At 37.6% G+C, this 144179-nt stretch overlaps 3 protein-coding genes across 4 annotated transcripts in view; 1 reads left to right on the top strand and 2 right to left on the bottom strand.

Moving 5' to 3' along the window:
• Positions 1-976, top strand: part of cimip2b (ciliary microtubule inner protein 2B) — a 6710-nt gene extending 5734 nt beyond the window's left edge. The window contains exons 4-6 of one of the 2 annotated variants that reach the window (XM_081355293.1): positions 30-162; positions 242-454; positions 552-976. In XM_081355293.1, coding sequence (XP_081211419.1) covers positions 30-162; positions 242-454; positions 552-655 — 450 coding nt within the window. In that variant the 3' untranslated portion in view covers positions 656-976. The remainder of the gene's footprint in view (positions 1-29; positions 163-241; positions 455-551) is intronic. The other variant, XM_081355294.1, reaches the window with a different exon arrangement.
• A 9845-nt stretch (positions 977-10821) lies between these two features.
• atp8b5b (ATPase phospholipid transporting 8B5b) lies at positions 10822-44107 on the bottom strand. Its single transcript, XM_081353777.1, has 28 exons — positions 44038-44107; positions 41258-41335; positions 41093-41148; positions 39493-39606; positions 39254-39352; positions 39089-39150; positions 38919-38991; positions 34051-34121; positions 33871-33953; positions 28477-28635; positions 26951-27039; positions 26665-26858; positions 25854-26062; positions 25725-25768; positions 19165-19330; positions 17488-17676; positions 17290-17405; positions 17047-17211; positions 16792-16903; positions 16520-16625; positions 16104-16245; positions 15792-15975; positions 15337-15560; positions 14698-14781; positions 14358-14603; positions 13389-13527; positions 13174-13304; positions 10822-11690 (listed from the first exon to the last, which is right to left on the bottom strand). Exons 2-28 carry the CDS (start codon positions 41310-41312, stop codon positions 11433-11435), a joined length of 3570 nt encoding a protein of 1189 aa, XP_081209903.1. The 5' UTR covers positions 41313-41335; positions 44038-44107; the 3' UTR covers positions 10822-11432.
• A 5369-nt stretch (positions 44108-49476) lies between these two features.
• unc13bb (unc-13 homolog Bb (C. elegans)) lies at positions 49477-143384 on the bottom strand. The gene is made up of 39 exons (XM_081354875.1): positions 143124-143384; positions 132370-132399; positions 122943-123042; positions 114570-114687; positions 114275-114398; positions 110598-110671; positions 108839-108896; positions 107550-107763; positions 95093-95389; positions 94893-94983; positions 84555-84601; positions 84284-84362; positions 83057-83131; positions 82740-82959; positions 81869-82096; positions 81568-81709; positions 80388-80557; positions 76707-76822; positions 76414-76577; positions 74964-75114; positions 72576-72644; positions 72393-72482; positions 72139-72279; positions 71506-71636; positions 71333-71418; positions 71066-71192; positions 70445-70541; positions 69923-70066; positions 69337-69414; positions 68564-68641; positions 60878-60966; positions 58405-58551; positions 58199-58322; positions 57873-57923; positions 56401-56478; positions 56169-56316; positions 54309-54401; positions 54062-54221; positions 49477-52293 (listed from the first exon to the last, which is right to left on the bottom strand). Exons 1-39 carry the CDS (start codon positions 143143-143145, stop codon positions 52008-52010), a joined length of 4737 nt encoding a protein of 1578 aa, XP_081211001.1. The 5' UTR covers positions 143146-143384; the 3' UTR covers positions 49477-52007.
• Positions 143385-144179: the final 795 nt, after the last annotated feature.

The raw sequence follows: 144179 nt of genomic DNA, 5'->3' as shown, positions 1-144179 counted from the left end.
CTACATCTAATGGTTGTCCTTTGTTGTAGCCTGGAAGATCGAACAGCCCTCTGATTGCAATATCTAACGATCCTGCCCCCTACAAGGCCCCGGACCCCTGGATGCCACAAGGCTCCCCGTACTTCATGGAGGATAACAGCCCACATAAGTATTTCATCTCAGGTGAGCCAGAGATGGGCTTACCAAGATGAGGTATTTTAATGAATTTTGCACCAATGTTTAACAATTGTCATTTTGACAGGTTTTACTGGCTATGTCCCCAAAGCTCGGTTCCTCTTTGGTACTGGATATCCCATCATCACCAACAAGGCACTAATCCACTTTAGCAAGGAAATGAAGGCAGGTCAGACCTCCCTCAACCTGCAAGAGGAGTCGTCCATCAGCTTGCCTCAGATACCCACAATATACTCCTCCAAATCAGGTTTCCTACCCTCCTACACGGGCCACATACCAGGTAAGTGAAGATGGTAATTACTGTATGGTTCTTTCCAGAAGTGATGCTGACTTTTCCAGTAGAAGAGCAATGAAAAGTTGTTATTTTATATCAACAGGGTACAGATTTCAATATGGCCATACATTTGGGAAGCTCACCCATAATGCTTTGGGTCACACTGGTACACAGAGGAAGAACGCAGGGGAAAACAGTCTGAGCTGAAGACCCAACCTTGCAACTGAAATCAGTGATCACACATAACTCATCTAAGGACAATTAAAGTCACGTGGGTCATCTAACAATCAACATGTAGCTGTGGAGTTAATGTTGTCATATTTAACGAGATTCACTATAACTTTAAAAGTGGTGGAAGTGGTATGGTTTAGTATTATTTTACAAAATCATGTGTTCACTGAAAAGCTTTTCATTTAATCCAACAAAAAGAAATCTATTTTGACTAAATATATGCTTTTTACAAATACTTCCTAAATTCTTCTGGTACATGCATACAAAAAAGCACACAATACAAACATTAATGACTCAACAAATCTTTATTATCAGAAGGTTCCAATCAGGCACAACTTTAATATCAGGGAATAGAAAAAACACTGCTGTTAAAACTGACTTATAATCAAATCTTCCTCTTCAATGAGCTCTTGTTAATCTTTTCATCACTAACATCAGGGGTCACGCTTGGGCAAATGTAGTCCTCAACAAATATCACTACTTAACTAGTCCTGCTGTTAAGTGATAAGTAATATATAGCTACTCAGCATGCATATTTATCAAAGAAAATAGCTAGATTTCATCGTGCAAAAAAATGCAATAAACCAGCAGTTGTAATTCACTGAATACAAAAAAGGAAAACTACAGGATTAGTTTGTCATGTGTATACATTTATACTTTCATGCATGGAAATGGCTAAGTAATAGAAACTATTTTGAAATAGACCATAATGGAAATTTACTTTTTTAAAGCCACATAGTTCAATAACAGCAGAAATGATATGCCTAGAATGATATGACAGCTAATGACCTGAGACAGAGATAAAGTGCTGGGATTGGTTGAAAAAGACTTCTGGGGACCTCAGTTCCAGTTTTGTGCTTGATTGCTGATAGACAATATACGTCTCTGCACAATACTTTGATTGTGGTAGAAATTTAATCTAAAAACCTTCATAACATCATGGCTTAAAAGTAAGTGAATATTTTGATACCTTTTAAAGACCAAGCTATAATATAAATTCTCCTGATTGATAAATCACTATAGCAACATTCTGTCCAGGAACAGAGATGGTGCTCTTGCACTGGGTAAAATCTCATTCAGGTGATTTTTATTTTGGATTAATTGTGCTTCTTCTCTGTCTAGCTGAAATCAGACTCCTTGTGGGGTCTTAAGAGTTAATATTTCATCTTTATTTGCTGTGTCTCTGTCATGGTTACCACTTGAATGAGCATCTGGCCATTTCCCTGTCCACACTGACTGTGCTAGCAGATCCACTTTTGATGCTCCAAGCTTCAGCCATTCTGAGGGCCGCCTAGAAGAAGACAAATGTTCTGTCATAAAGACAACCGGAGTTAACAAAGTGAATTTATCAGAGGTTTTGAGGACTCACAGCTACTGACCTACTTCTCAGAGATCCACTAATTCTCTTTTGTGCCCTCTGTGGCCCAACTAGGGTTCCAACTCCAGAGCCAAAGAGTCTGGCCCAACGCAGCTCACTGAAGTGTTTGTCCTCCAGAGGACTTGTTGAAGATTGTGGCATCTCAATGTTTTCCATTCCGTTTGCTTCATCTTCTTTCTTCTTTGTTCCACACTCTGAGGTGGGTGTCTGATTTTGCCAAGATCCGTCAGTTTCCCTTTCACTAACATCACTGTGACCTGTTGAGCTTCTGCTGTTTGTCTGGATAGAGCTCATCTGAAGAAACTGAGCTGACTGGGAAAGAAGCCGATGAGGCAGAGGTACTCTGTGCTTTTGCTTTTCCATACTTTGAGGTTCGGCTGGCAGATGGAGATCAAAGGGCACTAGGGAGAGTGGCTGCAGCAAAAGAAGTAGCTCTTGAAACAGTTGTCCATAAATTGGCCCCTGGGCCAGAGCCAAGAAACCCCATTGGTGATAGTGTTCCGTCACAACATCTATGAATTGAGTATAAAATGAGCATTCATTTTAAAAGTATAAAATGTAGTAAGGAATTAAGTATTGTGACGACGGACAATACATTCCTTTATAGTTGTCGCTAAACATCATAATACTTACCTACGCAAGTGTATAAATGATGGATCCAGAATTCCAAAGCACGCAAGCTAAAGAGCAATATGTTCATTAGCTAACTGTACTGTAGCATAACTTTAACAGACGTATTCAGCATTTGACCTACTTTAGCAGATCTATGATGAAGACACTGAGCCGCATGCGACTTGATAACTGGGAACATTTTTTTACCGCAGATACCAAGCTGGCAGGCATTCGGGTAGATGAGCCTATGAAGACAGAAACATTGGCAATCTTAAGACAGTGTCCAATCAGCTTTTGAGAGCACTTCACTTGGGAATGAAGTTGTTTCATTTGATTATCATCTGACTGACTCCCACAGACCTGGCTGTGCCGTGGCCTCCACGATGTTCCATAGTTTGTTGCGTCGCTTTCCAATAATCAAGTCAAATTTATACGCTTTCAAACCATCTTGAAGGATGGTCTGGATTGCGGGGTAGAGCTGTTTAAGGACAAGGATGCTGATTGTGGTGCACAGTGAACTCTTTCCCAGTCTGATCTAAAAACAAAATGACAAAACAATTTAAGAGATCTGAATGAGACTTAATCTTCTAAAAGGACTCTATGTCTGTACATTAAACTATATACAAAATTTTGCCTGGCAGTCTAATTAGAAACCATGGGTAATATTTGACATTTCTGTTAAATTCAATGATACATCTATCCAATATATTTTGCCCCCCTTTCCATATTATTATTATTTATTTATTTTTTACTCCTGATAGTACCTTTTCCTCTGGGTCTTGTCTTGAGTTGAAATGAGCTATTATTAGATCCACTGCTAAACTCACAGCTTTCAACATACCTGCAGAAAAACAGAAAGAAATGAGAGGGATGGGAGTGAGTTAGAGATTCAAATTAATTATGTAAAAACACATTCTGCTGATAAACAGTGTTTTTGATCCCTCAAGATTCAGCCTGAAGCTTTGTAAAGGAATTTAAGACTCAATATATATTTACACAATGCAAATTTAAAATGCTGTATTTTTAGGTAATTTCTCTCAATCCCTCTAAAGGACACGAACAACTGTAAATGAAGATATGTGAACCATAATAAAAAAGCAACATATAGTACTACACATATTTCTGCTCACATAGAAACACACATACAAACATGTAGAGTGTGTTAGCCAATCCAAGGCAGCGAGAGTTAAAAGTAGGTCACATTTTCCCCTTCAGGGAAGCAGAGGCAATGCTGCAGTGATCCACTCTGAATCTTTCTGTAGCAGAAGGGATTTTTGCCTTCAATGGCAGTCAATTGTACTTCAGTGTTTTCTGCATTTGGAATTCCTATGCAGCACAAGCTATGGTAGAAATGTTCATGTTCACATAAGTCTCCATACATATCATGGGCACATTGCTATTCTGAATAACAAAAACAGAACATTATATATTGGCAATTGATAATAATAATCATGTAATAATGTAAGATGGGTGTTTAGTCATAAAAATATATGCATAATATTTATCATCTCACTTCTCTTGTGCAGAAGATCAATTGAAAGAATATCTGAAGGGGCTTCTGGGGAAAGGCAGAACTCATCAGGGGGTCTGTCAGTCATAGAGAATGAGTCACTGTGTTGACGCTCCCTCATAACACCTGCAGAGTTAAGGAAGCATGCATGAAATTTGACTTAAATGCATAACTTCTGCCAGATTGTTTAGTATAAATTTAGGTGCGAAGTTGCACAAAGGTTTTACGCACAAACATCCACATCAGTACAGTAAGTGGATGGAAACTAAAACATGATTTGAGATTCAATGACACTTACAAGGTGATCTCATTGGCCCAAAGATGTAGTGAGCACTGGTCTTGGGTTCTTCCTTGGTGCAAACCTGTGATGCAGCTTCAAGAGGCCAAAGGGATTTTTGTCCAGTGCCGGGTAGAGAGATGAGGGAGGAGATAGAGGTCAAGGAGGTGACTGATGTAATGGCAGGGGGGGAGCTTTGATGTAAAGGGTGGGATGCATCCAGAGGACCTGTAGTCTCCTCTATAATTACTGGTGGAGTCTGAGTCTGAACAAGGGGCACCTGCTCGAGAAGACAGTTGTGAGAAGCCTGTTTTCCAGACCAGGATTGTTTTTGACTTTGATTTGAGCAGGCCTTTGGACTCCCTTCTGTTTGCTCTGGGCTCTGAGGGTTTCTTGGTCTCATATTTGGACTCATATGTGGATTTCTGTACATCAAGTCCTGGTGAATAAGCTCTAACATTGTGCTGGGCTGGGTACAATGGGGGCGATTATGGGGCAAAATAGGACTTGATGTGCAGGTGGAACAGCTGTCTGAACTGGTCGCTGCCTCCAGGTGAATGTTAGATGAACTCCCGAGAGGTGAGGGTTGTACATGGTGCGGATGTACCTTGCTTTTGCAAGGAGCTTTGGATGGACCAGCCTTGGTGTACTTGTGGCTCATGTACTGATTGAGAAGAGAACCAAGAGTCTTGCTCTGTTGTTTTCCTGAGGGTGCCTGAAGCACAAAGGGCTGAATGGGGAGAAAGGTGGGCCTTTGTGCTTTTGTGTATCGCACAACTTCTGGGGATGAAGCACATGCACCTGTAGACACGAAAAAAATTGTGGAAAATCGTTGTGGTTTTTCTATAAAACAAAGAACTGAATAAACAAAATATTAGGGGCTTTCTAGTTTTTTTTTTACCTTCTGGATTGGACTGATTACTGCTGTCAGCACTCATGGACTCTGCTGCCATCTCTGAATCATCCTGTTTCTGAATGGAGGAGAGATTATGGATAAAGTGTGAGCCTGATGGATCCTCTATGCCCTTTTTCATAGATGATTCTCCATTTCCCTTCTTACATCGGACAATTTCTGCAAAAAAGGTGGCGTGTTTCCTAGATGGAGGTGAAGATACATTTGTGTCTAAATGGCAGGGACAGCTGCTTTGCAGGGCTCCCAGCTTTGATAAGGCAGAGCATTTCTGGCTGCCAGTCCAGCTCTGAGACTGAGGAGTCTTGATATAATTACAACTACCATGTTCTCTTGAAGCAGACTGACAAGGTTGTATGTGTGCCATCCTCTGTTTTGTTCCCTTAGATTGGTCCTTATTCTTCCCTTCATCACCCTGGAAAAGTTGGAAAATTTGTAGTTTCACTGTTGTGGATATCACTCGGTAGATGTAAATTATACATAAAGATCAAATAACTTGGCTATTCAAGGACAGTATATATGTTACAACACATTAATCCCTTAATAAAACCCTGAAACTAGAAATTTATCATAGGTATGGTACAATAATGGCTTAAATACCTGGTGTTCACTTTGGTCAACCTTTGGCTTCTCCTTTTCATCTCGCACTGAATGTCCAAAAAGGAAATATTCTGAAGGTGGAGAACAGCTTCCATGGCTTTGAGTCTCAGAGAAACTGGTCAAAGAGGACCAGGGTGGGCTGGGTGAAGACTGGGATGATAGGTCACATGTCACCAGTTTATAGTAATTCTGGGTGGAACCTGCTAACCGTGCCTGACTCTGCAGACACATAGTGAGGTCAGAAATTTCCATTGATGGGAAACCATCAGAGTTGGATGGATAGATGTTGCAGTTTGGATCACTGCTGTGAGATGACCAGCTGGGCAAAGGGTTTGACCTGTCTTGTAACATTGAACCTGATCCATGAACAGGACTATCTAGGCTAAGTGGAGTTGCAGGAACTGCATTGTTGGTTTTGTTGTATATGGCACTGAAGTTAACTAGTACTCCATCTGAGCTATTACATGAAGAGTCAGTGATATAGTCTGTTTGGTTTTGAGTAAAGGATTCAATAAGATTTTCAGCTGGAGCCCAGCTTCCAGCTTCCTCTAGAGTTTGCTCGCTAAAGTCTTCCACATCACCCCAGTCCTGTTCATCACATTCCATTAATACTGGGGTTCCTTTGCTTTCACCGCATGTATCAAGCTCCCTCCCTTGTTCTTTGTTTTCTTTGGCTTGGCTAAACGTATTCATATTACATTGAGTCACATTTCCTTGTAGTTGAAGGGATGACCCCTCATAGTACTTATGCAAGTTGTCTCCCTCCGAGTCCTCATCCTCTTCATCCTCATTCACTTCTGATTCAGGGATGAAGAGGTTTTGCAATCTGGGATTACCTCTGCGATGGGATGGCTCTTTATTTAGTTGGGGACTGGTTGATGGAGAGTTCTCTGACAAAACACAAAGCATTGGGAACGATTTATATCCTCTAGAATTTTGAGTTCCCTTCTTGTCTGCTGTTTCTGTTGAACTTGACTTGCTTGTGTGGCTTAGACTGCCATAGTCAAGTGCTTCCCTCGGCAGATCTCCTCTCTCGGGTAGGGATATACTGTGCGTCAAATTTAGAGAGCGTGGCTGCCTAGATGTCTGTACCGAGTTATGTAGGTGCCACCCAACAGACTGGCCATGGATGTGGTACACAATCAGAGTTTCTCCTGACTTTGGGGAGACGTCCATTTTCTAAGCACAGCACTTCAAAGCATCAGTCTTTGTATGGCAGGCTGGTTAAGTGACAAACACAGTGAATGCAAAGCTCAGTGTCTGCATTTTTATTGCTTTCAAGCAAGAATCTTAATGGAGAAAATAAGCATTCAGTGGATTAGCTATAGTAATGCTTTCATATAAATCATGACTCCATACTTTACCAAACTTAAAGGGTTAGTTCACCCAAAAATGAAAATTCTGTCATTAATTACTCACCCACATGTCGTTCCAAACCTGTAATACTTTCGTTCTTCTTCGGAGGTTAATCCACTGGAGTCACATGGATTACTTGAACGATGTCTTTACTACCTTTCTGGGTCTTAAAAGTGGTAGCTGCGTTGCTGTCAATGGAAGGACAAAAAGCACGCATTATTCATCAAAAAGATCTTTATCTGTGTTCCGAAGATGAACGAAACTCTTATAGGTTTGGAACAACATGAGAGTGAGTAATTAATGACAGAATTTTCATTTTTGGGTGAACTAACCCTTTAAAATCCAATTTTCCATATAAATCGATAAATCATAGAGATTTGCTTGGATCTTAATGGGTTTTTTTTTAATTTGTAATTACAATAGATTAACTCCACCCACTTCATTACCACTTCACTACTTCATTGCCTTATACTGTATATCCCAGATCGGTCATAAAAACAATGGCACAAAACAAACATTTTTTTTCTTTTTTCTTTCTCAATAGAGAACCATCTATTGAGTTCAGTTGTTTTCATACAAATTTTATTTTCCATCCCCTAACCCCAAAACATTATTTATTACGTTTATTAATCTGGATTCCTCACAGGAACCTTTGGCTAGACCCCGTATTAAACCTGAACACACACATACACACATTTACTTACACTATCTAAACGAAGACAGTATAGATTTCTCATGTTGCAATTATAAATCCTACAGACTAACCCTTAAAAAAACAATTGAGACTGTAAAACATCATTATGTAACTTTTGATATATAAATCATTTTTCCGAATAAACACTGTAATTTAAAAGATACTCAACAATATATTTGTCATTTTAGTATTTTAGTTAATAAATTATTTTCCTCTTTCTTCAAATTCCAGCCCTAGAATTCTGTTTAAGTAACAGTAAATTAGGACCCTGTGGTCAGACTGTTAGCATGGGGCAACTGCATCAACTCACCCAGCCGTAAAGATCCATCAGTCCGAGAGCCAGCACATAGTCACTCTCATTCTGTCTGCACAGAAACTAGAGCAAACACACTGCATGATCACAAGATAATGCTCTACATCCACTCAGCAGAGACTAAGCAAAGAAAAATAAAACATGAAAAGATAGGAAAAGGGCAACGTCCCTCTTGCAGTTCCTCTTTAGTCACACTTCTTTCTGCTCGCTCTGCACTCCTCACAGCTCATCTGTTCCTCATACCTCCCCTCCTCCCCCTGTACAGTGGTTCTGAGCCCCACAGTCCTATAGCAACAGCATCACAGACCCCACTGAGCATGCTCAGTGCTTTGTTGTTGAGGGATCATATTTGAGGGGATGGCAGATTTGCCTCTGCTCTCAGATTGAACACTGACTCATAGAAGACTTTTCTAAAATTGAGATCCTCAGTGAGAAACGAATGTTTTAAAATAAAGCAGATATCTCACATAGAAAATATTCGAGAGGCTTAAAGGAATAGGTCACCTAGAAAGGAAATTCTGTCATTATTTACTCACCTTCATTTAATTCCAAACCACTTTCTACCGTGGAACTGTTGTTTTGAAGACTGTGCTGGTTGCTCTTTTCCATGCAATTACAATGGTGACTAGAGCCTTAAAAAAAGACACAGAAGCATTGTAAAAGTGGTCCTTAAGACTCAGGCACTATCTTCCAAATTGAAGAGCAAGTCATTATTTATTTATAATCTTCCCATCCATTGAGCTGTTAACTGGTGTGACAGGAGTTATTTATGAATCTTCAAACATTCATTTTGTATATTGGGTGAACCAATCTTGTACTATTACATGAAGGAGCAGTTCAGTTTTATACAGTACTTATCTTTGAGGTAAGTTACAGAAAAAATTGGCTGCCACAATAATCATCTGCTTCTGGTTGTCCTCATCCACCCCACGCCACTAATGAGTTGAAAGACTTGCCTTTGATGACGCATGGATATGGATAATCTCACAAACATCTGGTGTAGGCACTGATGGAAAAGGTGGCTAAATCCCTTCGCCTGAATGCCCCTGTCTCTCAGTTCAACAACCCATTGGGGAAAAGCTCATATTTGTATCCACCATACACATTGTAAACAACAACAAGCTCATCAGAATTTATATCAAAAAGCTTACTGGCTTTTCTGTTAATCTACTGACCTAAATCAGTATAACTATAAGATGGCTCAAAAATATTTGTTATGCCACTGTTTCTAATCAGCATATACTAAATGATGCATCTACGCAAATGTATTGGTCACATGGTAGAAGCTAAAATATGCTAAAGGAATATCTAATAATATATAATAACTAACTGTACTGTAAAAATAATGATATGCACGTAATGCTTTGCATTGGTTGACGAGTACACATCATTCAGAGCTTCATTAGGACAAGTGGCCTGTCACTCAAACCTCCTGTTCATTTTCATCAAGCTCATCCGGTGCACTCAAGCAGAAAACAAAGACAAAAAGAGCCTTGTTTTTTCCAGGGGAAGTCTTGTAGTCATTTTGTGTAGATATGGACATGAACGCAACATGATGATAATCGGAGCACTGGGCTCAATCAAATCTCAATGTTTGTCTTTGAGCATACTTGGAAGAAAGCTCAAAACTATGTAACATATGTTAGTAAGGACAAGCCTTACGAAGTGTTCTTACAAATGCAGTTTCCAAAAGAGCCATTTTCTTTGTATAAGAAAATACAAAGAACAGCTATTTTATGTTTATTTATTTTGTTATTGGTTAATTATTAGGTGTCTTTAACTACCATGTACTATTGTAAAAAACATTTAACTACCATGTACTTTTGTAAAAAAAAAAAAAAGATTGGTACAATGTACTTATTTTGTTCATGTTGTATCCATTCATGTTCATCCTACAAAACATGTAGGATACTGGTATGGTTAGGATGGGTTTGGTGATACGAGTAGGCTTAAGGATGGGTTAAGGTGTAAGGGAAAGGTCAATAGTGTAATTATAGATGTCATTACAGACATTACAGCTGTATGCATTAAGTACAATGTAAAAACATGTGTGGACTCAATAAGTGCATTGTATCAGATGTTTAAATGTTATTATATAGTAGTTAAAGACTTAAAATTAAGTCAATATATTAACTCAATTAACTTGAGGTGCACAAGGCACCTAACCCCCAATCACTTCCTGGACGCCACAGTAAAAATGGCTGCCCGCTGTGCGGGGTTGTGTGTCCATGGTTTGCAGTGTGTGTGTGTGTGTGTTCCCTGCTCACTATTCCTAATGTGTGTGCACTAACTTGGATGGGTTAAATGCAGAGGACAAATTCCGAGTATTGGTACACTTTTACTTACACTTAAGTAGAATGATCAATGAATTTGAATTAATTGCTTAAAATGTTTTGTTCCATAAATGCATTGATCTCAGTACTGTGCATTTATTACTGCAATATACTTATAGATTTTATTTGATTCTTGGTAAATAAAACAATCAGACAAATACAATAAAAATACAAAAGTATTTTCTTGAAGTTTATTTTATATCACCAATCAAGGCACCTGTGCATCTTTGTATAAAACAGTAGAATGTCAAATCAATGCATTTTGGTGACCATTTCAAATATTAATATTAAAAAACAACAAAAAAGAAACATACAAAACATCTACAAAATTGTCATACACAATTATAGCACTTGAAATCTGCTTGTATGAAGCTCCTTTTGAATAATCTCTAGGCCTTTTTATGTGTGGACAGACTAACAGCAAGATAACAAGAACAGCAAAGTTCTAATGTCCTAAAAATGAACTAAAATATATATTTTCATGTCCTCTAGTCTTAATAGGAACCATACAGGTGATTTGAAGTGTTTCTGTGTGCGTAAGTGTTGTGGTAAGTGCAAGTTTTATGACATAATTTTCAGCAAATAATCACAGCTAAAAACAGCATCTTACTTATTCAAAGCTTCACAGCTTCACTTCATCTCACTTATTCCTATGTGAAATATTTTTAAGCCCTGCTAATACTTCTCCAAATACTCCTTTATTATGCAATCTTAAAACTTGCTGAAGCTTGACTGTAAGTCACAGTAAATATACAATAGAATAAGGGCCTTTAGGGGCTCTGAGTCTCCTCGAATATGGTTCGATACGTCTGGGGTTTGCTGTCAGCCACCGGTGTCTCACTGTGTGAGAAAAGAGCCGGTCTGGTCTTAACTGGGATACGCAGGAAGCGTCCAGAGGTGACAAGGTCTCCATAACCACGGGCATGAGAGAAAGCATAACCAGATCGCCGTGTGCTGATTCGTCTCCGGGGGAATTTGCGAGGCAGCGGCGCAGGGACAGCTTCGGCCTGTCTGACTTTATGTCGCACCTGTGGAGTGGAAGACAGATATGAGAAGAAAATATACAGAGAGTGGAAAGGAAAGAATATCATTAGTAATGACGAAGCAGGAAGAAGGAAAAAATGAATGACTCCTGCTCATGAGTTTATGACCCCACTGATTGTGGATTCCAGAAATAACCCTGACATTACGCCTCAGCATGAAGCCACTGCATCCCACAGCTCTGACTCACTCTACACATGCGTTTTACTCATAAAGGGAGGAAGATCTCACATTGTCATCCTGTACTGAGTACTGACGCATTACCTGAGAGAGTTTGAATGTGCTTTTAGAACAGAACTACTACATTAACTTTTTTGCTCACCAGCCACGGTAGGTACTAGCCACTCAACGTTTTCACTGGCCACAATTTTGACATCGATACCATAGGGGAAAAACTGCCATATAGATAATTTTTTTAATCATCTCATAATTTGGCATAATTAATTATTTTATTATAATTAGGCTGCTGTCACTTTAAGACCTGATGCATGGATCCATTATACGGTCACACGTGTGTTTTCTTTCTCAGCTGTTTACGTTCACTTAAAACATAACTGACTGTGTTTACGTGAGACGGGCATTTTGACATTATTTTGTGTGTATTTGTCTGTTTAAGTGCAAGAAGCAGCGAAAAAAACAACAACAAAATTTAGTACTTAGAGGCGGCTTTATGTGCATGCATTTTTGGTGAGAGCACAAAATCTACGGGAATTAGTCAAATAATGCGCGATCCACACCGAAATTCAAGCCATCACACAATACTCTTATGGAAAAACCAATTTAATTTCATGTCTCTTAGGTTCATATATTGCAATGTTGTAGTCAAGACTAAGACCAGATGAGGTCTTGAGTCCAATTCACCCTTCGCCGGGAGTTTGATTGACAGACGATCCAACCAATCGTAATCCGCTATCCGCCGAATCCGCCATTTTGTCCAGGCAGGAGAGCTAGTAGATTAATGTTGATTGACTTGAACTTGAAAAACGGTGTGTACTTATGTCTTTCCGTGGTTGAAACAACATTCCCTCCAAACAACATTTGATGCTATAAATTAACTAGAAGGAAGAGATGATCCGTTCATGAGCAGCTTTAACTGAGTTGCTACAGCGATCTGTCACTACACATTAAAGAGACACAAAACGGTATTTATTGATTCAATTTCTTTAAAAAAATTACAAAATTTGAGACTTTGTTTCATGTCAAAAGTAACCTGCTCTGTCCTGTCTGTCAGAGTGTTGTCAGTGTCCTCTCTGCTCCGCGATGATTTTTCATGGCGTGAGAACATGATGTGTGGCGTGAGAGAGCCATGGCTTGTTGGATGTAACAACAATAACTGAAGAGAGAGGGTCTTTGCGAACCGCCAATTGTTTCAGAGCCCATGAGCCCTCTCCCACTATGGTATCGAGTTCAACGATAAACTGTATTACTGAAGGAAATTGTATCACTGAAGGAACTGGTTGAATCACCCACCTTGTCATTGATGCTGGGCTTGAGTTGGATGAAGAGGAACCTTTTTGCCACCACAGGCAGAGAGCACAATATGGTGGTCAGAAAGATGGTCAGCCACACGTTCGGCTGGTTTAGGGAGTTTCTTGCAGTGCCTGAGAAAGATAGAGTCATTTGGAGCCGTTTAAAACGCAAACAAGCAGGATAAGCAGATGTGTTTAGGAGTGAGGGACACTCACCAATGAAAGGAACAAAAGACGTGAAGATCAAGTACATGCCGTTGCTGTACATGGTGAAGGTGACGGCAAAATACACAGACAGACTGCCCCACAGGAAGAAATGATTCACTGCTGTCCAATAGTACGTTTCCAAACCCAGCTTAAACACACATAAACACAGTGTTTATACAAGAGAACATGTACACTACCATTCTACATTCAAGGTCAAATTAATACTTTTATTTAGCAAGGATGCATTAAATTGATTAAAAGTAACAGTAAAGATGTTTATAATGTTACAAACCATTTCTATTTCACAAAATGCACCTTTGAACTTTCTACTCTTCAAAGAAAAATGTATCATGGTCGGTTTCCACAAAAATATTAAGCAGCACAACTGTGATTTTTCTTGAGCAGCAAATCAGCATTAGAATGATTTCTGAAGGATCATGCAACACAACACTGAATTATGCTGAAAATTCAGCTTTGATCACAGGAATAAATTATATTATTTAATAGAATAATATTAAAATAGAAAACAGTTATTTTAAATTGCAATAATATTTCACAATTTTGTATTGTATTTTTGATTAAAATATAAATAAATGCAGCCTTGTTGAGCAATTTAAAACTCTTTCAAAAACATCTACAATCGATCCCCAAACTTTTGAATGGTAGTGTATACAGTACAGTGACCTTAAAACTATTTGGATGCTCAAGCCACACTAAAAGAAATTATTAAATACTATACAAACACATTTTTTAGTAAAACATTTCACAAAAAGTAATTGTTAGGTTCCCAAAAATGAGCAAATAATGTTGGGGTCACTATACAGTATGTGTCCAAAATGAACACAGTGATGCAATGCATTGCTAAAATGTGCAACGATGAGTTTTTTCATCGATCAAACTTTGGAGTATAAGACATGAATATGCGTTGATAACTGTTGTGAATTTTTTTTCTTTGTATAGTGTTGAATGAGAATTTACCTGCACACTGACGGCAATAAGCAGGCAGGTCTGCGCCAGCAGGGCGAAGGACTGATAATCTGCGATGTCTTTGCCATCATCTCTGACGGTGTCGCACATGGCTGCCCAAGGGACGAAGAAGAGGATGAGTGAGCTGTAGCAGCTGTGCAGCAGGATCCTCGCGAAGGCCATCTTACTGAAATACTGGTTCAGCTGTCCCGGAGCGTACAGCTGGGGGTACTGGAAACTCCAGCGGTCATTTACGTCCTGCACACGCACACATGCTCATGAATGAATTTACTTTCAATGTAGCATGCTAATCCAGGGGTGGGGTATATTGATATACTTTATGATGACATACTTGATCAAAGAGACTGAGTCCAATAACAGGTAAAGCCGTATACACCAGGTTGTAGAGCGTAATGAACCACTCATCATACACAGTCTACGGAAAGAGCAGAACACACACAAAAATAGAATGTATGCTACAATATTCTGAAATTCATGGAATTAATTTTTCAATTCACACTTTCACTCAGATTGTTTTGCTGATTATTTTATTTGTATTATAATGAATTATTTAAAAAATGTTCAGAATTATTATATGTATAATTTTATACATATGTAGTATTATAATGTAGCATTTATAATTTTTTAACTTAAATTAACTTAATTATACAATAAACACATTTTAGAAATGTAAATGTAATATAAATGTTAATGTAATTTAATGTATTCAGTTAGAAACAAATTTAAAATAAGCATTTCCCTTGGACTGTACAGTATACAATATAATTTAAAGTTATCAAAGAATTGCTGAACTGAAATTAAACTCAATATTCACAAAAAAATCGGTAGATTTTGGAACGAATGGTAGGAAGAGTGTACATTTCGGCACCGCCGTGTCAATAATCTCAAAGTGATGAAACATCATCTACTGTATCTCTAACTGTAGTACAACCAAATTCATGTGATATAATTTTAATGACTTCCATCTCACCTGTGCAGAGAAGCCGCAGAAGAAGCCGTACCAGAAGTGGACGAATGTGAAAGTGAAGTTCTTGTAGAAGAAGTAGCGCAGGAACTTACACATGCGCAGATAGGACCAGCGGCCGTGTACCAACAGGAGGCGCTGGAGGTAACGGAACTGGGCGAAGGAGAAGTCACTGGAGAGAACCGCCTGCATGCCCTCCTGACCACTAATGCCAACGCCAATATGGGCAGCTATTGAGGTCATGAGGAGTTGAAAGATTGTAAATGTTTTTTAAACAGACAAGGCTGGTAAGCGATTTTAGCATACTAGTCTTAAGTTTATACATATACTGTTTATGTTGTAACGTTCCCAGTTTTGTCACTGACCCATTGTTTCTTATGAGCGCATATGATCGTACTCTTGCAAGATTACTTTTTGTGTCTTTCACACTCATGCCATCTCTTTTTGTGAGAAACACTCACTTTTGATCATGCTGACGTCATTGGCTCCATCTCCAATAGCTAGAGTCACAGCTTTCTTGTGCTTCTTGACAAGTTCCACCACTTGAGCTTTCTGAAGAGGGGTAACCCTGCAACAGATGACCGCTTGGCACATACATGCGGTCCTCAAGAGCTCCAACTCCATGTCCTTCTGCAGAGCAAACGCCTGGGCACAGAATATTGGGATACACAAAGATTTAAAAAAAGTTTCTACCCATCAACTGTTGTGTTTTATTGAACTTATGAGTTATGGATCCTCTTTTCGATTAATAAACCAAGGTTAGATTCTCTTACCAGACTGTGGCCGTTAATTACCAGTCCGTAATCGCCATCAACCTTCTCGTCTTCAACAACCTGAGATTTTTTACCCAGAAATCTGCTCTTCTCAATGGGTGGCTCATCCCCTGATTCTGGTGACATTTTTTTCCTGGCATTCCTGAACATAGAGTATGGATCACTTAATTTCAAATGTGATCCAATTGAAATGGTTTAGCGCAGGGGTGTCCAAACCCAGTCATGGAGGGCCACTGTCCTGCAGAGTTTAGCTCCAACTTGCCTCAACTCATCTGCCTTTCTAGAATGCCTAGTAAGAGCTTGATTAGCTGGTTCAGGTGTGTTTAATTGGGGTTGGAGCTGAACTCTGCAGGACAGTGGCCCTCCAGGAGCAGGATTGGACACCCCTGGTTTAGAGATAGAGAGATGAAACTCACACAAGCTCCTGTCGCACTTCCTCTGCTGTGTTGGTGGCCACAATGAAGATCTCTTTCATTTCCTCTCTGAGCATATTACAAGAGTAACCAATGTTCTCAGCCGTCTCTGTGGGACATTGCAATGGTTTGCATAATGCATAATTTGCATAATGAGCGGCTGGAAACATTAACTATACCAGCACCAAACCAGCATGGAATAAGCTGGTCTTTTGAGAAGTTTAAAAGTCCATTATTAAAAGCTAAATTTGTGGTAAATGAACAAGTTAACTCACCCTGTTTGTCTCCCGTCAGCACCCAGATTTTGATGTCAGCTTTGGCGAGTTGCTCAATGGTCTGAGGCACGCCATCTTGAAGTTTATCCTCAACTGCAGAAGCACCAAGGAGCTGAACACACATATAAACATACTTTATGAAAGAATAAATACTCAGAAATAAGAGAAATCCCATTGGCTTACATTGAAGGAGGGACACCTAGAGAAGCAAACAACCTTACAACGCTTTAGCATTATGTGTGATAGTGATTTTACCAGCAAATCCTTCTCGATCTCTTCATAAACAGCATCCAGTTTTTCTTCGCGGTCATCCATTGACGTGCTGGCCTCATGATGTCGCTCTCTCCATTCCTCAAACTTGTCTTCATCTAAGTCCTTATAGGCCAAAGCCAGTGTCCTCAGACCCTCTCCAGCATATTCCTGGGATTGTGTTAGTCAAACATGAGTATCTTACACAGACACTCAGCACAGTCTCATGGAAACACAAATGTAACTCACGTTAAGGTGTTCTGTGGTGACCTCCATGAGTTTGGTGGACGATGGATGCAGCCTCTCGAAGATAATAGTGTCGGCTCCCTTACAGTACAGTGTCAGCTTGCCCTCTGGATTACGAACTGAAGAAACACACATATACTAGACGATATTGTAATGGAGATTCAAAGTGTTGTGCAGTAACACCAAATCTCTAAGTCTCACCTATAACAGACATCCTCTTGCGAACGTTGTTGAAGTCCAGCACTGCCAGTAGCTCGTAGGTGGTGGGAACTCCCATCTCCACCACAGAGATGGTCTCTGGGGTACGAGAACGAAACACAAAGCCAAAATTCCTTGCTGCAGTGACCAGAGCCCCTTCATCTGGAGACTGAGCCTGGTAAAATAGCTCTCCTGTGGAGAAAGAGAGAGTTCAAATGCCAGTCTTTATATATTATTCAAAATAAATAATCTAAAATCTGGTCCCAATTTCATTTGAATTTGGATGGATGAATATGAAATTCAATAATTGTTTCTTAAGAAATGTACTATACATTTTGTTATTATAATGATTCTATTTCATTATTCATTTTCATAATTGATGGATACAAATTTCATTTATTTATTTCAAATTTGTCAGATGCATTTATAAATTGTTGCAACACTAATACAGACAATACAGGGGCTGGACAATGAAACTGAAACACTGGCCATTATAGTGTTGGAGGCTCCATGCCTATATATGCGTGGCCAATCATCAGTAAGAGCTGAGTGTGAAGGTTTAATTAGCAGAGCAATTGCACAGCTGCACATAAAATATTGCAATCCACACAGCATAATGAGGGACATATCAGAGTTCAAAAGAGGACAAATTGTTGGTGCACGTCTTGCTGGCTCATCTGTGACCAGGACAGCAACTCTTTGTGGTGTAACGAGAGCTATGATATCCAGGGTAATGTCGACATACCACCGCATACTGTGGGACGGACCACATCCAACAGGGGTAACTGTCGACGCAAGAGGAAGCTGTCTGAAAGGGATGTATAGGTACTAAACCAGATCATGGTATCATGGTCGGGCTGCTATCACCAAACCTTTGGTCACTCGTGCCAATGCCAAATTTCAGTTTCATTGGTGCCAACATTGCAAATCTTGGGCTGTGGACAATTGTGAAACCTATTGTTCTCTGATGAGTCCAGCTTCACTGTCTATCCCACATCCGTGGGAGTTATGATGTGGAGAAAGCCCAAAGAAGCTTAAAACCCAGACTGTTACTTAGAGTGAAGCACGGGGTGGATCAATGATGCTTTGGGCTGCAATATCATGGCATTCCCTACAATGCTTCATGGACGCGACACTGCCAAGACCTACCAAACCTTTCTAGAGGACCATGTGCACCTAATTCAAGCATTGTACCCTGAATAAGGTGCCGTGTAACAGCATGATAATGCACCAACACACAGCAAGACTTGTGACAGAATGGTTTGATGAACATGAAAGTGAAGTTGAACATCTCCCATGGCCTGCACTCTCACCAGATCTAAATATGTTTGAGCCACTTTGGAGTATTTTGGAGGAGCAAGTCAGAAAACGTTTTCCTCCATCAGCATCACATAGTGACCTGGCCACTATTCTGGAAGACGAATGGTTCAAAATGTGAAGGACTGTTAAGGACTTATCTGTCATTCTCAAGATGAATTGATGCTGTATTGGCCACAAATGGAGACTTTACACCATACTAATAAATTATTGTGGTCTAAAACCAGGTGCTTCAGTTTCATTGTCCAACCCCTGTATATTTAAAACAATGCATTAAAAATGAATGCAATCTGTGTATAAATATGTGAGAATGCATTGTGAATAGCTAATAGTGCTGTAGAGCATGCACTAGATGGCACTCACCTTCTTTTTTTTCCTCAGGCATGACAGTGTGGCAGAGCGCCAGCAGACGGAAGAAGGCCCGGACCTCTGGAGAGCCCAACTTCACCGCTTCCACCAGCTTATGGTCATGGAAATAGAACTTTGGGTCGGCAAGAGAGTTCCAGGAGAAATCAACCTTTTCTGTCTTCTATAAATGAGGAAGAAAAGGGAAAGAATGAGTAAGGAAAAGAGATTTGTTCTTATTCTTAGGGTAATCACTAGAATCACTTTTTACTCAAGTGAATATTTATGAGAAATATATACTGTCAATTTTGGAACCATTTTGGAGAGCATGCGCGGCGTGAGAGGTCGTAAGGGCTAGAGCTCCTCACGGCGTGTGAAACTTTGGCTTAAAATGCATCTTTTTTAAAGTCCCCCAACTATTAAAACGTACGTCTAATAACAAGCAAACCCAGACGATTGACTGGAGGGGAAAAAGGAAGTGAAAAAAAAAGAAGGAAAGCGATCTTATGTCGAAAGGGAGACCGCACACGAGGCAACAACGACAGAAAATGGCAGGCGCAGGAGCAGCAGTGGAAGCAACTGGCCTCGACTACAACGCCAGGTTTGATGGTCTTGAGTCCAAACTCAACAAGCTACTGCAAGTCAATACCTCTACTAACACACTGCTTGACTCCGCGGTGAAGAGGATTGAGGCTTTGGAAAACCGATTTGAGAGCGCGATGGCTGAGGTGCATGATTACGGTGTTTTGGTGGAGGCGCAGGTGAGCCGCACAGGTGCGCTCGAAAAGAAGCTACAAGATGCTTTGGATCGTATTGAACAACTGGAAAATAGGCATCGCCAGAACAACCTGCGCTTGCTGAATGTTTTGGAAGGTAGTGAAAAGGATTTGCCCATGTCCGCTTTCTTGATTAAAACTTTCAAGGATAAGTGGAAGCTGGAGCTTAAAGAAGAGGACTTTGAAAGGGCACATCGCGTTGGGGCCAAGAGAGATGACACCGGGTATCCGCGCGCTATCATTTTCAAGCTGCACCACTATCAGAAGAAGTTGTATATTTGGAAAGGAACCCGCAAACAAATAGAGGGTTGCAACTTCAAAGTAGTGCCTGACATGTCTGTGGCGGTGCGGGAGAAAAGGAAGGCGTTCTGGCCTCTGAGAGAACAGCTACATCAGATCGACATTAAAACTTTTCTAAAATTCCCAGCGACGTTGTATGTGGAGGATGGAGACCTCGTAAATACTTTCACCTCACCGGAGAAAGCTAGATTGGAACTAAAAAAGAAGTACCTAGGTATAAAATGACTTGATCTTGCAGAACCTGGTAAGAGCATTTACTCTTAAATCTCCGTTGAAGAAACGAGACTGGACGTAAAGATATTAAATTTGAATATAAAGAATAGGCCTATGTCCTAATTGTACAGTTGGATGGGAAAGAGGTTGTTTAATTATTTATTTTCTATTTTTTTTTTTCCCTTGTCTGAGGCAACATGGGATATTGGCAAAGGTTTATGTAAAACAGATTGCTACAATTATATTTAATTTGGTTGTACATTTTCTTTACTAGTCTTTTTTTATTATTTATTTATTTATTTATTTATTTTTTTAAGTCTTTGTTTGTTTGTCTTTTTTATTATTATTTATTACTTTTTTTATTATTTTTTTATTCTTCTGATTTTATTTATTTTTGGGGCGGTACTACTTTCAGAATGGTGTGGATAATTTGGGAAACGGTCTGAATTTGACAAGATTTTTTATTTATTTACTTATTTTTTTTCTGTAATAATAGCAGTTGTTTTTTTATTTGTATTTTTTTTATTTTATTTTTTTTTTTATTTATCTATTTATTTATTTTTTTGGTTGGTTTTTGTTTATTATTATTATTATTTCTTTAAAGGGGGTGGTATTATTTGAATTATTTGGAAGTCACTGTTTCTACGCCAGATGGAGTTGGGAGTTTAAGCTCTAACAAAGCATGTTTCCTGGGAAGGAAGGGAGGGGGGAAGGAGAGGGTATATGTTATGTGTTTATATGTTACATGCTGGTATGGATGGATGAATGTTTGTTTGAACTCTTTAGGTGCTTCCTACTATTTTTGAACAAAGTTATTCCGCAGATGGGGTTGGGCTATGCAATTTGGTTTATATCATTCCATTTACATATAAAAAATAAATACAAAATTATATAAATTAGTAATTAAGATAAAATAAAAATGCATATAAGGAGTATAAAAGATATGTTAAACACATTTAAAGTAGTAACTTGGAATGTAAATGGATTACAGGAGGGTTCAAAAAAACACAAAGTTATTTATCACTTGGAAAAAATGTCCGCTGACATAGTTTTTGTCCAAGAACTTCATTTTAAAGCCGGTCAAATAGAGTACTTGAAAAGAAGATGGGTGGGGGAAGCCTTTGAGGCAGTATATACATCCAGAAGTAGAGGAGTTGGGATACTGATTAATAAGAGAATACCCTTTAAACTAGTGTCACAGTATTCAGATCCGTATGGTCGATACCTTATAATCAAATGTGAACTATTTGGGGAATTTCATACGCTCTTGAGCATTTATAGGCCTCCGGCTTCAAATATGGCCTTTTTAAAAGATATTCAAACAAGATTGGATAGTTCACAAACAGGTCTGATAATTATGGGAGGAGACCTAAATAGCATTTTTAGTGTTTGTGACAGTACAACAAAAACTAGGAAGGCCAATGTTCCAAAACATCTACAGAAATTTCTTTCTGTCAATGCTCTTCAAGATATATGGAGGACCTTACACCCAAACTCAAAAGATTACACTTATTATTCAAGTCCTCAGAATAGTTATAGTAGATTGGATTATCTTTTTGTGTCTCAAGGGGGAATTAATAATTGTATATCATGTGAAATTGACAATATTATGATATCTGATCATGCTTCAGTTGTCTGCACCATGACTCCGAAGGAAAACACTTTACATCATAGAATTTGGAGAATGAATAGGAAATATTTAATGGATATGGAATTTGTTGCCTATGTAAAAGAACAAATTAATATTTTTATTTTAACTAATGTGCAGCAACCTCATCCTCAAGATTAGCCAAATATCTGTATTATATGGGACTCCTTTAAAGCTATATAAGGGGGGTAATGATAGCCTTCGCAGCAAAAAGGAAAGCTAGTTTTGAGCAGAATATGGCTAAAATAAAACAGGATATTAATTTAATGGAAATACAACTTAAAAATGGAGACCAAACAATAAAAAGTAAATTGCAAGAAAAGAAAATTGAAATGGATACTATGCTGATGGATAAAGTTAAAGACTTTAGACACAATTCGAATAAGCTTAATTATATCTCAGCTAATAAATCGGGTAAACACCTGGCATCATTGGTCAAAAGGGTTGCAAAGACTCAGTCTATATCTTTAAAAGAGGAAGAATCAGATGATGTTATTACAAACAATGCTATTATCAATAAAAGATTTAAGCAATTTTATGAACATTTGTATACAGCAGAGGTTAAAGATGACTCCGATTCCTTTCTTAAATCAGTCAAATTACAGTGTTTATCAGATCATCAAAAGGAAGATATACGGAAAGTCTTTGCAACCTCTGAGATTGAAGCTGCAATTAAGGCATTTCCGGAAAAAAAGGCCCCAGGAATAGATGGCCTCCCTATCGAGTTTTACTCAACATTTTGGCCAAATATTAGATCTTTGTTCATGGAGGTTGTGAATTCATTTGTTAATCAACAAAAGCTGCCAGAAACTATGTATCTTTCAACTATTTCTGTGATACCAAAACCAGGTCGTGAATGTAATAAGCCTTCTGATTTTAGGCCTATTAGTTTAATCAATTGTGACAAGAAAATCATAACAAAAGTAATGAATAATAGATTGGCATTAATTTTACCTAGCATAATCCACCATAATCAAGCTGGGTTTATTCCTAATAGGGATCTTAGAACTAATGTTAGAACATGTATATCTTTAACACAATATGCAAAAAAACATAATATAGATTTGACTTTGATGGCGGTCGATGCTGAAAAAGCATTCGATCGCCTTGAATGGTCATATTTGTATAAAGTGCTTGAAACATTTGATTTCCCAGTAGAATTTATCAATATGGTAGAAACAGTGTATAGAGCCCCCAAAGCACAAGTCTACACCAATGGCGTTCTTTCTGAGGCATTTTCTTTAAGCCGTGGTACTGCTCAAGGCTGTCCATTATCTCCAGCGCTGTTCGCGATGGCTATTGAACCCTTGGCTGAGAAAATAAGACAGACAGATAACATAACGGGTATTACTATAGGTAAAAATGAATATAAATTAAGCTTATTTGCGGATGATTTGTTGTTGTATCTAAGTGATGTGGATATTTCAATCCCGAGTGTAATTAATATAATGAGTCAATTTTCAAAAATTTCAGGTTATAAAATTAACAGTGGCAAAACCGAAATTTTGACTTTTGGCCAAAAACCAATAAACCCAGAAGTATTTAAACAATTTAAAGTACAAAGCTGTAAAATTAAATATTTAGGCTGTTATATCAGTGCAAATAAAAAACAATTGTATAAGAGTAATTTTTTAACACTGAAAAATAACCTAAAACATAATCTCAATAACTATAGTGATCTCAAGCTGAATCTAATTGGTAGAATAAATTTGGTAAAGATGGTTTGGCTTTCGAAGTTTATTTATTTGTTTCAATGTATCCCATTGACACCACCAAAAACCTTTTTCAAGGAAATAAATTCCATAATTACATCTTTCATTTGGGCTGGAAAAACCCCTAGAATAAAAAGAACTCTATTGTTTTGCTCCAAACGGGAAGGAGGGTTAAACCTCCCTAATATGGAACTGTATCAGATGGCAGCCCAGATGTTTTATATTGATCGTATTATTAATAATACTAATGAAGACCCATGGCTGGTTATCGAAAATCATCAACTACAACCAAATAGTTTACTATCCATCTTGTTCTCCAAGAAAAAAGTAAAGACTGATAACTTTGTTGTCAATAGTACATTAAATATGTGGAAAAAAACTAAGCAGATTTTAGGGGAGATCGGTACTCCAACACATATTAAGATTTGGAACAATCCGTCTGTTAGAATTCAAGGTACTAAATTAATGTGGAAAACTTGGATGAATGGAGGTATCGAAACATTATCAGATATTACTAGCTCAAATAATATATCCTCATTTGATACACTGAAAGATAAATTTAAATTAAAAGATTCAGAGATATTCAAATATATGCAGTTAAAAAACTGGGTCAAAGAGAACTGTGATATAGCGAATGATGTTCCGGAAAAGATAAAGACCCTTTTGGAACAAAGTAAGAAAAAGAAAAAATGTATAAGTGTTATGTATGATTATCTCAATAATGTCGTAATCAATTGTAATCTGCTAAGTAAGATATATGAAGGATGGGACAGAGATATAAAGGACTTCAATGCTAAAACAAAATGGAAGGAGTGCTTAAATCTAACATACAAAGTCACAACCAACGAAAATCTTAGATTGATTCAATATAAGTTAATGACTAGAATTTATTATAGTAGGGACAAAATTCATAAGTTTGATGCATCTTCCCCCCCCACCTGCTTAAAATGCGGTAGTAGCGACTATCTCACTCATTCATTTTGGTACTGTGAAAAAATAAAGAAAACCTGGTTTGATATTGAGAGATGGCTCTCTAACATCTGTAAGCAGAGATTTGTATTTACACCAGAAGCATGTTTACTCCAAAATGTAACAAAAATGAAATATCCTATGGGATGGCAATTAATATTCTCCTCTTTAGTCTATAAGAAGCTGTTGTTACAAAATTGGAAAAACACAGATACCCCAGGTTTGGATAAATGGAAAAATGTAATGAAATATTACCTAAACATCGAGAAAACTCTGTCAGTGGACAAAAATAAACAAAAACAGTTTAATTCGGTGTGGAAACCAATATTCGATGCCCTGTAATTAGCCCAACGCTAACTTAATTTATTTTGTATTTTATTTTTATTTGTTTGTAAATCTAACATGGCAATGTTAAGTTATTTCTTCCTTTTTTTCTCTCTCTCTTTACAGTTCACTCAAGGAGCACCACCAGTGTAATTTGTGTGTTTGTGTGTATGTAAATGAGACATCATTATTATTATTGTTATTACTTTGGTTTGTTAGCTTGTTTTGTTTATGTTTGTTCTAATTTTTTTTTTTTTTTTTTTTTTTTTTGTAAGTGTGATTTGTCCTGTGTGTTGTAATTTGTCTGGAATGTGTCTAAATAGTTTTATTTATCTTGTTTTCTTGTCTATTGTCCTTTGTCTTGTGTGTTAAAAAAAAAAAAAAAAAGAAAGGAAAAAGAGTGCTGTATGTATAAAGTGAAGGGGAATGTGTATTGTGAATTATTTATTTATTTATTTTTATTTATTTTTCCCCCCCCTATTGCACAGAGGATATTGTTTAGTATTGGTTAATACTTGGATAGACTTGGATGGAAAACCAGGTTGACAAGGTTGTTTGTTGTTCTGTCTCTCTGTCTTTCTTTGTTCATGCATAATAAAAACAATTCTGAAAAAAAAAAATTTTGGAACCACTAACCTCAGTGACTTCAACCCTCTGCCCTGCAAAGTCCAAAACCTCACCTGAGGAATGTAAAAACAGGTGAATTACTGTATACCTTGTAGTTGAAATTGTTACATGCTATATGACAACTCTTTGAGCTCTTACCATATGACTTTCCATTGATGGAGCACATGTTGAAGGTCATGATGTTCTGGGTCAAGGTTCCCGTCTTATCAGAGAAGATATATTTGATCTGACCCAGCTCCTCATTGAGAGTGGTCGTCCTGGCCTGGGCTGGTGTGTCACTCTTGACGTAATACATCTTACGGTCCCAATCAATGAAATAGCTGTTCCCTAGACGAAGGATCTCAACACTATTGACAGGGAAAAAGATCAATAGTATCAATTTATGCTTGTCAGCTAATAAGTATGAAATATGGTTAGGTTTAGGATTATAGGGGTTAGAGTTACAAATGATACTACACATAACTAAATGCAAGTACTTTAAATGTGCGTATAATGCACTAACATGTATGGACATATAGTAATACGTACGTGGTGTAAAATCGTTAAGCATAGTAGTTAAGGTTGCCAAATATAATGTTTGACCAGCATTTTTATAATTTCATATTTTCTTTCATTACTAATTATATCAGCATAATCATGAAAGATTTAACTAAAAGATTTACATGAATTTCAGAATTTTTCAATGTACTTGGTAGTCATTAAATATCTCTTCATTTTGCATCATAACTTATTTTGTTTTAAATTTTAACAAAAATGTATAAATAAAATTTGCATAATTTGTATCATTTCAAAAATATTTTTTATGAGGTCTCAGACGTTTTGACCTCACTGTATGTCATTTTAATGAAGTAGAGGACATTTGCAGATGTTTTAACATAATGTATTGAAGATATGTAATATGCATGCAAATAATCATATAATTTTCATTCAATATAAATTGAGTTCTAACCTGACATAGAGAGAGATGGGCACTACAGTGTTGAGGATGATGACGTAGGACCAGAAGGTGAGAAATGCTGAGAGAGATGCATTCGCCCCATCAGCCCTGGGGAGGAAGACAATGAAGGAATTCCCTTCCTGGTATTCCCAAATTGCATTCCCAATAGACAAGATGGTGCACATGAAGGCCAGAAAACCAAAAATCTAACAAACAAATGAACAAGATTGGAAATGAAACATCACTCACAAACATAGACCAAAGATAGTTCTAAAGATATTTACATGAATCTACTCACAAATATCACCAGGACATTCATGAGACGATCAATGCTGGTTCTCTTGAAGATGGATTTGCCAGAGTTCTGCATGAGCTTTGTGTCAGGACCTAACCAGATTTGAACAGAGCTGTTAAATTGTATTAAAATCTGAGACACGTTGGGCCAGATTTACTTACAGCTTGTTCCAGTGCAAACACAGTTTTTGGATTTACTAAAGACACGCAGTGAAAAATTAGCAATGAAAAGGCGCAGACATGTGGCTGACCTTACTGCATATGTAGGAGTTTCCTTTATTAGTTATTTCTTTAGTATTTAAATAAATCATGCAATGTGATTTATGTTTGCAGTAGTCAATTTACTGGGTATTTTGTGCACCATTTAACACCCCAAAAAAGCATGTTTCAACCCTTAAACGCATGCCTGGGGTCTAGTGACCAGGGACGTCATTCACTACCCTCCTCCTCCTCATTCAGTTAGACATCAACCTTCTTAGTATACCTCAATCAATTCATTATAAGCAATATTATTAAAGATTATAAAAAATTATAAAAGAATACCTGTTTTCCCATTAATTTTTTTTGGTAAAATTTGTATCGTTGTATCGGTTCGCTAATGACTTGAGGTGTGTAACAGTGTAAGTATATATATTTTTCTGCACAACAATAATTGAGTGCAATTAACCTTTATTCCACAAACTGCCAATGTCTGAAAGTGATGTTTCACTCATAGTAACCGCAGGCAGAAAACAAAAGAATAGGAAGTATCATCAGCAAAACTTGAAATGGCTCAGTGATTTACTGCAGAGCAAGTACTGAATGCAATCAAATATTAGTGTTACTGTCACTTGATGGTGGATCTGGTGAAGAAGCTGTCAGCAATCAAAATATTGATTTTGAAGATGTTGTAAAAGATAGTTTTTAGAATATGTTTGAGATCGCGAATATGAGCCAAATGCTGAATGCACTGGGAAATGAGCTCTGACGAGGACAGTATGATGGTATAAAACATCTGCTCAAAATGAACCCAACAAAACTCCAAAAGATAACAAAATATGCTTTATTTTATTCTTCTGTAATTGTTACGCTAATATTAGGAGAGTTCTATATTATAGCGACTGGTATAGATCCATCCGTGTTAGATATAGATCCGGGTTGCTAAAGACCCCGAATATGTAATAATGGCGAAATGGCGAAATATTCATGTATGCTATGATATTTGATGCTATGAACTTAAACAGAGCGTTTAAGTTGCTGTAGGAGGAGGCATGACAGAGAACAGATAGAGCGTGATAGAAGGGAGAACATAAATTTGGCATGCCAGAGAAAAAAGTTATTGTTGCTCTTGGTAGATTGCATTAGTCATAATGGAAATGAGCGGCGGCATCTGTGTTCTTTAATATGCACATTGTCAGAAAATCACCAGCAGAACTTTCCACCCCCATTGGCAGTTTTATGGGATTGCAATTTCACTCTAATTTGCCCTGTTTAGTAAACAGGCTCTTTTAATATAAGCATAATACGTCAATTTTCAGTATGATTCCGCACCTCCAAACACCACCAGGCCGAAGCACCACTCTGTGTTTCTGAGAGTACATCCTCTGAGTAGAATCCTCTCATTATCCACGGAAAACATCTGTCCTCCCACCGTCAGAGTTCCTGTGAACTTATCCAGACGGTTGTTTGGAGGATCACAGCGCATCTCACCTGAGACATACAGCATTATACATTTAATATGCAGACACCAAACAGGGACACATTCAGTCTAAATATAGTAAGATAGGCTGAATACAAAATTTGAGCCCTGAATTTATAAACATGAATGTGATTCTAGACAGTATAAACCACTTAGCAACCTAGCAACCTGATATGATGATGATGTTTATTTCAAACCTGCACACTAATTTTCTCACAAATCAACATAACAAACAACATAACAGACAAAATATACAAGTGCATGGTTTGAAAAGGAGGTGGACGAAGCAAACGCTTATATAATTCCAAACCCCCTCACATTCAACACAAAATACAATACAAAAACAAATACAAACAGAATAATTCAGGGACAGCATTATTTGTGTACAATACATACAGTAGAACAATTGTCACTATATAATGATATAAAAACATGCAAGACAACACAAATCACACACAACACACACACATACAAGAGACCTTGGCCCAAACACTCTATGACCCTACACCCTCTCACCACTGGCTTCATGCTGAGGGCATCACTCTCTGTCCTCTACATATTTCTTTAATACATTTTTTTTGAACAAATGTTTGAAATGAATTATATTTGGACAGGTTTTTAATTCATCCGCCAAGTCATTCCAGAGCTTCACTCCCCGCACTGAGATACACATTGATTTTAAAGTGGTTCTAAATTTAGGCAGGTATTTATTTTTAATTCCTCTTAATGTGTAACTGTGGTGAGCATCTCTATCACGGAATAAGTTTTGAATATTAGGAGGCAGAGAGTATTGAGATGCTCTGAACATAATTTGAGCTGTTTTAGAGTTGATCACGTCCTGCAGTTTAAGTTCTTCCAGCTCAACAAACAATGGATTAGAATGATGTCTGTAGTGAACACCAGAAACAATCCTGATGGCCTTTTTCTGCAAAGTGATCAAGGGCTGTAAGTGGGTTTTGTAACAGTTTCCCCAGATTTCAGCACAATAATATAAATATGACATAATAAATGAATGATACAATAGAAGTCGAGCATTGGTATTCAGTAAAGTACATGATCTTTTCATCATTCCAACACATTTTGCCACTTTAGTCCTCAGGTAACTTATGTGGGGTTTCCAAGAGATCTTATCATCTATTATAATGCCCAAAAATATATTTTGTTGAACCTTTTCTATTAGTGTGTCATCGATAACAATTTTAACAGGTATATTACATTTACGATTACTAAACAGCATAATTTTTGTCTTGTTCAAATTCAATGACAGTTTGTTAGTATTAAACCAAATTTTTAGCTTATCCAATTCCACAGTTACCGAGGCCAAAAGTTGCTCCAGGTTGTCATCAGCACAAATAATATTAGTATCATCAGCAAAAAGGATAAATTTCATTTTCATTGATAATTTACATAATTCATTAATATACATTAAGAATAGTGTAGGTCCCAGTATTGATCCCTGCGGTACTCCACACGTTATGTCCAAAAACCCTGATTTATGATGATCAAACTCAACAATCTGTCTCCTCTCACATAGATAGCTCTCCAACCATTTTTTTGCTATTCCCCTTATGCCATAGTCCTCCATCTTTTTTATTAAAATCTGATGGTCAATGGTGTCAAAGGCCTTTTGGAGATCTATAAAGATTCCCAAAACAAATTTATTTATTTCGATGCCATGTGTAATTTCTTCCAGTAAGTCAATTAATGCATGTGAAGTACATCTATTTTCCCTGAACCCATATTGACAATCAGATAGTAATTGGTGTTTATCAATAAAACTCCGGAGTCTTTTGTCATATAATTTTTCTAAAATTTTGGAAAACTGTGGCAGGAGGGAAACAGGCCGATAGTTATTGAAACAATGTTTGTCCCCCAACTTGAAAATTGGTATGACTTTAGCAGTTTTCATTTGCGATGGGAAATGACCGAGTTGAAAGGATAAATTACAAATGTATGTGAATGGATTTATAATTTCTTCTGCAACATTACGAACAATCCTCATATCGATGTTATTTATGTCTTGGGATGTTTTGTTCTTGCAGTCCCTGATTACTTTCATAACCTCCCTCTCATCAGTTGGAGTGAGGAACATGGTATTAGAATTTATATCGATTAGTCCCTTAATCTGTTCATTGGTAGATGGAATTTTTTGCGCCAGTTCAGGTCCAACGTTGACAAAAAAATGATTAAATCTATCCGCGATCATTGTTTTGTCTCGGATGATTATACCATTTTCCACAAAGTACTCTGGATAACATGAGCTGCATGATCCACAACCAATAATGGTATTCAAAACTTTCCAAATTGCTTTTATGTCATATTTCTTATTAATCAATAAATCAGTATAATATTCTCTCCTACTTACTCTCAATATGCTAGTTAATTTGTTTTTATATATTTTATATTTTTGTTCAGTTTCACTAGTTCTGTACCTTAAAAATTGCCTATATAGAACATTTTTCTTTTTACACGCGTTCGCAAGCCCTTTTGTTATCCAGGGTGTTTTATATGTTTTCTTGTTGTACATTTTTTGATGGGACAGTGTTTATTATAGAGTGTAATGAATACATAAAGAAACGTGTTGAAAGCTGCATTTACATCGGACAATTGATAAATAGATTCCCAGTTTTGACTCGCCAATTCATTTTTCAGTGCTGTAATTGATTGATCATTTATGACTCTACGGTAATATTCACTTTGTACTGTTTTAGATAATTTACAGTTAAGGTCGCATACCATGAACACTGGTAAGTGATCACTGACATCATTCACTAACACACCACCTGTTATGTTATTGTCAAAAATATTACAAAAGATGTTATCTATGAGTGTGGCACTATACGATGTTATTCTGGTGGGTCTGGTGATGAGTGGGTACAAACCCAAGGAAAACATGGTATCAATAAACTCATCAGTACATTTGTGTTTATGGGGATTTAACAAGTTAATATTAAAATCCCCACATATAATATATTTTTTGTTATTATTAGTAAATATTTTTTCTATCCATTCCCTAAATATTGTCAAGTCGGATCCCGGCGTCCTATAAATGCAGCTCACAACAATATTTCTATTTCTTGGAAGTAGCAATTCAACAGTCACACATTCAAGTAGATCATCCACCACTAAACACATATTGTCCACTATACTACAGTGAATATGATTATCTATATAGAGAGCCACACCTCCTCCTCTCTTGTTTAACCGGTTTGTGTAAAACAATTCATAACCATTTATAACATACTCATTTATTTTTTCATCATTCAACCATGTTTCTGAAATAGCTATGATATTGAATTGAGACTTAAACTGGTTCAGATAGTCTTGAATGGCTTCAAAATTGGATTGTAAGCTCCTACTATTAAAATGAATCAAAGAGATGTTTTTATCTAGAATAAATGTATTGTCGTATGTGCTATCAGTATAATATAAACAGTCATTTTTTGTATTTAAAAGGATATTACTGTCTGGATCAATTGAATCCATAAATGTTAGTAATTTATAATCAATATGGTCAGATAAATTATTCATTGTTTCTAAGCTTGGTGTATTTGTATAGAGATCATCCTCGACTTCAGAGGAGCTATCATCACTATATCAGGATTATACATCTGATATTATTTCAGAAACATGCTTAAGGGTAGAGGGTGTATGATCATCACAGAATGAGGGCCCCAAACACACAACAAAGACAACACACAACAACAACATGAACATATAAAAAAACACATACAAAACCTCTCACTCACAGACACGCACACACAATTACATACACTCTCACACAGCACAAGCAATAAAGTAGAAATAAGATAAATGAAAAAGGAAAAATAAATAGGATACCTAAGGCACTGACTATTGATAAGTATTTTATTATTTTATTTAATATTTTTTTCTGCTTTCTTAGAGTTGAGACTAAAGCAATGGGGGGGAACCATTGAAAATGTAAAAGAAAAAAGAAACTTAAGTAACTAAACTAATATGACGCAAGTAACTCACAACTTCATCCAAAGACTCCTTTGCGACAATTCGCTGCAGCATAGGTGTATTACATGCGTTACTTTACGGCAAACACAAGAATGCTGGACTCACCGAGCTACAGCTATTTAGCTAACTAAATTACATCGTCCTTGACAAGGAGAAAAACAGAAAAAGTCCGGCTGAGCTTAGACTTTATAGTGAACAACAGTCCTCGGCTGGTAACGTTACGTGCTCGCCGTTACTTACGTCGCCTCCGGGAGGTCACGATAGAACTTCTCAGCCTCCTTGGGACAGTGAAAAAGTTTTGGTTTCCCTTCCACGATTACCCTCAGCGTGCTGGGATACTGCAGGGAGTACTTGATATCAGCGGCACGGAGCTTTTTCTTCACCGGGTCAAACTCCCTGCGTTTATTCACAAGACCAGGACTGAAGTCCGGATAGATGTGGACCGTGAATTCTCCCATCTTCAGATTCCTCCTCTCCCGGGCCAATCTCAGGATCTTCACCTTGTCCTGGAAGTTCAAGAACTTTACCAGGATAGGTCTTGGAGGTCCGCCAGACCTGGGCGAGCGGACGAATGTTGGTACGCGGTGCGCCCTCTCCACGACCGGCGCCGTGGGAAAATGTTCCTTCCCGAAGAGCGTGGCAACCAGCTCTCCAATGAAAGCGACCATGCTTCCCCCCTCTTTCCTCTCCGGTATATTAACAAAGCGCAGATTGGACCTTCTGCTCCGATTCTCAAGGTCCTCCATCTTCTCCTTCAGGTAAGAATTGTCCTTTTCCAGAGCGCACACTCGCTCCACCAGATTACCAATCGTGTCCTCATTTGCGCTCACTCGTTGCTGCAACTCATTTATTTGTCCAGTAAGAGAGCCCAATGACTGTTGAATGACCATTAGGCCTGCCTGAACAGACCCAATTTGAATGTCCAGATGGGCTTTTACTTCAATTGTTACTTGGTCTTTCATTTGGTGCAACGCATCCCAGATGGATTGGAGCGAGATCTCCGCCATATCGCACGAAAAAACCAAACTTGAAATAGTGGCCTTAATACTGCTAAGATTGCAGCCAATTGTTTAGTTATTATGGATATAGGTTTGCTCGATCACTCAGGCAAGTAGCTGGCGGTATCTCAATAATTTAGCAGCAGTTATTAATGAAATAGTCAGGCGCCTACATCAGGCGTTCACGCGGCTGCGGCCATTATGAATGACTAACCCCAGATCGCTGCAATTATATCATGTAGTTACTGTATAAGTGTCACTCACCATTGAATGCTGCTAGTTTCTGGATGTCATTGCCCAGGTCTCCTGTGATTGTCAGAGCTTGTTTCACCTTCAGGTTCGTCTCTCTGTGAAAGTCAGGGAAAGAGAGACAGATGATGGCTCTGGTACACAGTTATTACAGATGAAGTCCATGTTTACATGCACATGATGAACTATACTGACCCGTCCAGCTCAGCCGTCTCAATGTAGACGAGGTTGAGAGGTTCACTACTAGAGAGCAACAGCAGATCAGCCTAGAGCACAGGAAAAACAGGCAAGTTACTTTTTAAGTTGCTTACAAAGAAATAATGACTTTATTTAATAATTAATCATGTTTTTTGCACTGTACAAATGTTGGCAATTCATAGTTTTCACCGGACTTCAGCATCATAGGAACGCTCACCTGGAGGGCAAAACAAGGCTTTCCTCCATTTTCCTCCACCAGTCATTTTTTACCAGGTTTGTACTAAATATTAATGTTGTAAGAAAGACCGAATTCAATATACACCTTACTGATGATGCATACTACGTATGCAAGCAGATGAACCCAGAATATAAACACAATGCGCAGTTTCTCATTAATCGTTTTATTCCATAGAAAACGCTGAACTGTTTAGCGCTTTGCTTTCATATTCTGGGCTCATCTGCTCGCAAATAGTATAAATCATCAATAAGGTGTATACTGAATTTGATTAACTTCATGGTTTTAGTACATTAGGTTTTAAGTGTTACTCATGTTATGTGTTTTAGAACATCTCGCTGTTTTTAGTGATTGAAATAGTGCAGCAGATGCTGTATATTAGTGGTGTCAACCAGTGGCGTAGGCAGAAATTGTATTTTGGGCGGGCCAGTGAAAAAGTGAGTGGGCCAATAGTTTTTCCTAGAAAAAAAATTACTTAAATAATAATTAATAAGTAAATAATAATAATATATTAATAAGCATGGTTTGAAATGAATAACAACACACTCCCCAATTTCTGTTAAATCAACCATATACAATGCAGCCTGGTGGAAATTAAGCTTTTGTGCCAAAAAAATTGCAACTAATTTAAACTAAACAATGTACAGTAGGATAGCCTATAAGGCATTCAGCTATACAGTACACAACACACCAGTAACTTAAAGGAGAACTCCGGTCAATTTTAACATTGAGCTATTTTTTTTGTACATTTGGAGTGCTGTCAATACAGAGAACAACGACAAAAATCGGTGTTGCCTACACCGAGTTATTCTATTTTTAAAATTTGCACCCTATTGACTTCAATGGGGCAAGTAGCAAGCCTGCTTTTTAGCCTCTTAACATCCTTTAAGTGTCATTACAAGTGCACAGAAAATGTGAGTGATTCCTTCCGAGTGAACACGGGTGAATCTGACTGCAGTAGATGTTAGAGATATTAATAAAAATGAAGTTAATTCAGCCAGCGCTCATACCTCTGTTTGCATCCTGTTTTCGGTGGAAGGCCATAGTAATCGATTGTCGAGTTCACGCGCATAGGTTTAGTGCCTATGATCACGCGCGTGAACTCGACAATCGATTACTATGGCCTTCCACCGAAAACAGGATGTAAACAGAGGTATGAGCGCTGGCTGAATTAACTTCATTTTTATTAATATTTCTAACATTTAAGTCAATTTTTCACTCGGAAGGAATCACTCACATTTTCTGTGCACTTGTAATGACACATCAAGGATGTTAAGAGGCTAAAAAGCAGGCTTACTACTTGCCCCATTGAAGTCAATAGGGTGCAAATTTTAAAAATAGAATAACTCGGTGTAGGCAACACCGTTTTTTGTCGTTGTTCTCTGTATTGACAGCACTCCAAATGTACAAAAAAATGAGCTCAATGTTAAAATTGACCGGAGTTCTCCTTTAAGGCGAGACAGGTGAATAGGGTAACATTTTAAAATAATAGATATTACCATAAAACTTCCTCAGTTATTCTGGAGAATGACAAACAACTAATTTTGAGAAAACAGCATTTAAAGATTTGTAATGTAAAAAATCATACTTTTTAGCAGAAACAACTATTTACAGACACAATATCTTATCAAATCATCAGCAACAACAATACAAACCACCTAAAACACATCAAAACTTATAACACAGCATTTATGGCCAACAACTGAACAGAACCCCAGTCAAAAACAGTCAAAAACACACATCAAAATGTCAGAGCACGTCACGTGATGCATCTGAACGAATCATATTGTCAGAAATTGATATCAGCCAATGAGATTTCGCTTTTAGAGTTAAATGCCCCATTGTACTTTCACGATTGGTTGCTGATTAAAGGAATTTACCATATTTGGTTCCGACAGCATTGTGTACAGGAGAAAGTAGAGAGCTTTTCAACGGTGTTTGTGTTATGACAGGTGCAGAAAGCGATCGCGGTGCAGCATATTGATTAACAACGCCAACTTTTGTTGAATTTAGGAGAAATATACAGACGCAAATAGACAAAATGTAGTAAAATAAAGACCTAAATGTGTATTTTGGATTTTTTTTTCTCACCACAAGTCTGAAATAATGCATTGAAGAAGACAAATAGCCCAAAATCTTAAAATTGACCAGTGAAAAAAAACCCCGATGTTTTTGCCGTGTCTCGCCTTAAATCACTTCACGGGCAAAAATTAAGGAAATTAGTTAAACAACTGGCCTACCTTTGTTGTTTTCATTCTACAAAACAAGATGCAAGTGCCTGGGTTTAGTATTAAAAACAGAAATGATCTCATCATAGTCCAAAGAGTCACAGAGTTCTTTTTCAAAGAACTAAAGGCCGCCAGAGCCCGCCGCCTAGAGAGTCTGCCTGTCGGACTCGGAACCCCTAGCAACCATAGCAACCAATTACGTTCCGGAGGGAGGCTTTCACGCATTTTATTCGGAAACAGAATTAAACACACACACCAGTCAACAATAAATCAGGTTTATATTAATATATTTTCTTAAATACATTTGAATAATAAAAATAAACTAAAAATGTATTTTGATCAAACTTGCCTGGGCGGGCCAGTGAGTTATGTGGGTGGGCCAGTGCCGCCCTGGCCCATTACTGGCTACGCGCCTGGTGTCAACAATAATCGATTCGGCGATGCATCGCAATGCGGGGCATGCACGATTCAGCATCGATGCGGCAAAGTGCCATAATCGATTATGTCACTGTTTTAGGGGTGTAACGGTACGCGTATTCGTATTAAACCGTTCGGTACAAGGCACGCATTTTCAAACCGAACGGTTATTTCAAATGTAAGCGCGTCGCGAGCGCGCTCATAATGTAGACGCTGGCGCGACCACAACATCAAATGGCAAACGCAATGTAAGCGGAACGAAACTGAGCTACTCGTGACGGACTGTTTATCAGTTTGGACCAACGCAGCGCGAGCCGATCTTATAAGCTACTACACAGCGCTAGAGATCCAGTAAAGAAAGCATTTGAACTCGCCACTAAAGTAATAACATCGCTGCGAGATCTAGTGAGAAACATTCACATTTCTCCGTTATTAACGGATCAAACAGCGCTGACGTGGTTCATTGTGACATGAATGAACAATCCAGTGTCCACAGATCAGCAATATTCACCATGGATTTACTGTAGTATAACACTAACTGCAACTTTGGAAGTTTGGCAGGAATAGTACAGGCTATAATGCTTTCAAGTAACGTTATGTTGGATTTATTTCGACATTATGAATAACATTGCTGCCCTCAAATGTTAATGTGAACTAAAATAAACATTTGTTTATAAGCACAAAATAATTTTTTTTCCAAGGAGTTTTGTTTTATATGCTCATAAGAAGAGTCAATTATAGCTCGATCATTGCTCAAAGAAAAAAATGTCATACTTTATGATGTTAGCTCTAATAAAAAAAGAATAAAAAAAAATCAAGGAAATTTCTCTGGCATTTCTTTCTTTTTGCTGTATCGAAAACGTACCGAACCGTGACACAAGTGTATCGTATTGAACCGTTACACCCCTACACTGTTTATTTTCTGTCCTTGAGTTGGACAATAAAGTTGAAATTTAATTTCAAATGGTTCTCAATCAGAGAGAAGAGAAACATTTCTCATTCAAAGCATTGAAAGCAGTGATTTATGCTTTCTTTTTCAGGTTTGAAAATGCCATATTCAATACCCTGAACCATTCAATTTTATTTTATTTAATGACATTTATGTCAAAGATACAGGAGAGTGATAATACACACATAGCAGCCAATAAAATCTGTTGTTCAATATCTGACTGCTTGTATTGCCTCATGAATGATGAAAATTTTGCCTTGTTGTGTGCAGTAGAATTTTGATGCATCGCAATGCATCGGAGAATCGAATTGAATCGAATCGTTACCTGGTGAATCGTAATCGAATCGAATCGTGAGGGCAGTGCCAATGCACACCCCTACTGTATATGGATCACAAGTGCCCAAAACATGCAGTTTGTTCAGATATTTTTGCTTTTCTTCTTTTGAGATGGCTATGAAAAGATGAGATGAAACTGACAGGCCTTTGCTGCAGTTCTATGGATGTTTTGCCCTCCAGTCACATGACTGAAAACTGAATAAAACATTTTGGTAAAATAATGGCAAGAATCCAGTAGTTATTATATTATATTATATTATATTATATTATATTATATTATATTATATTATATTTTTTGCTAAGTTCTTTGGAGAAGAGTTCTGGCACAGTGTTATTTTAGTATTATTTATATACATATATATATATTTATTAATATTTTGCTTTAATTTTTATATTTATACTGTATATAGTTTTTATTTAAATTTAAGTTTTAGTCATTTTGTTATGTGCTTTAGCCATTACTTCAACTTGTTAGTTGCCAAAGTAACATTTCCAAATTTTGTTTTAGTTTCTTGAGTTTTAAACTTTTCATCTAATATTCACTTTTATTTCAATGAAAACTATTTTTAATAGTTGTGGTTAACAATAACAAAACTTTTCTGGCTATATCACCCACCAGCTAGTTGTTAACCATAATTCCTCCCCCCCAAAAAATAGTGTTTAATAAAAGTAGCGTTTAATATCAATACTGTAAACTTACTGTGACAAACTCATTGTTTTCCAGCTTGATAATGTCACCCACTTGAACATTCATCCATTTTTCACTTTTCAACCTGTTTGAGAACATGAGCTTTTATTCACCACCATATTCATTTTGGAAAATACTTTTTGAAAAAAGTAACATCATATACATAGAGATTGAACACTCACTCTCCATCAATAAGCACGTCCACTTTTCTGTTGTTCACATGATTGTCGTTCTTGTGTCTGGTCTGTGTTGTAGGGTGAACATAAAACACAAGGCAACAGAGAGACAAATATGAGCGGACAGTCACATTATTGTCAGTATTGGACACGGACAGGAAGTAAACTCACAATGTCGTCAGAGAGATCTTTGGCTAGAGTTATAGACAGCACCAGAAGCAGTGGAACTACAGTAGTGAACCAGGACAAAGACGAGATTTGAGGAATCAGCTGTCCAACACAAACAGTATGTTAGAATTCCTCTCATTTTATAAAACTTATTATTTTCTTTAAATATACTTTTGTAATTTCAGAGCAAAATTTTAAGATAATAATGAGGTAATCTAGTAAAGATCTATTTGACTAGTTACCTGTAAGATGAGAAGAAAGACGAAGTAGGCATTGGCCAGTCTCTGAAACTGCTCAAACAGATTGAGAGGGAGGAAAGTGAAGACGTTGTACTTGGAGGTCTTGATGGCATTGTTCTGTAAGGACACACGTAAGAATTTATTCATTTTTAAAGTGCTCCTATTATGCGTTTTCGGATATTTCTTTTCATGCAGTGTGTAATATAGCTGTTTGTGAAAAGGTCTGCAAAATGTCAAAGATTAAAGTGCAGATAAAGGGAGTAATTGTCTCCTAAAGGAAAGAACCGATTCTGAACTGCCTGAAATGAGTCGTCCTTAATTCCAGTCTTACTTCCTGCTCAAACCTATGTAGGTTTGTAACAAATTTGCATAATTCCACCCTATGGTCTTCATTTGCTGCCTGCGGACAATGTCTACTTTGTCAAACTCTGTAGTTGTAGCTGAGACTGGAAGATTTTGGTTCCTGTTATTGACAAGTTGAGAAGACACTTTTCTGTGCTGCGAAAAGCGGATCCACTTTGATGCACTTCCAAAAGATGAGGAACTGATACGGTAAAACCGACACCATCATTATTGTTCGTCTCACTATGTATCAAGTGCAGAGGAAATGGGCCTTTCGGTTTCGACACGTATGGTAATTCGTGGACCAATCACAACAGACTGGGCCATCTGACCAATCAGAACATAGTAGATCAATCACAACAGGCTGGACCTTCTGACCAATCAGAACAGAGTAACCAATCACAACAGACTGGGCCATCTGACCAATCAGAGCAGAGCAGACCAATCACAACAGACTGGGCCATCTGACCAATCAGAACAAAGTAGACCAATCACAACAGACTGGGCCGTCTGACCAATCAGAGCAGAGTAGACCAATTACAACAGGCTGGACCTTCTGACCAATCAGAGCAGAGTAGACCAATCACAACAGATAGGTCATCTGACCAATCAGAGCAGAGTAGACCAATTACAACAGGCTGGACCTTCTGACCAATCAGAGCAGAGTAGACCAATCACAACAGATAGGTCATCTGACCAATCAGAACAGAGTAGACCAATCACAACAGATGGGTCATCTGACCAATCAGAGCAGAGTAGACCAATCACAACAGACTGGGCCGTCTGACCAATCAGAGCAGAGTAGACCAATCACAACAGACTGGGCCGTCTGACCAATCAGAGCAGAGTAGACCAATCACAACAGATGGGTCATCTGACCAATCAGAGCAGAGTAGACCAATCACAACAGACTGGGCCGTCTGACCAATCAGAGCAGAGCAGACCAATCACAACAGACTGGACCTTCTGACCAATTAGAACAGAGTAGACCAATCACAACAGATGGGCCGTCTGACCAATCAGAGCAGAGCAGACCAATCACAACAGACTGGGTCATCTGAGAAACTGAATCCTTTATTGAACCCCTTTCAGACAATGCATGTAAGAAAAGAGGTGATCTATATTATGAGAAAATTTAAGTGTTTTTGACAATAGATCCATATAAACAAAAAAAGCAACAACAAAAAAATCTTTTAAAAAAGAACCGTTAAAAATAGAATAATGGGGGTACTTTAAAAAAAGTAAATATATTGCTACTCACCGCATACTTAAACGACAGGTTGAATTCCCTGTCATTAGCCCGCAAATGCCTCTCCTCTGAGGTAAGTAAAAAAAAACATAAATAACATTAAAACATTAGGGAAAAAACAGAGAGTTGTTTTTATTTGAAGCTTCAAACGTGGTGTTCAGTGTAGTTATGATATACCTTCTACTTTCTTTTTCTTCACGTTAATTCCACACGCAGACAGCAGAGAGCCCATGTTTCTATGATCAAATCATCACGCTGATAAAGAGAAACCAAACCATGAAAACACATTAACCAACAATAATAATACATTAAATAGTTCTTAAAAACATTAAACATGAAGAAAACTACAAAACATCAGTTGCTTCAAAATCTTCTAGTATAGAATAAAGAGCTGTATAATTTCACATAAAGGGGCCGGTAGGTGTGTTTATTGTACTATGATTTAATGTGTCATGACCTTTTGAACAATTCAACAATTTGAATTAAAAATACTTCTAAAGCATTTATTATGTTATTCTCAATATTTACTAATACATTATTAAAAAGAAAAGTTGTGTCTGTTACACCAGTATAATGGACTGGTGCTAACATGAACTATCAAATGAACCAATAACTAACATTTACAATGATCAATAAATATGCTAACAAATGGATTGCTTATTGTTAATGCATTAACTAATGGGACCTTGTTGTAAAGTGTTATCGTTTGATTTAATAGGTAACAGACACCATAATTGTTTGAATTGAGAATTTATTTGAATATTTTTTTTATTTTATTTATTATTCAATTATTATTATTAAGAATTATATCTATCCAACTGCTTGTCTAGTGTCATGGGATGCAGGAAATTATAAATACATTTTATTCTAATCATTTACTCAATTTAATTATTTCATTAATACATTACAATTTTATGTTAAAAGAAAAATTTGCCCTCATTTGAGTAAAAAAAATAATAACTTGCCTGAAAATGAATAAAAACCATGTGACCATATTTATGTGCTTGTTCTATAACAGTCTGTAGAGGTTTTCTGTAAAAAATTTGGGTTCATTAGTCTTAAAGCTGAATTGTGGTCAGTTTAAGTTAAAGCTAATCCACAAAACCTACATTAAAATCAAACTGCAGGTTGGAGAGAGTCTCATCGTAATGCAATATGATCTTTCTGTTAGTGTCTAGCTGTGGTTAATGATAAACTGACAGAAAGTTCAGTGTATTTTACAGCTCTCCTCTTATCAGCGCAGGTTATTGATGAGAGGAACATGTATTTACACATATAGGCCTCCACATAACACGTACTGTCGCTGTGCTTCCTGATCTCATAGATTATGAACCTGTCAGCCATTTTCATAGATTTAAGCATTTGTTCATATAACACAGAGACATTCAGCTTGATCTTAAATAACACTCTAAAATGCTGGGTTGTTTCAACACAAGGTTGGGTCAAATATGGACAAACCAATCCATAGTTTTTAAACTAATTCTTAAACCCAATGGTTGAGTTTTTCCATATTTTACCCAAACATGGGTTGAAACAACCCCACATTTTTTTTTTTTTTTGTAATTACTATTAGATGCCTCTAGACTATCATACCTTTGAGTACATGTCAAAAACTAAGACTGAAAATTATTACATAAAAAATACTGTATATGAAAAAGGCGATACTGTATGAAATAAAAATGAAACTGGCCAATCTGAAACTAGTGAAAAGTGTTGTATAGTGTTGTGAGTGTATCACTCACAACCCTGAACATTAGACCAAACTCTCATACCTTCATCTCACTCTTTATCTAATCTAATATTATTATGATCGCTCAAAAGTCAACACATCGCCAACGCCCATGTAAAGAATTGCTGTGAAGTAACAAAAATGGTCGAAATATAAAGTAAAGTAAAATAAAGTTCCCAATTATTAAATTATTATTATAATATGTTGTTAAACTTGTTATTAAAAACTTGAAGCTGTGGTTGCTAGAACATTAACATAATAAGTGTTAATGTTTCCTGGCATTATGGAAGGGTATTGCGAGACTGTACCATTTATGATATGGTAATAAACAGACTTAAGCTAAAATCATTTGCTTAATATTTTGAAATATAATTACCACCATAATGACACATTGGAAGGCTACATTATTACATAACTAAGTTCAAAAAGGCCTTTTTAGCAGCCATGCAAAATTACTACAATAAAGAACACAGTATTACGTGTGAATTACAATGAATGCACTAAAAACAGAAAATGTATACGTAGCACAAAACCCTCCAATCCACATAAATAATAACAAAAACTATGTAAATAAAACAAATGTGATGGCACAAAACACTCCAACACATATATATATGCGTGTGTGTGTGTGTGTATAATCAAATTATTTGTTACTTTTCATTAAATCACATGTATTGTCTTTTTATTATGATTTTATGGTAAGGTTCCTTATGGTTAACTACAGTAATTAACTGTTTTTCTTCCCCCCATATCAATCTATAATCGTTATATTCTATTAGAGTGACTCGATTTTGCCACATTGACAAGGAACAGTTCAATGACCATAACTAATGTTGGCGGTAAATGGCATTGGTCTAGAGACCGGTTTCCCCTCGACAGCAGGAAAACACTCGACCCTTCACCATCTATATTCAAGAGTCAACAAGGAAAATCACACACCCTTAATGACTGCTTAAAACTCACCACCTTATCTCTTCGCTTTTGACAAATCTGCATTCTTCTCTATGTCTATACTGACACATGTATTCATACTCGTTATAATGTTTTAAACTAAGCACACTGCACTGCAAGTGCCTTTAGCTACTGTAAATAAGTAACTTACTGTACTTTCAGAGTGAAAAACCTTCCTTCTTAAAAAAGAAAATCTTACAAGATCAACATACTCTCTCAAAAACTCACTAAACATCTATTAAATGATGAAGCTGCCCCAGCTAAAGGGGTGTCATACCTGAGTCACACGTTTGCCATCCAAGATCCCTAGAGAAACAGCAGCGTTTCAGAGTAAACCACCACTCCATAAACATGCGTGGAAAAGGACACGCAGAACCTCACTACAGTTCCCATAATGCAACTGCAAACGAGTCCCCTACTTAGAGTACAGGTGAAAGTTAAGGGTGTAACCTGACATCAGGAAGAGGTTTTCAGGGCTGGGCGGAGCCACCGGCTGCAGTTGTTTCCTATGGAAAGGGTTAATGATTGGACAACTGGTTATGCTTGAAGAAAACGGAGGGATTGCAGTGTATCGTGTCCAGGGACAGACAGAAAGCAAACAGTGGATGATCTTTGGACTCTGCTGGGATGGAAGTGGGAAGCTGGTAAAACAGTTGGATAAGGGAATGGCGTGAGCCAGTCGCTAGAAAACGGCTGATTTTTTTTCTCTCATTTACATAGTTTAGCTCGAATTTCGACAGCCGTACCAAGAAACTAATTTTATTACTCAAGAGTTGCTTGTTCACAGCTCAGGAGACAATTCTTCCATTTAATCTAATTGCTGTATAGGACAAACAACTGACATATTACATGGAACTCTCTCCTATCGGTAAAAGCTATCAAAACACTCCAAAACAGATAGAGCATACATATAAGCATCCTGTTTACAGCATACTATATCACATGTCAACTGAAGATATGCAAGATAGAGCTGTTTTATTGCCTCTTTTATTGATACAGATTACAAAGAAAGGGCAGAAGAACAGCAAATGTTGCAAGCCGGATTAAAACTCAAATTTCCTACATGAGCACCATAGCTCAACGAGTTGGCGCATGTGCGCAAACCACTACACTGTCAAAAATTATTGTTGATTTAACAAAGTAAGTTACCTGGTTGCCTTAAAATTTTGAGTTCATTGAAATAATTGAGTTAATATAACAAAGAGATTGGTTTAATAAATAGAAACTCAAAATATTATGTTATATGAACCACATTAATAATCTAAGTTGATTTGACAAAAGATTAAAAGTTGTGAGAAATCATGAAAATAATCATCTAAGTTGATTTGACAAAATATTAAAAGTTGTGATAACAAATCATGAAAATAATGTTTTACAGTGTAGGCCACGGCATCAACCTATATACAGTAGTGTGAGACTGAAAGGAATAGTTCACCCAGAAATTAAAACCATTGTATTTACTCACCCCAATGAGGTTTTGAACCTGTGTGATCCGTGGACGACAAAAGAAGATAGTTAGGTTCATGCTGTTCTTTTTCAAATCATGAAGGTAAATGGGGACAAATGCTATTAAAAGAGGAGAAAAAACACCATAAAAGTTCAGAAAAGCAATCCATATTATTTGTTCACTATATTGTAAGTCTTCAAGTCATACTGTAGTTCTGATTGTAGGATGTGCGATGTCAAGTATAGAAGGGATCGTAGCTTATCGAAACGCACGTGATTAATTGCAAAGTTTAACCATCATAGAGTGAAAGTTTATAATTTGCATGTGTTTTAGGTCCTGTCAATTTCAACTTTCAAGCGATTTTAATTAATTGAGCACAAGACCTAAAAAAAAAAAAAAAGAGAAAGAGACCTAAATTCGGAACTTGCGTGCTGTGCTGTTTTCTGTGTGCCCACACACAGCAGCACAGACAGAACACGAACACAGAATTCCACTCTCTTCCGAGTCTATTTGTGCTTACGGACACATACACGCAAAATGATGTCAAAATGCCCGTCTCGGCAAGTATCCTCCTAAACGTTGAGTTATGCATATAACTACTGTTCATGGAAGGAGGGAAACAAGGTACAACACATGACTATAGGATATCACACTCTTGCAGTTTCTGCTGCAGACACCTTCATTCACGGCTGAAAGGCCAATGCCGCATGACGATGTGGGCGGGGCCACATGCTCACAGCATATAAATGCAACCGCATGCATCATTCCCTTTGTTTAGTCCAGCTCTTCACCGAGCCTCCGACTGCATGGGGCTCAGAGGTGTTGTACCTCGTTTCCCTTCTTCTGGGAATAGTAGTTATATGCATAACTCAACGTTCTCATTCTGTCAGTACACTCGGTACAACACATGACTATGGGAAATATATGCACGCCCCGCAAAGTCACTGAACTAAACTTAAAGGACCACATATCCCGTTTTTAAGAGAAAGACAGCCCCTGGTTAATAGAACCCTGCGGTGAGCACGGACCCCTCGTTCCGCGCACCGTCCATGTGACGTAATTTTCGTCAACAGAAGGGTCCATGGCATACAGTGCATGTATGACTTGATCGCTTGGGAACAAAGTCCACTTTTGCACTTATTGGCAAAAGAATGTACCTTGAAAAGCCCGCACTCTTTTTCACCGGTGGGTGTACAAAAGCGCATGTGCGAGTGACATGAATGAGGTATTTATATGGTGTGTTTCCTATGTACTACCACACACCCCAAGCGCTTTACAATCATGTAAGGGATCTCTCCTCAACCACCACCAGTGTGCAGCATCCACTTGGATGATGCGACGGCAGCCACAGAACAACGGCTCCAGTGTGCTCAACACACACCAGCTATAGGAGAGAGAGCACTTGAAAACTAAAGCACTTAAAAAACAAAATCCACTAGATAGTGCACGTGCAGAAAGCACCTTTCCACCCATGCGGCCAAAGGAGTATACTTTGAAAGGCTTACACTCTCAAATGTGCGTGAGATGGAGCGGAAAATGCCTTAAAGGAATCGAAAGGCAAGCAGGTACGTGTTTTGGCGCAGCACCATTAACGCCCTCATGACAAACCGAAACAGCCATCCATTAAACTTCCAGCGTGGAATGGGAGTGACTTTCCTTCAGAAAAGAACACAGTATCCCGTCAATCAGGCACTGATACGTCGATTCAGATCTTTTCCCGCATCAAGCTTCAAATACACGCTACTTTAAAGCAATGCAACGCACTTCAAAATGCAAGCGCTTCTGTATTGTTGCTACAATTAGATTTTCCCCTCGCTCAACAGGTAGACCCCTAGATACCCCCGTTCCGGCCGAGGGTGCCTGGGACAGCAAGTCACTGCATAGGGAAAGACACTGCGGTGTCCTTAACAGCAACGTCATGATGCACACGCACCATGTCTTCGCTGGCCAGCAAGACACTACCAAAATCAGTGTACAGAATCCTGGGCTATACATGTGACAGGGCATCCACCCTGAGCGGGGTACTCCTCTCCATATTCAAGAAAACAGTGGGTGTTGCATGTTTTCTGTAGATGCAAGAAGATCCACAACAAGGGTGCACACGCCACTCCAGGGTAGACTGCAGGTCTGCCCCATATCAAGAGCGTCCATGCCAACTGTAGCAGAGAAAGAGAGGGAGTACCCCCTTGCCTGCTTATGTACGTTTACCCTGCTAAGTGTTTCAGAATCAGGAGAACTACTCCAAAAAATGTATGTATGTGAAAATCTTACAGCGCTGTCAACCACTCTCCTCTTACAGAGTTTCTAGTCTGTGTTGTGATGCATTTGTCGTCACTACTACACATGACATACAGTAACCCTGCCCAAGGTAATTCCTTCTGTCAACAGATTTAGGTTTCCCAGGGGATCAGGGTCTGAACACACAATGTCACTATCAACATACCTATGCTTAAATGTCGTGTGCCATACAGCAAGCTACCGAGCGCCAAGCACCGGAAGCCACGCGCAAAGAGGGAAATCCAGCCATGCAACTGCTATCGAGGCCATGAGCCCCTGCAGTCTCAATACTGTAAGAAGAAAACGCACTTGTCTCCCCAGCCAAAACTGAGCCAGACAGCCATGAAAATCCTCTGCCCTCTGTTCAGCTCTGAATACATCTCCATACCGAGATATAACAGCCCCTTTTGAGATTAATCTGGAATCCAAGAGCTCGTAAATGTAAAACAAGTGCATGTGTTTGTAACACTGCTTGTTCCCTGCTAGTCAGGAGCAGGCCGTCCCAAATAGGAGAATCATTTTACGCTCTGATGGCACCGTAGAACCAACACAGTTTCTGCACATCTTGCAGATATGCGCAGCAATATAGGGACCTATAACTTGTAGGCAATCCCCTTAACGGAGATCTCCGAAAAATCTGTTGTGCCCCGGGTAGATTGTGGAAATGTGCATCGTGCAAATCCACCAATGCAAGTCAATCCCGGGGATCCAGAGGCCATAACAGGTGACATACGTCAGCATTTTGAACTTGTAACACCTTAAAAGTGTTTGTTCAACTGCCGCAAGTCTAAGATAGGGCGGAAATCTCTCTTTTCTTAGGGAGGAGGAAGTAACAGCTGAAAAACCTATTCCTCCATCTTCCCTTGTGGCACCACCTGAATTGACACAGATTTCCTCTCTCAGTACTGAGGAAGCCCTCTTAGACTCAGAAGTTGCAATTACTCCGCAGAAACAGAGGGGGGATCGAAAAAACACGCAACCGATAGCACCACTGATAGATTGGCAGGCAAGTTCTCACCACTGTTTTTACAGGAGTCAAATAGAACCCGCGAGCTTCTCTGTATCAGGCCACTTAACCGACAAACTCTGTTGCCGCTCTCAGTGCAAGGACCATCACTTCACTTCCATCCACCTTGGGGGAGCCTGATTTGCCCTATAAATATATCGTCATTCCATTCCTCGCCTGCATCCAGCGAGACAGAATCATCCCCCCGACAGTCAAAGTTTCTTTCAGACTCAGGGCAGCTAGAGGAACCATGTCGTGAACAAACCTTTTCCTTCAACAAGTGTCACCACTGTGGGTTTTCTAGTGAATGTGGCATATTTGAACATTTTGTTTGAGAAAAACTACCCTAACGTTAGTGCTGTTAGCAAAACGTTAGCAAAGCTAAACTTGTGCTGAAAGCTTTCTCTTTTATGGCTTAGTTTCGCACAAGAATCAATGGGACCAGTTAACTGTTTGGTTGGATACTGTTTGGATATCTTCCTTTGTGTTCAGCAGAAGAAATACATTCATACAGGTTTGAAACAACTTGAGGGTGAGTATATGATGATAGAATTTTCATTTTAAAGTGAACTATCCCTTTAATTATTCAATTTCCATACCTTAATACTGTTAGACTTACCTGAAAAACAAAGCACTTACCTGAAAAACAAAGCACTGCTTATTTCATGTGTATCTTTGTTCTATTGTATTTATATGCTTATAATTTATCATTTTCTATGCAGCTCCCCAACAAAACCACCCCAATCATTCTAGAATGATTAATTCATTCCAAATACAGCCATTCAAGTCATCAGGTGAAATTGTTCTAAACACTAAATATCGCAATGGAATTTTTTTCTACAATATTGTGCAGCCCTGTCTTCCACTCAAATTTGAGAGTGAGAGCGAATGACAATTTTCAGTGAATAATCGTTTAACTAAATCATTTAAATAAACTGCCCATCACACAATTTTTTCTTTTACATAAATGACATCAAGCAAATATTAGTTTAAGTTACTTTATACATAAATTAATTTGTTGAGTGTGCACACACAAATATTATAACACATTTTTCCTTGTCAGTGACAGTGTACAATACCTATATAACTTAAAAATGTGAGTAATCTCAGTGATTATTGTCAGTATTGTTTCAAGAGTTTGAAAAAAAGGTGAGAACTTCCACAAGTTGGCACAAGGAATGTGTATATTACAAAGAGTGACAGTTCTTTTCTAAAATACAGTCCAAACACTGCTGGCCTAAACAACGGTAACAGTATATAAAGTGACACAGAGTTAGAAGTGAGAAATGTACAGAAATAAATAACAGGTTTAACAGTCACAATAATGATTGGCAATATTAACATACATTTTACATATTGGCAGTGCTTGTGAAAAATACAATAATTTACATTGAAATTTGGTTTAAAAAGGTGAGACTTTTTGCACAGACAACAAACGAAGGGAAAGATCTAGTGTTACTGTCCTTTTCCTGTTTGTTTTTGCATTTTGAGTAATTTCTGGAAAAACAAAGCACAACACAGTACAAAATTACTCAAATGAACAACTGAAGAAAATAAATCAGTCAAGCAAAACAAAGAAACAGCGTAACAAGACTTCACAGAAAAAGACACTCATCTTTAATAAAAAAAAAAGTTAAAATCATTTAAATAGAAAATATCAGAGCAAATAAAATAAGGCCGCTTTGAAACGAAAAAGAAACCTCACTATTATCTTTAATTGATCAGTGATCGTATTTGAGCTTGATCAGATATTTGTTAACTTTCGTATTTTCTCCCCTCAGTTGAAGCTGATTTTTCAGCGCTCTCATTCCACTTTATAAATAGTATTGAAAATATATTACACGACACCCCATAATGCATTCACACATTTTAGCTTCAATACTGTCCGATGATGCTGCATTGTCTTTCGTTGGACAAAAACAAAAAGCAGGTGTAAATGTGAACTCGAGATTATTGCTGCCACCTACTGGTCATAAACGATGGCTGACGTACCGCTCACTTTGAAACGAATGCTGACTGTAAGAGGCAGAATATTTGTGGGTTGAGGTGCAAACAGGTCATCCATCATCTGAGAGGCCGCAAAGCCTGTAACAAAGGCACACTTTCGGCTGATGGATGCGTCACGTGCGAGCAGACTTGGATATGATGTGAAATGTACATGATGTCTCTCTAAAAAAATTTTTTTTTTGACTTGTCGGTTTTGATTACTTATTCTGATTCATGCAACGAATCACTCCACAACACCAAGTGAATGAGATCTGGCCCCTTGGAAACTAACACACTGTGTCTCAGGAGCCACAACATTCATAACAATCATAATCATTACATTTCAAACTGACACATTCACAGCATCCACAAAATAAGGCAATAAACACAACGCAAAAGGGGTTACAGAGAAAAAGTGCATGAATGGATGTGGAATCTGTGTATTCTACAAACTAATACACACCCCCACACACTCACAGCGCCATCTAATGGTCGGAGGTCAAATCTCAGATTCAAACATTCTGAATACTCACAGGAACTTGAATCAGGGATAGACACAATTTTTTCCACAACCATGTTCACAAAAATGTTTCTAAGAGAGACATGCCTGGTTTTACTGTTGTGTGCCTTGACGTTGAATCACAAAATGGAAGCATCTCATAAATGTCAGGGTCAAAATTCACCCCAAAATCAGAAAAAAAGGAATGATATTTTACTAGTCTATTTTAAATAACATTTTATATTATTTGCATTGTGAATTTTTATTATTTATTTTAATTGTAATTATTCTAATTTTTATATTAATCAATCATAGTATTTGTTGTTCCATCTTAAATACCTGTAATTTTACCTGTAATGAAAATCGGCATTGCAATTATTAGTAAAACAATTCATAAATAGAAATTAGAATTTAAGGTGAGAAATGAGCTTAACAGTCAAGAAAAATAATGCCAATGTCAAAACAGTCCTAAACAGGATTCATTTTATAAATGTAAAATTCTACAAATGTAATAATTTCTTATTTTTATATTATATTTAATTGTATGTTTTGGGGTAAATGTGGTCTGTTTTCATTAGATTTACTTAAATACATATATTTCTAAAAAAGATCTAATTGACAACATACATAATTAGGCAAAAGTTAGGCACGATACAACCCAGTACTGTATGTATGTCCATCCATCACAATCTCGTTTTTCATCAAATATGGCATCTACCCTGACTAGTCCTTTGCTAGTTTGTCAGTGGCTTGGTGTTTGAGTGTGTTTCTCAATGTATATCAACATATGGAAAAAATGAAGTCTTTCTTCTTTTTATCAGGATGACTCCCCATTCACTTTTAGACTAACAGTGCCCTTTATAAAATGTCACATGGCCGCCGAAAGCCCTTCTCTGTGGTACACAAGTGTGTGTCAGTGGGCAGCAAAAACATTGATGTGGACACAGAAAGGTGACAGTGTTGAAATCCAGCCTTTGTTTATCCGTCAACAACTAAGAGTTTCAGATTGTCTTCGGCTGTCCTAGAACGTCCTCACCTCCCCTCCTCGGCCGAGCGGGTCTCGGACTTGAGTTTCACGAACTCTTTGGCCACCTCGTCACCCGAGCGCTGGGAGAGGATGCGCATGACGGTGAGGCCCGTGTCATCGATGTGTACCCGAGGACCCAGCGGACACCAGCAGGCGCAGCTGGCCTTCGGTGCGACATCACGCAACTGTATGACGGCGATACCAACCACGCGGTCCGCACGGCCGAAGCAGTAGTCCTTCACACACACCTGCAGCTCATAACACTCCGGCCCATCCTCGTTCCCAAGAATACTGCACAGACAGAGAGGGGGAATTCATTATTTACTTGTACTATTTACAACCCATCGATCCGTATATTCATCTATCTATCCGTATATCCATCTATCTATCTATCTATCTATCTATCTATCTATCTATCTACCCTTCAGTCTGTCCATTCATCTATCCACCCATCCATCCATCCATCCACCCATCCATCCATCCATCCATCCACCCATCCACCCATCCATCCACCCATCCATCCACCCGTCCATCCACCCACCCAACCCATCCACCCGCCCATCCACCCACCCACCCGCCCATCCACCCATCCATCCACCCATCCATCCGCCCACCCAACCCATCCACCCGCCCATCCACCCACCCACCCAACCCATCCACCCGCCCATCCACCCACCCACCCGCCCATCCACCCATCCATCCACCCATCCATCCGCCCACCCACCCATCCGCCCATCCGCCCGTCCATCCGCCCGTCCATCCACCCGCCCATCCACCCGTCCATCCACCCGCCCGCCCATCCATCCGCCCGCCCATCCATCCACCCATCCGCCCGCCCATCCATCCACCCATCCACCCGCCCATCCACCCATCCACCCGCCCATCCACCCGCCCATCCATCCATCCATCCATCCATCCATCCACTAGGGGTGTACTGATACATGCATTCATACCGAACAGTCACAGTACATACAGTCAGACAATGGATACAGTGAGTAACAGCGATCCACACTTCAATCCAGAAGAGGGCACGCGCGGTAATGCAATGCTGTTTACTAACAGTCACAACAGGAAAAAGAGCAGAAGAAGAACAGCGCATATGCGAATGACTTGAGCACTTGAAAACAAAGTCCACTAGTTTGTGCACATGCGCCGAATACGTCTTTCTGCGCTCACGGACAAGGGAGAATACTTTGAAAGGCTCGTGCACTCAACTGTGCGTGAAACGGAGCGGAACATGTAAAACTGAGTATAGGAGGGTTGGGCTTAAGCTTTGAATGTTTAAATATAATTTAAGTGGAACAAATTGTAACACTCCTAATGCACAAGTTACATTTTTCATTATTCGATTTATTTTGTACTTTTATAACACAACATGCTTTTCAGTTTTGTAGCTGATTGTGGCCAAATACTTTGCAAAAAAAAAAAGACCTATGCCAGAGTGCATTCTGTTTACTGCTTGGTACAGTACAGCCTCCTATAGTGTATTAAGCACTAACTACCTCAGGGGGACTAAAGGCCGCTAGGTCATTTGCACTACTGTCTGTTCAAAACAAATGAAAAGAAACCTAGCATTGTGTATTTGTTGCTTTTTCCAGTAACACTTTAGTTTAGGGTCCAATTCTATTAACTATTCTGCATTACCATATTCTACATCCCTAATCCTACCCAATACCTAAACTTAACAACTACCGTACTAAATATTAATAAGCAGTAATTAAGAGTTTATTGAGGCAAAAGTCATAGTTAATAGTTAATAGTTAGTTAATATAGTGATATTTGGACCTGAACTAAAGTGTGACCATTTTTCCTATTGTACCGAACTCGTATCGAAACGTGACCCCAAAACCAAGGTACGTACCGAACCATGACTTCTGTGTACCTATAAACACTATCCACCCATCCATCAATCCATCTATCCTTCTATCTATCCATCCATAATTGTGAAAGAGAGAGATGCAACCATTTTGTGCTCTCATTTAATTCCTCACGCATCATTGTTTAATGTACCGTAGTTCATTAATCTAATTTGTCCTGAATGACTAGGTTTTGCACTCACAAATGGAAGGTCTCGTTGAATTTGGGTGCCCAGCTGTTGTTCTTTGATTTGGTGGTGAACCTGCGCTTCTTGTCGCTGAGATGAGGGCCGATCATGGTGACCTCCACAAACGGCCGAAACATCCCAGATGTCTGCCACTTCAGATCGTTTGCAGCCACAACTAGACAAAGAAAAATGTGATTCTGCCATCAGACAATACACTTGTGGAACAGAAAAAAAGCTCTCATAAAAATGCAGTAAGACATACCTTTAACTGTAACTTTATGCTCTCCTGTGCCCGGGTGAGTAAAGAGGTCGATCTGTATGGATACTTCCCCTACTGGTTTATCAACTCCTGAGCCTAAACACACAGATATATTTACTTAGTTATCTAAATGGGGATAATCCATAGACTTCTGTTTTTTTATATTGAGAAGTTATAAATACTATAACCTAACCAGAAAGAAAGAAAATCTGTTCAAATTCTTTCTCAGAAAACCGTAAATATACCCAAAATGAGGTTTTGTCAGGTTTAGCTCACTTTGGAGTACCAAATTAGGGTTAAGTAGGTACACACACACACAGTGAAACAAAGGCCTCACATGCACGGTGGAGGAGATTTTAAAGGGGTCATCAGATGCCCATTTTCTACAAGTTGGTATGATTTTTTGTTTGTAATATACTTTGGTTAAAATTCCTCAATGGTTGTGTAAAACAACACCCTTTTTACCTCCTCAAAAACTGCTTTGTTCACAGTGACCTGTTTCGGTACATGTCTCTTTAAATGATAATGAGCAACTGCTCACCCCACCCCTCTCTTCCATGGGGGGTGTTCGAATGGCTGAGGGCAGACATATGCTAATATTATGACATCATAGTGCTCAGAAAATCCAAACAACCTGATTATTGAGAGTGTTTAGACTTCTTGAGGATTAAAAAAAAAAGGAGTGAATGGATTTTTTCCATTGTATGGTGGTTGTGTCCACACACTGCAAAGACACATTTATAAGCAAACACCATATGAAAGTGAATTTTGCATCCGATGACCCCTTTAAGAAAAATTTAAGCATTAGAAAAACAGAGAGGAAAGATGTACCAACTGAACCCAATTTTCATAAATAGGAAGTGATAACAATGACAAAGGGAACGCAGAGCCTAAATTACAGTGGGAGTGTCAGGGTTCTGCCCTGGCAGCTTTGTCTGTGTTGTCTTTGTATCATGTCTCTATGTTTGTGTTGTGCTTGAACATATGGCCTTGTCTTTGTTTGTGTTGGCCATGTGCTCCTCCTCTGTTCCTGCCTCCTTGTTTCCAAGTACTACTAACTACTGCATTTAAAAAAATGTTGCATCTCAACTTCCTGGAAATACATCAACACCGGGAAAAACCATAGAGCTATTTCATGGTGTCTTTTATGTTCCTAAAATAGGCTTCATTTTCTTCATGCAAAATAACATTTTGTTCATTTTAAGTTTTGGATGAAATATGACATGGTGATTGTGAGATTCACCCCATTAGAGGGCAAATGAACCCAAAAACAAATGTAGGAACGGATCTGGAGAAGGGGGCTGTGAGGGTATTCAGGTCTCAGGGAGTCTGTGGTGACCTACCCCTGGAGGGCGGCATTTTCTCACTAGGTGTTATCCTCATACCCTTCCCATTATGCACTTGGGGCAGAGACACAGGCAGAAGCAGCAGTGAAAGAGACAACGATCAAAAGCAAAGCATTAAAAACAAGAACAACAACAGAGAAACATGGACAGTAGCCACATTAAGCAGTGAGAGACAGATAAAGCTTGAAGAGATCAAGAGGTTTCTGTACAAAAAGTATTCAAATGAGTCCCATCTACAGTTATCCACAGCTCAATACTGACACCTAGTGAAGCATTGCTTAAACTAATCTTTAAGATATCAAAAGATATGAATAGGAAGATACAGTATAAGAGAGTGATCATTGAAGTTATATCATTATATGGAAAAAAACAGTGTGAACTTTTATGTTCCACAGAAGTAAGTCAGTCATACAGGTTTGGAACAACATGTGCAAATGATGACTGAATTGTCATACTATTGCTTTAATATTGCTATTATGATGCTATATTTATGAAGATAGTGTGGATGTGTGTTTACCTTGAGCATGCTGAGAAGTAACAAAGGTCTTGATGAGTGTGTCAGTGGTCTGGGTATAGAGGGACAGCGCATGTCTCAGTGAGGACAGTTCCGGACTCTTCTCCAGGAAGGCCTTCTTCAATCCGTTTCCTCCAGCATGGAAGTATTGCTGCAGAGGATGGTAAATAACCAAAGATTAATTTTGAAACAACAGGGAACTTTACAGCAGCTTTAGAGAAAACATCATTTGTACCTTTATGGTATCGAGGGCCACGTCCATGACCGCGCACTGCTTGGGCGTCAGGCTTTTTGCGTCACCAGACATGTGATCCTGTAGAGGCAAAAACTATTAAAAAAAACCCCCACACAATACAAAAAACAACCTCTGACGCAAACCAAAACTCTACAACAGTTTCCTTCTTATCACCTCAATGGACAGGAGTATCTGAATGCTGAATAGATGTCATTGACTTGTAAATAGAGGCAGTAATGTTTTAATGTTTTTGGATTTCTGACATCAGAAACCTATGGAAACCCGTTTCTGCCTCAGAGTAAAAAATAAAAATAATTGTGAGACAGTTTAAAAAAGAAAGAAAGGAAAATACAGTGAGATGTAAGGTCACACTGTTGCATATAAAAGACACAATTACAAGAAAAAAGTCACAATTACAAGAAATAAAGTTGCAATTATGAGGAATAAATAGAGTTGCAAATATCAGATGTATGGTCACGTTGTTCCATATAAAGTCACAATTACAAGAAAAGTCACATTTACAAGAATTAAAGTTGCGTTGACAAGAAATAAAGAAAGTTGTAAATAAAATTGCAATTGTGATATGCAAGGTCACATTGTCGCATATAAAGTCACAGTTACAAGAAAAAAACAATTACAAGAAATAAAGTTGCAATGACTAGAAATTAAGTTGCAATTACAAGAAGATTTGCGAAATGTAAGGTCACAATGTGGTCATTTAAATGACCACAAATACAAGAAATATATATATATTTTTTTAAATGACAAGAACAAAAATGAACTGCCAGTGCATAATAGCATTAAAAAAAATATTTTTACAAGATTTGGGTTAAATGTATTAAATGACAGAAAACTGAGCATTCGCTTAGTTACAACTTGGTAACCTTGTAAGTTGATGAAAACGTGATGCAATGCATTTAATGCCTCAGATACAGACGTTCTAATGACTGACAAAACACAAATCTCCGACATTCACTGGTTTAAAAACACACACCATGCTGGATATTACCTGCTATTCATTTTCACTTATTTGTAATGCTTAAACGGTAAGTGACATTTCCTTGGAAACACTCCTGAGATCCAAAAGCTAATGTCAGCGACTTGCCTATGATGACTTGACAACTGAGCGCGGGTATTTCACTCACGTTGGATGTCACACTGTCACATTTGCATAGGCCGTACTATCTGAATTCATGTTTGGTTGACTGCAAATTAAAATATTAAACAGAACGCTAAGATAACATTATTAACCGGTTAATGGTCATTTCAAATAAGCGTTTCTGTTCAGAAGGATTAAACCTGAACTTGTTTTTGTTTTTCCTGTTAAAAGTTTGTTTGTTTTTGAGCCCTGACCAGGATACATAAACATGTAAATGGGATTTAAATTGAGACTCTTCATCTATATTCTCTTGCTGAACTCTGAGCTGGTTTAAAGAGATCACAGTCCGGATTAAACAAGCCTAAAGCGGTACCTTGAGTTTGGAGAGCTGACCCAGTTCTTTAGCCGCTGAAAATATCATTCCCTGCCAGAAAGAGATAAAAGTGTTACAGCATTGTGTTTGGGGAAATCTTTACATGTAAAACAGGGATTTTGCATGTTAACATTTTACTTTTCAAGACGATGTATTTCTTACAGGAAGCATTTAAAAGGTTTCAGTCTAAAATAACTACTACAGAGCCACTGGCTCTTAAAATTAAGCATTTAGGGTCCCTCTAACATTTCTTGGCAAACTAAACAAATCACTTGATTTAGACAGCTTTGTCTGGAAAAAGTGTGAGAATCTCTTGCAGGTCTTACAAAGGTGTCATTGCCCTGAGGAAGGATGATGGTCTTCTCAAGACTGTTCATCACGATCCTCCACAGCTCCTTCAGCACTCTCTTCAGCACAGTTTTCTCACACACCGAGGCAAACAGCATCAAACTGCTCACAAATACACACAGATCAGAGGAGGTTTCAGGTACACGAATGGTAGTTTCTATATAGGTGAGGGATTTTCACTCACTTTGCATCCAGGAAGTCCATCAGTGGCCGCAGCATGTTATCAGAGTCGGCCTCCACCTGGTTACGGCTGTTGGCGCTGACGGGACCTTTGATCTGGTACAGCAGACTGGACATCTGACGCATGCAGTCATCAATACGGCTCTGGAAACTACAGAGGAACATCAGAGTTTAGCATGAAGAAGAAACGTGCTGGACTGCAGTAAGTGCAAAAGTCTTCTTTTTCATTTAAATTAATTAAAGACTTTTTAATCTTTACTCAACAAAGAGTGAAGCTATAACAATTATAATGATAAATAAATATAATTTATTTCTGATTATAGTTATTATTCATTTCTATATTTTATATCATGGAATTTGTTTTACTACATTTTGTTTATACTTATTTTAACAAACCAATTCCATTGTATTACAGTTTTTGGTAACACTTTATTTACAGTGTCCATGTTACATGTACTTACTACTGTAATAGCATTAAAATATGCATAGTTACGTGCAACTAACCCTAAACTGAACCCTGTTCCTATTCCTATACCTAGAATTGTTTCTTAATATTACTCAGTACTTATTTGTATAATTACACTAACAAGGACACAAAATAAAGTGTAACCCAGTTTTTTTTCATGCGTAAATAAATAAATAAATAAAATACTGTATCACATTAATGAGATATACGAGATAGAATAATTTATAATGAGATATACGAGATAGAATAATTTCATCAAGCACACTTTTCTACCAATTATAATTAATATAGTGCAATTGTGAAATATTTAAACTATGCAGTATTTATACATTTTGGCGGTATTTCATGTGCTGCCTTTAATTTATGCTGAAAATAAAGGGATAGTTCTCTCAAAAATTTTAATTCTGTCATTAATTACTTACTCTCATATCGTTCCACACCCTTAAGACTTTCGTTCATTGCAGAAGCTCAAACGTGATGCGTAACAAGAATGAACCTCATTGGTTCTTGCTGAAGCTCAAATGTGATGCGTAACATGAGAATGAACCTCATTGGTTCTTGCAGAAGCTCAAATGTGATGTGTAACACGAGAATGAACCTCATTGGTTCTTGCAGAAGCTCAAACATGATGTGTAACACGAGAATGAACCTCATTGGTTCTTGTGGAAGCTCAAACGTGCCGCGTAACACGAGAATGAACCTCATTGGTTCTTACTGAAGCTCAAATGTGATGCGTAACATGAGAATGAACCTCATTGGTTCTTGCAGAAGCTCAAATGTGATGCGTAACAAGAATGAACCTCATTGGTTCTTGCCGAAGCTGAAACGTGATGTGTAACACAAGAATGAACCTCATTGGTTCTTACTGAAGCTCAAATGTGATGCGTAACACGAGAATGAACCTCATTTGTTCTTGTGGAAGCTCAAACGTGATGTGTAACAAGAATGAACCTCATTGGTTCTTGCAGAAGCTCAAATGTGATGCGTAACAAGAATGAACCTCATTGGTTCTTGCTGAAGCTCAAACGTGATGTGTAACACGAGAATGAACCTCATTGGTTCTTGCAGAAGCTCAAACGTGATGCGTAACACGAGAATGAACCTCATTGGTTCTTGCAGAAGCTCAAACGTGATGTGTAACACGAGAATGAACCTCATTGGTTCTTGCTGAAGCTCAAACGTGATGTGTAACACGAGAATGAACCACATTGGTTCTTGCAGAAGCTCAAACGTGATGCGTAACAAGAATGAACCTCATTGGTTCTTGGTGAAGCTCAAACGTGATGCGTAACACGAGAATTAACCTCATTGGTTCTTGTGGAAGCTCAAACGTGATGCGTAACAAGAATGAACCTCATTGGTTCTTGCAGAAGCTCAAACGTGATGCGTAACAAGAATGAACCTCATTGGTTCTTGCTGAAGCTCAAACGTGATGCGTAACAAGAATGAACCTCATTGGTTCTTGCTGAAGCTCAAACGTGATGCGTAACACGAGAATGAACCTCATCGGTTCTTGCCGAAGCTCAAACGTGATGTGTAACACGAGAATGAACCTCATCGGTTCTTGCCGAAGCTCAAACGTGATGCGTAACAAGAATGAACCTCATTGGTTCTTGCTGAAGCTCAAACGTGATGCGTAACACGAGAATGAACCTCACTGATTCTGAATGTTTATATGTGAATAAAAGCCTAAATACAATCTCTTCATCATATAAACCGATTGAGTCTCTTCAGACAATTTGGACTAAACCGCTTCATTCATATGGATTAGTTTTACGATCTCTTTAGGAACTTTTTCTGCGTAGCTGTCAATGGAGGGACAGAAATCAGTCAGATTTCATCAAAAATATCTTCATTTGTGTTACGAAGATGAATGAAAGCCTTACAGGTTTGGAACAACATGAGGGTGAGTAATTAATGACAGAATTTTCATTTTTGGGTGAACATTTTTGGGATGCACTGTCTTTTTTCATGTGATTCACCCATATGTATATGATATATAAACACTGACGTGTTTCCAAATGTGCTGCTCAGCTCGTCCAGGACGTTGTTCAGCTTGACCTGTAGATCATTCAGGATGTCACTGGCCTCGGTGTCCAGCTGCAGACACACACACACAGCTCAGATTAGTTCTGTGACTCTCCAGCGTCACATCATTTCACCCGGTGCACAAACACCATTCTCATAACCCCAATGCTTCACTGATGGTATGGCAGTTCAGAGGGGGTGAAAAATAACATGGTTTACGGTGATGGGGCAAGAATAGCCTGTGAAAATTCACACAGTCCCAGTGAGAGGAGAGGGGAAAATGAAGAAAGACAGAACTGGAGTCCTCTATTGTATATGTGCTCCGTTTATGAGCTCTCAAACACACACACAAACACAGCACAGGCTGCGTAACCCACCTGTTTACTGCTGTACACCACCTTCAGAAAGAGCAAAGTAAAGGAACACGTTTAACTCTCATGCATTTTGAACAATTATGTCATAACCCCATAAATTAACTAGACTAATCAGCTGAATTGAAAAGGATGGAGGGCTGATGGGTTAAATGTTTCTGGTGAACTAGATACTATTACTATTACTAATAGAATACTATTAGTACGTAATGACTATAGCATGTAGCATGTACTGCAGATGCAATACAGTGCTTCAGGGGACAACAAATTTTTGTAGGCCAAAACCAAGAAATGAGTTTGCAGTTCAGCACTTCCGGTTCCCTTGTCCTGGAGTCAATGGGTATTTTTGAATGTTTTTTTGGTTAAATGCCTGAAATAAAGTCTGTGGTGAACAAGCGCAAGGTTTTTTTTTTTTCATGTTTTATTCTATGACATAAAATACATCAGTAATGATCAGTGATATGTGAGATTGAGGTTTTACTTTACTTAAAAGGCGGTTGCCAACAAGTGTCTAAATGGGACTACAGAGATTGTCGGGAATATTACACATCATCACGCCAAACAGATAAACTCATCTACTCACTATTCTGCTTTAACACACACATTGTGTTTATAATTGCACCCTTGCAAACTATTTTAACACATATTTTCAGGGTTAGTTGTCGGGAGCTTAGTGATGGTGATGTTGAAGTCATGAGACCGTAGTTTAATTCGTTAATTGCCTAAGTTTAGTTTTTACTTCTGGCGATTGTATTTAGGCATTTAAATTCATAAAAGGTTTGTTTAATTGTGAAGATAGTCATAGTGAACAAAATGTATAAGAATCATAAACTTTTGTTTTGCCACAGAGCTTATTAATTGCAATAATCCAAAAGCCAATGGAAAAATCCTATGGGTTTTTGTCGAGGGAACCAGGGTGATGCGAACTTCCCGGATTGGCCTAAAAATACGTCGACACTGCAGCGCTCTATACTGCTGAACTCATGTTCGCCCAATCATGGGCAATGAAAGTCAGGGGAATTTGCATACAATAGTCCTATTGGCCCAAATTGCTGTTGCTCTAGCACAATCAACCAATCCCGAAATGTTCAAGACTTGGTCATGCTAATGCACTAACTCTCATTCTTTCAACAAAATTAAAGGTTATTTTGCTTGATTTCTGGACCAATAGGAAGGTTGAGACAAAATCTGGATCTATTAAAAGGATTGCTTAAATGAGCAAGTCTGTGCCTCACCTTCTGCTTCCTGTCAGCTTTCTCAGGCTTTTCATAGATATAAAGAAATGTTGCAGAATTAAGTACCAAGTGCAAATCAGGATTCATTTTTGAATGTGTAATATACAAAAAAATAAAAGCCAGGGACAAAATCACATTCTAAGAAGTGACTCAAGGGACTCAATACACACCTTGTCCTCTGAGATCTCCATCTATGGGCAAGGTTAAGAAAAAAAAAAGTCTTTAATGGTCCACCTCTCATATAGAGATATAGTAAAACAATTACTGTGCTGTTTAGGGAGCAACACTATGGTGATGGTTAAAAGAGTGAATATAATGTATGATATTCCATTAGGCTCAATATGAAAACAGAATAAATAGGGGGAAAAAAATAAGGGACTCAAATTTTAGTTTTTTCCAACAAATTATTTAGTCCACCTCAGGTTTTGAGGCGTGCAATTTTTGAACAGTAATGAAATTAATACATTTTTAACATTAAATACATAAAGAAGTGGTATAATACGTGTATTACACAAAATATATAAATTGAAATTATAACTACTGTTAAAAATATATTTTTTATATTTTTGAAAGAAGTCTCTTATGCAAGTATGCATTTATTTGATCAAAAATACAGTAAAAATAAATAAATATTGTGGATTTTTTTAAAATAACTTTTCTATTTTAATATATGTTAAAATGTAATTTATTCCTGTGATGAATTATCAGAATTTAAAGAATTTTCAGCATCATTACTCCAGTCTTCATTGTCCCATGATCCTTCAGGAATCATTCTAATGTGATGATTTGACGCTCAAGAAACATTTCTTATTATCAATGTATCAACAGTTGTGCGGCTTAATATTTTTGTGGAAACCATAATTTTTTTTAAAGGATTCTTTTGAATAGAAAGTTCACAAGAACAGCATTTATTTGAAATAGAAATGTTTTTGTAATGTTATAAAATGTCTTTAATTGTAATTTTGATCAATTTAATGCATCCTTGCTGAATACAAGTATTAATTGGTTTTGAAAAAGATATTCGTACCGACCCCAAACTTTTGAACAGCAGTGTACATTACATAAAAGCTGTTATATAAAGCCTGCTATTATTTATTCCATTTTATCATTTGAAATTTAGTCTGGAAAATCTGATTGAGGGTTTGAGATGATCTTTGGTGGAGGGCAGAGTCCTGCACGGGTCCATTTTTGGAGACCCGCCCCCGTCCGTAAAGTTCAGCACCAGATCCGACCCGTCACCCGTGATAATATCAAAATTAAATCCGCACCCGCCCAGACCCGCTAATATTTGGCCCGTTACCCGACCCGTGCCCGCGATAAATCACACACAAGCCAAAATCTATTGAGCGTTGGTGACGCGTTCATGTAACATCTAAGGGTGCGCTGCCAATAACGCACGTAAAATCGGTCACAAAGAACTGGGAAATATAATGATTATTAATATGTCAAATATATCAAGGATATAATTTATTCTTGCTTATTAATTTATTGATTGATTCTTGCTTATAATTTCAATTGTTTATTAATAAACAAGTGTTTTCTGTGTCAAAGATGAAGTTGACGATGCTGACTCGCGATCTTCGCAGTAGTGAACGTGCCAGAGAGAAATTCACATTTCATACGGATTATAAGTAGAGAGCAGTCTGTTTTCTTTCGTTTTGAATTGTTTTGTTTAAAAGTACACATTTCATGCTTTCTATTTCTCAGGTCTGTGAGGCAAGTAGCTTGTAGGCTGAGTTTCGGTTCATTTAAGAGATTATCAGTTCACGCGCCGGCGCCTCCGTGTCCTGATTATATTGCTTGCTATATTTAGCCTCTTATTTACTAAATCCAGGAAATTGGTTGATGAAACATTGATTAAAATTAAGATACAATTAACAAAACGAAATTCACTTTAAAGAAAGGCTTTCTACAAAAACAAACTTAATGAAGTGGTCAAAATCATGTCTGCCCACTCCATTTGTCTCCCGATATTCAGGATCATCTTATCTTATTCATGCTTTTCACTTTTCATATAATCAACATGAAATTAAAAAAATATATTATTTTATTTAAACATGAATATGAAACTAAATCGTTTTTTAATGACTGGGCTACAACACATAGGCCTATTAGCCTGCAGTACAGAGAAATTTAATGTCGGAGCGTTGCCGGTGAGCATGTGGGGGGAGAGATACGATTTTCGATCAATCATCGAATATTATTTTACTTGATATGCCAATTCTTAATATTTGGTGTTTTAAATGCCTGTTTGAGATCTCTGTGAAAGTTTTAATTGTAGGTTCGTGGATCTGAGTGTCGCGATTTCGGTTTCATTTCGCATATAGCCTACAGCTAGCCTGGCAAGCCAGACCTACATCAAGATGTTAGGTCTGGAAACTCACCATAGTCACGGCTCAATCCGAGGGGCGGGATAAACGGCTGTCTCTCAAATTCCCTCTGCACGCAATAGGACAGCGCTTCAACCAACCAGAGCGTTTTCCCAACAGCGGAGCTTAGTTGATAGATTCAACTTTTGCCATATCTGGCCGGCAAAATGACGAACACATCTTCCTTTTTTTAAGAATGACTTAAGTGCCGTTCTTTGCTCTTTTCTCAAAGAAAAACGTAACTCCAAGTCCTCCAGAGTCGCGGCCAAAGCCGATTCGAAAGACCGTTGTTCTCCATCAGCAGCCGTCATTCTTTGTTTTCAAGTAGCAGCAGCCAGGTAACCGTCGCAACTCTGTCGTGTATGTTAAGCCCGTCCCCGCCTACTCTATACACAACATGATTGGCCTGACCCAATCTGGGTTTTTGCAGCGAGAAGGTTTATTTAGAGTTGCTAGACGTACCTGGCTGCGAAATACATTTTGCTGCCACTAGGGTGCGTCTAGATTTCTAGGCTAGCCTACAGCCCTTATAATCATAGATGACGCCACGGGTTTTTATTTAAAAGAAAGAGCGTAGCCTACGTTTGTATGTAGGCCTATGGGCAATTTATATTCACAATACTTACTAAAATATAATTAATATCATTTTATTGCATTTGTATTAGTTGTTTGAAGAGTAAAAAAAAAATAAAAAAAAATCTGTCATTCTTAACGCAAGTTTACAAACGGCAAGTCGGTCGGACTAAAAGGAAAAAAAAAATAATAATTGGGTCGGCCCTAAATTGACAGGGTCGGTCGGGTTGCGGCAAACAAGAATATTTTTAAGGATGGCCTGACTAAAACACATATTTGCATATGTGTAATGGTAATTTAGACATACAAATATTGCACATATTTTTCATCCACTACCCGCCCGCAAGGAGTTCATTATCCGCCCGCGTCCCCGCCCGTGAATTTTAGGAATGTCACAATCCACCCGTTTTAGCCACTTTTATGCGGGTACCCGACCCGTTGCAGGACTCTGGTGGAGGGTATGAAGAGAATGTAATAAATTCCCCTACAGGACACAGACACAAATGAAGGTCACAGTGAGCCACTGTTAAAGGCTTCACGGGAGGAGGGGAGGGGCTGAGGCTCGGATGGGAGTTCACACACAGTTCAGACACGGCAGACTGCCGGCACTGGGACAGCAGCGTGTCTGTGGGCTGGAACGGGGCGTCTGGGAGATTGCTGGATTAAATGGACAATAACGGATGAAACAACCATGAATCCAGCACGCATGATCCTATAACAAACCTCCTGTAACTCGTCCTCCTCATCCTCACTCTCTTCCAGCTGGGGACAGAAGCCAGATCATACAGTCAGAACTGAAGTACTGAAGCTAATGTGTGACGCCCATACAAAATACGAACTTCTCATAATGTACCACCTTCCTAAGCAAAGAGCTGTGGAGAAATCTGGCCAGCAGATGTCACTGCAGAGTAAACCTGAGATGCATTTGATTTCTGAGATACACTTTTTCTTTACATCTTAAAACAAGGAAATGGGTCAAGCTTCCTTCAGAACCACCTAAGCTCTACTATCACATGAAAGAAAGAAAGAAAGAAAGAAAGAAAGAAAGAAAGAAAGAAAGAAAGAAAGAAAGAAAGAAAGAAAGAAAGAAAGAAAGAAAGAAAGACTGTTTTTCTATTGCGAAGTAAATAATATATATCTATAATAGAGCAGAATCATTAAGCAATAAAGAACTGCCAAGAACACAAACATCTTACATAATAAATAAATAAATAAATAAATATTTTTTACTTGTTTTTCAGTTACACATTATAAAAACTTAATAAATATAGCCTACTTCAGAAGTAAAACTGCATAAGATTTAGTAACATGTTTCAGAAAATATATGCGAAAATTAAATATGAGTTTTACTTTTTTTACTGGCAAATAGTTTTTTTTTGTTTTGTTTTTTTTACAATTCTGACAAAAGCTAGTGATATTTATATTTAAAAACAACTTTATATACTTTAATAAATCTTAAATTTTTAATTAAATTCAAGATATATTCTCTGAAAAAAAAAAAAAGTTTATGCCATTTCTCTTATGGAATTTTACTTTATTTTATTTTACTTTTTTAGTAAAACGTTTTTTACCTTACCCTAATGCATATAGAGAATTATTCACAGTTTTTGAAAACATCAAATGATAGACACTAAATTGTCTTTTTAAAATAAACAAATTATAATAATAATAAAAATTTACAAAGAAAAGGGGAGCCATCAAACAAATTTACACTTAGTCAACCATAACAATCTGAAACTGCCTGGGATTTCTAAATGCTGCCGTACAACGAATCTAACAAACGTATAAAAAGCAAAAAGAAAATAAACAGATCAGCAATATGGAGAGCTGATGTCACTGTCTCATGCACAGAAACACAAGCAAGACTTCACTAATCCTTAACTAATCAGCCTGAGACAGGCTCCAACTAATGCCACAACACACACACATGGGTTTCCATGATTTATGGGGACTCTCCATAGACATAATGACTATATTCTGCCCCCTAACCCTAAACCAATCCACCACAGAAAACATTCTGCATTTTTACATTTTCAAAAAACAACATTCAACATAAATTCAACATGATTTATAAGCTGTTTTACTCATGGGGACCAAAAAAAAGCCGCAAGGTAAAACATTACTGGTATTACTATCTTTTTGTGGACATTTGGTTCCCATAAAATAGGATTTACTAGGACTACATACACACACACGCGCTAACCTCAATCTCTCATCCACCCCAAATGAATACAACCAAACGAATTCTAAGCCATCTGATCCAACAGGATTCAAGACATCAGGGTTCTAATCAAGCACACATTCCATAATCAACACAAGCAACTACTCTACATTCAAAACTACTATCTTTTCTAATATTAATTCTATGTAAATGGTTTCACTAGAATGGAGTATGGAAAAGTGGCCAGGACTGAAATTATTTATTAATGTCTGGCACAATAGGTACTAGCCTACTTGTACCCACCTTGCCATCTTCCACATGGTCCTCAATAACCTGATTAATGACAGACGAAAAAAAGTGAAATGCCTTTAGGAACACACATGCAGATACGTGTATTTTGGGACACAACATTTCTGTGTACCCACCTCCTCCTCCTCCACCTCATCCCCAGGGTCCACTATTGAATCCAACTTTATTTAAAAAAAAAAAAAAAAGTTAACCACATGCTTTATGCTATATATTTCTGAAGTCTGCTGTCATGTTAACTATGAGAAAATTCAAACCGTCAGATTGACACATTCACAACAGCTAAAACTAACACTACTCTACTAATTCTAGAGCGGTCTAGTCATACCCTGGCTTCCTCTGAGGCAATCTGATGAGGAAAGACACAAATGCTGCTTTAACATCAGCCAAACCGTAATGAATGCAATACAAGCTAAGTAGAATGATATTATCAAAGAAAAAAATTAACAGCTGTGAAAAACTTTGATGTTTATATAATTCCTAAAGGAACCTAAATGACAAGATGACAACGCTGCACCAAGCCCATCCGGATACACATGGGAAAGATTTCTCTTAATATGCAGAGAGAGAATACAGGCCCCTGATGTCCTCTGATGTCCCAGACAAATGACTGCTGTGCTTAGGAAAGGTCACCTTTCTCTGCTGCTCTCCTACCTGTTTGGCACCCATAGATTCAAACATCTTCTCAAGCTGAACACGCAACTGCTGGACATTATTCATCAGGACGCATGGCTGAGGACAAACAGAGAGACACAGAGAGATTTATTAGAAGAAGACAAAGACAAAAAACATATAAATTTAGCCTGCACTCAAAATATGCTTGACATGCAAGCAAACAGAGGCAGACTAAATATTTTAATATCAACATTGATGTAAATAACTAACTTTTTTTTTTATTTAACCTAAAATTGAAATTATAAATATAATGTAACTAATATGATATTATACTTTATATATTTTATTCCATATATTTATATTCTATTAGTTACATTATATCAGTAAATGTAATACTTGTGCATATTTTAGATTTCGCATTTATAAGATATATAAATAAATAATATAAAATGTTTTATTTAACCTAAAAACCCTAAAAATATTTTAAGTATTAAAATTACTGATATAATGTAATATTATATATTTGATTCCATATATTTACATTATATTAGTTATTTAACTTATTTAACTTATTTAAGTATAAGTTGTATGTATTTATTATATTTATTTACATTTTTATTATATAATAAGATACATACATTTATTTAAATAAATAAATCAAAGATAGTTTTATAATTTAGTGACCATGTGATAATAAATAATCCAAATGATGAATACTTTACAAATGAAAGAGCAGAAAGAGAGAGAGATGTATTACAAAAGACAGCAAACTAACAGAAATGTCAATGTCAACTACCAAGAGAACAACTTACAATCTTCTCCTTATCACAATAGGACGGGAAGCTCTTCTTCAAAATGGCACTGTACTGCAGGAGGACTTTGTCAATGGTCTGTGAAGACAAAGGAATAAGAACCGAGCTTAACGTTTTTCAGAAGTCAAAATGTCTTGGTAATAGCATTACCAACCAAACAAATGAAAAAGCATTTCAGGAAATCTAGTAGAAGCTCTCTGGGGCCATCTCAGCACTCGGCGCTCTGTGCCTGCTACCATAAAACTGCTGGACATCAGCCCAATAAACTCTCCACATGTCCCATAAACATTCTTGAGGGGACTATACATTTCTATCAGAGACTTGGTCTGGGGACTGACTGAAGCTTAATGGAAAGGCCTGCATTAAGCAGTTTCATTTGATTACAACAGCATCTCATTCTTTCAGACAAATGTTTTTGCTCCATTGATATTCTTCATCTGCTCCGCACCAAGATGCCCTTTGGCTAAAAATGGGCCATTCTCTCAGAAATCGCAGATAATTCTAGAAACGAGATAATGCTCTGACAGTCGACATTTGTTCTGACGTGAATCTATTTGTAATCAGATTAGGAGGGACGCTGGTCCACCTTGGCGAAACGCCGGCTGTAGAGGGCCATGACTTTGGGGTCGGGACACTCCAGTTTCTTGATGATCTCAAAGCTCTGGTTGAGCTGGGTGAAGACGTCCACCACCGAACAGGAGAAGAGAGCATGCTCTGACGTCTGCTGGAACTGCAGAGGAGATAGAAGCACATCATTTAAATGCCATTTCCATTCAGTTTTGTGTCTAAATTTAACACTCAATTTAGCAATTGCTAAATGTCAGGGCAAATAACGATTACTGGACAATTTGAATGATGAATCCCTCATTATACAGACACAAGGGTGAGCTGATCCAAGTAGGAAGAAACTCATTTTTGTACAGAAGATCTAAAATTACTCTGAAAAAAACTTGCATGTGGCAAAACTTTTGAACTCTTCAACAGTTTTGAAAGGCAAAACGACCGGATTGTGGGCGCAAGAGCACCATAAAGCCCAAGAAACACTTCTGTGATAATTTGTGAAAGATAACAGACTATTAGCGGGAAATTGCACTGAAAAACATCTTACTCCATCTTTTTTATCTCTCTCCAGGGCTCCATGCATGAACTCCATGGACACATCCTCGTTCTCATCCAGCCACTGCAGCACAAACTGCTGGAACCACCTGGAAAACAAAAGACATATAGCCAGATAGCACAAACCGTTAAAAAACTACTGTCAGGATTTACTAAACATGCAGTGAAAAATTTGCGCTGAAAGACGCGGACAGTTATTTTTGCGGCTGAGCTTATTGCATATGCATTTGTAGTTTCCCTTTCAGATGCAAAATGTATGGGAGGAGAGTATTTAAATGAATTATGCAAGGTGATTTACTAAGGTTTGAGCTCGTCAATTTACTGATGTTTGCGACGATATTTAACGGCCAAAAAAAGCACTTCTTAAACCAGACGCTAATTTGCGCTGCTCTTGGTAGATTGCATTGGTCATTATAGAATTAGTGTTGTTTAATTTGCGTGTCGTCAGATCATCACGCGCAGAACTTTAAGACTCCCATATGCGCTTTTGTGGAATTGCACTTTCACGCTAATCTGCCCTTTTTAGTAAATCTGGCCTCTGATGTTAACAAATATTGAAAACCGTTTTTGCGTCTTTTGGTTTGGTAGTTGAGATGATGAAGAGCTCACTCACGTGGGGTATTCGGGCACAATTCCCTTGAAGGCCGGTAAATCCTTCACATATTCGTTATACAGCCATTTGACCTTGAAGTGCAGGTTCATGTAGTCTGCGCTCTTACATAGTCGGTGTTTCTCATGTTCTATGGAGCAAGAATAATTGAATATGAACAATATTTGGTGGCTAAACAAAAAGAAAGGATGACACACAAGATTTTAGTTTGAAGTTTAAAGAAGTTGGTATCTCTGATACGCCAAATCATTGGACAGAACTGTAGCTGACCTTCCATGGCATATTTCATATCCTGAGAGAACTGGTTCCACATGACCTCTGCACTCAACTTCCCAACGTTCAGTTCCTGAGGAAACCTGTGGAGAAACAGGAACAGATAGTCACATGATGGCAGGACAATAGAGTTAAATGAGGTGTGTATATAGGTTTGTGTGCACACTCACTGGTTTAGGACAGGGGTGTAAGAGTTACGGTCCTCCTCAGTGATGGACACAATGAGGGTGATAAGTTTGGGCCAGAAGTCCAAGTTCTTGATGCTCGGGCCCTGATCTTCTGCAGTGCACTCGTCCTTATGCTGAAAAAAAAACATGCATGAATCATTTGCATGGTAAAAGATAATTATTTAATTAATTATTATAATTGTTAATAATATTAATAACAACAATAATTATTATATAAATGAAAATTATCATGTCATTTTGTGAACACAAGAAAAGTACACCCAATCCTTTTGTCGAAACACTGAGATTAAAATAAAATTTGAATTAGTATTTTAAATTATTAAAAATGTAAATGTTAAATACATTTAAAAAGTAGAAAAAATTGCATTACATTAATGTTAACTTTTTAATGTTAAAAACAGTGTTGTTATTTTTCACTAAAACAATGTTTTCACTCTTTTAAATAAAGCTGAAAAAAACCCACATATATACAAAATATACAAAATGGGCGATCTGTTAACTTATTTTTCAACCCTGTTTGGTGACGCTAGTGGCAGAGAAATAGCACTCTTCAGCTTTATATCTTGAGAGAACTGTATGTATAAATGGTTGGTGGAAGAGGAGTGACTGTCTAACCGTGTCTCCGATTTGAGGATATTGGCGACTGTACAGCTCTTGACAGTTGTTGAAGATGTAGTCGTATGTGGAGTTGAGGCAGGCTTTGACACAGTCTCGCACAACCTGACTGGCTCTCGGGGGACTTTGCAGTTCCTGGACCTGTCCAGAGTAAGATGGTAGAGAGTATATATAACTGACAAAATAAGCACTGATGGAAAATAGGCTTGAGAATCAAAACCTGGTTCTAATATTTTTTGCTTGTCATTCTTCACCTTCATCCTGAAGAAGGTGATGCTGGTCAGGAGGTCCACTGTAGATTTGAGGTCTTGCAAACGTTCCTTACTGCTCGCAGGGAAATTGTTCTGAGAAAGAGTAGAGACAAACACTGAGAATCTCCATCTTATGTGCTAAAAATAGGTTGTAAATGAAAAGGCCAGTAAGTCACCAAAACTCACGCGATACATTGAGAGGTCAATGCGCAGGGAATTGTGCAGCTGATCCAAGAGCTTGACAAACCTCTCTTTCTGTTAGAAGAGAAATATGAAGCAAGATTTTCAGCCATCCAGGACATTGTCAAGTAGGGATGCATCAATATGAAAATCTTGGCCGCTACTAATAATTCTTTATATATTAAAGCCAATAAATATTGTTTATTTCAAAAATAAAAATCATGTCACCATTAAAAGCCAAGTCCCAAGCACTTCAAAACAAATAAAACATATACAGTACGGGAGCCTAGTTTGAATGTCAGGAGTGCTTTTAAAATTAATTTTACACGCTTTACCATGTTAATTCTTAACCAAATACATCCTAAATTAGATAAATCATATATATACATATATACACATTAAAACAAAATGAAAACTTACAATTGCACAAAACAAAAGGCTGAGAAAGCATAAGCAAACTTATAGTCATGAAGGTGTAACTCCGTTCTGGATGCACTTATCCTGTAACAACACGCTTAAACACGCGCGTACAAAGAATTCACAACATTCCTTTACAGTGGTGTTTTCATTATAATTTTATGTAGCCTATATGACAGAATTGAGCTGCATGTTGCACTTAACTGTCTTTTCCTTTTCAAATTGATTTCAATCATATTTCAAGCAATTCAAAACCATCATGGTGAACAGCGAACAACATTTCGGCTAATTTGTTATCGGGCCGATAACTAAAACATTAAAATAAACATATAACAGCCGATACTGATATGGTGGGCGATATATCGTGCATCCATACAGGACATATTGAATTGAGGCATTTTGACATGTATAACGCAGTCTTATGGGCAACTATTATGATACTTTACTTCCCTTTTGTGTCCTTTTATATTATGAATCAACATCCACTTTGTTGTCATACAGATGGAAAGAGATGAGCTTGAGTAAATGATGACTGTCAACTAACCCTCTTAAGTGCTAATGACAATATGGCATTAACAAGCTTATTTTTCATCAGCAACTTAAGAATAACATTAAACAACTGACATTGTTGTCTTGACACTATAATTCAACATAGGCTCATTGGGAAAAACTTGCCTCTACCTACATTTCTGCAAAACATACCTATATAGTACATACAATTAAATGCAGTTTCCAGCTGACATGAACACTAGAGGCAGTAAAACACAAACAACATTTATTTCTTTTCACAGAAGGGCAGATTATCACATCTAATATGTATTATTAGATAATACATTTTGATGTTTGCATCAAATAAACAGCTGCATATGTTTGGCTTTTTTGATGTAGTTAACTTGTCACGAGAAAAGAGCTCAAAGACTTGTAGAAGCAACCTAAAATGGCATGGTTGCTTCAGCAAATGTGTTTTTATCTCACGTTTGCTTCTATTAAATTATCGGGTATGTTTAGGGTTTTGTGTAAGAGCTATGTTGTTTACAAACGCTATAGAGTATACTGTATATTGCTATAATTACAACTTGCAATTAGCTGAAGTGTTCAATCCATGACGGTGATACAATTGTGTGTCCCATGGTACTTTACTTAACTGGTCTGTCAATGCAAGATAAAGAAAGACTGCCACAATAGACACTTCCATTTTCAAAATGGTCTTTCAATTTCGTCTTTCAAATTTCCAGGTTGATGACCTGAATGTTAAATGGTTTAGTGCTGACACATTAACCTTTATCAGATTTCAACTCTATCAACAAAATGCAGTAAAACAAGCAAACGCCAAATAGAAATGGCGATTTTTGTTGTTGTTTCTGCTTCTGTTCCATAACTGTGTCTACTTCCACCATCATTTAGAAGTATTATTTCGCATTAACACAGATTGGTCTAAAATTGAACAGTTACCATCAAGCTTTACTTCTAGTCTATCCTCTGTGGAAGCTCTGATAGAGCATAAATGACCAGTTTTTGATTATTCAAAGGATGTTCCCAATTCACACAGAGTCAAGATGCCAGTGTTTCTAGTTTGGTGACAGTTAACATAAACATGCAATGTAAAAAAAAAATAAGTTGCAAGATTGCATGATATGATATGAGATATGTTTAACAAGAAAATACTATTTCAGTATTTCTATTTTAAAATGATGTTTAATTCAATGTGTTACTTGCTGTTTATATGTAATTTTTTTTAAGTAAATCCTACACCAAATTCCTTTCAGTGTACTTAATCTTTGCAAAAAGCTACCAGAATTAATTACTTTGCATCTGAGGAATTTAAATAAATGCGTAAATAAACAAACCAACCCTAGAGATGCTTTTGTCAAATCTTGTCTGTGTTTTTGTGACAGACTTGGACTTGAACAGACTTTCAGAATGGACAGTATGTGTGTGTTCTTTACAGCTCGCATATTGTTTGATAGTTGAACATACCCCAAAGTTGGATGCGGAAAATCTGTCGCTGGCGGAGACATTGGTGGATGCAGTGGTGTGGGCGTAGTAGGCGTTGATGTTGGCCAGCAGGGTGCTCATCACAGCAGGGACACCAGGACACATATACTTAGACGAGAGACATGCAAAGTGCCTGTACACACACAGACAGGAGAGATGCAGAGAGTAAGTGAGCTTTGTGCAAAGAATGACAATCACACTACTACAAAACCAATGCTTATAAAATTCCATGATGGTTAGGGTGCTATACAGTCAACTGGGTGAAATGAATTCATCAAGATGAAATGTTGAACTGAGACAACCTCCACACTTTTGGCTCTCACTCAGTGGCAATGGCTCTCCAAAAAGGTTTGTTTGAGAGACCCCTAGTTAAATGACTGCTGATTGGCTGGGTTGAAGGATCTGCCATTGCTCCAACTGACCTTGTCCTGACCATTCGGCGTGAAATATGGCCGTTTGCGTGCGCTTTGAGGAATGTGCTCAGTTAATGAGCATCTCCTCACACTCCTGACGCCTGATCGACACTGACTCATACTCAAGCCATTAACAACCACAGACACGAGCAGCACTCAGGAGTTCATTTCATTACTACCCTTGCTAGCCAAGATCCAGCTACTGCCACAGAGATGACGACTATATTTATTTATTCTTCACTGATTGTCAAAGTTATTATACTTGAGTTGTAGTTCTCAAACGCTAAAAATTTCACACAAATGCCATCTTAACTAGTTGTGAATCATTGTTTCTGTGCGATTATCAGGTAAACTGATAACGTGCGCAAGAGCTAACAACCTCATGACGAGGTTGAAGATCAAAACTTAGAAGATCCAAAAAGGTTATAAAAGGTGTTGTGAGAATCCATGAATTTTAGAGATACAATAGCTTTATATGATGAACAGATTGAATTTAGGCTTTATTCACATATAAACACGCATACATAGAGCACATCACATACTATAAACATGGAAACTTACGCTAAAACAAACATCATTGGTTCTCGAACATCACGCATTATATTTGAGCTTATGTGTTTACCATATGTGATGAGCTCTATGTAGTATATGTGCCGATCACAGTTTAGATTTGAAATGTCTATAAATAAATGCCTAACTTAAATCTGTTCATCATATAAAGTGATTGTATCTCTTCACAAAACTTGGATTAAACCGCTTACTTCATATGGATTCATTTTACGATACCTTTAGTACCTTTTCGGATCTTCTAAGTTTTGGTTACCTAGACTTTTATTCAGTGTTTCAAAGAGTAACCAAAGTCATACTGGTTTAGAACTGTGAGTAAATGACAGAATTAAAAAAAAAAAAAAAAAAAATACTTAAACATTAGTATGAATATAGCAAATAAAAATAGGTGGATGAGGGGAAAGAAATATGATGACAATAGAAGACAGTATGGACGGAGGACTAATACATACGTCATGGCTTGGTAGATGGATTCAATCCCATAGCGCATTGCAAACTCATCCACGATCTCTTCTGGCACATCGTCAAAGTAAACCTTCCAGGCGTCATCGCCACGGGCTTCTGGGATTTTCACCACACCCTGACCGAGGACATCTGTGATGTGATGAAAGAGGTTCTACGAGAAAGAATAGAGATGAAAATATCGTTGAGTAGATGATAAACCGTGAATGATAATGACAGATTTGTGCATGTAAATGCATGAGGCAGATGCTGTGGTGTTCGTGAGCTGGTGGTGTTGCTCTACCTCATGCAGACAGGTGTACTGGACGTGGTAGGGGGCCACTTTCTCTTCTCCCTTAATTTCCACGCTGATCTGAAGACGGATGGCACCAGAAACAGCAGACTTGTCCGTTCTTTTCTCTGTGGTGAGAGATATGGATGAATAATTACTGTACGTGCAGAGATACAGTATTTAACCTAAGGGAACAGTGCAGTAAAAATAAGTGCAACAGGGTTAGATAGGAACTGAATATATTTGTGTGTGTGTGTGTGTGTGTGTGTGTGTGTGTGTGTGTGTGTGTGTGTGTGTGTGTGTGTGTACGTGCAATAATACCTTGCCAAATGATTATTTTTATTAGTGGTGATTGCTAAGGCATTTTTAATTGAAATTTCAGTTTTCAATAGTACAGTAACGACAAATAAAAACTCAATTATAATATATAAAAATAAATAGGTTAGCCATTCATATTTACTATATTTACAGGTTTCGGAATTTTAGTAAATGCAACTAATACAACTAAATTGTTGTATTTTTCTGTCATGCATTTTTAGCTGAAAACATGTATTTACAACTTATTTGAAATGACAAGAATCAAAGAATCATACACTTGAAGTTTGATTGTTAATTCACAAGCACAGCCAACAAAATAATACATAGGTTGATCTTCATGACAATGCCTCTGATGTTTACATCACATATTTGATCACTTTTGTCTGCATTGGCAAAAGGATGTATTGTAGATGTTCTAGAACCAAATGTCATGAAAATCACTTGGTTTCAGTAATTTAAACAACTACTAGTTTCACAACTAATAAATATAAAATAAAGCAATAAGTAACGAGTCACGAGAAGCCGTGTGTTACAAAGATGTTACCATGTTCTTGAGCTCGTTTTATAAAACTGGACCAACAACAAAATTCTTTAAATAAAAACATAATTTTAATAATAAATTCAAATGTTTAATGAATATTGATCTAATAAACATTGCTTATGCCAAATAGTCCTAACTGTAATATACTAAGCCAGTGTTATATTAGTAGCTTGTATACACCATTATAGTATCTATTAATAATTTAGTAAATATTAGTATACATATAATAATATAAAGTATTTTGTTATGTGCGGTGTCATTTTATTTAATGTTTCAGCTTTATTCTTTAATGTTATTCACAGCTTTAATAAATATTTTTACAGCTTTAATTTTAATATTTATTATTTTCATGTGAATACGGTATGTGTCTTCTTTCTCCAAACAGAAAAATCATTTGAAGGTCTTTTAATAGAGACACCGGGTTCTTCTTTGCCTAACCATTTCCCCTGACAGGCAAATTATTGGGATAATTTATATGTGTCGGCTAAGTGGAGAATTTCCAACTGGAGTGTGCTACATAATAATCAAGGAGGATATCTGTACCGAAGGAGGGAATAGAGAGAGAGAGCGCGAGAGAGAGAGCGAGAGAGAGCGAGAGAGCGAGAGAGCGAGAGAGCGAGAGAGAGAGAGAGAGAGAGAGAGAGAGAGAGAGAGAGAGAGAGAGAGAGAGAGAGAGAGAGAGAGAGAGAGAGAGAGAGAGAGAGAGAGATACGGGTGAGAAACAGACAAGAGGACGTGAAGCTGAATTACTACTATTGAGAATAATTGTTACAACAGATGTGGTGGCCGAAGATTCAGAGGAAGACGATCAGAACACTAGAACAGACTGTACAAATGAGGACAGCAGAAATGAGGGAATAAATAAAGGGTAGATCTCATCAGAATAATAGTGAGACGTGAAAAGAAAAAGAGGGAGAGATGGACATAGAATTTGGAGCAGTGGATTTCACGGTTGGGACGTCCTGGAGGCCTCTGGGCTGCTGCACACTGGGGTAATTGGGCGAGAAGGGATGTGCTGTCAGGTTGGGAGATGTGGGTAATGGAGTACACACACAAATCTTGGAAAAGGGTCACATCCCACTTAGAGACAGGCAGAGAGGTTGTCTGCACATGGTGGTCTCCCATCATCTTGAGCAATTGCCACAATGCAATAAGATGTTGTTTGAGGGTGAGTAAATGACGACAGAATTTACATTTTTGGGTGAACTATTCCTTTAATACCAACAAGTCTACAAGTCAATGTGAATGTTTTGTGCTCTGTAAGTGCCTTAGGTTTCATATTTTAGTAACAAAATAATCTTTTTTCTTTTATAGCAAGGTCAAAGCACGACAGAGAGATCTCCCACAAAAGACCAAACACATTAAATGGATGCATCAAGCCACAATGACAGCACAGTGTCATCTGAGGAGACGCTTTACTCTTTCGGCTAGTTTACTCTGACTCAACAAACACCAGCACACACCAACTTTTGTTGAGTCAGTGTCAAGTCAACATTACAATCGTTTCATTCAAACATTCTGAATCAAATAACTGAATGTTTCCGGTCGTTTGCGCAGTCTAAGGCAGAAGGGTTTAAGTCAAGTTCCTGCATGTCCTGGATGCAGTAGAAATCAAACAACCAGCTAAATTTAACCCATTTCCCTGTAATTTTACATTATTGCAGAGAGATCAGGGCCCATATTCTTAAAGAATCCTCTCAGAAAACTCCTAATTTAGCTTAAAAACTTCTACGTAAGAGTCTTGGCTTAAGAGCGATTCGGGACCGATCTGAGAGCAACTCTGAGCACGGAAAAGACAAAAACTTTCATCAATGTACACACACACACACACATACCCTTTTTTTATTTACCATGCTGTTAATTTCCTATAAGGTATTTGATTGGCTTAGAATGATAAAAATCGTTCCACTCTTTCCAATTACACTGATTGCAAGGATTGTCTATTTAAGTGGTGGTTTGAATGTTGGTTTTAATGTAGCAAACATGGAATCACAAACAAGAAGGATGAGAAAGCCCGACTGGACAGAGGAACAGTGTTTACCGTTAGCCCAATTAGTGGATTAACACAACACACAAGGCCATCCTAAAAGGAAAATTCGGGCCGGGTGTCACAGCACAGGGCAAGAAGCAGACGCGGGAGCTTATAGCGCAAATTATTAGCGGTTCATTCCCCCTCATTGTGTGCACCAGGAAAGCCTGCTATATTCATAAATGCAGTTTTTTGAGCCTGCAAGGTAGAAATGTCCAGTGGAAACGAAATGAACTGCGACACAATAAGAGGTTCTGAAAGTGCTGTAATTGTTTGTGTGATCACTCTGCTTACAGAAGGTTGTGACAGACCCAAATCATCACTGCTGCATTGTTGCATTTTACCAGTTGCCAAACATCTTAATGTAGTGATTACTTTAATTTCTGTTGGAAATAGAAATAGAAATTGAAATCTAATTGTCTGAGATGTTAGCGTGTCTCTAATCTGTCACAAACATGATCCCTGCACAATCTAATCTATAGCGTCTATAGCATCCATTGTCTGCAACACATTTCTTCTCCCTCTTCATGTTTCTGCCATTTTCTACTCTGCTAAAGAAACTCTTAAGCCTCTTAAAAGTCCTTGTCCGTACTCCTAACAATTTTGACCTTAAGACCTCTTTTAAGGGTTAAGATGCTTTCTGAGTTTTGTCACTAGGAGCTACTCTTTGCATTAAGATTTTTTATGAATACAGGCCCAGGACAATATGCAGGCTGGATCTGAACCAGCATTTCCTGAATGAGCGCTAAAGCTCAACATAAAAAAAAGGAATCACAGACAACAACACAAAACAGCACTAGCTTACCCAGGTTGTACCAGACGTCCATCTCTCCACTCAGCGTGCGCACCTCAATGATGCTTTGGCCCAAGAAGTCATCAGATTCCCTCTTCAGACGCTGCTTCACTCGCGACTTTATGTCGTCATCTTCATCCCAAACACGAACTTTGATGCGATCGGAGGAGTTGTGGCATTCACTGGAAGACAACACATATACATCTGTGTTTAAGATCAGGGACTAATGATGCACCAAAAAGATTTTTTTTTTATCAAAACAGAAATTAAAGTTTTCATATTCATAAGCATTTCATTTCATATACACACACACACACACACACACACACACACACACACACACACACACACACACACACACACACACACACACACACACACACACAAACAAACACACCAAATAATATAATATATTTTATATTGATTGATTAATATATGATGATGTGATATGATATATGATATAATATAATATAATATATATGTAATAAATATAATTTATATACACACACACACACACACACACACACACACACACACACATATATATTATATAATCAAAAACATTTATGTTAGATGCGATTTGACAGCATTAAATATAATGCATATATTTAGCTAAATGCTCCTCTCTATAGTTCATTCTTCTGGCTAAATATTGTGTTTATGGTCACTGAATGGCTTTTCTGAGGTAAACGTAGCGTTACGTGATTTTGTTTACCAGTCGATGTAATTGTTGTCCTTCCACTGTTGAAACACTGAGCGATTTCATGTGACATTTCAGTAAGTTGTACTGTTGTACTGTCTTTTAACATACCTTCTGATGTTCATTCATGTTTAATTTATGCTGTAACTAATAGTAAAGACAGTCAGGTAGTTGCTTGGCTGGACAATGTGCTGCAGTGTTTCTCGGAACTTGCGGAAAGTTTTCTATCTAACAATAATCAAAAGAATCTGATATTAAAAGTCGTATTCCAAACTTATGATACAACTGGCCTGAATAACATTTAAAGTAGACCAGTGGCTCAACCAGAGCCTGTTCACTCAGACAAGTTTATCCCATTACTGAAAAGAGACGAGACTGAAAACTGGGTGACACACATTCTGAGTGAGAGAGCCTGGGGCACGAGAAACAAAGAATGACACTTAAGACACTTCTATCAAAGAGTTGGTCTCTGATTGGTCGAATTATACTTACAAATGAAACTTCTCCTCCCAGACAGGATTGAGGTTGCCGTAGATCGTCTTGGTCCTCTTTTTGGTTTTACCCACCTGGACAGTCACGTAGGGGTCACTGGAGCCGGTCTTATCTTTAGCCTGCAGCCCTTGAGCACAGACAACTATAACCGAGACAGAGTAGAAGATGGGAAGTCATCGAGGTATAGTAGAGAATTTGTGTTGTGCACCATTCAGAACTGAACTCAGATTGCTGAATTTTAAATAGCTAAAAGGGGATGAGAAATTGTGACAGTGACAATGTTAATGATCAATGTTCGAACCTGTGATGGTGATCTTGGCTGACCACTTAGAGGTTCCATCCAGGACGCTCTGCTTGATGGTCTTCATCTGCTGAGCGTGGATGGCCTTGCTGACCACAAACACGTCTCGGATGACCTCAAAGATCTCAGGCTTGTTCCTCTCACGGATCTTCATGCGATCCTTCATGGCCATGATGATGTTCTGAGTGCGGTCCTCTGCACCATGTTTGGAGCTCTTTTCAGCCGCGCCTGATTGAAAGAAGAAATTATGGTTGACAACATGTTTTATTTGCACAGATCTGAAGAATGAGTTGCTAAAAAAATAAAAGAGAAAAGGGGGGGGGGGAATCAATATCTAATAAAGCAATTCAAAAAATGAATTGTGATTTCTAAAATTATTATAATAAAAAAATATATATATATTGTGTATGTAATTCATTAAATAAATTAATTGTTTTCATATTTTATAATGGAATTCTATAATTAAAGCATTTAAAACATTTTTTATTGCATGTTCTATTTGCAAAAAGTCTTCTGTATTAATACGCAATAAACAACAACAGTAGAATATGACAAGCTCATAAATCCAATAAACACCCTGTCTTGTAAAATATATGTGTGACGATGATTATTTTACTGTGAGAATCACCTCTAAATCATTTTCTTAATTTTGGCTAATGGATCTGTCAACATGTCACTGAAGGAAGTCCATTTGGGTAAATGAGTTCAACAGGGCAGGTGTTAATAGAGTACGACAGAAGCTCAAAGGAGCACCAGTAACCAAGGTTGTGTCCAAAACCTTGCAAATGTAAAATTCTCAGGCACAAAATGAAGGTAGGATGCTATAAAGCAGGTCTTTTGTTTCAGATATAGTACAGGTGCTCATACTTACGCTGCAGGCAGTCTGCGTTCAGTAGCTCCTGACACTTCTCGTGACACTTGACCCCGCACTCAGTGCAGCGCATACCCTGCCTTGCGATGCCCCAAAGAAGCCCCTCACACTCGTAACAGTAGGTGGGCGTAGTGGCCGTCCACACCTCAAAGTTGTGAGGTGTGGTACAGGAAATGGGATAGATTAAAGCTTGTAGCGTTTTCTTGTACACATGGTTCTTCTGTAGAAGTTCGGAAATAAAAGTAGATAAAAATGCATTTAGAAAACTAATAAGATGTCTGTGCGTAATATGGTGAGAGAGAGCAAAACAAACTAACCAGTTCTTCATCTTTTATGGAGGAGCGTGAAGCCATCGCAGATGCAATGCCAGCCTTCCTGGCCTGGACCAGAGACTGTCATACAAAGAATAGATATTAGAACAATGCAAAACCACACAAAATCCCATAAAACACCCCAGGTGAAACAGATATCAGAAACCAAGTGGAATCTAGATGTCAAAAATAGCATCTAAACCTAAGAGCAACAACCCAGAACTTCAAAACTAAGGGTGAAGACTAGGGGAGTCCCAGAAATAAAAAGGGAAACCAATGTCTGTGCAGTAAAGGAATGAGGGGTTAATGAAGAAACCATCACTAGTAAGCCTGGGTATGAGGAGGCATCTACAGTAAAACACCCTTTAAAATGGAATAGAACAACCCGGTATAAAACAGCCCTTTGAAAGTGATGGCCCAAACATGCCAATGCATGTCGGAGGGAAAGTAGGTAAACTAATAAAAGTAAACCAGTAGAAAGTTTTTTTCTTTTTTTTTTTTGCTTGCTTGTACAGTATATCAAGTAAGGTTGTAATGGTTTGCAAACACATTCATTAAATAAATGATTTATTATAATATCATAATATATATAATAATACATGTATTGTGATATTACCAGGTAAGTTGAAGCTGACATTTAAAATATCTTGTTTTTGCATGTGTTAACAATTACAGTTACATTGTAACTCCCTGAAGCTGACTATTCATCAAATTAATTTTACACTGTCAAATGTTCTAGCTGTGTATTTGCAAACTATTAGAGCAATACTGATCCTGTGGATGCAGTATTATCTTGATATACACAAAAAAGTAGGTTCAATCATACTGTATGGGTTATTCTGAAAACTTACCATAGCCTGACCATGCAGAATGAATGCATTCAAAAGAGTTGTAGAGGTTTAAATGTATGTTTTCATGGGGAGGAGAGAGATCAGAGAGTTGATTTTACTTCACTTTATATTTTTCTGAGTCAGAACTTAAAAGTTATAATGGTCGTCAATTATTGCTTATGAAACTGGAAATTTCTCGTAGTCGGCTTTGTCTAGATTGTTTTATTTGGTGACTTAATATTGTCAATTTACTTACAATTATAAGACTGAACAAGTAATATTTTAGCAAAATTGGATTTGGATTGATGATGTTTCTATTAGGGAACAACACCATGTTGAGAATTATAAAAACACAGGTAAAACACTTTTCTTCATTTTAATGCAAGGTGGAAAGAGTGCTTACCACATCGCTAACCAGAGGAATAGCTTTCTTCTTCCGCAGGTCTGGCATACTGTCAATTCCAAATATTCCACTCCCATTTCTGTGGATATCAACACATTGTGAAGGAGTATTTTCCACGCTTAATAATTAATACACAGACAATGAACATGTTAATATAATGCCTTATTTAACTTCTTATAAATAATTCTATATACTCATAAATAATTCCATAACAAAAATTTTAATAAGTACAATATGTTATAGTATCCATAAAACCTAAAGAGAAACTTACCCAGCTTTAACCCAAGCATTTCTGGAAGTATCTCCCTTTTCTTTGCCCTATGGCATCAAAAATACAGTTTAGAATAACCAATGTGTACAGGGGCAGTCAATAAAATAAAAACAATAAAACTTGAGCATAACCTAAGATAAATGCAGAGGACACAGGATTGGTTGAGTTTAACCAAAAGGTCTGAGAAAGCAAACCAAAACAAGACAACGAAAAAAAGACTTTAAGACATTAAGTTCCATTGATGGAAATCCTTAAAAATCAGATCCAAATGATTGACATGCAACTCATGAGATCAGAGAAAAAGATGAATGAAAAGCGAAAAATTAAATCAAATTTTAAAGCACACACACTCTCGTATTGCTAGCAGAACATAATTATAGGATGGACAAACACCCTAGTGAAATCCAGACACACATTTAGCAAACTGTCCCTGTTTCCATCTGAGGTGAACCACTTTTGTAATAGCATGAGCATTCTTCCTCAGATAAATAGACGTACAGCTGGATAGCTGAAGTCCCCCAAGGGCATGTGGTATGGAATTGCTTTTAAAAGCAACAATGCAGCAAGACCAAGACCACCATTTCAAATTATCAATAATTTAAAAAGATGGCAAATCACATTAAAGTAAGCAAAACAAAACAGAAGCAAAACACCACATGTAACCATTAAAAGACACAAAACATTGAGCGTTAAAGTCAGACAGAAGATACAGCAAAATCGAATAGAGGAAAGCCTCATACATTTATCATACACTCCAATAAAGAATGTGCATTCAAATAAACTTTGGATGAAAAACAAAGAAAACCGGCGTTAATGAAAAAAGAAAAGAAATAATGACTAAGAATTGACCAAAACATAATTATGACCTGATCATCTTCCCTGCTTCCCTCTGTAAGACAGAGCAGGATAATAAAGAAAAAAGAAAAGAACAGTTGATAAACAGTGTTAAAATTAGGGAAGATTCACAGAAAAACAGTAGGAACATTTTATTGATCTTAATTACATTTATAACCAACCAAAAATAAAAGACAGCTTTTTGAGTTCTGAACCACAAAAAAGTACCTTGTTTAAACTCCTCTTCAGAGAAAGTGTTCTTTGAGGCATTGGCAATCCTGGATAGTCTATGCCGATGTCTCTTCTCTTTGAGCACACGTTCAATATTGGCAAGGCACTTCTGGTGGTGAGGGTCCTCAAGGGCAGGTTCATTGTCAAGACTATGCTCCACCTGTTTTGCATTAACATCTGTCTCCAGTGTTCCTGAATTAGTGCCCTCTGGACTTATTTCGGTATTACCGGTGCCAAATGTCATTTGGTGATCATAATACTCAACAGTTCCTGAACTCAGACCCACATGTTTTGGGCTAAGCTCTGGAATACACTGCAGATTGGAAAGTTTTTGATCTGTTAAAATGTCCTCTACAGTATCTGAGTGGTCTACTGCATAGTATTCAGTTGGAGTATGTGAAGGGGAAATCGTGCTAGGAGTAGATACTAGAGGATCATAGACTTGAGAATTATGCCGTCGGTTTAGTAATTCCAGAAAGTCCTTCCCATGGAAAGAGGCTTCGATGCTCCTATGAGGAGATGCACTGAGATCTAAAGTTGCACCATCAGAGTGTACAACAGTGTCTACATTTGACTCACCAGCACTCTCCTCCTCAGGGTCATTGGATTTGCAGGGACTTGAGACTACAGACTTGGTGTCTTCATCTAGACACTGGGGTTCATGCATGTCAAGCTTTGTCAAGGCTCCCTTTAGAGTGGAGTGGAAGGTTATTATGGCTTTATTTATCTTTACAACATCATATCCTAGAGTAGGTGGCTGTGACTCTTCAGTGTCTGTATTTTCAGAGTAATCTGGGTCATACTGATCCTCAGACACACTTGGGCAAACCGCACCTGGCCACTCTTTCTCCGAATCCATATCACAGAGGCAATGCTCGCAAGAGGAGTGTAGATTTTGGCAACCGTCATCATAGTCTGTCATTCCAACAGTTGAACAACTAAGGCTTCGGGATGGCCCACTACATGATTCATCAGCATATGCATCCATGGTGTGGTATCCAGAACTTCGGGAGTACAGGCAATTTGATGTGCAGTCACAACTAATGTCACCGACAGTCTGATTCCTAGGATGCCTCCAATCTACAACACTGGATGAACTGGATGGAGAGTCATTATGGTTTCCAAACAGTAGGGATAGGTGTTCAGAGCTGCTTCGTGACGAATGACACGGTGTGCTGCTGGTCTCGCCACCATTGTACCTGTGCCATGTATCTGGGTGTCCAACAGTTTCCAATTCGTCTGCACTGTTCTGGCAGGAGCAATAATCCTCCTCACTCCATCCAGTGTCTCCACTCCATCCTTCTCCACTCACGCTCAACTGCATTTCCGAACGTCTCCAACCACTGTTATGCTGGTCAACCTCCCTAGAATGATAACTTCCATCTTGATCATGACTGTTAGAACTGAGACCTGAGGATAAGGAACTAGTGCTTGTAAACTCTTGCCCATAAACCGGACAATAGCTGGTCTTCTTAAATCTGGAAGAGGGGGCATTAAAGTTGTCAGAAATCTTAGGATTGTTTAACTTGGCTCTTCTAGGCATATCTCGATAATCAGTTTCCATATCCCATCCTGACATGTTAGGTCTGGCTGCTTGTGATCTAACTTCATTCTTCTCCAATTTTCTATGCTTTACTACTGGGCTATTATTTCTACTTTGTGGGACTGCAGCGGCATTCTGCCCATCTGGACTCCTATGATGAGCCACAACTCTTCGAGGTGATGGATGCCCTACAGCACCAACGGAGTACAGCTCCTCAATTTCCAGCAGCACAGCATCTACACAACAAGACACCTCATCCACGGAGCCACTTACAGATGTCAGGTATTGTCTCAAATCTGATATTTCCTCTTGGATTTTATTTATCCCCTGCAGTTCCTTCAAAATGTGATCCACTATGGTGCTTGAGCCGCCGCCTCTTGTCTTGTCTCCGTCCTTAATTCGGCTTGGTTTTTTATCCATGGCACCTCTTCCATCTACACAGCCACTGTCTTCTGCTTGGTCTGTGGGCTCCAATGTAGGAACATTCATTTCCATGATGCATGGGATTGTAATATTGCCATCACTGTTACGCCTCCCCTGCCCAATAAATTTACTCTTGGAGGTGTTAGTATGACTTTCAAAACTACGCTGAGTCGAGAGAATACACTCATGAGTACAAGGGTCTCTCTTTATGCCACAGATGAACATGTCATCCTCTATCTCTACAGGAGAGTGCTGGGAGTCATAGGCAGTGTTTTCCCCTGAGCCCTGGAGGAATTTCTGAATCTTCTTGCGTATGCTCCGATTGACCTTAGGACTCTGGGTCCGCTTCTTCCCAAGGTCTCTTTTCTTAGACATTCTTTGCTGTAGTTCGCTCGACCCATTTGTTTCATCTTGCTCATTGGAATGACTCCGTGATAACATCCCTTTGAATCAACTGTACCTCAGGTGCGGACCAGAACCTTGAAACTCTGGTGCATGTGATTACAGAGTTGTTGCATTTCACCAACAGTGCATGAGGATGTGCTTTTCAGTCAAGATCATAAATGAGCTTCAGGCACACCTGACATTTGAGTACAATGACATGAATAGATTAATACAATTTAACAGACATATTTTGCAATGTTATTGAGAGTGTAATGAAATTCATCAGTTAAATATTAGCATGCATGTAAAAGAATCAACATTTACCATTTTGTTCATGGCCATTCAATTTTTTGCACTTCTGCAAAGACACTATTGCTCTGTTCTAAAACCATAATTGTCATCAGATGTACTCCCAATGTACATCTTTTGTACTCCCAAAATGTATGCATCTTAATTGTGCAGCATTCGAACATTGTTTATTTTAGTCAAATTCTAAGGCATTAGGAGTGTTATTTGTGTAGCACAGTTGAACTGCTGCCCATGTAGGCCATTCCAAATCAGTTGGTTGCTCATGGAAAAGAGCTTATGACTCCATATTTCATTATGTACTGTACAGTAAGTAAACAGGTGAGGTGCTGAATGTAGTTTCATAATTTATACTAATGGAGACTTTGATCTTTGAAGTAATGCTACAGGCAAGGTTCATCCACATCCACCAACTCTCACACTCACCCAAGAAAAAAAAGTCACACTACAGATGAAGGGTAAGAGTAAGTATATCTAAATCTCTGCCATGTAGTAAAGTACCACCACAATGGGCAAAACAGATTTTATAACGGAGATAAATCCATCTACACTGTTCAAGCAGGATGTACATGGCACATAGCAACTCAGCTGATACTGTAACACTGGCCTTAGCTTGCTTATAAACCCAGTCATATCATACTACAGTATGACTTTAATATCGTTAAAATGTATTCAATTGAAAGAAAGCACTGCAATGGTCTTGGTCTCCAGAAAACAACTCAATAAACCATAGAAGGTACAAAGTTTTAAGTGTTTAATCAGATAATGTGATCGTATGCAAATTCTAATTATATTTTTTGTTTAAGCATTCTGTTGTAGAAGTCCAGACATTGCCAAACTGGTGGGGCATATTCCACACAGAACACAACATATTATCTTCTTGCCTGTCAGCTCTTCTAACAGTAACTGTTACAGCACAGGGAGGGTGACAGCCCAGCTGTATTCACTGGGCATCATGATTGTTAAGCAGAACCTGCTGGGTCTAATAGCAGCTTCATCCCATTTCCTGCCTGTCAGGACAAAATGTTAGCTAGTCTCGTATACACTAGGCTATTCAGCTTTCGCTTTTTTATTTATTTAGACACACTCTTTTACCATATTTAATGGGGGGGGGGGGATCATACAAGGCAGTCATTGAAATTCAGAGACTGTCCTCTGTGTTATTCTCCAAAAGCATTTAATGGCCAACATGATCTTTACTGTGACTCCAACAATGAGCGTTTAGGTTGGCAGCTTTCAAGGGCACATTTTGGCTGCTTGCCATGTGTCTGCAATAGGCTAAAATTAATGTCAGGGACAGTATGTTTTATGATGGATTTTTAACTTTACATTGAATACAGTTACAGGAAATGACATACTTTCGAATTAAGCCGTTTTAACTATACTAATTAAAATATTACTTAAAGTGCTCAAGTTAAAAAATTTTACACAATCTATGTGCCCTAGTTTTGCCTTTAACTTTCATGCCAGAAGAATACTCTTAATTTTATAAATTACATTTAAATATTACTATTATAAGTTTAACCTCTGCCCAATATCACCCAACTAATGTGAACTAATTTATGTGACATTCATTCCGCAGATAGCTCAGGTATCAAAATATTTCATATTCCTGCCTAATTTGCTATTCCAACCAAGAGATAAGATATCGTATATGCCGCAGAATTTCTAATAAGAAACTCTAAACAGTGCAGTGCAGAGATAGTTGCAGAGTAAGTAGCTCTCATTACTAGTGCTGTCCCTGACTTACCTATAGGCTAAGTTAAGACAATATAATAATTCAGGACTCAACAATAAGAATGACTCAATGCACCAGGCCAGAGTGAAATATTGAGCAAATTCTGCTGACATCTGGTAATTTAAATAATTTAGCTGACTGACATAGATTAGAATGTGTCAAAACTGAAAGAATATATACCAGTCAAAAGTTTGGAATAATAAAAAAATTATGTTAAAAAAAAAATTATTAAACAAGTCTCTTCTGCTCACTAAGGCTGCATTTATTTGATCAAAAATACAGTAAAAACAGTAATACTGTGAAATATTACAATTTAAAATATTCAGAAATCATTATAATATGCTGATTTGGTGCTCAAGAAACATTAGCATTTAATGACAACATTTAAATATAAAAGGAACATCAATGTTGAAAAAAGTTGTGCTGCTTAATATTTTTGTGGAAACTGTGCTACACTACTATTTACAGGTTTGGTCATAAGGCCAGTACGGCATCGCCACAAAGTTTATCATTTGCACTTTTTTAAGCCTTGCCATTTAATAAAAAAATTCAAGGTTTAAGATGATGCGAAAGAGAACTCAATTCGTTACGCCCGCGTGGTTTGAGAAGTTTTGCGTGAGCACATATGCAAAGCATGAGTCCAGAAAGACAGCGCGCAAATACTGAATTGTGTTCTCTTTAACATCATCTTGCCACTGAACAGACAAATTTACAAGAAATTATGTCAAAATGCCCATATTGGCGAATATCCTCGTGAACATAGTCAGTTATGTCTTAAGTGAACTTAACAGTTGAGAAATAAAACACATATGTAACAGTATATTGGATCCATGCTTTATGTCTTAAACTGACACCAGAATAATATACCTACTGCTGTATGTTTTTAATGTTAATCAAGCAATTTTAAATCAAACAAATTTATTGACTGACTAACTTCTGTAATGGATTAATCTCCATTTAATTTATACAGTGAAGACTATGGTATTATTTCACATGTGATTACTTTACTTAATTTCTGTATCTGAAAACTACTGTTAGAGCAACCTGAAAAACAGTTTATTTTTACCTGTATATTTGTTCTATTCAGGGGCGTGGAAAGTAGGGGTGCTGCACAGGATTGTAATTGCAATGCAAACTTTTGTTCATTTCTATTTTTAGCATTTAGTAATTTATTTGTAATAAACACTTTAAGTGGGCTATTAGAAACGTATTATTTATGTTTTAAGAAACATACGTGCAGTGTTACGTCATATTTTGACCGTTGCAGGTTGCGTAGAAAGAATTTGTCAGCACTACTCCTGAGCGCACTCAAGACTCCTTGTCTTTAACAATATTTGAAATTTATATGAGTTGTCTAGTAGTTTTTGGTGTCATAACATTATTTATTAAGGTTACATGGGCCAGAAAAAAATGCAAACAATACAGTAAATAGGGCTATTTTTATATATATATTTTTTTTATTTCTTTTTTGAAGTAGGTCCAGTGAAAATTTTGGCAGGGCAAGTAAAAATGTGAAATTCATACTTTTATTCAGCAAAGTATTTAATTGGTCAAAAGTGACTGTAAAGACATTTATTATGTCTTTACGTTACAAAAAAAAATTATATTTCAAATAAATACTGTTTTGAACTTTCTATTTATCGAAGAATGCTGAAAATGGCCACCAAAATATTAAGCAGCAAAAATTTTCACAATTGATAATAAGAAACATTATCAATAATTAAGCACCAATAATAATTCATAATAACTGATAATATTTGATAATAAAACCAGCATATTAGAACGACTTTTGAAGAATCGTGTGGATTCTACTGGAGTAGATTGGCTGATTGTGGCTGATGAAATTCAGCTTGGCATCACAGGAGTAAATTCCATTTAAGCATATATTAAAATTACAAAACAGTTATTTTAAAATTGTGTAATGTCATTCACTATACAAAAAATTACCAATATATACATAAATAAATCACTGCCTTACACCTCTGTAATCTGACTTATTTTCCAAGTGAAATAAGTCACATTAAAGAAGGAACATGGGTTGTTGAGGGCTTTTCAGATTGACTTTAAGTGCTTTAATTTTTAGAGTGCATTCATTTTTTATATATTTTTAATTAGGTGTTATAAGTAATAGTACTTCTAATACTTTTTATTACTCCTGGTGTTTGGTGTCTGCGATCAATTTTTTTGAAGGGCATAAACAAGCTGAGAACGTATCAGACCAAACTACACAGTTAACAATAAAGCATTCAATTACTATTATAATAAACATTCAACCTTAATACATTCAACATATTCAGGTGAACCTCATGAACAAGTGATCAGGACTTATTTCACCCCAAGATGAAAAAAAAAGGTTCTAAAAATAGTATTTCGGGTAAAATATAACCCCAGCACTTCTTGACAATTTTCATAAAATTCACCCTTACTAATCTTCATCAGCACAAGACCCAAAAAACTACACAGAAAAAAGTACAAAACTTACCTCACAGGAGAAAAAAGACAAAAATCAAGTTTCACTGAGTATTCCAGAACACCCAAACCACCTGCAAATTAAAATGCCTCCAGATTTCAAATTGTTGACCTAATCAACACTCCTGCACTTCAAGGATTTATCCATTCGGCTGCTCTGGCAATCCAACACATATTGAACAAAAAAGCAGACACAACCCTCTCCACAAACTGACATCTGCACAGTTGAGCGGATTCCAGTCTAGGCTAGTGTGACAGTCACAGTGGAGCATCTCTCCCTCAAACAACCTCCTCACTCGCTCTCCCTCACTCGCTCTCTTTCTCGGTGTCCTCTGGCGATGTATTCCAACACAAAGCTAATCTGGAATTGTCAAAATGCCAGCATTCCATCTCTCCTCTTTTGTCGCCATTGCCTCCTATTAAACATTTGAACGTTACAGTGCACTTTGTTTTTTTAGGAATATTGTACAGACAATTAATTCAACAACAGAAATGTTATATTACTGCTCAAAAATCCTTCATAAATATGGCATGATGTGGTACAACATAATGTTAATTAAAAAACTAAAACCAATGACAATAAACAACAATTCGGTAAAACGCTAAAGACCAATCAGGGGATTAGCCAAATCGTATTACACTGTTAAAGCAGAGAGGTGTGTAAATCCAGTATTAACAGTCTTATCGGTGTTTGATTTATGGCTGTAAGGAGGCATATAAGAGGCTGTTTTACAGCTAAATCTCCTTTAATGCAGATGTTTATAAGAATAAGCTTATCTCGAATAATTCTCTATGTCCTTCACAGCAAAAATAATTTATGTGACTATGTGCTAAACCACACCCATTGTCTCCACTGTATTAAATTAGCAGCTTTTACATAAGCATTCACAATAAGTCGCAAGCAGCAATCACTATAATGGAGTCTCAATCAAGAGTGCCGTATGTGAAACCACTTAATTAACATGAGCGGCGCATTATCGGAATAAATTACTACACCTTTACAAATTCATGGTCCTATAGACATTATACATAAAAAAAGACATATTCTGTCACATAAAATCAAAAGCAGGCACTTTTCATCCAAAGTATTAAGAATTAATCTGATGTGACACTATTAATTCTGACTTGAGGTGATCAAGCCACAAAAGCGCCTTGCGATCTTAATTTATTTCTAGTGGTTCACACACTCAATTTTGTGTGCGGTCAAATGAAAGAAACGAAGGGGGACAACAGCATAGCTAATAATTACTGACTGTCAAGATGAGAGAGAAAGAGAAAGAGAAAGAGAAAGAAAAAGAAAGGGAGAGACAGAGAGAGAAAGAAATGGGGCAAACAGAGCTATCTAGCTATAAATCTTTAAAGAACAAACAACAGAACAAAGGGAAAAAACTAAATATAATGATGGAATACAATGCTTTAAAATGTAAGTAATCTTAAATACACTACATAGTTACATAGATTGTAAAATATATAGTATATAATTGCCAGTAAAAAGCCAATAATTATTTTAATGTAAAGGAAATATAACAATAAAAGGACATAATTCATAGAAATAATTATAAAATGATTCATTATTACAAATAAATTATAGAACATTTACAATTAATATTTTTAAATACAGCAAAGATCATTTAAGCATGTGCTATTAAATTATTATTTTTATACACACCCACACACAGCCACTATAAACTCCACTGCATATACATTTACTCCATCTTTAGCATACTATATTCCACCACTTTTGATAATTAGACATGACCAATAGCCCTGTACTTCACTTTGTGGACTTCCCAGAGTCAATTCCCCAATTTATTTTAACTAGTCATTAAATACCCTTCAAGACACACACACATACACACTATCTCTAGCTCCCTGCTTCTCTATGCTTAATTACTCTGAGACTTTATCAGAGGCATCAGACAGCAACTCTTCAGAGCCTGACCTTGGCCCTTGCAGATTAATGCTGTGAGGTCTAGGCTAGTAGGAACCCAGCATGCCTTTCCTAGCTGATACAGTGCCATAGTGGACTACCACTTTTGCAATGATGAATTTACTATGCCCCAAGTTTCAACCAACCAAACAACGAAATGCAAATAAATATTTCTAAAAAGTCTCAAAAATGTAAATCTTTCAAGTTTAATTCTTGTATGGTAAAACTCAACCAATCCAAAACAGATGTTCATGAATGAGCTGATAGGGGCTGTGCAATTCATACTTACCTACTAGAAAAGAATAAAGGTAAGTAGATTCAATTCAAGAGATAATTTGTTAACGATTGATAAGATGCTGGTAACTTGAGCAGGTTTATAGGAAAAAAAGATATGTGGTAGTGTTTGATCTAAAGTGTGAAACTGGATCAACTGAAGGAGGAATGACAAAGGAGATGGAGGGTATGAGCTCCCTACTATACCTCCTTAAGCTGAACTCTCACTTTGTTGATTGCCTTAAGCCAGCGTACTCTGGATTGAGAGAACGGCAAAGGTGATCCATCATCCCTGAAGCTAGACAAATAAAACATCTTATGAAATTGAATTCATGCTATTGAAAACATTTATTATAACAAATGTGTACTGTAAGCTCACTCACTGTAAGCCAGTACAATATCTGTACCTTTTGAGAGTCTTTTCAGGCATTTTGTCCACTTGAGAAACCCCTTCATTTTTAATGGTGCTGCTTATACCCTTTCCATTTTCTTGGGAGGATTTCAATCCCTCATCTTCCCCCCAGGAAGTATGTGCATTGGTAGGGTGATGCCCATTTTTGGATGGCCGATAGCCGGTGCTGTGGTAGGAATGGTAGGACTCCTCTAACTCTGAACATGCAGCACTCTCCTGACCAGTCTCACTAAGCTGAGAACTAGCTTGACTAAGATTGCCTGAAGATCCAAAACGACTAGAGTCCACAGGGCTAGAGTTGTAAAGAAAGAAAGAAAGAAAGATTAGTAACAAGTGAGTTACAGTCACTGAGATTGTGAACTACATTCACTGCATAAGTAGGTCTAAAATTCCAGTTAAGAAACACAATAAAAGCAACACACAGCTAATGGAAAAACACATTTACAAAGAACCAAAGCACAGTTATAAAAGTCACATTGCACTGAGAAGAAACAATCACATGTAGGGAAAGACACCATCTTCCTAAACTAAAGCTAAAACTAAAGTCAGTGGGTGTGTTTACATGCACATTAATATTCTTAGTCTGCATTTTCTGATAATGATGAGCCCTTAGAATATTTTATTGTTTAGAATAACCAAAAAAAAAAGCATATTTTCAGAAAGCATATTTTTTCATGTGTAATGCATTTCAAATTGTAAAAGTAAAACACTAAACTACATAAGAAATAAACATTTATATATTTATATATGTTAGCCTTGTAAGAATTATGACTGTGCATGTAAACTTATTGCAACATAAATGGTTTAGGAAACCATTTAGTATGCTGCTACTAGCCTTTTTGGAATCAAAAGGTCCTTCTTTTCCTGCTGTAATCCTGAAGAGACATCTGTAGAAGGTTGGGTCTGGATAGGGATTTCTAATTCTTTTTGTGGAGGTGGATCGGGTGTGGAAGCACTGAGTTGGGGTTTATCTGTGTCATTTTCTGGGACAACAAATTCTGTCTTTTGGACTTCAGAATTTGCAACAATTTCTTGTTTAATGTCAACAGGGTGTTTGATTTCACCATTTTCTTCCTTTGAGATTAAATTGTTATGCCCTATTTTAGCAGTTGTACTATCTTCAATATGTAGTTTATTCTCCTGAGCTTTAGGCTGGGTTGTAACAATTGGAGGTGTTTGTAGCTTAGGAGGTTCTGGAGTTTCTTTCTGCCATGGAAAACCAAATTTTGTTCCAAATAAAGATGTTGACGTTTCTTCTTTAGATATCACAGTCTTCTCCTCTTGAAACAGCCCTGCTGAAATTGACTTAAATCCAGAAAGAAACTTGCCACCTTCTGTGTTTGATATTGAGGGTGGTGAAGAAAAGAAAGATCCAAAAGACTTTCCAGCATCTGCAGCTCCAGCCATGAAACCGAACTTAGGTGGTGTTAAATCTGGCATGCCAAATATGGACTGAGAAGGTTCTGATGATGGAGGGTGTTGAGCTATTTTTGAGCTACCGTCTACTGCGGGTACTGATTTATCTGTAATCTTTGCTTCAGGTTCAGAAACAATGACAATGTTTTTCTCATGTATTTCTTCACCTTCAGTAGGCTCCTTAACAACTGTTTCAGCTGGATGACAGCTGGAAGCTGATGTGGGATCTACAGTTGCAACTGTTAAATTACTGAAAGTATCATCAGCAGGCATTTCTTTCACAGGTAAAATTATTTCTACTTTATCTTTGTCTCCAGACAATGTAACATCCCCAGGAGATGATGGTGAATCATTATGTGCACTCTGATCTTGGACTAACTGAAGCGACTGAGTAGAGGTAACAAATTGTGTTGTGTCAGCTGCTTTGGGTGCTTCTGGTGATTTAAACATACTGAAAAGGTCAGTTTTTATGGACTCAGTGGGTAAGCTACTTGGAAGGCCAAAGAATGAGGTTCTTTGTGTGGTAGTGTTTGGGTGTGGTTGTGAGAAGAGACCACCTGATGAATTTGTTGCTGAACTGGCACCAGTGAACAGTTTAGACATAAAGCCACTAACAGCTTCAGCTGATGAGTCTATGACAGATTTCTGTGGCTCAGGATGTTTAGGAAGTCCCTCAGAGCCACTGGGCTCGGTTGAATCACCCTGTTTTACATGCGGAGTTTGACCATCTGTAGTCTGAATTTCTGTTTTTGTACTCTGCTCTGAGTTTGAATCAATATCCTTTGATAAAGCATCTCCAGGCACACTAGACTTTTTTAGGGCAACATCTAGATTACTCCCTTCAACAACTATTGTCTCAACAATGGGATCTGAGCTTTTTTCAGTGACATCAGCAGAGACTGATGCCATTGAGGCTGCCTTTTCTTCACCGGCCAAGGGTATAGAGTGCTTGGAATCATCATCCTGGGGTCCTGATTTCTTTTCCTCCATGGAGCTCAAATTTGACAGGCCAAAGCCCACAGTCTTTGATTTATTATCCTCAGTGGCACCGCCATGAGAGAATAATGATGCAGCTTTCAACAGCCCCTCAGTCTCAGATGGTTTTGATGTTGGTCCAGTTTGACTAGGTGAAGGTGTTGAACTAGGACCACTGAACATGGAAAGAAGACCTTTTCCAGGAGCATCCTTAGAAGCAACTCCAGATAGAATACCTCCAAATAGTGAAGAAGACTGAGGAGTGGCCTGTTGTGGACTTGATCCACCAAACACAGAAAATAAACCTTTTCCTGGCAACTCATTAAAGGCAGAAGCACCTGGACTATTACTCTCAACTTTATGCCCTGCATTGACTGTACTGGGCTGTGAAATTGGTCCAGAAAACATAGAAAATAGATTCTTGCCAGGAATTTCCATTGATCCTGAGGCACCAGGGAAAATCCCACCAAGTATAGATCCGGTCTGAGAAGGAGCATTTTGAGAACCTGACCCAGAAAACATTGACAACAAGCCTGAGGTTGCTCCATCTTTTGGTGGTACTACACCCTGAGCAGAAGAATCCTCCTGGTGTGCTGGTGACTTGTTTGATTCAGAAGATGCCAAACTACCATCAATAGCTGGCAAAACCTCTTGTGGGGCTTTAGGTGCTGATACAGTTGAATCACAGCTTAGTGTCTCACTTGGCTGAAGTGTAGCCCCACTGAACTTTGACAAAAGACCTTTACCAGGGGATTCATTTGAGAGTAGCCCACTTAGAAGTGAGGAAGGATGAGAAGAGCCTGGCAATGTATTTTGTCCAGTGATAATAGTAGGGAAGTCTTTACCTTGTGGTTCCTTTGACTCTTTACTATCAAGAGAAATTGAAATTGACACGGAATTTGGTTCCTGAGGGCTAGGTCCACTAGACAAGGTGGGCATTTCATTTACTGATTGCTCTTTACATGGCCTATTAGGTGGGACAACAGACTCAGGAGTCAATCCCTGTACAGCTGTTGGGTGGCTGATTGTTCCAGAACTTGCAAGTAAACCCTTTGCTGGACTGTCATTAGGTGGTTCCTTCGTAAGAGATGCCCCTGTTGCAGTAGAAGAGACAGATTGTGGTGGAGTTTTTTGAGAGTTAGACCCATCCAGCAAAGTAGTATGTTTAACTTTCTGCTCATTCGTAGGGACTGGAACTCTGGTGGGTGGTGGTTGTGCTCCAAACATAGAGAATAGGCCTTTTGCTGGACTCTCATTAGAGCTTGATGATCCTCCTAATATACCACCCAAAATTGATCCTGACTGCTGTGAAGGTTGTTGCCCTGAACCACCAAACATAGAAAATATACTTTTACCCAGGGGCTCTTTTGATTGTCCATTCCCTTGGGGTGCAGGCTGAGTGGTAGAGTGGAGATTAGGGCCACTGAACATAGATAGCAGTCCTGTTACTGGTGTATCTTTTGGTGGGTCAGCTCCAGATACAGGTGAAGTCTGCTGAGTGCTAGAACCACTAATCATAGAGAGTAATCCCATGGCTGATGTTTCCTTTGGAGGGACAGTTACTGGTGTTTGTTTTTGATTAGAAGAACCCAGTTGTGTTGAAGACTGTTGTGTACTAGTGCCACTAAACACAGAAAATAAATTCAGACCCTGAGTCTCTTTCGGAGGAGCAGATCCTGGTGTGTGAGTTTGACTCGTGGATCCAGATTGTGGTGAAGTCTGTTGAATGCTGGAACCTCCAAATAAAGTCAGGATGTTTTTGCCTGGTGGCTCTTTTGCAGATGCACCATCCATTGATTCTTGAGAAGAGGCAGATCCAGTTTGAAATGGAGTTTGTTGCTGACTGGAACCACCAAATATGGACAGCAGCCCTTTGCCTTCCTCTTTAGAGGCTGTGGTCCCCGAGAACATATCCCCAACAGAGAAACCAAATAACCCACCAGACTGCTTGGAGGGGGCATCTGGTTTTGTCTCCCCAGTTGGTGGCATAGTTTGAGATCTCCCTGGTGTTGGTACCTTGTTAGCATTGGCAGAAAATATCTGAGATCCGGAGACACTCCTTTTTTGAAATGACTGTGATACACTAGGCAATTCTGACTGACGATCTTGTCCACAGGTACTTACTGTTTGTTGTTTCTGAATTCCTTTAGGCACTGTTGTTGTTGTTTGGCGGAGGTCTTTGTTTACATCGTTTATCATAGAAGTTGGTTGCAGTTGTGAGGGAGAATGTTGGAGATTTGTCTTTGATAGTGTGGGAGAGGGACTTTCTATGTTGAAAAAATCACCTATTGACCCAAACAGGCTAGACATTCCAGTTTTGTCTTGGTTTGCAGTTGAATCTTTTATGCCAGCAGAAACAGATCCATCTTTCTCTGGTTGTCTAGATACTGGCTGAGTAGATTTAGAGGGCTCTGACTTTACTTCCTCCATTCCCACTGTTGTCTTGAAAAAGTTTAAAAACCCACCCAACTGCTCAGATGGCTTCCCACCATGTGTATCTCCTGGCTGAGAAACATCTGGAGAGGCAGATTTGCAGGTTACATTTGAGCAGTCTCTTGAAGTTGTAGTAGTAGAACCAATGGATGTTAAAGGAACAGAGGACTGTTGTGACATCGTGGCTTGTCTAGCCAGTTTGGGTTTCTGAGATGAGCTTAAAGTGGATACACCTTGAGGAGTTGTGGAAGCTGGTGACTGTGTTGGAGATGTTAGTGAAACTCCAGATGTTGTTGAAATTGGTTTGGATGCCAACTGATTCGTACTCTCTGACTGAGTTGTTACACAAGAGGAGTCATCCTTTATGATCTTTGATTTAAGACTCTGAAAACCTGTTGAGATAATGTTTTTGGCTTGCTGATCAATAAGTCGAGTTTCAGGGGCTTTAATAAATTCGCTTTGATTTTGTCCTGGGTATGGAGCATCTTTGGCAGGAGGCGATCTTGAGGCAGTTGTGTTTTTGGTTGATTCTGAATCTGAGCTTTTGCCAACAATTGAGGATAGAAATGACGATATTTTCTTAATGGATCGATCTGGCTGCTGCTCTCCAGGCTGTACTCTCTTTCTCCACTCTTCTTCTGAAACATCATCTACATGCTTTACTTGTACTCCAGTGGATGAACGGCGTCTCTGTTGAGGCTGGTAGCAGCTATAGACACCTGTGGTAGATGAATTTGTAGTTGGGGTAGCACCAAATGAAATAGAAACCTTCTGGGATAGCAGTTCTTTCATTCCTCTGCTGTTGAGATTTGTACTATTGTGGTTGGCACCATAAAATGAGAGGTCAACAGCTTCCTGAGAAGGATCCCAGTAACAATAATTGTTCTGGAGCGGTTGTTTTGTATCTATTTTAACCTTGTTGAATTGATAATTGGAAAAATCCAGAGCTTGCTGTCTTTGACGAAGAATGGAATCCTCAAACATCTGAGAGAAACACTCTAGATTCAGATTCATGATTTGGTTACCTTTTCTATAGGCTGCTGACAAGTCAAGAGGTGCAGTAAGAAGTTCAGCTTCATTTTGGTCTTGCCCTGGAATCCAGAGGAGCTCATCTTCATTGTAGAGAGGAATCTTAAAACCACAAACTTTAACCATCTCATTATACAACCAGGCGCTAGGATAGAAGTCCCCTTTATTTCCCCACTCTTGTTCTGGGGCACATGCATAGACATATTGCCCAGACTCGTCTGTCAGTAGGGCGTAAATATACTCATAATCAGTGTAGACAAAATATCCACAATCTCCATCATCTGCAGGCCACCACATCCCTTGGTCCAAAAGTGAAAGCCATTGCTGATACCACTCTGACTCCTCAAGATAAACATGTTCCTCCACATCAATGTTGCTTGTTGAAGAGTAGTTCCAATGGTTTGGTGTTGTAGCTTCATTAACATAGCTTCCATTATTCCCAGGTTGACTGAAAATGTCTGATGTGCCTTGATAGATATACTGTCCATTAGCGGAGTAAGAAAGATGTGGAGGGGTTTCCTCATAATATCCCTCATGATATGAAACACTGTTTAGACTGTAACAACTTTCTGCACTAAACGAGTGCCACTTGCCTAATTTAGCATTATTTTTCATGCTCAAATTCAATACACCAAACTCTTGGCTACTAATCACATCCAAACTGTTATGGCTATTCCACGCTCTCAGTCTCATTGAACTATTGGGAATATCTCTGAAATACTCCGGTTGATTATTGTTCTCTCCCTGGTATCTCATCCATTCCCGAGTAGGACAATATTGTTGATTTACATCCATATTTATATTGTTCAGACACTGAGAAGATTTGTGGACTTCATCGCTAAGTGTTCCTCCATGTCCGTCAGGATAATAGCCTAATGACTGATCATTCAGCTGTTGCCACAAAATTGATTCTTGGATCCATGAGTGTTCATCATTGGGACTAAGTCCCAATGCATACGAAGAAGAGCCTTGTTGGTAACCATATTGTTCAGATATACTATGTAAGGATGGATAACTCTGCCTTAAATATTCCTGTGATATTACAGCTCGAGACGGGTAACCAAGAGGGGGGCTACGAAGATTGTCAGTGGTATATGAAGTGTCTCTTACTTGACTTGAGAGCAAAAAATTTTGTGAGCTATATAAGAGGGGTAAATTACCAGTGCTATTTGATGTGTATGCAGAACGATTTTGTTGTGACCTTGCATAACTTGCTGGTGTCCTCAAATCAAGGCTCTCTGTGTCACAGATCCTAGGCACATTATTTATGTCAGATACATTGTGTCTCAGAAGTCCTATAGAATGTGATCTTTCAACAACCACGTCCTCCATTTTGGCAGGGGAAACGTCTGTTGTAATCCTGCTGAATATTCCGGATAAGAAACCTTGTTGATTAGAGGGCTTTTGGTTTTGCAGTTCAGCTTGATTCTGAGAGGGTAGTTGAGGTAGCTGCCTTTTTGATTGACCTTTCTGAGTGGAAATCTCTGTTGGTATGTGTTGCTGCTCCTGTTTCTGCTCAAATGAATTCTGTCTGTTCGGTGATGCATCTTCAGGATGTGAGGATGTGAGCTTACTGAAAAGACCAGACAAAATTCCTGACTGAGAGGATGTATCTTGCCTTGCCACAGGAGAACTCTGTTTTGTCTCAATTGACTGCTGCAAACAAGCATGTTCATTGTTTTCCTTTGTAACAGGTGGCATATGCAGTTCCTGTGACTCAGTGGAGGATATTTTAAGAAAGGCAGAGAAGAGACCACCTGACTGGGGTTTTTGTTTAAATGAATTATCTTGAGATGAGTGGCTTTGTCCCATCACATTTGTTTTTGGATGGAGAGGAGAGGACTGATTGTTAGATGCTTGTATTTGTTGTGTTGACTGAGAAACAGAAACATCTGATGTGGCAAACTTGAAAGGGACGGATGAAAGGTCATCTTGTTGAGAAGGTCCTTGATGGGATACCCTTTGTCCAGGGGCATCTAATTTGCCTTTCTGATGTTGGTCTGACTGCTGATTTTGAATTCTGGACTGCTGAGCAAGGTTGCAGCTCTGTTCCGTTGCAATAATCTGGACAGGATCTTGATGAGAACTCACACTTGATGATATTTGTTGCTCCTGGGACATCTTTGTTTGAGTGTCTGATACCCTGTCAGTGGAGGCAAATCTGAAAAGGCCAGACAAAATACTCCCCTGTTGAGGTGGTGCACTTGCACATTTTGACTGTTGCTCGTTAGTTTGAGGACTGTGTTTTTGGAGAGGTCTATGAGTCGACTCATTTTCTGTGGAGGACAAATTTAACTGCCCTGAGATAAGAGGATTAGATGCACTTTGTTGGGGGTGAGGTTGGTTTTGTTGATTTATCATTTGAGCAGACTGGCTCCTTTGTTGTGACTGATTGAGTTGAGTAACTGCTGTCATATCACCCGTTGATGCGAATTTCATGAATCCGGAGAGTAAGCCTCCTTGTTGTGATTGATTAGTAGATGTTCGGGAACCTGATGAATCATCAGAGGCAGCTGATTTAAACAAACTAGAAAACAGACCCTGACGATCATTTTGAGATGTTTTTTGCTCTGCAACATGAGGGACTTCAGTTGGACCAGGATGTTGGTGCCTAAATATTTGTTCTTTAGCAGAAACTGGATTCTGATGTTGCATCCTAGGTACATTCTGATTTGACCCTGGAGGAAGTGGAGAGCTCTGAATATTAGGCCTTTGGGGAGGAAGTGGAGAGCTCTGAATATTAGGCCTTTGGGGAGGAAGTGGAGAGCTCTGAATATTAGGCCTTTGGGTAGGTGTAGTAACAGGTTGCAGATCTTCGGTTGGTGCCACCTTAAAAAAACTAGAAAACCAACCTGTTTCTGTGTTCCCCATAGCCTTTGCCTCAGGGGGTTCTTTATGGATCTGTGATGTTGATTTTGTATTGTCAGGAACTGAAGATGCAAATGCACCTGTAATTATGTTTGTGGCAGGAAGAGTTTGATCTGTCTTAACTGAGTTTTGTGACATACTTCTCGTTGTACTAGAATCCTCACCAGTTGCAAATTTAAGAAATCCAGAAAACAGCCCCCCTTCTGATTTTTGAGGTTGTGGGACAGATACATTGTCAGAGGAGACAAAAGGTTGCCTTATAATGGAGGATTTATCTGAAAGTTTTTCTACTTTAATGTCTTCCGCTGATCTGAAGACAGGAAAAACTGTCTGTGTTTGAGTCTGAGGAGGCACTGGATATCCAGGTGAGATTAATGAACTGAAAGATTTCTTAAAAGGACTAAAAAATCCTGACTCCTCAGCTGAGTTTTGTGTTAGAGGCTTAATGTGCGTCTTCTCACTATTTATTGCATTAGAGGTAGTTGTAAGAATTTTAAGGTTTTCACCGTCAACAACTTGATATGCATCTGACATTTTACTGTGTTTTGTATTGTCATTCAAAACACTGAGCTGCTCTCCTGGCTTATTTTCCCTTGCATCAAAATCCTTTTGAAAATAACTTTTATCCATTACAGTCACAACATTTTCTCCAGTGAAAATTTTCCCATTTTCCAGCACTGAATTCACAGAAGATGGTGTCTCTTTGTGAGCTGTGACACCACTGTATTTGTTGTACTCATTTCTGATTGTTTGAGTTGACTGGTCTACCCCTTGAAAGTTGGCATCAGATGGTTGGAAAGACGAAAGAGATGGCATTGAAAACTTCCTATGAGAGAGAGGATCCTGAGTAGGTGATACCACAGCTACTGGTGTGGGACTTGCAGACTTTGGCATGAAGGACAACAATTTTGATATACCAGAACAAGCAGGAACATTATTTGGTGCCTCTGATTGTCCAACAGACTTAGACCCCACTTGTTTTGAGCTTGACACAACTTTATCTGTTAAAGAGCTAAATAATGAGCTCATGGCATTCTTTATCTCTGCCACTCCATGTTCAGAAGCACCACTTGAATTTTGTTCTTTGGCATCTATGGGTTTTTCTTTTACTTCCTTAGAGATAATACCTTGCTCATCTCCAACGGATTCCGTTCTTGCACTACCCTGAGATGACAGCCTTGATTTGTTAGACTTCGGTAAGGATCCATATTTACTGATCTCCTCTTCTTTTTCAGCTAGATATTCTGATACAGTTTCAACCAGGCACTGCAGCTCATCCATAGGATCAACATATTCATCACTAGGTTCCTCTACAGGAGACAGCATGACCTCTGGAGCCCATCCACCAATTTTACACTTTCCACTTTTCTTATCCCGGTAACCTTGAAGCCTCTCACTTTGGCTACCATATGTTGAGAGATATCCATAGTGGCTATAATTTTTCCTCTCCTCACTCCTGAGGGCCTTAGCTAAAGAGGTCATTTCCTCTAACTCCTCCTCAGAGCCAATGGAATATTGCATCTCATCTGAGCCCTCAGAATCAAAGCCTACATCTTCCCTCAGTCTAGCTGCTTCTTCCTCTTGATATGCGACATAATTCTCCAGTGTGTTTTCAAGCTTGTTTTTGGCCCACATTCTAGTTTTGTAGAGTAAGCCATTTTTGTATGGTTTCAGGCATGGCATCATGTTTTCATCAGCCTCTTCCATTTCTTTCACTTGACGTAACACAAGCTCGCTTCGTTTTTGACGGAGAAATGCAAGATCGGGAGGGAAATGCTCTGCTCCGACATGTTCCAGTCCTCCTGGGTCCCGGATTTTTTTCTTTCTCCTTCGGTCAATAGTGGCATAGCCTTCTGGGTAAGCAGCATTTAATGAAGCACTTTTATTTTTTATTGGAGACAACTGGTTGAATTTGGGGTCATGGTAAGCCTTTTCAATATGAACAAGATCATCTTGTCTGTCATGCTCCTCAATCCATGCCTGTTTCTCTCTATCAAGGAACTCATTCAGAGTACTTTTACCCTGAGGTTTGTATTTTACCTCCCAATCCTCCACACCCATGCCTGAATCTACTGGGACAATCCTAACTCTACCCCTCTGATTAGGAACTCTAGCGGAGATTAAAAGGATGGAAGAGAATAAAAAGGAGGGGGAAAAAAGAAAGAGAAAAATGTACTTCAACATTAGAGACAAAAGCTGCTGAAAGCAAAAACATGATCATAGTGATACACTAAAGCAATGACAAAGCAAAAGTTTTGAGTTTAAAGTGCCCCTATTATGCCATTTTAAAGTTTCTTAATGTTGTTTTGGAGTCTCCCACAATAAGATTACTTGCATCAAAGGTCAAAAAACTGTTTCATTTTCTCATAATATACATTTCTCAAACTCGTCGGATGAATCAATCTCTCTAAATCCCTCCTTTCCGCGAGCTACTCTGCTCTGATTGGCCAGACAGCTCAGTCTGTTGTGATTGGTCTACCGCGTGCAGCACGTGTCGAAAACAAAACTGCCCATTGCCATAACAACGTCAGCTCTGCGTGTCCTGAGGCTTCCTACACCGTAAACTAAACACTGTAACAAACAATGACGTCGATTGTACCATATCAATCTGAGCTCGAGTCCGATGATGAAACACTGGAAGAACTAGTTATTCAACCCGAACCTCCATAGCAAGGACGACTCGAGCAGGACGTTTCTCAGTGATACACTAATGTTACTCAGTTTGAGGTACATTATGAGATGTTGCAACAGTAATTCCTCACCATCAGCATTAACAAGTGCATGTCCATCAAACAAACCGATTATTTTACTTGTACTTATTTACAGAGTATTTTTCTAATTTATTGCGGTGAACATGTGGAAACTGTATCAATAACAGTGCATACATTAGCCGAGCGTGAATGACTGATGTAACGTTGGTAAAACAAATCTTGCTCCATGCTTAATCTGTACTCAATGTTGTGAGAACAACAGAGAATCTGCATTAATAGACACAGTTTTAGGTAATAGTGGCCCACAACTGATCAGCAGAAGTATTTCAGTAAGACAGTAATAATGTGAGTTAATGTGTCTTTGCAGGATGTTTTCATTCTTTTAGAGCTATGTTACACACTAAATGAAAGGTCATTTTCAAAAATCCATAATATGGGCACTTTAAGTAAAGTTAAGAAAACAAATTTACATTCCTTATTATACCATGAAATGCCTTTCACCTCACTGACAAATAGATACCCCCCTCCCCCAACCACAACTTAATGATCAAAAGAAATACAATCTCTAGTCTGTATTTTTTTAAAGGGATCTGATGCAATAGAATTATCCGGATTAGCTCTGTGCTGGGCCACACAAAAGACTCTGATTAACCACAATCTCAGAATACCACATTTCAGTTTTTTCTCTTACACAAATCCCAAGTCTAAAAGACTAGAAATCCATTCTCAGATTGCAAGTTTAAAGTTTGGCATAACAAACAAAGATGGTCTGCACACAGCAGGATATTTGGCAGAACACAAAACAATTAATCAAAAATAAAAAAGAAAAGAAAAAGTGAAACAAGGAAAAAAAGACGCTCATAAAAAGATATTCATATTCCTTAATATATGTTACTTTTTCAAAAATCAATATGTTCAGAGCTAAAAGTGTTGTAAAATGGGTGCAGTTGTACACAAAGTAACAAGACGTTGTATAGTGTGTATGCATACAGTGCAGTACTCAGTAGTAACTGAATGTACCTGCTTGCATGGTGCTCCCTATAGTCAAATTCAAAGCTGTGCAAAGAGTCAGCACAGGAGTCCATGTGCTGCTGAAAGCGTGGCCCCATGGGATACTGGTGAAGTGAAGAGTTGGGCTGGGCTGTGGTGTGGTAGCGGGGAGGCAAGCTACTGCTCGTCTCACTCCTGTAGTCACTGTCTCTGTCCTCCACCGCACTGTCCAGGTCATCCAAAGCTAGATAGGGTGAGGCAGAAAGGTCAGGCTGGAAATGGTCAGGACGGATGAGCAATGCAGAAAATTCCAATCTATCTTGGATTTTTTATAAGTATATTTTGATGTAAATAAAAGAAAACCGTAAAACAATCTCTGATCATCCAAGTGAAATCAAATGTGTCTCTCTGAAACAAAGTTGCCACACAATACTAACAAGTAGACAGAAGTAAATGCAGGACAACTTAAACAGGGAGCTCACAACATACACAAAGAACAAATCAACAGGGTAAAAACTGGAAAGGAAATTTTTGGGGGAAAGTTCATGCATCCAATCTAAACAAAGCACCCAAATATTTATGTAAATTACTGTTTCCTAAACAGAGTTTGACTAAAATTTACAAAGTATGTAAAAACTCATCAACTCCCTCATTTACTTGGAAGATGCTTTTCATGAAGCATTACACAGTAAAATACGGTAAACCTAAATTTTATCATATAATTAAACTATCAGGTTCATTATCAAATATTTTCAGCAATTTTTTTTACACCTTTTGGAATATTTGATCAAGTTTAGCATTAAAGAGCTAGCTGCCAATATTTACATTTGCCATTGCAAAAATATTTATAAAATGTGTTGCTATCTGTGGGGTTGTATTGAGATTTCATCTATGCAAGTGTGCATGAAAATCTCAACACTTTGGGCTCATATGAAGGTACAGAAGGGCTTTTAAGGGTCCAGGGAAGTTCTAGAGTAAAGGGTTACTGTATAAAATTACATACTCTGGCTGTCGACCCATCCAAAATAGTTGCCTGGTGAGGTTAAAAATCAAGAGTGAGAGAAGATGTGCAAAGATAAAATAATTTACATAGACTGACATTTTGGGTCTAATGTGAATGCTCTTGTGTTTGAATTTAAATGCAGGATGCTTTAGCGAACATATGTGAACAGATACGCTGTGAACAGATTGTATGTTAACATATACACTACTCGAAGGTGACAAAAAGAAGAGGTATGTGAAGATAAAGGAGTGGAGAGTGCAGTGAAGCATCAGGCATGATGCCATGGCTCCATCTAGTGTGAGATGATGTCACTCACAGCACTGAGAGGCAGCACAGGGCAGAGGGCGTCCCGCTACTTCATCCTGTAAGGGAAACTAACATGAGGAGAGAGAAAGAAGAGGATAAGAGTAAACATGAAAAAGTATAAAGTATGGTTAAGAACTAATTACATGCAAATTCCAAAAACAACAACAACAAAATTTTTTAAATTGCATGCATTTTCACTGCAAAACTCACTTCAAACTGTACAGATACAATATCATCAGATATCATAAGACTGATTAATTTAAGGACTACCTTCATTATGCTTTTTGCAAAAGACGCAATTATTGAATTTGGATTCATGATTACACTGATAAAGCTGCTGTACAATAAAATATATGTATAATTTTTATTTTATTAGCGCCTTTCCAAAACCCAAGGTTGTTTACAGAACAAGGGGAAAAAAGCATATGTGAAATACTTGTAGATTTAAATTGACATGTCCTGTGGTGTGACATGTTATACTCCAAGTATTTGAAAAGTATGATGCTTATTGTTTTAAAATAAATCATGCATGCAGTTATGACCTCGTATGTATTAGAGGGTCTACATGTAATATTTGTACTTTTTGTACTATTAAAAATTGCCTCACCACAGGACTAATTAAAATGATTTAGTTGAGGTTTAGACAATTCCTATACACATATAAATATTTAGCAAAAATCTTGATGATGATTATAACAAAAAGTCCTAGACAATTACCCATATGTGAGTTTTATTAATCTGGTCACATTAATGCACAGCAAAAACTGCTCAAAGCACACACACATGCTGATCCCATACCAATGCTGTGAAGCTAATTATTAGATAACCAAGATGGAAACAGAAGAAAAACAAAAACATTAAAAAATTATATTAATAATTATACCTACATTTATAACTTAGAGACTACAACAAATCTACCTGCATTATTTAATATATAAATGTATAAGGGCCAAGAGTAAGTAACAACAGACTTGACAAGGAAAACTAGATAAATGACAAATTTATTGTGTTACAAAGGGGGTGATGGTGGTTGAGATGTAAATATTAACCAATCTCAAATTACAGCACACCTCCAGAGATAACATTATATTTTAAAACACTTTCTAACACTAACACTTTCTAGAGTGTCTTTGTTACATGTTGTTACTACAGTAATAAATTATGCATAATTACATGCAACTAACCCTAAACCAAACCAACCCCTAATCCCCCTAACCCTATAGTAAGTACATGCACTTAATAATACTCAGAACTTAACGTATAATAACAGTGCACAAAGACATATTTAAATAAAGTGTAACCACTTAAAATTAATATATTACTAAATAGTTAAACCTCTATGGCTAAAACACTTTTAGCTGTCGCCTGTCAGGGATGATGTGTGTTTAAAGCAGAAAGTCAAAGTGAGATATACAGTAAAGTGATACATTACATATTTTAATAACTATATTATTTTAATAAAAATGTTGTCATTTTTAATATTAACTATAAATATTTTCATTTTTATACATAAAAAATCATCTATCATCTATGATCTTGAATTAAGTAATAAAATAATATTATGAATTCTAGTAAACATTGTCTACACTTTCAAATGCAATGTACACAATGTAAATGCACTCATAAAATTGTCATGCCACCTCATCAATCTCTTCTCATTATACTATTTGCAACAACAGTCAGTGTGGACTGTTGTTTGCGAACTAACCCTCATTGTAGTGAAATACTGAAATCATGCTGTTATTTTGCGGCACATGCACAGGTCTTACCTCATCGTGAATGCCCATAGCATTGATGCGTTCCAGTTTGCCGGTCCAGTATCGAGCCTCATCCTCTGGGATTTCTGCAAAAATGGTAGTGAGATGTGAATTTTGCAGTCTAAGACATAAAACTTCATGCAAACCATTAAAATGTGCCAAGACGTTACGATTAAGTATTCAGCACTTTTAAATGTATAATGAGCTAGTTGGCCGAAGGACCTCAAAAATAGTCCGCCAGGCGTATTACATGACACTTCACTTTAAAAGCAAGTACAGGGACAAAGGGATGTTGTGCTGTCTGACTAAAGCTCTGTTTGTCGCAATACATAGAGGGGCAGGGAAAACCGACAATACCGGTTACTTTGCAAACAAACCATATGTATTACACCAAGGCATTAATAAAAATCCAGTATGCGTAGACATAGTTTGTGCAGCCATACAAGTAGCAAAAGAAATTAAAAATAATACTAAAATCTGTTTCTGTGTTTGTGGTTTAAACATGTTTTCAAACCCGGTCTAAGCACATTCATACTGTATGTCGTTTGAAACCAGATTAAAATCTTAAAGTCTGAGCAATAAGAGTCTTTCATGTTTTACCGTCATTGCTATCGGAGCAGCACTGTTAAAAATGTGCCTCAAAATTTTTTTTATGGGTGAACGTCGGGAGCTGGCTCGCATATCTGAAGAGCCGACTCTATTTTTACAAATATAGCCTACAGAAATTAAATCATTATGTAGGCTAATAATGAAATAATGAATGATTTTAATAGTATTTAAAATAATTGACTAATTCAAAGACCAACCAAAAAATAATTATATAGGCCTAAAGGCGCACACACATTTGTTTTGACTGAGCCTCACATTCTGTTCCTGTCAATCATACACGCGATGTCAACCAATTAAACTGCATGAGGGAGGGCCGAGCCAACTCTCTCTCTCTCTCTCACACACACACACACACACACACACACACTAGAGATGCGGATAAACCGCGGATCGGGCGGATGACGTGACGAAAAAAAATATTTTTAATTAAATTCGGGCGGGTGGCGGTTGAAACAGTCAAATGAAAAAAAGTTTACCACTAAGCAAACCTGCAAACTATGAGCCCAGCTGTCAGTATTGGAGGAGGCCTAAACGTCTCGTAGATGAGACTGCCTGGGTTATTTTGTTATTTTGTTTCGATATTGGTTATATTTTAAAACAGCCAATCGTAGCCTACCATTCGTGGAATAGGCATTTAAAAGAGAGACAGATTATGGTCTGATATGACTCAGAAATGGCATCGGGCAATTGCAGCACAAGATGTTCAGAAGAACACAAGAGCTAAACTTCTACAAGCTCAATAACATCCACATAAAATAAATAAATAAAATAAAGTAAGAAAAATAGTCAGTCATAACTTTGCCCATTGATTAGATGTGCAAGGCAAGCAGACAAGTTTTTGGGTTGTTATGGACAATTAAAAATGTGAATATTCACATTGCACAGTTGTGCGGTGGACTTTCAGCGAGTTAAAACATATATATTTTTAAAGAGCCGCTTGTGAGACAAACGAGCCGGCTCACGAAAAAGAGCCGGAATGCCCATCACTAGTTGCTTGGCAACCTCTTTGGAACTACATTGCTTGGCGGAGGAATAAACGTGTTATAACTTTATATATTTTGTTGCTGGTGTTTACTTTATGAATAAAATAAATATTAAAATGAATATTTTTATAGAGTAACTGTTTTATAAAAGCAATCAGCCCCGCGAAGCCGTGATTAGAATTTTTTGAAGCATCGAAAATACATTTTGGTCCAAAAATAACAAAAACTATGACTTTATTCATTGTATTCTCTTCCGGGTCTGTTGTCAATCCGCGTTCACGACTCCGCAGTGACGCTGCTGACGTAAGACGCTGCTGACGTGTTATCTGGTGACGTAGTTTTTGTTATTTTTGGACCAAAATGTATTTTCGATGCTTAAAAAAATTACATACATTTTCAATGGAGGGACAGAAAGCTCTCGGACTAAATCTAAAATATCTTAAACTGTGTTCCGAAGATGAACGGAGGTCTTACGGGCTTGGAACGACATTAAACGAGTCATTAAATGACATAATTTTCATTTTTGGGTGAACTAACCCTTAATATGTGCTTTGTAAGTACTAATAAACAGCCAATATGCATGCTAATAATAAGCAATTAATTAATAGTAAGAAATGGTCCCCAAACTTAAGTGTCACTAAAAATGTAATTTCAGTCTTTCACACTTCAATGCGTTAGTTTAACTGTGCTGATGTTTCTTAGAAATTGCTAGTAAATTTCACAAATAATTACAGAGTGAAAACTGTTTCATTCCCCACTCCCCCCCACCGTGTGATCTATGTTTATTGATTGGTGAATTATCAGATCCGAATTCATTGCAAAACGACGACGCGGACTGTCAGTCCTGATTTAAAAACAAATTAGAATTGGGTGCAATGTGAACAAAGCCTCAGATACTGCGCTCCGCGTCCTTTGAAGGCACATGGGATACTGAACACGAGGAGAGTAGCTTCAAAGTGCTCGGATAAAACAGTCAGGCTTATGAATGGGATCAATGGCAGGTAACCAGGCCAAACGCGGCACTTACGAAGGTTCGACCTTTCGCATCCCAACAACCTGCACCGCTACACACTTTATTTACAGCCCATAGCTCCACTCACAATGAAGACACAGCTGGCAAACATGTAAATATTTTTTGTCAAGTCTTACACAAAGAGGAGCAAATCAAAGTGACAATTCAACCAGCCTCCTCAAGCCTTCTTTTATCTCTCCGCTGCATGGATTCTCAGGAAACTGTGCCATTCGAGCCTAAAAAGCTGTTTTATGTTTGTTTGCTTTTACTTTTTATCATTTCATTTCATTTTATTTTTAATTTACAAAAGTGTTACCCACATTACAACAGTGTATACTGGATAAAGCAGCTGTTTTGGAGAGACAGTTTGATAACTGATTTATTAAAAAGAAAGAAGCTGCCTGAAGGAGATTCACTCAACCCTGATGACATTCAACAAATCAATAGAAAGCAAAAGCATCAGAGAGGCAGACGGGATTGATCTTAAGCAGTGTTTCCAAACAACAGATCAGCAAGCCATTCTTAATGTGGAACACAATGTTCACACTGCTCTTCTGCATATAACGAAGTTGAACATTTCTCATTTTGTGCACCTCGGAAGAAAGGAAGGTTTGGAAAGACATGAAAGTACATATATTACAATTTAAAATGTTTTTCTTTAAAACATCATTTATTCCTGAAATGGGAAAGCTGAATTTTCAGCTTCATTACTCCAGTTTTCAGTGTCACATGATTCTTCAGAAATCATTCTAATGTTATAATTTGATGCTCAAAATACAATATCAATGTAATAAACGTAACATTTTTATGGAAACTGTGAAATGTATGGTCATGCAGAATAAGGAATTATCAATATCCTAGTAATATGCATGCTAATATGCAACTAGTTAATAGTGAGAATTCAACCATAAACTAAAGTGTTACCCAAAAAAATGTAATACACATTTATAATGCTATATATTGTGTTATATTACCTTGTCAGTAAATTGCAAACAAGAATAAACGCAGCTGTGAGGGTGTTTCATGATAAACTTTTTTTTTTTTTTTTTTTACAATAGAAAATAATTTTAAAGAGTGAATCTCACCGAAGGGCAGTTCAAAGCGAGTGTCCAGCAGGACTCGATGTGGCGTTGGGTTTTTAGTCCCGTATATCTCATCTGCCTTCATCAGAACTTCAGAGTCCAGAAATATCCACTCGCCAGGGCCCTCCTGTTCAGAGGAAAGGTTATTCATTACATTAAACAGCATAAGAGTGGAATCTGCAGGACCGCCTGAATTGAAGAGCAAGTTCACTGAAATTACAACTAAAAACATCCCATAAGAAATGTATTTTAACATGGAATGATGGAAGATGTTGTGAGATGTGAAGGCCTTCCTCACCTCCTCTGAATGGCAGATGCTTTTGAGCGGGATCCAGGCTGTTCCTAACATGGTGTCCCAGATGAGACCTTTGTTCCACACCTCCACGATGAGGCCCAGGTCCAGTCGGCTGATCTCACTGAAGGCCACAAACAGAACAGAAACATACTTCAATGGTGAAAAATGAGTTGTTAGTTTTTGTTTACGTTTAACTTTTCCTAATTTTCAGCACCTTATGGGGTCCGTAAGATTTTTGTATTATTTTGTTTTATAGAAATTAATACATTTATTCAGCAAGGATGCATTCAATTACAAATGCATAAATGTAAATTAACAAAAAGTGATAGTAAAAACATTTATAATGTTACAAAATATCTCTATTTCAAATAAATGCTGTTTTGAACTTTCTATTCATCAGAGCCCTGAAATATTTGTATCAAGGTTCCCACAAAATCAGTTTTAAGCAGCAAATCATCATATTAGATTGATTTCTGAAGGATCATGTGACACTGAAGACTGGAGTAATGATGCTGAAAATACAGCTTTGATCACAGGAATAAATTACATTTAAAATATATAAAAATAAAAAACAGGTATTTAAAATTGAAATATTTCACAGTATTAATTTTCTACTGTATTCCATCAAATAAACACAGGCTTGGATAAGAGTCTTCTTTCAAAAACATTAAACTTTTTAACAGAAGTATATATGTGAAGACAAACAGAGCAATGTGTTAATAAATGACCTGCTATAAACTTGCACCAGCACTCCAGTGTATCGAGTGCCTGATCTCCATATTTTTACAGTCTGTGGGGCACTTCACAACACCAACAAGTGGAAAAGGACAAAAGCAGCCGAAGCAGATCTAATTAGCTTCGTCTTCATCGTCTTTAAAGATGCCAGGTGTCGTGTAAGATTTTCCAAACAAAAAGATTAAGAGATGCATGCAGTAAAAAAAAAAAACTGCACAAATGTTGCTTCCACAAGCCTAATACCAGCTAGAGACTGTGTGATTTCAGCAATCCTATAAGATCATTAGGACATGGATCTAATAAACTTTGGTACGACTTTGGTATGTAGACTGTACGATGATGTCACCTATTGAATCGTAGGCTACGACGCAAGTTAGTATAGAAGAATAAAGCGTCATCAGCATGTGCTAGAGGTCAACAAATAGAGCAAGGTGAATCGCACTTTGGCAATTGTGGTTTTTATGTGTGCTGAAAAAAAGAGGAGGAAGCGAAAGAGGAGACTATAGACGCATTCATGGCTTGGGAAAAGAGGCCAACTTGGCATGCCAAATTTGTGAATGGAGCTTGACGTAAGTAATTTTAAGTTTTAGCGCGTCGCGTTGATCAGTACGCCATTTCATGACGCATTTTTAATTGGCTAGTCAGTAGACGTAGGTCGCAGCAGCAAACACACTGTGAGATGATTACAGGCTATTTTTGGTGGCAAGACCATGAAAACAGCTGTCTTTGAACCTCTCTCACTAGGACCACTGTTCAGGAGCCACGACCACAGAAATCACCACGATTGGTCATCCTTCATCTGGGCCAAATTGTAATGGGCATTAAAGTTGCTTTAAGTTACTAAGCAGTCCTTATGGCTTCAATGGGGATTTCAATATGAAATACCCACTTTTCCATACCCACTTTATCACACAGCAGGTGAAAGTCTCATCACTTAGAAAATAAATATCACACCTCTTCTGAACAAATTCACAAAAAAATAAAAAAATAAATGTAACTATGAAGAGTGTGTTTGAAAAGTTTCCAGAAACACTTACTGCAAATATGCAATCACGTTAATTGATATTTAACGCATAGTTTATATATATATATATATCATGTTTGTGTTTTTTTGCTCAGGGCTCATGAATTTGTTCAAATTACTATACAAATGCTGAAGTCTGCATAATCACATACAGTGTAAAAATTTAAATAATGCTTGCACCGGTAGAATCGTGCTCCAATAACAGCGGCTTCACACAGAGTTCCTACACATTTTTCATTTCAAAATTCCACACTTTTCCAGACTAAAATTTCCAAACCGCTCTGTAGATTTCCAGACCATATTTAACATAAATGGTTCATACAGCATTATTTTTATATTTTATATTCGGTATATAGTACAGTCATCTGTAAATATTTTTTACAGGGGGTTTTTCAATGATTTTCTCAAAGTGACAACATAGCCTAAAGAGCACCTAAACTAAAAAATATACAGACTTTGCAAGCACATGAGAAACTTTTGTTTTATTTCTAGTTTAAGGCTATATACACTATAACTATGACTATACTGCCATTTAACTATGAAGAAACTGACAGAATAAAAATGAAAACAGGTAATTGCGACATTATATATCACGCAATATTGAGAAAAAAGTAAAAATTGCGACTTTATAATCACACAATTCGGAGAAAAAAAGTCAGAATTGAGAGATGTAAATCGCAATTGCGAGAAAAATAATAATTTAATGCATCCTTTGTGGCATGACACGAAATGGGCTGATGGCACAATACGGCTGTGTGTAACTGGCCTATTTGCCAAGTTCAAGGGTCTATAAGAAAGACTGGTACTGTAAAAAAAAAAGTGTTAAAAATGTGGCTTTTGTTAGGGCAGTACATCATATTTCAAGGCCTTAGGTCAGCTTTAACGCATATTCTGTGTTTCCAAGAAAACACACCGCGAAATGGGCTGATGGAGCAATAGGTGGCTCATTGTCCTATAGGCTGAGTTTAATGGTTTCTCGTCCGCACATGAAAGTGTGTATATTTTTTACTTTTGCAAAGGTCATTTTAGAGGCTCTGTAATATGGTGCTAACAATATCGTGGGGAAAAAAAACAAAACACTTATAACCTGCACTGCAGTTATAATGAAATAATGAAAAAGTGCATCTTTATTTCATTCAGTCATGTTTGACAATCACTTCCAGAATCACTAAACAGCTTTTCTATTACAGAAAACTAAATGGGGGCAATCGTCTGGAAACGCAAATATTTTTCCATACTCTGCTTTATTTTTTCCATACTTTTCCAGACCTGGAAATTACTCAAATCAAATTCCATACTTTTCCATACTTTTCCAAACTGCGTAGGAACCATCTGCCAACAGGCTGCAAGGCTTTCTACCACTGAATTACACAAACACGGCTTTTATCTGCCGCTCTGCTTGTTATAAATAGAGAAGAGCAAAGCACACATGCGCGCCGCAACTAAAGAGGAACATCTGGAAATCCATTCATTATTCATTTAGGCTTTCAATTGTCTCCTAAGCGAGGTGAGGATGAAATGGCTCTAGACCCCCAGAGAACACCTTTGTTTGCTTATCTGCAATTTCTCTTTTTTTGGCACTTGTTCATTTTCCAGAACATGCTAAGCGATGATGGGCTGAGTAATTACTAATTGATAGGTTGCTATAGAGACCGCTAGAGCTTGCTGACGCCACACACAGCAGGCACGCTAAAAATGCAGTCCCAGAGAGACGTCACGTCTAAAAACTAACCCGAAGGGTCATACGGAGGTTCACACAGAACAGCTGAACTCGTGACACGTCTGAATGATAGAATAACTTTGCCCTTTGATTATACAAACAAGCGAGGAGCTATATAAACAGCTGTAGTCCCATCGGTGATGCGGTTATATCATCATAATTATTTAAGCTAGTCAAACAGGCTCAGAGTGAGCAAACAGACAAAAGTGTGCAGGTTTCTTAAGCTTAGCCTCAATGAATGGGCATGAATTGGTTGGGAGGAAATGTATGCAACACATCATTGGTTTTGAATATTGCTCAGCTACACTGTAAACCCAGATTTTGTTTCTAATTAAACTTACGAGTAATCATTACTTATTCTTTTATGTTTAGTAAAAACCTGCTATCATTAATAAACAACATTAGTTGTTTGTACTATTTAGCTGAAAGATTCATTGCACTAATCATGTTAAGCTGAGATAACTCGCTATGTTACGCTTTTGTAAGGGAGGGGCGTGGCCTATTTAAACAGGTGACAGTGCGCAGAGTGCGCCATTTCAATTTTGAACCGAAGAGTCGAACATTACCAGCTTAACTTATTACTAAACAGACTGACTTTATTTCTGTCAGACGTCTACAAAAGATCTTGTTGAGAATCAACAGAGGTTTAAATGTTGATTATTTATCGTTTCATTTGTCGTCACCATGATGGTGAAAGGTGTTGGCTTTAGTTGGGCTCTTGCCTTTGACATTCAAACATTATATGTTCTCTGGCTGCTTTAACTGTGACTTTGAAAGCCACAATAGTTATAGCAAAAAGCCAAGAGTAAACTGATAAATTGATTGTAACTGCCTATTAATGCTGTTATCAATAGAGATTATAAGTCACTAAAATCAGTAGCACTTGACTTTTGCTGTTATTTTCTAGCAGAAAATCCAACGGAATTGTATATGAATCTCAACAATGGTGACACTTGCAATGCATGCTGGGTACCCAATAGTAAACCTAATATCCTAAACCATGTAAATACAACATAACATGTTTAGTTTCAGCTTGTGTAAAAGGATAGGGATATATGTTAATACAACTCAACATGTTTAGTTTCAGCTTGTGTAAAAACTATCGAATTGTCAGGAGTGTGCGTGAGTGCGAGTGTCAGGAAGGGCATCCGGCATAAAACCTGTGGATGGATTCAAATCTCAAGTGTAGCATTCCTCATCATGTGCGTTAAACGATATTTTAGATCCTACGGCTTTTTGAGGAACCGGAAATCGATTCGAGGGTAAAGCGGATTTGACGTCATTGACATCACTGGTTAAAATTGATGATTTCTCTGGTTTTAAATATTGTTGGAAACATTTGGGGTAAGTACACAAGTCAACAAAATATATAACATTGTTCTAGTGGTTTTTGGATATTTTAATCTATCAAAAATATTACATATTGTGCATTTAAATATTACATCATATTACAGAAGCTAAAAATATTTCAGTTAACATTCAGTTAGTATTCTAACACTTCAGCCTACTAGCTTAGCATAGTTCTAACTTGTAAAGAAAATGCTTGTTTAGGTAGCACAAGATATCAAGAAAATGTACTATAAGTTATTGTAAATGCATCCACAAAAGATTATAGTTAACAAGACAAAGAATTAATCTTTTTTTTAAAACATTCTTTAAAGGGGACATATCATGCCAAATGCATTTTTTTAGCCCTTGAATGCATTTTGTTGTATATTTGGAGTGTTTAGAAGTACAGAAAGTATGAAATTATTCTCTTCAGGTGCTTCGTTGATATCTTTATATTCTGTTTTGGCCTTATTTTTCAACCTGTTCCGATTTTTCTGTTATCTATGACGTTTTGTGAACTATCACAGTATTTGCAGCGGAACTGCCAAATAAGGACATTGACTTCCAACCCAACACTTCGAGCAATCCGCCATTATTATTTCTCGCTGCAATGTTGTAGTCCAAGCTAAAGGATGCAGAAGTTACGAGAGGGTAAGTTAAAATGTTCGGTTGTTGGATGTAGTAACCCACACGCTTCATTACACCGTCTAATGTAGATGAACTGCCGCGCTTGTGTCAGGACGCATGTTTAACTGAAAGAACGAGCAGAGAGAGAGACCCGGTCGCGCGCGCGCTCACTCTCTCTCTCTTCAGAGCCAGACGAACGTGTAAACAAGACATCACCGTCTCCAAACTAGACGCTGTCTTGCTCTCTCTCCCTCGCACATATTAATCAAAATAAATCGACACGGTGGTAAAAGGTCGGAAGACCAGAGTTTCGTGTGTAAATACAGTAACACACCATTGCGATACAGCCATATGAAGACGTTGTTCTGCAGGTTCGTCGTCTACATTTTCATCTCGCTCCGGCTCCGACTCTGGCTCGAACATGTAAGGCTGGCTAGACAAGTCTTCTGTTGTTGACATTTTGTTAATAACATGTGAATAAAACGTTTCTGTGCCGCTAGATAATCGTATCTCTGCTATCAGACTACAAAAATGGCCGAACGGGGTGGAGTTGAACCGAGTGTGACCTCTGCAACCTGGAGAGGGGGCGGGGTATGAAGTGTCTCAATTGTATTTAAAGAGACCGCACCAAAACGAGTTGCTCTCAGACGCACATCAGAAAAGGGGTAGAAAAGGGGCCTGTGGAGCTATAATAATGAGGAATTCAGACCCAAGCATTGCAGTTCCGCTTTATATAGACTACAAATGTATGATTTATATGTAAAAAGGAACAATTTAAAAGCATGATATGTCTCCTTTAAACTGATCAAAGGTAACAGGAAAGGTGTTTATAATGTTACAAAAGATTCTATTTAAAATAAATTGTCCTTTTAAACTTTCTATTCATCAAACAGTTATGAAAAAATATATATAGTTTCCACAAAAATATTAAGCAGCACAACAGTTTTCAGCATTGATAAGAAATGTTTCTTGATCATCAAATTGATTCACGGATAAATGACTCTTTCTCAGTAAAACTTAAATAATGCATGACATCAGGCAAGAATGTAGCACATACTATATAATCAGAAATCAATATAATAATCAGTCTCTGCTCATCGTCCATCGGCCTGTGTTTGTCCCAGAGGGCTCAAACATTATTTCATTAACCTGGATGCTGCTTTTAAACGCTCCTCCGAGAGCAAAGACACACAAAGCTTGGCTAGATTTAAGTGCTCTGTTCAATTACCAGGACATCTGGCTTTCTGAAATTCCATTAAGACAAGAAGAAAGCATGAAGTCATCAATGGGGACGCAAGGGTACATTATTGTCCCTGTGGACAAGCCTGTTGCATGGTTCTCCATGGAGATGATGGAACTGATCTACTAAATCAAATACTTCTGTAGAAACTTCAATCAGTGTGTTTTCTACTTTATTATAAATAAATAAATAAAAAAGTTTAATTGACAAATTCCTGGTAAATAACTACATTGCACAACAGACCAATCAAATAAGTTGCTGCTACCATACTATTTTATGTTATGCTTTTTTTAATTCAGTCTCAATTTTAAAAAACATTAACGGATTAATCGGTTATCGGCCAACATGGGCCAACCTAGTTATCATTATCGGTAAAATCCACTATCGGTCAACCTCTTATTTATTTATTTGTTTGTTTATTTCTAAAACAACTTACTGTATATATAAAACTATTTATTATAGGTCACTGAAAATAAATTAATAAACTGTTTATTTATTTTCAATGATCTATAGTTAGTAGTTTTATATTGCTTGTAGTTAATTGAATGACATCATCTATGGGATGAGTGATTAATTCATAGTTATAACCGAGGAAGAAAATATTTTTAAGAAGTGAACAAAAGAAATGTGTCAACTAGATTGAGTTCCACTGATTTAGAGTGAGAAATATACTGATACATAGGTGTAATGTTACAAGGACAAAAATAATAATGTTTAAATAGTCCAAGCAAATTCAATCTTGAAGAAAAGCACTACAAGTGTGAAACCACAGTCACATAAGCCGAGAAACTTTAGACAACCACATCCCGGTGACAATGCAAACAAAGACATACATCCAGGGCGGGAATCTAAATAAACAGATAGAAATCTCTGAGACAGAAACAAATGAGCGACAAGGAACACTTTCATTTCCTGGCGCAAGCCACCTGTCCTTAGCACAGAGAAAAAAGTTCTCTGCGTAAGAGCCATAAAGCCAGGATCAATATTGTTGCCATCTAAACTACATTCTTTTAACTTTGTTTTGTTTCTATGCTACTTTTTTAATGAAATACATTTATATTAAATATCGAAACCATCTAAAACCAATGCCACTGTACACTGTCACACAATTTTCACTGATACTTGGTAGAGGTCAGATTTGTTGCATCCATGTAAACAACGAAAATACATAAGAGATTAGTTTTTTTTTTTTTTTTTGCATGCAATTTAGGTCGATTTCCAATGTGGTTCTAAATCTGCAACATATCTGATATCTAGTCATCCTACATTTGTATCTGTATGTTATACGCCCCATTTCTGTCACTGTTACAGAACGAATAGGTAAGGTAATCACTGAGAGGTTCTAACATGTGAATCATGAAAAAGTATTTTAAAACAGAAAATTACACATTTCACCTTTAAAGGAACCAACCAGGTCTAGATGTGGAACGTGACACACTGACAGCCTGATTATCGGGGTTGTTTTCTTGGTGGCTGAGAGAAGCTCATTAGTTTGCCAACAAAAGCTTTAAAAGCAGAGTGTGTGTGTGGGTGCCAGGTTAGATATCACTCACTGCTGCGACAGATGAATGACTAGTGGAAAGAAATCCAGACCCTCTACATAGGACATTTCCCTAGTACATAGTAATTTATCAGTACATTAGCAATAACAGACTGCTGTCTGGTAAGTGGCGTTACAGCGGCAGTTTGTGATAAACTTACAACATGAAGTCCTGCTCCCAGCATGGCTGGTCTCCCCGCACAGTGATGGTGGTACTCTTCACATTTTGCACTTTCAGCGTCACATAGGCGTTGAATTTATCTAGAAATAAAGCAGAAAATGCATGTTTATATACAGTTTTCATAGAAATAATTAGTGGTGTTTGCAAAGTAATTGAATTTAATTGGAACCATAAGTATATTAAGTCCACAGTGAAATCTAAAGGCTGTGACACACCAAGTCAACGTCAAAGAACCAGCGCCTCTCGGCGACTGTGTCAAGGACAAAAAGCTGCACTTGAACACACCGCAAAGACTACAGCTGACTGCCAACTACATGTGTGTTCTGAATATAACTGTCTATATCAGCAGGTATCAAGTGTCTATATTCGTCATTCAAAAAGAGAAACTTCAAGGCCTGCTGAGGTACAAAATGTAAACAAAGCCGTGCTTGCTTTTCAATTTGAATATCAATCATGATTATTACTTTCTTCATTCCAGGGCGCTCATGCTGTTTTGAAAATATTTGCGAATTGGAATGATCCGGAAAGATAATGTAAAATTAGAACAGCTGTCCGTTTTTGGTTTTTCTTTTGCTCACTTTTATCATTTGTGCTTTTTTAGTGACTTGTTCGCTAAAACTAAACAGCCAATCCGAGCGATCTCTCTCACCCATGGTCCAGGCCGCGATTCAACATTCTGAATCAGGCGAATTGCTGCCGGTGTGTGAAACGCCGCAAAAACTAGCCCAACAGATGGCCCTAAATTGAATTTATGAGGCTTATAGTCCATGTTTATGAGCTATGAGGACATCTATATGGTAGTGTACTGCTAAACATCGACAAATTAACTATTAGCAGATATATGCATATAAAACTTACAGGTAAAAATAAAATTCTCTTCAGGTAAAATGGACCAATTAAAAAAAATGATGAGTCATCCTGCACTCATGGGCGTGTCCATTTTTTGTCCAATCAAATGCTCTCGAGAATGAGATTGTCCCTGCCCCTAATATAACCTGCCACTTGGGGAGGAATATATATTTTTTTTTAAACATGGCTACGATTTATCTAACATTAGGGAACTACTTCATACAAGATGGCCACGACTTGACTAGAATGAGGGAGCGAAATAGTATGTGGCCATGATTTAACTAAAATGAGGGAACGAAAAAATAAAACGTGTCCATGATTTAACTAAAACAAGGGAACAAATTTGTACAACATGGGTACAATTTGACTAGAATGAGAGAGCAAATTAGTACGTGGTCATGATTTAAAGTCCAACTGCAGTCAATAATTGTATCCCTTAAAACTCTTCTTTGATCACCAAAATTACATTTTCTGTGAAAAAAATGCCTTTGCATTTTTGCCTTTGCACTACACCTTTGCTTCATTTAGTATACGAAGATCCATGAATATGCATATTAGCTCTGTCTCCACTCACTCACACCAGCTCAGAGATCCACTCGGCCAACTTGACCGTAGTAAACACTAGCCAATAATTTAACTAAAATTAGATGAATTAGTGTAATGTAAGTACAATTTGACTAGAGTGAGGGAGAAAACAAGTATGTAGGTCACGATTTAACTAAAATGAGCGAATGGCCACAATACAATATCTATTTTTTCTTCTGCATGACATGTGCTCTGTAGTCCGGTCCCACCTTCTTATTTCAGAACATATATCAACACATTAAAGAAAACTGTGCAATTTCTTGAATCTTTAAACTTTAGCATGAAACACATCCCTCACAGTTTGTGCTACAGAAATGAATTATAACTCAAACCACGTGACCTGTAGTGTTATCTTCCTTTTCTGGCTATTCTGACACCTAAAAAACACTAGAACTTGCTGATAATCAATCAGAGAAACACACACACGCACACGCACACACACACACACGCACACACACAAACAAAAACTCTTTCAATAACCTAGCGGTTGTAGCAATTACTGCAAGCAAACAAAACAAAAAAAAATCCTGTTTTGCATACTTCTAAAGTAACAGTATTGACAAAAAAATAATTAGTATGTGCACATGCTGTTTGGTCAAGTTTGCCCGGGAATCCCAGAGCACATGTGGTAGGACTGTGACTAAATAAAGCCTGAGCAATAATGCTGTAGTGCTGAGTGAGAGTAAAGATTAGTGTGATTCCCCTCCCCCAACACCAATGAGAGACAGACAGAGCCCTGACCTCCATAATCTCACATCAGATCCTCAACAGAGCTGAAAAAGCATCACTTTAGCATCATTTCTTTGGGAATTTTTGCCTCACATGTGCCACAGAGCGAGCATTTTATTAATTAGCTACGGCAAGCATCATTACAACCATTGCTCATACTTAAGCCTTCAGATACAGTTAAGAGGGTCTGCAGGGGTCTTTAGTGTGATATCACTTCCTGTTTTATGTGTTTTTCTGCAGTCTTCTGAATGTTGGTTACACCACATGACTTTGATTTGATATGAAAAAAATTATTATTATTATTATTATTATTATTATTATTATAAAATAACAAAAAATCAGAAATTTAAATAATTTAAAGAGTTATATTCAAGTTACTGTATATATGAATAGCATTTTTAAAGTATTCCAAAAAATGTGTGACGTAATTGACTCTTGAATATTTTCAAGGTAAATTCATAAGGACGGTCCTTTATACGCATGCAAACAAACATGCACGCAAACACACATATACACACGTACGCACTACTGTCGCAGAAGGATTACTGAGACAGTGACATAACCAACACTTCATTTCCTGTTTGCCAGCGATGGGGGCCGGCCAACACGTGCCCGATGATACACTGTGCCAGCGTGCCGCCCACTGCTCTCCTCCCACCCTAACAGACATCTAAATATTCAGGGAGCTGACTCAATATTATTGTGACGCATTACATGCCACCTGCTAAATCTGTGCCAAGTTTGTCTGGAAAAGTGAGAAATAATGTTCAATTGTCTTACTGGCCGTTGTTAAAGTAAACAGTAAAGTCCATAACATTTTAGTCTAAGAAAACTTCTTAAATTTATCACAAAATCTGCATGATGCCCATTTATTTTTTTATTAGGATTGTACACAATTTATCAAAAAAATAATTGAATTAAAATGAATGACTACCATATTTAAATAAAAATCTAAGATAGTAATAATAAAATCACAAATATGATAAATGTTGTTGTTGTTATTATTATTATTATTATTATTATTATGTTATTGTCTAATTGATTTAATCACACTACATTTTCATGTCAGTTGAAAGCACTAATGATGTATTGTATCTATTACTTTATTAAAGCACAGCTTGATATCTTTATGTCAATAGGGCTAGCTCATGAGAAGAGTGGAAGGGACGTCAGCTGTTAAAACAGATTTGATAAACTTTGGTGCTTCACTGTGTTTGTTTCCTTGTTTCAACAGGTTTCCACAGAGACAAAGAGAAACAGGCCTCTCCACAACAACAAAATGTAACAAACCATTAGGCACAGGGGTCAAAAATACCATCCAATCCATTCACAAAGATAAGAGTCCTGCTAGAACGAGCAGGTGCTTGTCCTGCTTTAGTAGTGAAGTCAACATGAAATAATAAATAAATGACACCATTTACTTTCTTGATACATGTTCCTTGTCTTATTATGTGTAACTCAGTAGTGCATTCAGTTTCCCTATTATACTTATTTAGGAATTAGCTTTCATGTAGTGTGTAATATAGCTGTTTGTGAACGTAAAAGGTCTGCAAAGTTTGAAAGATTAAAGTGCAAAATAAATGGAGTTAATGTCCCCCAAAAGAAAGAACCGATTCTGAACCGCCTGAAACCAGTCGACAGTAATTCCAGTCTTACTTCCTGCTTAAACCTATGTAGGTTTGTAAAGAATTTGCATAATGGAAGCCTCTGGTCTTCAGTTGCTGCCTGCAAGCAACATCTACTTTGACCCTCAAAGTACAACACTCTGTAGTAGTGGCTGAGGCCTTGAAGTAGGTTTGTGTTGTTGACATGTTGAGGAGACGATTTTTTTGCGCTGCAAAAGCAAATCCACTTTGCATGCACTTCCAAAGGATGATTACTCTGGCTACAACTGATACGGTAAAACAGATGCCATCGTTAGCTGAAAGTCAGATATGGTAATGGACGTTAAATTTATGACACGCTGTAAGCACAAGACCAATCACAACAGACTGGGTCATCTAACCAATCAGACCAATCACAACAGACTGGGCCATCTAACCAATCAGAGCAGAGTAGACCAATTACAACAGACTGGGCAATCTAACCAATCATAGAAGAGTAGACCAAACAAAACAGACTGGGCCATCTAACCAATCAGAGCAGAGTAGACCAATCACAACAGACTGGGCCATATAACCAATCAGAGCAGAGTAGACCAAAACAGACTGGGCCATCTAACCAATCAGAGCAGAGTAGACCAATCAAAACAGACTGGGCCATCTAACCAATCAGAACAGAGTAGACCAATCACAACAGACTGGGCCATCTGACCAATCAGAGCAGAGTAGACCAAATCACAACAGATTGACATTAGCACAACAGACATTAGCATTAACACTGGAACATTTCACAAAAAGATGTATGCTGGGTTTCAATAAAAAAAAAAAAAAAAACAATACATTGTTCAAACTCAAGTATTTAAGGACTTCCTGGTAGTTTTAGGGTCACTATATATAGCACAACAACGCAAACGCAATAATGAGCTAAAAAAATAATAATTTTCTAATCATGATGATGCTTTTAATTGAAAAAGCAGTGAACTGCCAATGACCTCAATTCTAAGCTTTGTCTCTAACCAGGTGGACACCGGGGTTGACAGGAACTAATCAATGAGCATCTCTAGAGACAAAACTATGACATTATGCATCACACCTGGGCGGATTAGCAGAGAGCTGCTTTTCATTCAGATGTCAATTACGGATTCAGCACTTCTCCTGATTATCCATTATGTCAGGAAGCGTAGGAGAAAGCGAGGTGGGGAAAAGCTACAGATGAAGCGCATATCAAGTGAGTAAAACTGTAAACTTAAAACATATTAGTCTCGCATAGCCAGACTTTTGAGGATTAGGATAAAGTCTAGTCCAGATTTAAGTTTATTCTGGACAAGAACCACCCACTTAGGCAGGAAAGGTCGGTCTGACTGACATGGAAAGCGGCCAAACAGAGTTTGTTTTGGTTTCATGTGGCTTTTAGCATCTAAATTATCTGAAATACCTGATATTACAATAAAAATGGTTAAAAAAAAGAAAGAAATCTCACATCAGTGACGTCTTCAACCAGATGGACAGAAAACACATAATTTAGCAGGAAAGGGTGTAGACTTCTAGAATTTCTGTACATCCAAAAGTGACATGGATATCTAGTTTATTTGCTACTAAATGAACAAACAAAACTCTGAATTGAATATCCTACTACTTTCATAAAAGTTAACAACATCTGTCTGAAGTTTCATGGGAACATGATGGTTTTACTGTTTCTTCATGACTGCACCACGTCATCATTCATTATTGACTCCAGTTGAGTTTTCCAATAAATTAGTTAAAGGTAGCGTACAATCGAGAGCTGACATTTCCGTTTCACAATCCTGATGAATCTTGTATGAGGTTTGGGATGGATTTGCAGGTTGTGTATGCAGGTTCACATGAGGGATTCTTGTATGTGTGCAGTTTTTGCAGTTATGCTACATCAACAAAGAGTTTCTGCTGAACAGTGGTGGACTAAGGAAAAATACTTAACCAAGTTATGGTTTATGTAATGAGGAAATTTTTTTTTTTTTTCACAGATAGGCGTACAATTCAACTCATGGTCTTATTATGAATGCCTCCATCACATATGACTTAATGTCTTGAATTTATTTATTTGATCATTATTCGATCATTAAGTAAATATATAATATACAAGCATACTATTTGTTTTTTAAAAGTAAAGGTATTGAAATATAGTTTTCTTCAATTACTGTCTCTGTAGAAAAAAAGATTATTTTCCTCATGAATAGAATGTGTAAAGTAAAATATTACTGCTTTTTGTCTTCACGAATTCACAAACATTTTTATAAAGCACAAAAAAAAATATTTTTAAAATGTACAAACATTTCTATGTACATTCCACTCTCTTAATCTGAGGTAATAATTAAACTGCACGGATAATAATTCTAAAAGAATTATTGATAAATGATGATTAATCTTATTTCCTTCCTTGTTTCCTTAATATAAATTCCTGGCCTTACTGTGCATTGTTCATTTTTGTGTGCTATTCCCCTCCTTAAAAGGAATAGTTTAAAAAAAAAGTTAACAACTTGTTCCACCTCTGAAACCACTGCCCTTTTTGGGCTGGTGTAATAAATGTTATATGCAATATGCATAAAAAAAGCACTAAAATATGACCCAAATATTCTTGCAACACAGTCCAGCAATTTCTGTCTATTATAGATCATACATTCACACATTAGAATCAGGATAATGCTTGCTCTACCTCTCTAAAACCACTGAGTTTTGTTTGGCCAAAGTAAACACTCTCCAGCGATGGAACACAAAAGAGCAACCTATCACAGACAGACAGAGGCCGACAGGCCTATCCTCAAGAGACTGTTTACTATCTGACACAATAGAGCCAGTGACACAGTATTGCAGTCTGACATGTGCCGAGCTGCATGTTTGTTTAAGTGATGGCGCTGAGTGATTGGGACATTCAGGATCGGGTGTGATCTGAGTTAAGAGCGTTCAAGAGTCTCAGAGGGAGTGGGCCCATCGGTTCAGATAAACCAGGATTTTGTGATTTTATTATCCCACAGGGACAGACTATTTGTGTAAATTGTTAGTGCAGAATATAAAGGAAATGAGATGCAAACAATAAAAAAGAGAGATTTTTTTTATACTTTTTATACTCCAAATGTACTCAAACTTAATCTCAAAATGGCTTAAAAAAAACCACCCCTTAATCATGTTTTTTATGGAACACAAAATATATTTTGAAAAGTTACTGAAAAGCGTGTCTTAAGTCATTTTGTGCTTGACATGACTGAAAGTTGCTGCAAAGTGGAGCCACAGAGAATTTTCTCCACTTGTGTTATTTTATTTGGCATGCCAGAAGACATTATCCGAACATATTGTTTGCCAAACAACATTATTTTTGTGTGTTTAGTAGATTACCCGCACCTAATTAAATACGGCTCTGCTTGTTTGCGACCCCGCGCTAATTTGCACTGCTCTTAGTAGATTGCGTTAGTCATAATGGAAATTAACTGCTGCGTCTGTGTTCTTTAATCTGCGCATTGTCGGTAGATCACAAGCGGAACTTTCCACTCCTATCTGCACTATAATGGGATTGCGGTCTCACAGTAATTTGCACCGTTTAAAAAAATCTGGCCCCAAAACATTTTTCAAAAATATTTTCTTTTGTGTCCATAATGTACAGATATCCAAAGGGTACCCTTATAGGTATTTAAAGGGTTAGTTCACCCAAAAATGAAAATTATGTCATTAATGACTCACCCTCATGTCGTTCCAAACCCGTAAGACCTCCGTTCATCTTCGGAACACAGTTTAAGATATTTTAGATTTAGTCCGAGAGCTTTCTGTTCCTCCACTGAAAGTCAATGGACGGCATACTGTTCACGTCCAGAAAGGCAATACAGACATCATCAAAGTAGTCCATGTGACATCAGTGGCTCAATCTTAAGTTTATCAAGCGACGAGAATACTTTTTGTGCGCAAAAACAAACAAAAATAACGACTTTATTCCACTATTCATTTCCTTCTCTCTGGGCCTCGTAGTGTTTTTGCGCAGCGTGTCTGTGTTGCACGTCACCACGCATCACACATGACCAGCGTCGGCCAATAGTGAGCCTACGTGGTGACGTGCAACACAGACACGCTGCGCAAAAACACTACGAGGCCCAGAGAGAAGGAAATGAATAGTGGAATAAAGTCGTTATTTTTGTTTGTTTTTGCGCACAAAAAGTATTCTCGTCGCTTGATAAACTTAAGATTGAGCCACTGATGTCACATGGACTACTTTGATGATGTCTGTATTGCCTTTCTGGACGTGAACAGTATGCCGTCCATTGACTTTCAGTGGAGGAACAGAAAGCTCTCGGACTAAACCTAAAATATCTTAAACTGTGTTCCGAAGATGAACGGAGGTCTTACGGGTTTGGAACGACATGAGGGTGAGTCATTAATGACATAATTTTCATTTTTGGGTGAACTAACCCTTTAAGGGTATTCCAAATAGGACCCCTTCCTATTCTCCATATACATTGGTCCTTGTCTACAGGACGGCCACGGGCTCTGCCCTCCTACCTCCACTCTCTCTTACGAGTCTACATGCCCTCCAGGAGCCTGCGGTTGGTGAGTGAGCGGTACCATCACAGAGAGGCACAAAATCATGCTTTCGTTCACTGTTTCTTGCTGGTGGAATGATATTCCCAACACTATCCGGACAACTGAATCTCTGACAACATTCAATAAACTCACACCTACAGTAACTGCAACCTGCAGAAAAAACCCAGATGCTTTCACTATTCCTTAGTCCTTCTCTGTTCTACCTTGTACTATTCTGAGCAATGTTTGTATTGCTGGCACTTCTTGTGTTTATTTCCTCTTAAGATTAATCGCATGTTGTATTCCTCAGTCGTAAATCGCTTTAGATAAAAGTGTCTGCTAAATGAATAAATGTAAATGGAACAATATGAGGGTGATTTAATGATGACAGACGTTTCATTTTAGGGATTTTCTACCCTTTTAAGAGTTAATTTCAGATCCAAAACATTGCCCAAGACATACATCATTCAATTTGCATATAAGTTTAGAGATTCACACATCCCTTAAACTCTAGCCAACATTCGTACTGTGCGAAAAAATATGAACACGAGGTGTGAGGAATCCTGTGATGTCCCAATACAATCCAAAAGCTGATGCAGAGCAGTTTTGTGCCTGTAGATCACCTTCCTGTCCAGGGACACAGTATTCTGGCTTAGGTGATCCATGTGTAGGCCAACAGTGTGGGGATTTGCAGATGAGGAGGGTGTGGGGATTTGGGCTTAACCTGCACTGTTCTTACACACTAGCTCACAAGCTACAAGCTCTGGGACTCAGACAAGATGAATAACAGAAGCGCAGAATCAATTATCAAATGAACCCCTGAACCTTCATGACTCCACAATGAGAGGAATCAAAGTTTCTTCCTCAAGGACATCAAATAAATGAAATGTGATGTGAAATACCACAAGCTGAGGGGTGTTGTATTAGGTTAGGTTGCACAAAAAAAAAAGAGAGAGTGTAAAACCAAAAACACTGTCACACTGTCCAAAAATCCCCAAAGCAAGATGATTTACATACGATTTACATGGCCCAGAGAAAAGCAAATATTGTTTTTACATAATTCTGAATTGTATTTAGAAGAACATGTGAGAATTTGCTTACCTGGAGGTCCTTGGAGTTTGGCTTTCTTAACTGAAATAAAAAACAAAAATAAGAATGGTCAGAAAGACAAAATATTTACATTATTATTTCATAAAAAGTGTTACATATTGTATACTGGAACAAGTCTAGGTAAAAAACAAAAAAAACATTAATGGCATAGTCCATCTACTCAGTCCTGTTTAAACATGTATGACTGTTTCTTCTGCAGAACACAAAATAAGATATTTTGAGAAATGTTGGTAACAGTTTTGGTATTTAAATGATGACCGAAGTTTCATTTTTCTGGTGAATTATCCATTTAACTTTTGGCGTAACCCTCCAGCAGAGAAAATAATTATGGCTGAGCCCAAGTGAGTAATTCTAAGCACACACACAAAAAAAAAACTACAGTGATTTCACTCCATCTAGACCAGGGATGGGCAACTTCGGAAAAACCCTGAAAAAAATCACCTGCCTGTAATTTTCTAGTAATCCTAAGGACCTTGATTAGCTTGTTCAGGTGTGTTTGATTAGGGTTGAAGCTAAACTCTGTAGGACAGTGGCCCTCCAGGACCGAAGTTGCCCATCCCTGATCTAGACATTATGTTCACATCTTGATTTGATACGTTATCTAAAGGCTGGCCCACACTAAAAAATATTTTTTTAATTTGATTAGATTTTCAAAATGTGTGACCACAAACCTGATGATAAATATCATAGATTTAACAGTTTTGTTCCTATCACAAACAACCAGAGTCCCGACTGTGAACACGGGACATCTCACAAAATCTCTCGTGGTCAAACGTGACTTTAGAGTAAACAAACATGGCAGGCAACGGGCAAGAAGAAATGGCGATAATAGTGTTTGGACTGCTTTTTACAGAAAATTCGCAGGAAAAAAAGAAAAAGGTTTGGAAGAAGTCATGGAGAATGTTATGCTTCCATCTACCATCAACTCACTTTCTGATTGGGTATCGACAATCTACAGAGCAATCTACATCTATTTACGACTTGATATCCGTGCGGCCCGACGTTCTTCCGAGCAGATCAGTCACTCTTAACACACCTCACACCACAAGAAAATCTGAAAAGATAATCTGTAGAACCATCAAGATAATCGGGACTTTACCTCGGATTGTCGGAGGGGGAGAATTGGGCCCAAAATCTGCCCAATTGTCTTGAAGTGTGTGGGTACCTTAATACATAATCCTATTCTCTATACTGAATGAGGTAGTTAAACAGTGTAATACATTTGTGTGCAGTCTTAACACACATACAGACATACATATATTGCACGTAGTTAATCGTTTATTTATTTATTCAGTTGTTTGTTTGATGAATCAGGCCAGAAAAGTAAAGGAAAAGCTGCAACTAATTCAACACTATTTCAAAAGTATCCCAGGATGCACCGCATGAAGTTGAAAAATCATAAAATACGCAACAAGAAAAGAAGAAAAAAAGTGATATATAAATGTCTCATCACTAGGGTAACATTGCCTAGCCGGCCAACATATGAGGCATACTTAATGGATTGGATATCTTGAATAGATTTGATCATAAAAAGAGTCTAAATGCTTTCCAAGATAAATATGAGACAGAAATCTGACAGTTTAAAGGAATTTGTTTGAGAGCCATACATCAAGACTAAGCACCAAGTGAAGGTGTAATTATTGCAAGATAGACTTGTGATAATCTTTGAAGCATCCGTTAGAATGGGCTGAAAATCTGAAATTTTCATTGTTTTCCAACAACAAAGGCAAAGATAAAATTAAATTACATTTAAATAAAATTAAGCATTTATAAATAAAAAACAACTAATTATGTTGACAGGGCAAATAAAAATGACCGGCAGAAAAAAAAACTTTTTGCTGAGCCCTTTTCTGTGTTTAGAATTTAGAAAATTTAGAAAAACAAAAGCCACATTTTGAACAATACTCCTGTTTCCATGTAAGACCCAGCCCACAGCCATACAATAACTGTTATGAGATTGAGCTGTGATTTAGAGCAGATTACTTCTGATCGCTGCTTGAGCCCCGTGTGCTGGCCGTGGCTGGGTGGATATGCCAGATGGATGCTGGGATTGGACGGCGGGCTGCGAGACATCACAGTGGATTACTAACGTGTATTGCAAACTCTCGCTGGATATTGGATGAAAGTTAGCGCACACAAGAACACGAGCCTCGTGGGACATAATGATGTTGAGATTAAGACTGAGAGACAAAGGTTAACAACGCAATGAGGAACATGCATGCAAGAAATAGAGTTCCAAACGTGTCTATTTCCCAGAAAGCAAATCTGACAATCACCATTCTGTGTTTTTTGCTTGGAAGCCTGTGTGACGAAGGATATCCGAGTGCATGACTATTTTCCACATTTCTAACTGAGAGGAAACAGACATTAGGTTTCATTAAAGCCCTAGGGTATGGGTCACCGTGTCAGTGGAAACTCATCGCTCTTTACTGCGGGGTGCTAACGGAAACCGATGCAAGACTTTCGATCCAAGCCTTCCTGAGATGCTGTTTAGATAGGGGGCGGTTGGACAGGAACTTCCTGAGAGTCTCCTTTGTGGAATGTTAGTTTGTCCAATCTCCTCGCATTTATTCCTGAATGTACTTCAGCTTGTGAACTACTAGTTATTCTTCTAAGAAAACCTGTTTAAACCCAGTCTGGTGTGAACGCTGCCATGTGAACCCTCTTGCCACCAAACAAGAGGACCGAGACCGCTGAAAAGATGGGTCTCGCTCTGGTGCGGTTCGACTGAAATATGGACGCAACACGGACCAAAGACATGTAAACGAAGCAAAAAGAGGACGTTATGTGACCAGATGCAACCCTAAAAAGGACAGAACTTGGGATCTTTATTTCGGTCTTAAAAATGACAGTGTGAACAAGGACTAAATGTATTATTTTCTTTTTTTGGTTCAGACTAAAATAACCTAGAGAACCAAACTAAAAGTGTGAACACACCCTTACTCTGCAGCTGCACGTCACTGACTCTGTTATCAGCAGGATTTCTTTTGTGATTTTGTCTGGACAATGGTGGCCAGAGTTAGTGTAAATAGCAGAAAAAAATAAAACTCATTTCAGCCTCTCTCGCTCCATGATTTCCAGAGTCTTTTCTCTTTTCAGCAGGACAAAAATTCCCAAAATACCCCAAAATATTTACATTTGACATAAAACAGCAAAAAAGTGAACCTAACAGTTGTGATCAGGCCCTATGAGGTTTTCAATAGCCGATATCTAGAGAACAGGGTGGCAAATTGCTGATATAAATAGCGATTTAAAAATAGGCTACTTACTAATGACAGCAAATGAGATGTACATAAAATTGCTGAAATGAATTGAACATTTATTTAAAATTATCTACTGAGAATTTACTAAAAATAATGAACTAAAACATCAGCTACACAATCTCTACTACTTCTCAATCTCTATAAAGTGACCAGACAAACACTGGAGGAAAGCAAGAAAGTGTACAGTGTACGAAGCAGGAAGTGGAATCGGTGTGTCATACGGTGTATGGTTTACTTTCGACCCCGCAGCCAGAGAGGAGGATGCTGGATGACTGGACGGAGAGAGCAACAGATGGCCAGAGGATTACATTAACAATCCCCCCACTCACTTCAGTGTGAGGACTCACGTCAGACACACGCTCACTCGCTACCTTTAGATTAAAGAGTTCAATTATAATATTTAAATATTTCATTTTTTTCTCCCGAGGAATGTTTCTTCAGACATTTAAAATGAAACATTTTGTATTTTTTGTTTTTGGGTTTTAATGGTCAATGGTCAGATATGACCCTTTTATGATAAATTACAATACAGGGAGTGCCTCTTTTCTCTGGAGTTTGTTCCCACCATGGAATAAAAAAAATAGAAAAAGGTCTGGTAAAACTTTTTTTCTCAGAATTGCGAGTTATAAAAACAATATTCTGAGAGAAAATGTCAGCTCACAGTTCTGAAATTTTTCCTTGCAATTGCCAGTTTATATTTCACAATTCTGACTTCACTTTACTCCCTTCGAAGGGCAGACAGCGGAATTTGGAGTGAGCAGGGCACTAGTGTGCCATTATGTAGCCGTTTGGAACACACTTGATGAAGGGAGCAACGAAAGACAACGTCATTTCCTCGTTGTTTTCACCTGGGTTGTTCCCATGACAACGCAGCACAGTGTCCATCAGCTGAATAGCTGTTCTTACCAGAAATATCTTATTAATGCTGTTAACATAACGGCTGCACACATATATATAGGCTACTTTTTTTTTTTTTTTTTTTTTTTTTACAAAAAAGCTTTTAAAATATGCGTTATGTATCTGTGTGTGAGTGTCTCAACTTTAAAACTTTGGACGCTGCATTACCTAACATTTCTTATGAAACTTTTCTTTATGAAAATGTAAACATAACATTTTTGTACAATGTAACTGATGTATAGATTAACATATTTCCCTTATGTTCTTTTTCTCTATCTTTTTTATTTATTTATTTATTTATTTATTTATTTATTTATTTATTTATTTATTTATTTATTTATTTATTTATTTATTTTAGTTTTCAGCTCATTGTTCTTTTCTCATTTATATTCTGATGACATTGAACATATAAATACATTTTGTATATCGTATACAAAGTTGTATGTCATAAATATGTCATCTCTGTATGTTTTGCAAAAAAAAAAAAAGTTAAAAAAAGTTAAAAGAAATAAATTCAAATAAAGTAGACTTTTGAGCTGTAAGCATGTCCCAGCCGGGTTCGTCACTTATTGGGATCCCCTGGAAACATTTCCGTTGTGGTCTGTGTTATTTGCAGCGCGTTTCTGTATTTAGAGCACACATGCGTTGTGAAACTGAAGAAGATGTTTTCTTAATTTGCGGGTGTTTTTCTATTTGCATGTGTTTTCTTCAGTTGCAGCACGTTGAGCTCTCTCGGCCACCGTATGTTTGGCTAATAAAACAATAGCCTATGCAGTCTAGGTGACATCAGGACCAGAATCTAAAGCAAATACGAAATTATAAAAAAAAAATAATAATAATTTGAGGAGATAGATGTCTATTACTCACACACAGACACATTATAATAGGCTATATTTAAATATAATTTTATATATATATTAATTTTATATAATTTTATATTTATATATTATATATATAAAATGTGTGTGTATATATGTATATATATATATATATATATATATATATATATATATATATATATATATATATATATATATATATATATATATATATATATATTACACATTTTATATAAACACAAGCATTTATGTTAGATTAATCGATTTGACAGCACTAGAAGGTACCATTCTGAATCAGTCTAACGAATCCTTCAGTGAACAAACTGACTGAACTGGTCAGAGAGGTTCCCGAATCAACATTTGATTCACTTACTGAACTTTTTGTGTACTTAAAGTTAGAGAAGCATCAGTCAATATCAATACAATGTGTAGTTAAAGATATACATTTTTAATAAAATAAAACATTTAAAAAAACATTTAACCAGATGATTTATTCTGAGCCTTTAGTAATTCATTCTGAAAAAGTGCTGAACAACAATATTCGCTAAATGATTCAAACTCACTAACATCATGAGGAACCTTCATTCCCACATCAGGGGGTCGCAAGTAAGCAAGTGAATGCAGTAGAGATGTAAAACCCAGCCATGCATGCATGCTTCATAAATACACACAATCCATAAACACAAGTGTGCAAAGCCACCTATTTAATAGCTCCTTTATCTCTTTAATTAAACATAGTGAACACAGCAGATCAGCACCCCATATGACTCTGATAAAGACAATCTGATAAATGTCTGCAAACGTGCACCGGTACGTTTATTCTGCAAAGCCACAACACACGGGTCTAGCGATCGGACTGAACCAGTCACACTAACAAACGTAGGTCCATGTGACCCTACACGGGCGCTCTTTGTGTCTGTCTTGCGTGGATGCGTGGAGAGATCGCTCATTTGTGTGTGTAATGACATCACCATGGAGATAGGCCTTTTGTCTGAACAGCAATAAATAAAGAAACAAAACCATGATCCTGATGAAAGAGGTGGACGGTGAGTCAGGAAGGCCAGAGCGCTTCTTAGGTTAGTCTAAACACAGGTAATTCATTACAGAGGGCAATATTTGGCTGATGTCTACAGTTCTGCTCATAAGTTTATACACCCCTTGCAGAAAATACATTAAAGGGATAGTTTCATAGTAAAAAAAATAAATACTATGGAAGTTAATGGGGTCCATCAACTGTTTGGTTACCGACATTCTACAAAATATCATCTTTTGTGTTCAGCAGAAGAAAGAAATTCATACAGATTTGGAACAGCTTGAGGGCGAGTAAATGATGACTGAATTTTCATTTTTTAGTGTACTATCCCTTTAAGAGCCGGGGGTGTACAAATTTTTGAATTAGATGGCATGGGTAAATTGTAGGCTTATTCTGTCTTTGGGGAAACATGTTATGCAGCTTCTGAAGGGCAGTTCTACAATTAATGCAATTTCTATGATCCATATATATATATATATATATATATATATATATATATATATATATATATATATATATATATATATATATATATATATATATATATATATATATATATATATATATATTTATTTTTTTAGCATCTTGCATATTCTTCAAGGGTTATGTAAACTTATGAGCAGAACTGTAAGTCATCATCTAAATGGCAGCTCTTACAACCTGTGCTCAGTTCAGGCCGCTCACCTGCACTAAATACAACAGAAGCTCCCTACCCAGTGTTCTCTGCTATCTACCCTGAGAAGAGGATATCCAAGTTCACCTCACTACTTTGTACTACTGAGTTAATGTGCTTCCAAATCCTCAAATCCTCCTGTTCCAGATAAGTTTACACTGGTGATCCACCAACAAAGCCGAACTTTCGTGCGAGTAAAAGTTGTAATTTGTGAAATCTGAGGATAGCGGAAGTCTGTTGAGAAAAGAGTTGTGACATTTTATACCATAAAAAGCTCTTGTGAGACACACTAAGGAATTTAATCACAGTCTGGTTCCTGCACAAACATTTCCTTTGTCTCTCTGAATAATTGACTTGTTTGGAGATCCTCAGTGAACGCATTTCTTATGCAAGCGTTTGCATCTGCGCGAATCTACGCGTCTCCACTGATTCTTTCTGTTTTAGGAATGTCTGCTGCAAATAAATCCTGTGGTGGCACCTAAACCAAATCAAAAACCACACTATTCCTTTAAAGTCACCATGAAATCCAAATGGACAGATCTTTTTTTATGAAATATTGCTGTATGTAGGCTATTATAAATGATATATTCATGCAAATCATTTTTTTTATTTTTCTTTATTAAAGTGCTTCATAATCTTTAATCAAACTAACTTCACCTCCCTCTTGCAGCAACATCTCGGCTGCATCCACAAGCACATACTTCCTTACTATGTAGTAAGCGAAAAACAGTATGTGACCGTATGTCTGAATTCACAGTACTCATAAAAACATTTTTTTAAATAAAAGAGTAGGCAAAAAGTACCCTGAAGTGTGCATACGATGGACACTTTACTATCCCATGAGGCCACGGGAGAGGATTTGTGAACGGCAGTGAAGTGACGCAACTGACGCTGGTAGGTCACATGATAATGACAACATGGTGAATGTAGTACATCCAGATTACATTCATACTAACATACTTTTTTACCGGCCGTGAAGTAATTACTTATTCAGAATAAGTACCTACTTTCTTCAAAGTATGCAAATTCGGATGGAGCCCTGATGATGTTTGTCTAGCGTTAGAAGCTCATTTAAGAAAATGACAGCTCCGAAGAGACGCCACTCTAACCTTGAGTGTTTTAGCCTGTAGCCTTTACTTTTCGCAAACCTTGTGAGCGCGCGAACCCAAACGCTGTGACCTCGCGCCAAATGTTTTTATTGGTTTATTAAGTACAAACAGGCGAGTTATGAAAAATTGAGTGTGAGGGATTTGTTCACTTCACACAAAAAGATCTTGGAATGAGATGGCTAACTGTAGTAGCGTTTAGTCCACTGTCTATAATAGCCTAATTTAGAGATCACTTTTTTTTTTAACCGACTACCGACAACTTTGATCGGTTAACGTTGATACGGTCAACCATCGGTCAAACGGTCATCGGTTAACATCATTAATATAAATATACACACATGCATGTACATATGTAAGAAATATTTGCATGAATATACTGTATATATATATATATATATATGTATATATATATATATATATATATATATATATACATATATATATATATATATTTATGCTGTCAAAAGATTAATCGCGATTAATCGCATCCAAAATAAAAGTTTGTGTTTACATAATATATGTGTGTGTACTGTGCATAATTAAATTTGTATATATAAATACACACACATGCATATATGTAAGAAATATTTGCATGTATATACTGCATATATTTATATATAATTTATATTATATATAAATATAATTTTTTTATATATAAATTACACATTTTTCTTAAATATATACAAGCATGTGTGTGTATTATTTATATATACAAATTTAATTATACACAGTACACACACATATTTAAACACAAACTTTTATTTTGGATGCGATTAATCGCGATTAATCTTTTGACAGTCCTTATATATATATATATATATATATATATATATATATATATATATATATATATATATTTATTTATTATATTGCACAGCCCTACTATCAAGCAAGTTTGAAAATATCGCTGACCTGCTCATACTTGACCGCAACGAGCACAGATTTGACCGCGGTCTGCGGCAAATCCAGCCAAAAGTCATTCACCAATAGCAAACCACACCCATCCAACTAATTCCTGATGGACAAAATCAAATCCAGCCCTACATTTTGTCTTGTTTCATTTGGATATCCGTCACAACTCACAATAAAGTGGTGCAGGGATGACGTCAGAACTCCGAAGACTATAATTCGCTGCTGGTTACTTCAAGCTTTTTCCATGGGATTTTTATAATAGTGTTTTTCAATTAATGAGTAAAATAAAGCCTGTGGTAAACAAAACTTGATGATACTTTGACGTTTTGTTCTACAACGTGCACTGCACACACTCACACTCTAAAATGTCCTATCAAGTTACTTTGTACGTTTTTAATGTTTTAAAAATAAACATAACAGCTTCAAAATTTGCATTTTCGCTATGGGTGTGTGTAATTTCTTTGTAGAACAAAACGTCTAAGTATAACGCTTACCACAGGCTTTATTTTCCACATAAATCGAAAACCCCCATTATAAAACCCAACAGGAAAATCTCGAAGGAACCAGCGGTGAATTAGACTTCTGGGTTCTGATGTCATCCCTGCACCACTATACTGGGAAGAAAAGAGTATCACAATGATTGGTCCCACTATAAAATATATTTGCTTATTTTATTTGTGTCTTCTTTTGTCGAACAGCCCGATCACTGTTTAAATCACATTAGCCTGCACCTCTTCATAGATGTGGATGAGCAACCAGTGTACAGATCCCATCCCACACCCCACTCGGCCTTCAAGCTATATTGTGTGGACATTGAGCAGAGACACTTTCACCAAAGACAGCAAACAGCAAAGCAAGCATTGCCATTGAGCGCAGAAAAGAACTGGCCGGTGACCAAAGATAAAAGGAGAATGTGCATCTCTGAAAGAGTATGAGAGCAGATGACACACAATATTTTTGATCTGCTTTCCTTCAAGAGGGCACTGATGAGTGAGAGCATCATATACAAAATACTGACAATAATTAAAATGGTCTTCAAAAAATAGCTCAATTAAATCACTAAATATAGCATTTAAAATAGTAAACAGATAGTATTCAAAAAACCATTAAGATGCATACATTAATACATCTATACATTTGACGTCTATATTTTATACGAATACAAACTATAACGTAAAATATTAACATGCAAATTCTAAATTCTAAATCTTCAATTAATAACTCAATTAAATCACAAAAATAATAAATGATACATTTTCATTTTATTTCTATATTTTATAAACAAATTATAACATGCATGTTATTTATTATTTTAATTTGATATGTTTCATTTAGTATATTTCATTTCATTCACTGTGAAACCATTTTTAATTAGTATTTAATGTATTATTATTTACTTATTTTAATACTTAAATTGTTACTGTAATATAAATATGCATATATTAATATAAAAATATATAAAAATAAATATCATGCTATATTAAAATATTACCATATAACTTTGCGTAAAATAATACAGATATCGTATCACATTATAAGTATCAGCTACATCTTTTTTGCAATAAATTAAATGTATTTTTTATTTCCCACACCAAAAGTTACACCAAATAGGTTAAAAATATATATATTAAAAAGAAGTTTATATAACATTGGGAAATGTTAGTTTCTTTGTAATACCTTCCAATAGTTTTATAAATGTATGTTTCTTGTTTCGGCTGCAGAGCTGCATTACATCATGACGACAAACAGCTGCTTCCTTCCCTCAAGCTACATCATCACACCTACAGCAAACCTCAAATTATGTAATGTCACAGACCTGTTGGAACTTGACACCATCACTTCATTTATATGAAATGTATATCATTCCATGAAAACAGAGAAAGGAAATAAGATGTTTACAGTTTCCAAAAACGCTCGCGCCTCTGAACTTTTACAGAAACACAACACCTGCTGAGCTGATGACAGGAGCAAACACATGAAGACAGGAAAGTTGGAAAACACATGGAAAACAGCTCTCACCTCTCACGCAGAGGAGAGACATGGCAACCGAAGTTTTTCCTCCTGGTTAAATCCTGGCAGTGTTATCGAAGTTCTCAGCTGTCCGGTGACATTTCAGATGATGTCACAAGTTGTTTCCTCGTCATGAGCGCACTTCTGAGGGTGAGTTAGAAGAAGCACGGATGCTCGACGGACTAACTCGGCACTATCCTACAGGTGACGCGTACTGACTCAGATGTCCCATCGCCATGGCCAAATTGAATGTGTAGAAACTCACAGGATAAGAGGCGGGGCTTGCAGGGATTTAAATGGCGTCAGAATCGCCGAGATGCCCCTGATTCAGAGGGCGGGGTTTGCCGGACTGTTGACCAATGGATGAGCGAATGGGTGTGGCTTATGGCTGCACCGAGTGGGGGAACAGGTGTGACGCTGGCCTGCAAAACTTGGAGAAATATTTCGGCCATTCTACTTAATCAGTTATATTGTGGAGTGAGAATTATTCAGTGCTCAAGACCTGTCTCACTTTTATGGGAAAATGTTGGCTTCACTGAATATACTAAAGAGGATGAAAAGTGCTTTCATTTAATTTAATTCAATTAATTTACTTCTATATTATGACTCAATTTCACATTCTTAAATGCAGCTTTACTAATAAAAACCCGAGAGAAGTTTTCTTTAGAAAGTTTTACTTTCTAAGTACATAGAGAGTACAGACTCTATAAAGCTAAAGACTTTAAAAGTGTGTGAGCTTACAAAGTATTCATTTGATATATGTCTGATTTATGAGATTTTTATATTTATATTATTACCCCACTGCCATTTCTTTCTTTCTTTCTTTCTTTCTTTCTTTCTTTCTTTCTTTCTTTCTTTCTTTCTTTCTTTCTTTCTTTCTTTCTTTCTTTCTTTCTTTCTTTCTTTCTTTCTTTCTTTCTTTCTTTCTTTCTTTCTTTCTTTCTTTTTAAAGTTGCATTTTCCCTCTTTTCTCCTTTCTTATTTTTTTTTTTTTGCATACATAATTGTATTATGTTCCAGTGTTAGTTTTGCATCACTGAGATACTAATAGTTTATTTGAATATT

This window comes from Scardinius erythrophthalmus (assembly GCF_964197995.2).
Source record: "Scardinius erythrophthalmus genome assembly, chromosome: 23".
Classification (NCBI taxonomy): domain Eukaryota; kingdom Metazoa; phylum Chordata; class Actinopteri; order Cypriniformes; family Leuciscidae; genus Scardinius; species Scardinius erythrophthalmus.
This window is presented reverse-complemented; position numbering and strand designations above follow the sequence as displayed.

Excerpts from the sequence above, each read along its gene's own strand:
- atp8b5b (XM_081353777.1), bottom strand. The coding sequence starts at position 41,312 with ATGGGCTCTCTGCTGTCTGCGTGTGGAATTAACGTGAAGAAAAAGAAA. Across the intron at positions 39,607-41,092 it reads ACCTGTCGTTTAAGTATGCG|AACAATGCCATCAAGACCTC; the intron begins GTGAGTAGCAAT and ends GTGTCCTTACAG. Across the intron at positions 26,859-26,950 it reads TGAATGTCCTGGTGATATTT|ATTTTTGGTTTTCTGGCCTT; the intron begins GTGAGTAGATTC and ends TTTGTTTGTTAG.
- unc13bb (XM_081354875.1), bottom strand. The coding sequence starts at position 143,145 with ATGTCTCTCCTCTGCGTGAGAG. Across the intron at positions 108,897-110,597 it reads CTATGGGCATTCACGATGAG|TTTCCCTTACAGGATGAAGT; the intron begins GTAAGACCTGTG and ends TCCTCATGTTAG. Across the intron at positions 57,924-58,198 it reads CTCAGGGCAATGACACCTTT|GGAATGATATTTTCAGCGGC; the intron begins GTAAGACCTGCA and ends TCTTTCTGGCAG.